The sequence below is a fragment of the Lissotriton helveticus genome, chromosome 9 (genome assembly GCF_964261635.1).
Source record: "Lissotriton helveticus chromosome 9, aLisHel1.1, whole genome shotgun sequence".
NCBI lineage: Eukaryota > Metazoa > Chordata > Amphibia > Caudata > Salamandridae > Lissotriton > Lissotriton helveticus.
In genome coordinates, this window is record NC_136070.1 from 998,761,754 (window position 1) to 998,905,932 (window position 144,179).

The 144,179-nt window shown below is 45.2% G+C and overlaps 1 protein-coding gene across 1 annotated transcript; it reads right to left on the bottom strand.

The window, feature by feature from the left end:
- Positions 1–11,806: 11,806 nt before the first annotated feature.
- LOC144783112 (F-box only protein 2-like) lies at positions 11,807–86,576 on the bottom strand. The gene is made up of 6 exons (XM_078662259.1): positions 86,458–86,576; positions 86,188–86,330; positions 75,672–75,780; positions 43,682–43,777; positions 35,572–35,710; positions 11,807–12,635 (listed from the first exon to the last, which is right to left on the bottom strand). The coding sequence occupies exons 2-6, from the start codon at positions 86,225–86,227 to the stop codon at positions 12,498–12,500; spliced, it is 522 nt and encodes a 173-aa protein (XP_078518385.1). The 5' UTR covers positions 86,228–86,330; positions 86,458–86,576; the 3' UTR covers positions 11,807–12,497.
- Between the last annotated feature and the right edge of the window lie 57,603 nt (positions 86,577–144,179).

A 144,179-nucleotide genomic window follows, 5' to 3' on the forward strand; every position in this document is an offset into this window, starting at 1 on the left:
TTGAAGTCTGCTCAGCAGGGAGTCATTAGCTGAGATCAGAAGCCCATTACAATAGTTCAGGCGACTGATGACCAAAGCCTGGACTAATGTTTTTCGGGTAGAGTCCAGGAGTAATGGAAAGACTCTCCAGAGCATTCCGATTATGTGGAAGCATGAGCCAGCAGTCTGTGTCACTTGCTCTTTTAGACTAAGGGCCTGGTCTAATCGGATGCCTACGTTTTTTACAACTAATTTAGGGGCGGATTGGGGCCCAGATCTGAAGGCCACCATTCCAGAGTCCACATAAGGGGAGCATCACCGAACAACATCACTTCTGTTTTTCCTACGTTGCATTGCAGAAAGTTGTTTACCATCCACTAGGACACAGCTCGCATTCCATCAGAAAAGGCTCGTTGGACCGTCGTAGTTAGTTTGCTGAATGGAAAAAGGAGCTGTGTGTCATCAGCATAGGAAACGGGGATCAATCCGAAGGTCCTTAGGAGACTGGCCAAAGGGGTGACATAGATATTAAATAATGTAGGACTCAGACAGGAGCCCTGTGGCACCCCCCTTGGTCAGTTCCATGGGAGTAGAGCAATAAGGAGCGAGGTTGACACTTTGCGAACGCACAGACAAAAAGCTCCTCATCCATGACAGAGCTGACCCTCTTAGTCCCACCTCTTCCAACCTTTTGAGCATGATGTCTTGGGAAACAATGCTTCTAAACCATGTACCTGCCAGTCTTTTGTGATCCAAACAGTTTTTGTCTCAATGTTGTCTTTCCAAAAGTCAAAGCCTAAGGTGGACAATTGAGCATAAAAGGCAGCAGAATAAATGTGTTTTGTATTTGTCAACATACTTTTCATGCCTGTCTTATTCAGGTCAGGTCATTACGTCTTTATTTCGAAATACAATTCATAAAAGACAGCATACAATACATGAAATATTGATAAAAACAGCATTCATAAACCCTTTAAAAAAGTTATTAAACAATTGAAAAGACTTTACAGTAAAGAAACCTTCATACATTATCATTTAAAAAGTATTCAAAATCCTAATACGGATCAACCATGCCCCTCCTAGGAACTTAGCCACACTAGCCACAACAAACTCAGATCTAATAGTACGAAACTTCCGCAGGGCTTCGAGGTGTCCCCTACTATCCAGTCTACTACATAAGGGTTTGAGCCATTTTAAGCGTGGGGCTCGATAGGCTGGACAGGCAAAGAACAAATGACCAATACTTTCCACATGATCCGGGCACCAGGGACATTTGTTATTTACATTCCCCGCCCACTTGACAGTAAATGAATTGATGGGGAGTGTCCCGACACGGAATTGATGGTACAATTTCCGATCGAGGGTTTTACAGATCACGTCCCAATAAGGCTCAAGAAAAGGTGTCAGTTTATGAGTCAAAAAATGCCCTGTTAGGTTGGTATCTAATGATTGGGTGACTGCAGTTGATTTGGCAGATGCCCAGAATAGGTCTTTAAAGTCTTGTTTGGAGGGGAAAATGGAACCCCCCGGATTAGTCCACAGCTGGTAAAGGCCCATTTCAAGCAAGGCGTGTTTAACTTCCCTAAGCCAGGGGATTCTAGTAGCACCCCACAACGATTTTACCTCCTCCAATTCATTGGCAAAAAGGCTAAGCTCTGGAGTCGTCAAAATCCGTCGCCATAATGCCACCAAGCGAAACCGGGCCATCTCATTTAAGGGTTTACAACCTAGGTCTAGCAGCAGTGGTTTAGTAGGTGTGGACTGGGGAAGCCCTACCAGATTTCGCAAGAACTTATTCTGGGCTATGACCAAGGTAGACAAATCCTTATAACCCCAAATGTCAGCACCATACAGGGTAGCTGCTTTGATCTTAGCTTCATAAATCTTTAATACTGGGGCAATACGTTTGGTCAAGGATTTCTTCTGTTCCTGTAGTAAACAACCCGTAAGACGAACACATTTAAGATATAATGCCTCAATCTGGGGTTTCCCGCTTAGTTGGTAATCCAGGGTCACACCCAGATAGGTCATTACCTTCACCTGTTCAATCAAAACACCGTTCAGACTAACAGAGCTGGTGATCGGGTTTTTATTACTGAAAACCATAAATTTGGTTTTGTCTACATTGATCTGTAGATCATTTACCCTGCAAAACTCTGCAAACCTATTCAGGGCTGTTTGCAACCCAATACGGGTTTTAGAGAGAAGCAGGGTATCATCAGCAAAAATTAACATCGGGTACTTAGAACCGCCCAGAGATGGTGCATCTGTCTGAGAATTGGTGAAGAATTTAACAACCTGGTTGATGAAGAGGAGAAACAGGGTGGGGGCCAGCACACATCCCTGGCGCACCCCACGTTTTACCGGGAAGCTGTCAGTCACCTGACCCTGTTTGCCCCACCTCACTCGGGCGAAGTTATCCTCGTGTAATCTCATGACTATTTCCAAGAGTTCAACAGGTAGGCCCATGAGTCTCAGTGAATCCCATAGTTTTGCTCTTGGAACCAAGTCAAAGGCCGACTTGAGGTCCACAAATGCAGCATAAATAACCCCTCCACCCAAAAATACCACCTTCCAATAAAGCATAGTGAGTCTGAACACCTGATCTATGGTACTAGTGCCCAGTCTGAACCCAGCTTGCATGGGGGATAGTATATTTTCCTGCTCTATCCATCCCTGTATTATTACAAGAACCATCCTAGAGACTATTTTTTGGAGTGAGTCTATCAGACTTATGGGGCGATAATTTCTTGGCAATGAGCGGTCCCCTTTTTTAAAAATTGGCAAAATCTCTGCCCCTTTCCAAGATTCGGGGATCCTGGCCCCTGCTGCAATGGCATTGGCCAACATAGTTATGTAAGGGACCCATACATCGAGATTCGATTTGAAAAGATCGGCAGGGATTGCATCCAGTCCCGGTGCTTTCCCTGGCTGAACAGTACCAAGGGCACGCTCTGTGTCTGTGGGTGAAAAGGTGAGTACGGCCCCAACATTAAAAAGCAAACCCGATGCAGGCTCATTCTGTGTGACAAGCATAGCACTCGTGCCTTCAATTTGAACGGTGAAGAAACCCACCCAATCCAATGCAGAGACATGATTAACAGGTATTTGGGAATCCGGGTCCCTGCCCCACTTAACAGTCTCCCAAAACTTCATTTGATTAGACGATTTACACGCCAAGAGTAGTTCTGACCAGTAATGGTCATCCCATTCCCTCTTAGCTGTCCATAAAACCTGTTTATAAGTTAACCTGGCATTCTTGATATCATTAGTGGCCCTAGATTTGACTGCTGCAATTAATTTGCTGTGTGCTTCCCTACAACTCTTATTGTACCACCTTTTGGGAACATTAACTTTCTTAGACCTCGATGGCTTTGTGAGCAAACTTTTTAATTCCATGAAGCACTTCTCGTGTAGATTAATAATTGGAGAATCAACCCCAAGGGGTGGTGGTAGATCCACCATGTTACCCATTGTTCTCATTACCACCTCCTCTATTTCTTTAATAAGCAGAGGCTCTGCTATGACCCTAGGCCATTTTACCCGTTTTCTATTATTACACAAAATGATATCAGACGTCGGGCATGCTGTTACAGAGGGTCCATCACCCAGACCGGGTAACCTAAGGCCCAATGAGAGAGGATTATGATCGCTCTCTGGCCGTACCTCTACCTCCATGTCTACCACAAAAGACCAAAAATCTACTTTAACTAGTATGTAGTCGATTCGACTCGTACTGGTCCCGTTATTGAAGGTTGGTTGGCCGGACTTGTCAGAGGGTGTGCGGCCATTCACTGCCCGCAACCCCCACTCCATACAAAATCGTAACCATTGCAGGGCCGCCTCCGTTCCCCTAACACCCTTACCTATGGTTAATGGCGGGATATTCCAAACAGTGTCCTCATCGGCTCCCACATCCTCAGCAAAACTAAGGATGGGTTCAAATGAGCAGTTCAAATCCCCTGCCACTAAGATAAAACAGTCACAGCTTAATTTCCTCAAAAGCAAATCAAGGTCATTCAAAACCGGTTGCTTACGGCCACCTTGACAGCCTCGGGCATAGATATTTATTAATACAATGCTCTCATTATTACCCTTACTGAGATTAATACATAGGAGGTCTGGGTTGTCTACCAAAATCTTCGTGGATTGGTACCCCAAAGAGTCTCTAATCCACACCACCAAACCTCCGGAGGCTCTTCCCTTTGGGCCCTGCATAGCAGGCTTGTAGTGGTTCAAATACCCCGCTTTAAATAAGGGGACTGTTGCCCAGCTTTCCTGGAATACAACAATGTCATAGGTGTCGATGAATTCTGCCCAATCATCATTATCCAAACGACCCCTTAACCCTGCTATGTTCCAGGAAACCATTTTGAGCAACCCCACTTGACTACAGATAGAATTAACCTCGGGTAAACTTACGTCTTCCACCCTGGTCTCAATAAACCTAATTACAGGGCTTGGGTCCATTTGTGGTCCTTCTGTGAAAACAGCACTATCTATGCATGGTTCTGGCAGGATAGGGACAGAAATCACAGAAATGGAAGTGAGTTCGGGGTCATAAATTGAATCGTTTACCCCCCGAAGTCAATCGACCTTATCCAAGCATCCGAACCGGTTGGAAGTTGGTGCCCCTTCCCACCAACAGTTGTGACCTTGCCATCCTTCCCTTCGCCCACCCCGCACAGTATTTTGGACTATTGACCAGTTCCCCTCTAGATTTGGATTTTGCCGTGGGGGATAAAAGAAGGTAAGTGACCTGACAACAATTGTTGAATTTTCGCCTCGTGCATCCCATGAGCATAGTTGTTGCGCTGTACATGGATCTGCAAAGGAGACGACAATACAGTCACCTGGGATGGACTTAGATGTAGGACCTACCCAAGGTACCCTGCGTACCATTAGAATGTTACTTCTTAAGTGATTTGGTAACTGTCTGTTTGCGTTAAGCCAATAGATAACCTTATTTTTTAGTGACCAAAAGTTCTCTTGGGATTGTGGCTCCAAAACAGGCACACCGGCTAACACTACAACATACGGTCTGGCATCTGGGGGTAGATCTATAAAACCCCCACGAAAGTTATGTATATTTCTATTACTAGGTCCCTGGAGATATGTACGTTGGGTCGCAGTCTTATTAGGTGTTTGGACAACGACCCGAGACCCAGGTTTTGTAGGTAGTGTGCCTTGTGCAGGGTGATGGATTGAGGCGTTAGTTTGTGGGGTGATAACTAGGGTTACAACCCTTTGTGCGGGGTTTGGGTATAGGTTTAGAATTAGGCGGGGGCTGAACAGGTGTGGCTGCAACTAGAGCCTGTGGGGTGCTCTCATCTCCCTGTAAGATTTTTGGTTCCATTTGTTTTAGACTAAGACTAGCTAAAGTAACAATTGTCTTGTCCATTTCTAACAGGTTGTTTTCTATACGTGAGAGTCTGAGTTCGAGTGGGGATAAAAGCTTTTTCAGTGTCTCCCATACAATTTTAAGGAAATCTTCATCCCCCCCCTGTGGCTCACCTGGCTCACCTGACGGTCCCTCAATAGCCCCCTCGACAAAATGTGGAAGGGTTTCCCCCACTGATGTATCTAATTCTACACTGTCTATACTGGTACAAGTCTCCTCGCCCTTTAGACAAACATTTACTTGGGGAACATCAGCACCCACCCTGTTTAAAACTGGGAGTCTTCGATTATTAAAAAATTGCGCCCTAGCAATTTTGGCCTTTTTCCGGGCATAAGCTGATCTCGCGAGGCGTTTCCTTTTTTTAACAACATCCCTTTTATTGACACTTACAGGCGGATTGAACATCTCAGATTTTTGGGAGATACCTAAGTCCAAACCAGGGGTATTTGACAACAGGATCTGATTGGGCCTTGGAGATGCCGACAATGGGATAAAAGATTGCTCCAAGGGTGGGGTTGATGGGGAGTGATGAATAACCGCCTTTGTTATTACTGGCCGGGGACCAGACAGGCGCTCGGGAGTTTTGTCAGAGGCAATATTACCTAAAGATGATTTTTTTGACAAGGCTAGGTCCTGAGATAGTCTTCGTGCTGCGTCTAACTCTAAGGACACTCTATGTTGCATTTTAGTGATTTCAATATCAATAGCCGTATTAGTCTTAGTAATGAAGTCATCAAGGGTCCCATTGAGCTTTTTCCCTCCCTTTGCAGTTTTACTGCGACTACCCCTTGAGCACATGGTAAATCTAAAAACAGAATAAACGTAATAAATATAAGGGCAACAGGGTTTAAACAGGGGGGGTGGCCCAGTCCAGTCCTCTCCGTACTCGAACGGCCTCAAACGGCCCGCTCTTTGCCCGGTCCTCACCCCGAGCTGCGTCCCGCGCTGCGGGAGACAGGACCTTATTTATAGGGGAGTTTACGGGCAGTGGAGAGCGGACCGGAAGCTGACTATCGGTCAAGCAGGGACTCCTGGGAAATGGAGTCCCTGCAACGCTCGCAGCCCCGTTGTCTGCCTCAGCCCGGTTCCAGCAATCCACAGCTCCCTTAGTGTAAAACAAGCAGCCCCTCACTCCACCAGGCGATGCGGCACCCGCGGAGCGGGTGCGTCGAGGTCCGTGAGGCAAATGGGCAGGTTCTCCTCCTGGCGATAACTCCTCTCAGGTAAGGTCTTTAAAAGTGGTGCCTGTCTTATTCACATTTTTAAAGTAAAAACTTTCTGGGGTTGTAACATTAAAACCTGTGAAATATGGAAATTTTCTAAGAAACGTTTTAGAACTACCTTTTTGAGGTGTTGGACAATGTTCCCATTGATTATAAGGTAAAACATTTCTAGGGTTTGCAGATTTATGCAAGTAATGATGGCCAAAATGATTAAAACAATAAATTTCTACATAATTTGACGAACCTTCTAAGTATTCATGTTTTGTAAATTTTGCTGACATTTCTAAGTCTGCCATCGTGCTAATAACAGTCTCAAAGTCCCAATCATCAGAAAATGTGCTAGGTGAGACGAAATCACTCAAGGAAACCTTAAATTGACGAGGAATCTTTAGCAGCTCAACAGGGCCATAAATGTCATAATCAGTTGTATCCCATGCTATTCCACCAGGTAGTGGGACCGCTGTGATGTTTACTGATGACAGGTCTCGTTGTTCACGATGAGATGATTTGTGTGGCTTCAGGAGCAAGTTGATGTTCTTACTTGCTGTGTCCATTTTAATGTGCTTTTCATCTATCAGCTTTCCCAAACTTAACACAAGAATGAGCCATAGCAGGAGATAAACTACACCTAACACAATCCAAAGTTCAACCCAAGGTGAAACCAGATATGTATTTGTAAGCTCCTGACCAAGTTCCTTTACTTTTTCCTTGAAAGATTTCTTTGCTGGCGTAGTTTCAGGTTCACTGGGATCCTCAGAAAAGTTATCGAAGTTGATAAAATAGCCAGAGGCAGTTCTGTCAATTGTTGGTATTGCATCCGGATTCTTTGAAATCGCTGGAGCTGTTTTTTCCTGTGAAATGTTTGTATAGTCAGATGCTACATCATTGCAGACGGGAGTTTCTTGACGAACTGTTATTTGGGTTTCAAGAGGCACAAGTTCCATGGCTTTATTGCATAGTCCTTCTTTTCTCACTTTAGAATCTTCAAAGGTGATGAGTCTTTCAGTTTGAACCTCTTGGATAGTAGCAAGATTTGGTCGTCTGCTACATCTTGGGAGTCCACTGGGCCTACTCCTTATTATCGTCCACATGGTGTGGTTTTTACCAGGTCAATTGACACAGACCGGTTCGCCTTTTTTCCAGCAAGGGGCGGCAGTAGTACTGTTCTTGATCAGTGGATTGCTAGTACAGGTACTGGTTTTCTGTAAGAAGGCCCAAATTCCTTCTTGTCTGCTATTTTCTCCCTGACCAGATCCCCAATCTTTGGAATCCAGACAGGTCTTGCTGGGACAGGTGGTTTTTCTTTTTTTCTTCAGTGGTCGTTGGCTTTTCGCTGGTATTGCTTAGACTTCTTCTTGTTGCATTTAAGTCCTGTAAAACCGCCAAACGATCTTTGATATCAAAGGGTTTTTGTTCCACCACTGAAGTGTGACGATCAAGGTCTTCAACCAACATTCTAGTCCCAAAAAGGTTTTCATATGGAGTGATACCACCCAGAGAATTTCTTGGCAGGTTATTAAGACTACGTTGGACATTTATTAGATTTTTTACCCACCCATCACCCGAACCTAATAATCTAGCTGTTATAGATTGCTTTATGTCACAGTTTTTTCTCTCCACACCTGAATTTCCCTCAGGATGGAATGAACTCGAAAATCGCAATGCAACGCCCAAGCTGGCCATGGCCTCCTTGTAAGCCCTAGAGCTAAACGCAGAACCCTGGTCAGAATGTAGCTTGCCGATGGCGTTTGTGCCGTTAAAGACTCGCAAATCTTTTATAACAGTTCAGGCGTCAACTGAGCGCTGAGGCCACATCCAAATGGATCTCGTTTTAATATTTGTGGGACTGCATCAGCCCATTCGGACGTCCGCATGTAGATAGCCTTATGCTGTCTAACAGTGGTGTCTGTACTGGTCTGGCAACGCTGTAGTCAGGAATCTGGTGGTGTTCAAAGCTGTGGGGTTGTCAGCCGGCAAACACTTAAGCTTCTTTGGGCCCGCCCGGAGAGGGAGCAAGCAAGCAGTGTCACGTGACAGTGGTCACTGCACAATGCTGGCAAACAACTAGTAAGTAGACTACAATACCAAATAACAAAGGGGGTAGTTTTTTAATTAAAATAAAATATATATGGGCATTGCTGCCTGTAATATTGTAGAATATAACAGAGGCGGAGCCCCGATGCCCTTGGTGAGAAACCGCCACTGGTAGCTTCTTTGCATGGGTAAGTGCTTGCAGTTGGTGGGGGTCAAAAGAATCGAGGTCAGGGTCTTTTTAGGTCATATTATTCTTGTTCGAAGCTAGGTGTTTTATAATTCCCCCCGCCCACTGGCCATTCTCGCCACTGGGCTGTCAGATTTAAGTTGGTGCAAAGAGGAGAAATGATTAGCCCACTTGCTGCAGTTGATCCCTGATTCTAGGTTCTTATTCGGCCCCTCAAACCCGCATTTAACCAAGTCCCAAAATGTGGTGGATTTGTTCTCTCTGATTGCCATCTCCTATGACATCCATGCTTTGATTTGAAGTCTTGCCTTAATATTTTTCATTAGAAACCTCTACATTGTCCAAGGTGTTCTAGATATGTGTTTCCTTCCTTAGACATGTGAGTTTGTGATAGGGCACATGAGGATGTACGTTGTTACAACGCAGGTTGTAACAACGCATACCTTTACCACGCGCCGCTACAACGCAAGTCGTTACCAGGCCTTGCGTTGGAGGGCGCGGATTTAGGATTTTTATAATTTTATATTCCAACACCAGTCCCCGTAACAGTAGGGAAGGTGTTGGAATATAAATTTATAAAATTCCTTATCCCACAGCGCCCTCCAGCGCAAGTCGTGGTAACGACTTGCGTTGTAACGGCTGCGTGGTAAAGGTACCACGTGGTAAAAACTTCTTGGTAAAGGTTGTTTACCGCACATGACTGTACTTTCTTCTGTTCTAGGCAATCTTGGTCAAACCACTCTAACGATGTGGTGTCTTTAATGCTTGCAGATGGCTTGTGCAATTTATTCTCGATTTTTGCCGTTATAACAGAAGGCTCTTAAGCCTGAGGACATTTCTTCCATCTTGCTTTTTGCCTTGATCAAGTAATTAATTATATTTGATGTGCCTCGAAACTGTTTCATCATCGAAGTTCTGCGTTTTATCTGTCCAGTTCGAGTTGTTTGTCTCCATTAGTTTCTCACGACTGGGCTTAAAGTTGAGGTTAACCAGGTTTAGGACTGTAGATTCAGGTGCTTATGTGTATCACCACCAGCTACCAGGGGGGCATGGTCGCATTCTATTTGCTGATTGAGTCTCATCTCAATGACTGTGTGCCAAGCTTCTACATTGATTATTATATTATTTATTATAATAAAAACATTCCAGAAGTCATTCTAATAGGTGTATCAGAAAGGGGCCAACCATATACAGTCCGAATGGCAGTTGCTGTCAATAGGGTGGACAGGCTCTCGCCAATCTTTGTATCTTTAATTGATCTATAATAATGCTAGGCACGTTCCATGTCGATTTTTCTTCCCTTAAGTCAGAACTTAGAAGATTCCTATGTGAGTGAATGTTCATGTATCCGCAAATCAGTTTTGGATGAATTACATGTTGTATATGAGGAAACTAGTGTCTCAGGTTTGACAGTAAGGTAGACCCGTTTCCCTATTAAATGGGTGTGACGTCAAAGCATGACACATCATTATATGTGCACGTTTCCACCCCATCCACTCTTTTTAGGTCTGGCCTAAAGAGACCTTTAGGTGTCTCACCAGTCTAATGTTTCCCCACCCCCAAAAAAATCATAATATAAATGTACATATATCTATACATACAAAGGAGTTTGGTCAGCCCACTTCATCCATTGGTTTGTTCAGTTCACATTTTGTTCCTGCCCACTACAGCACGTAATACTGAGCAGTGGGCCAGCGCACTTCAGCCACAAACTTTCGTAACTGAGAGGGGATTTTGATGGTACACATCCACGTAAAAGTTAGTCCATGGCAGCTCCCACTGCTGGTCTGCCAATCTTCTTTCATTTCGTTCTTTAAAATTATTATTATTGTGATGGGTAATTGTTTACGTATTTTTGCAAACATATGCACACAGAACACCTTTAGCAGGCGGCATTTTCACATTGATTACTTTTAGTAACTATTCCATGTTTTTAAAAAAAATACAAAAAAAGCCTTCCAATGCTTGATGTTATGCTTTTGCCAATGCTTGTTTGGACGACGTGTGGCCTTCGAAGCCCTTAGTCTTCATTTGTTGACCGTGCAACTTATCAGAACAGAGAGACCGTGTTTTGAATATAGGTACCTGAAAGTCAGACAAAAATCGTAGCAAACGTGTTTGCATAAATGTAGCTAGTTGCAGGGGGAAAAGGCACTCACTGCACGTTTCCAAATACTATTAGAGAACATATTTATCGCACCACACGATACATTTATTGGCCAATTCACAAAAACAACCTTGTACCTTCAAAAGAAGAAGTACGGCAAAAAAAAAAACATCACGCGCTTGCAGTTATTCAAAAGCATTCTTTTTTATTCGTTTGGACGGATTGAACTGATTCGGGGGCATATTATCAAGGACGGGCGATACATTATCGCCGCTTTTATCGGCAGTTTCCTGCCGATAAAAGCGGCGATAATGTATCGCCCGTCCTTGATAATATGCCCCTCGGTTCGTTAAAAACATATGCATGAAAATATATCAGTCGGAGGGGCAGATTTATGAAGGCCTTGCTCCGCCGGTGCGACACTTTTCCCATGTTAAAAATGACGCACCGGCGGCGCAAGGCCTTCATGTTTTCTAGTGCAGGTCGTCCTGAAACATCGCGAGAAACGATGAGGAGTTGAAACTCTCTTCAAAGCGACTTTCACAGCCATTAACAGGCAGAGAGGTGAGCACTGCAGTCGCATTGACTCTTCATTCCTACGTCTCACCAGAAGATGGCAGCGCAGCCCCACAGAAGAAGAACTTGCATGATAACTGCATAGATAGTCACGAATTAAGAGAGAGAGCGTCTCCATCAGCGAACTCCTTAGTTTATTTTGACAAGGCAAAACCACTACTAGTGCAGAGACGTTTTAAGGCATGGGCAAAGTGGGCTCCGGCCCAGCGCCCCAGCTTTTCGGGGGGGCTCTGATAGATCCGGCTCTCTTCTCCACACAGTCCAGCCCTGATGACCTTGAATGATCTTTTAAACATAAATTATTTTAAATACCATTTCCTTTATTTTTAATACAGGTAATGAGCGGGCGTCGATTACAGGCATTTTGCAGAGAAATGTTGCGTTTATGGTTTTCAACACAATGCAACGTCCATGAAAAAGTTCCTTTTAGATCTAAATAGGACCTCACATACGAGAAATGGCAGTGGGTCTGCTGCTGCATTACAACATTTAAAACACATATCACCATCCCTAAATATTAAATGGAAAAACATTTAGAATTTGGACCAGTGAGCCCGTGCACCGTCACTGACCTAGCCAATGAGGGCACGAAAAGGTAAAATTGGATCATAACTCTGAAGCTGTTCCGAACAAGGGCCCTAAAACTGTGTCTGGCCCAGGGCCCCCAAAATCCTTCAGATGTCCCTGGCAACCAGACATTCAGATGTATCATATGTTCAAGATAGACGGATTTCATGAGAAACATGAACACAAAATATATGTAGGAAAAACTTGCAACTGTGTTTCTGATGGGTTGTTCAGGATGCAAGAAGTAGGCGAGAGTAAACTGTGAGTAATGCTGGCAGATGCACAGGCGTGTTAGGAGCAGGTAGGTTTTGGAGATTTGCTTAGGGATTGTTAGTTGAGAAGATCCGAATTGAGGGCAGTGTCGAATGATGCAAAGCAGAGGCAGCTCCGAGCCTAACTGGTTGTACCTATTTTGCATGTTTGTTACTGATCCTTCACAGTGACGGAGGAGTTGGTGACGCGAGCCCCATAGTGTCCGGCCCAAATCTGGGTGTCCTTCCCTTTGTGAAAAAACTTCACGTAGCGTACATTGGGACCATAGTTACGGAACACATGCGAGACCTGCAAAGAACAAAGTAAAATTAGACACGCCACTTAGTGGCTCCAAGAAACGCCATTCTTTGCAACTTTAAAATATTTTTGCACAGTCTATTGCACTGTTTTTAGACAGTGTTATTCTTTAATGACCCCCCTAGGGAAGCAGACAAATCAAATAAACGTACACTGTTGCTCATCCTTTTTCTGTGCTACTGAATACAAATAAGATGGTACCCAACACCAGCACACAGTCTCTCTGGTTACCCACTTCTCTCCAAGTGATCTACAGCTGTTTCACTCCATACTTGGCAACATTACCAGTGGTGATATGCAACTCCTGCAAGTGAAGGGCAGGGAAATTACATTAAATAAATAAAGTATAATAGGGCATATTATCAAGAACGGCATTAAATATTATCGCCGGGTTAGCGGCAGCAAACTGCCGCTTAAGCGGCGATAATGGGCTTGATATTATGCCCTTGTGAATTCCAATAGAAGTCCATGTTCTGGTGTGAACATGGGCTTCTAAGGGAATTCTCCAAGGCATATAATCAAGCCCATTATCGCCGCTTTAGGTGCAGTTTACTGCCGCTAAACCGGCGATATTTTTAACGCCATTCTTGATAGTATGCCCCAATGTTACTTACTGTGCGGCAGCCATCCTCCTCACTCCAGTCCTCTTCCTCGCTGTGGCATCAAGGCCCCAGCCAACTCCCTCAACCAATTCTGGCGCTTCTCTCATGCTGTTAACCAGCTTGAGAGAAGTGCCAGGATTGGAGGGAGAGGCCTCTGTCGGCGCTCTAAAGGGCACTGGAGGCCTGCACTTGCTCCCAATCCAGCTGTCTTAAGACAGCTCAGTTGAGAGGTTTAAAGTCCACATGTCTTGATGGCCGTCTCAAGGTGGCTGGCCAATGGGGGTTTAAAAGTGCACAGGCTGCCCTCTGCCCACTCCTCCATGCTGCCGCTCAGCAGGTCCCTTTACTTTCCTGGCACTCAGTTTGACATGGAGTGACGAAAACGTAAATGGTAATGAATTAACTTCATTACCATTTTATTTTTTGTCTCTGGAGGCATTTCATTGGGGTGACGCTCCTTCGCTGTAATGGAGAAGCCGCCCCTGATTTGACCAAAGAGATGTGGAGTTTTCAAGGTTCGCAAAAACAAAAATGAAAGCAGTCATATGACTTTTCACAAGCCTACTCCTAATTAGACTGTCTCACTCACTGAATACACAAAATGTGCATTAATCTGGAACATCAGGTAATAGCCAGAGGCATTGAGAGCTAGGAGTGGGGTGCTGCTCAGACTTACTCAGGGCTTTGACGTTGTTTATACCCAGGTCTTTGCTTATGATAATACTAGACTGATGCAGAGCTCTTCCGCTAACGGATGATGACTGGATGAGGAACAGCCGTCTGAAGCTGAACTCGGACAAGACGGAGGTACTCATCCTCGGACCCACCCTCGGACCCACCCCCTCCGCCTGGGACGACTCCTGGTGGCCGAAAACACTGGGAACAGCACCGACACCCACTGACCATGCACGCAACCTAGGATTCATCCTCGACTCCTCCCTCTCCATGTCTAAACAGGTCAACGCCGTCTCCTCCTCCTGCTACAACACCCTCCGCATGCTCCGCAGGATCTACAAGTGGATCCCGACCGAAACAAGAAGAAGGGGGACACAGGCCCTTGTCATCAGCAGACTGGACTATGGCAACGCACTCTACGCAGGAATCCCAGCCAAACACCTACGACGACTACAACGCATCCAAAACGCCTCTGCCCGACTGATCGTCAACGTCCCCCGCCGGAGCCACATCACCGCCCACCTGAGAGACCTACACTGGCTCCCCGTTGACAAGAGGATCACCTTCAAGCTCCTCACCCACGCACAAAAAGCACTCCACAACGCCGGACCAGCCTACCTGAACAGCAGAATCAGCTTCTACACCCCCACCCGCCAACTCCGCTCCGCCAGCCTTGCCCTCACCGCTGTCCCCCGCATCCAACGAACAACCTCCAGCGGCAGATCCTTCTCCTACCTCGCTGCCAAGACCTGGAACACCCTCCCTCCCCACCTACGGCAGACTCGCCTTCAGAAGACTCCTCAAGACCTCAAGACCTGGCTCTTCGAGCAGTAGCAGCACCCCCTCCCCTCTGCGCCTTGAGACCCTCACAGGTAAGTAGCGCGCTTCACAAGTACACTGATTGATTGATTGATTGATTGATTCAGGCTCACTCGAGCTCAAGATCGGTTAAAGGCCAGGCGTCAAGATCAGATAATCAGAGCTTTGCATCTGAACACTTAAACTCACCCATATTTGCCCTGTCAATAACGTCCAGGGTGCAATCCTCATTGTCCGTCTCTCATTTTACATAAAGCAACCTTACTCTCCTGTCACTTTACATCCACAAAACTCTCCCTCCTTTTCCTCTCTTTCCTCGGTTTCTTTGCCCTAGTATGTACACTTCACACAGCCTCTCCACCGTATGCCACCACTCTGTCATATTATTTTAAAATCACTATTTTCCCTTTTTGTCATGAACAAATAAGACAATACCTATATAACAAACACACGCAATCAACCCAGCTTATATATCATACTTTGGGTGCAGTAAGAAGGCGAAAAAAACAATCAGGGTGCACGCATTTTGCCCCTGGCTCCTAGCACTTGACAGTTAATTTCTCCCTTCCCTTTTTACTCCATCACAACTCTTTCACATACTTGTCTCCACACAGTGACACACTTCTCAGGTTGATCCTTCACTCGCCAGTAAACCATCTTCACTCTGTCATATTTCATTCCTATTCTGTATTGTTGTCCTCCCTCTGCTAACTTTGGTGCTCTCCTTTGGGCACTTTTATCGACCCTATCATAATACTTCTAATGAGGAAAGGCTAAATATCAGGCTTGTAAATATGTAAAAGTCTTTCAAACGAACAGCACATTTAGGGCCAGATGTAGGTAAATTGTATTTACCGATTCTTAAATACCGAATATTACTGATTCGGTATTTAAGAATCGGTAAATATGAAGGGGTGAGATGTAGGTAATTTTTTAACTTGGAATACCGAATCGGAAACATTCGGTATTTATCGATTCGGTAAATACAGAATCGGTATTCCCTATTGATTCCTATGGGCTGTGAAGCCCATAGGAATCAATGGGAAATACCGATTCGGTATTTACCGAATCGGTAAATACAGAATGTTGCAAGGGTGCGGGGGGTGTCACTTTGACACCCTCTAGCACCCCGAATTCAGGCACGTGTGACATGTGGCACACAGACATGCCCTAGGAGCAGGTCTGCGTGTCACATGGCATAGGTGTGCATGCACACATGTGCATGCACACCTGGGTTCGGTATTTTACCACCCAATTGAATTGGGTGGTAAAATACCGATTCTGTATGGCTTTTGGGACTCAGAAGAGTCCCACCTACATTTAGATTTACCGAATCGATAAAATTACCGATTCGGTATTTTACAGATTCGGTAAATTTACTGATTCGGTAAATTTACCGAATCTGTAAAATAAATGCCCCTACATGCCGATTCTTAAATACCGGTCGGTAACGGCCGAAATCGGCCGTTACCGACCGGTATTTAGGCTCCTACATCTGGCCCTTATAGTTTTTGGACGTGTCCTGACTACAGGGCACCACATAAGAGAGTACCACTCCTGCCACTCCTGGATGAGGGTACTTATCCTCGACCATGAGGAATCCTCCCATCTATTACCATGTCTAGCCTACAACATTATTTTGTAATCAAGTCTGACTAATTAAAAGCAGCAACCTCCATAAGCACCCATAGCTGAATGTTTGTCCACTTCAGGTCGCCATGGATGTTGAGATAAAAGTTTATTCAGTTACATAACAGAACCAAAGTTCTTTATGGGGGCTGACGGCAAACTTAAAAAATATTTGGACAACTAAGTCTGGTCAATGAATGCAGAAGCTGTGCATTCTCTGGATGTAAACTGAAGCGATGGCCAAAGATGTAACCATGCACTCCACGCTGTATTAAAAGAGGCCTGTGTTACGGCTCAAAAGGGGTACTCATAAGGAAAGTAGGGACCACTGTGGCATTACAAAAGTTTAGAAGCAAACATTGATAAAATGCAAACAACAGGTGATTTTAACATGGAAGTTTGTTCTGGTAAAAGCAAAAAAGCCAAAAGGGCTGACAGACAATCTTTAACAGCGCCCACTGCGAGACCTTGCTGGGCCAAAGACAAAACAAACAGTAACACATCTGACAGTTTAGTCTGGAACAAGTCTGCGCCATAGGTGCCAAACAAAGCCACAAGCTCGTCCCAGCACCCTGCTTAAAACAGATTTTGGAGAATGCCACCCAGCCATCTACTGCTTCGGGAGGGAGATTGAACACAGTCAGCTGCTGCCACTCAATCTCTGAGCATGGAGGTGAAGATAGTGCATGGCTGGACGTGGGACCGTGCCCTGCTGCTGCAATATATCTTCCCAAGGCAAAAGCCTGATTGGAGGACAAATGCTCATTCCCAAAAGTTCAGGATACCACACTCTCCTGGCCCAATTTGGAGCCACTACTATGACTTGGGCCTGGTCTCTCCTGGTCTTGTTTAGAACCCGTGGCAAGAGAGGGAGCTTTGGGAAGTCATACAGGAGTACTTGGCTCCACTCTAGATAGAATAAGTCTCCGAAATATTTCCTTCTTTGCAATTCCAACAAGCACAGGTCTTGACACTGCACACTTTTAGCAGTGGCAAAGAAGTCCACACAGGGTTCTCCTCACTGCTGGAGGACACCCTGCTGCACCGGAGTGTAGCTGCCAGTTGTGGTCCACTAGAACTTCTCTGAGCTTGTCCACCCTGACGTTTACAGATCCCACCTGGTGGTGTACCATCAGGGAGAGGCTCTTACAATTCAATCATGTCCAGAGATGCAGGTGCACTTGGCACAGAACCCAGGGCTCCACTGCGCCATGCTTGTTGCATTCCACACGGTGGTGGTCTTGTCCATTAGGACCTGAACCAGCCTCTGCTTGGTGTATGGTAGTCAGACTTTCAATGTCAATCAAATGCCCTGTCACTCTAGCAAGTTGATGTGGCGCTTCACCTCCGTCAGATGACCTCCCCAACCCCGCATTGATATGTCTGTCACCACCGTCCGCTATGGGTGGGGAAGGGAGAAGGTTCTGCCGTTGGTCCAGTTGCAGTTGAGTAGTCACTACTGAAGACAGTTTTCAGCCTCCTCAGAAACTTGGATGGAATCTGACAAAATGCTCAGGGGCTGGGCCCATGGAGGCTTCAGATCCCACTGCAGGGACCACATCTGCTTAGTCGGTAAGCAGAATGCAGGAGGTCAGTACTACAGGAATCCTCAGAGCCATTCCCACTGAGTCCCAGGAGTGAGGCTGAAACATCAGTATCATAGCCCGAATGCCTGGGACTTATTGATTTGGAAGGATGGCCTGAAACTGCTCTGTATACAGGATGGCACAGAAGAAAGGGGGCATGTTGACAGTGAACTCCATTGATGTAAGGAGGTTTGCCATCATCTGGAGGTGGTCTATGACTGTGGTGAGCTCCCCTTTAACAGCAAGTCATCGAGGTGGGGGAAGACTGGTACCTCTAATGGTACATTGCGACCATCGCCATCATCTGCGGGGAAACCCATGACACACAGTGAGGCTGAAAGGGAGAATGGCAAACTGAAAATACTTGGGGGCCACCTTGAACCACAGATAATGTCTGTGAGCCTACAAGACAGTGATATGAAGTTAGGTGTCCTGCAGGACTAATGCCACCATCCAGTCTCATGGATTAAGGGCAGACAGACGGGTCAGCATGAACATCTTGAATTTGACCTTCCACAGGAAGAAATCAAGGGGTTGAAGGTCTAAAATAGGACAAAGGCTCTGCCCTTTTTCAGCACCAGGGACAAAATTGGAGTTACAGCTAGTTTTGATCTCCGGGACCCTCTCTATGGATCTTTTCTCTAAAAGAGCTAGAACTTCTTGTATCAAAATATACAAATGATCTTCTGTAAGCCGCTCTAATGTGGGTGGAATATATGGGGGACAGAAGGAATGGCAGGGCGTAGACCCACTGGAGCCACATGTCGAATGTTATAGTGCTGGGATGCCTGAGAGTAGCGATGCGCTATATATATGCTTAATAATTATGGCTTGCCACCCATAGAGAAAATGTCTGACCCTGCCTCCCACAAGAAGGTTGTGTGCTCCTAAGGACACACTAAAGAAGCATTGAGTGTGCTGGAGTGGCTGTAGACCAGAAGGTTTGCTGTCCCTGCAAGGCTGGACGTTGTTTGCTGGATCTTCTACCCAGACCTCTAAAGGATGGGTTGGCTGTTGTTGGGCAGGTGGGCATTGGAACTGCCTGTAAGTGAAGCCCCATGCGATGTCCGGAAAGGGGTGAAATTGTTTGGGATTCTGCCTTGCTTGTGTGGAAGAACCAATAGATTGTGCAGTGGCTCTCCTCTTTGAAATACTCAAGGGTAGAGTCAGACTTCTGGTAAACATTGCAAGACCTGATAAAAGCCAAACGCATATGCAATGCTTGAACGTCCTCTGAAATGCCTGTGGATCTCATCCATGAGTGGAGTTGGAGCACCACACTGCCTTAACAGTTGGTCATGTCCAGGTCTGACCATATAAGGTACTTGTAAAGTCCCACAAACCCCTGTGAGGAAGCCGGCGTCTCTCTATCCCGAATGATGAATGGAACCTATCCAGTTTATCTAATTCAGGCCGCGTCCATCAACGAGCGCGGCTCCAGCCTATCACAGCTCTCCACCAACGAGCGTGTACCTACGGCCCCCTACTGACGGCGCCTTGCGAAGAAACAGGCGCCACCTCCCCCCTACGGATGGGAACCGTGTATGACCATTTAACGCAGATGTTATCGCTATAATTGAAGGACCCCAGATACCCGCCGAAATTAGGGCTTTCAACCATTGCGACATCACGAAGAAGACGGCCTTTTGGCCTGCTAGTGGATTTACTCCCGGATTTACTCTGCCTAACTTCCAATTTTATTGCTGGTCTAATTCTGCTTGTTACAAGGAGCTAGTTGTTACAGAGAAAATTCCTTCGTTCGGACTTGGTGTTTTAAATTGGCTGTCCCCTACTCCGTGGTACGTCATCGCCCTGACGAAGGTGTGGCCCCAACGGGGGTCTACACCGAAACGCGCGTCGGCGTTGTTCTTGTGGGCAGCAGGATTGTTCTTTCCATCCCCGGTCCTTACCATTTTCCCTGCCCACTTCCTTTTGTTTGATGATCCATTTTCGATCTGGTCACCAATTCATCCTATGGCGTTTATGTACTATTGTGATTATATGTATTGTTGTGAATGTGAGATTGGCTGCTTGGTTAAGAGTTGATGTGTGTTTATGTGGGTGTGAGATCTGGATGGTGTTTGTGGGACTTTATATGTTAAAAATCATGTGTGTGCGTTTTAATTAATGACTTTAAGGAATTAATGTTAATTTTGTAATATGAATGCATAAAGTCCTGAAACTTGAAAAAATGAATAAAAATCACTAATGTATCGTTGGGACTGATGCCTTGACTCTTCTGATGGCTGCTCCGATGTCTTGTTTGCATTTTAGGATCCTTGTATAGGACCTCATTTAAAAATCACAGGCAGGGTTCTCCTCTGTTCTTATTTATTGTTTGTTTCCCCCTGCGAACCTGCCTGCATTCCATTTTTGGGGGGCCCCTTCTGTCTAGTCATATAAGGTACTTGGTCACATCCTGGACACCTTGAATAGTCTGTGTCAAGTTGGCATGAAATTCATATGCGGCTAATGGAAATAACTTAGCTACCACTTGATTCAAGCTAGCCTGGCTGATGAAGGGTGTTACCCAGAAACCGGTCCCAGGATGCTTGTTTCCGGTTCAGGAAAGACCTGGCTTGGCAGTTCGGGCTGGACTGTTCCGATGATGCACAGGGTCAAGACTGATTTGCATATAGCTGGGTCTGAGCTGAGATGGCAAAGTGAGCTAAAGAATGATGATGGATTCAACCCAGATCTGTGACTGGGGGTGAGTGTCTGAAAAGTTTCAGCGCTCTGTCCTTCATCTCCTTGTGTTTGCTTAGTACATTCCTAGCAAACAACTTATGTTGACTGACCAAAGGGAGAAGATAGCTGAAGAAAACATCCTCTTCCCAAATACCTCAGTTGTTTTTTTACTCTGCACAGTGGGGTAGTAAGAAAAGAATTGGTGTTAACGCTGCTAGTGGAGGATTGTCCTACCAGGATCGCATTAGTAGGGTGCTGCATGAAGAAGGCAGAGTCACCCGAAACAGCAGGTCTGTTGTGATGTTCCACTTGCCTGGTTACAGGTGGACAAGGGCAGAACTGACTGCCCGACTGATAACCATGGCGAAAGAAGCAGACTCTTCCAAGGTAGACCCGGGGTCGAGACCAGGCTTGTGTTAGGGGAGGTGTCTAGCCCACTTGCCTCTTGCCAGTCCGTATAAAAATTGTCATCGTTAGTGGGGATGAAATCTCCCCACAGTTTGTCACCGTCATCTCTGTAAGGCTCTGGTCAGAGTTCGATCTTGATAGTTGTTGGAGCACTGGAGAGTGACTCCTAGGCAAAGGAGTCAGAATGTTTGGGGGTTGGACGTATAGGACCTGAACTTGAGTGCAGCTTTTGCCGAGGTCGAGAAAGATTCGGTTCAGTGTCAGATAGGACTATGGGCTCAGTGTACTCCCACGGAATTGGTGCCAGTGTTGATGGCAGGAGGAACCACCATGGCCAGTGGTTGAGGGATTGGAGTCATCTCCCCATTCAGACCTGAACCAGAGGTAGGTTCTGAAGGCACAGGCGGCGCCCAGGGCTGACCAGCTGGCAGTACCCTAACTGGCAATCTCCGCTGATCCATGGAGACTGATAGCGAGGCAGATGACGCTGGTAGGGTGCTGAAGATCCAGTGCGTGGCCTTAAACGTCTCAACCTGTTGTGGCATCAACAATGGACCCAGAAATTTGGTGAACATCGCATCAGCTGTAGACCGGGGTCCTTAGTGGGGGAGCAACATCGAGCCTGTGGGACACTTCGACATCATTGCAACTTCTCAGATGGAAAGTGGCGAGGCTTGGATGAGACCCAATTGGAAATCTATCTTTACTTTTTTGACTTCAACTTACCCGAACACCTGGAACACGGTAAAGATCTGTCATGGGACTGGGTCAGAGAAGGGAAACTGGTTTGCGCCTCTTACGTCGAGTGGGAACCACCTTTACACAACTTTGTTTGGTGCGCAGTGACATATAGCTTGGCTTTGCAGTCCTGTGTTGCATTAGGGCCCAATTCCTCGCATTACTTGTAGTCATAGACCAATCCCAAACACCAGAGGCAGACTTCGTCGGGCTCTGTCACAGACATTTATTTGCCCCCACAAGTCTGTAGTATTAGGAAGGACATATTCCCTTGCACATTGGAAAATAATTTAGGAGAAAAAGGCTCATCAACTGACGATAAAAGGTAGGAGCTAGCTCTGGATTTGTGTATAAAGGCTCAAAAAGAAGTGAACTGATGTCAGTGCACTTGGGTGGCGCTTATATGCAGCACCAGTTGTCCCTTCTGGGGCACAGCGGAGTCGACGTGAAGCTGCACAACACCACCTACTGGTGCATAGGGGCTATGCTGAAAAATCTTCCCAATACAGTCTTGCGGCTGGGGATATTCTAATAGTGAGGAATCTCAGATTAGAAATATCAACCACAAAGACAGCTTGCAAGAAGAGTACTCTTCTCCACATAGGTATTACCTGTCTATATTGACTTTGCATAACAAGTTTGAGAGAAACTTGCAATGCTGGCTAACAAGTGGTAAACTGACTCGTGGTTAGGTGACAGGTTTAACAATGATTCAGAGCGGCTTGGCTCTAAGCCAAAAAGGAGAGTGGAACGCTCAATAAAATGGTTCAATAAAGAGGAAAAGAGCCAGGGCAAGTGAGGACACAAGCAGAATTGGGTTCCAAGTCAGATGCAGAATGACAAATGATGGAAGGACTGTTCCTTCATGCACAAAGTGATTATTTGTTATACATATCACAAGACAGGGCATTACAAAAGAGACTGTGTGGTAAAACACCCTGGACCAGCTCTATCCTTTATATCGAATGCACTGACTATGAGTGAAGGGATCCTAGAGTGTTCAGTGGCACTCCACCTACTGCCAATAGACACTGAGAAAGGGACCCAGATGGGCTAAACCTCATCCATCTAAATACCATGTGTTGAAGCAGCTATCAATGGGTGAAAGATTCTAGTCCCGAGGAGCAAGGATGGTAGGGTACTAACCGGGGTAGTTCTGGTAATCATTTCTAAGATTTGATTTCCTAGGACTGTCATTTCCAACTGGGAATCAAACTTCAGGTCCTTTTAAATGAGTGAGATGTTGGAGAAAGGTGGTGTAACGTACCACTTCATAGCATAAAACACACAGACCAGTGGGCTGGTTAAGTTGATTAGCAAAACCCTTAAGAGCATGCCAGAGAACATCAGGAGGAAGTGGGATCTTCTCCTGCAATACCTCTTACCTGCTGACAGACAGATTTTGCATAAAGGAGTTGCATTCAGTCCTTTCAAACATCTGTTTGGGCCCCCAGTGCTTTGATCACTCTTCGTAGTCTGAGAAGGATAGGAAGGAACTTCTGAGCCACCCAGAAAGACCTGGCTGACTATGGGATTGATTTCAGGAAACTGACAAAGCAGATGAAAAATACCCTTCCGGTAAGCCAAGAACTGATAAAAGAATGGTTTGACCAGAAAGCAGTGCCTACTGGGTAACAGAAAGGTCAGGAGGTGTTGATGCTGAAACCCATTTGCCCCAGAGCAGGGAGGGTAGGTGCTGTGTGCCATACAAGGTAGTGCAGACGTTTTTCTGAGATTCTCCATTGGGTGGACAGAGGTGCCACAGAGGAGCCAAAAAAGATGTCCCATGTGGATTGGCTGAAGCCATACCTTTGGGGAGACTTTAACACAAACATTCTGGCAATGACAGAAAAGGACGAGGAGGGCAGTGAGTCACTCCTGGGTCACTCTTCCGCAGGGATAAAGATCATTCTGTAGAAGTGCTACAGCTTCCCCCCTACTGATTTATCAGCTGCAAGAAGACTGTGGCAAAGTATTGGGACCATTTTCCTATCTCTTCTTGCTGACCCCAGGATTAACACCTTTCTGTGACATCATAGGCACAGATGATAGCTTACCAGCAAAGAGTAAGGTCTATAGGATGTCGGATGGGGTCCAAGAGTGCAAAGTAAAGACTGCTACGATTTTGGACCTGGGAGTGGTTGAGTATTCCCATGGTCTTAGGGGTAGTCTATTAGTGTTGGTGCCAAAACAAGGGCCCCCAGACCTGTGCTTTGTATGGAAAAGTGGGCCCTCAATGACATGAATGGGGCGTAGCTTCAAGGGGGGGGGGTGTTTGGGGTTTTACAACCCCCTAAAAAACATATTGTGTAATAAATAGTTTGGTACAAGTACTTTCAGTCAGGTATTGTGAGGTGTCTGTTGGATTTCACTCTGGATTTTAGATCGCTACACTGACAAATTCTCATCTTTTCTCTCTCTCTCTCTCTTCTCTTCCTTAAAGCTTGGTTAGTTTGAAAACCATTGTGTTTTAAGTACCCCTAACAATTAACACTACTCTCTCTTTCCACTGCCTCTTAAGCCCCCCTGGTGTTCTGCTTCTCATAATGTATTTTAGCAAGCTATTGCCTGCTTCTGTTGCTGCCTGTTGCCTGCCTGCCCTTAGGTAGACCACAACGTCCAGCCTGCCCTGCTCCCTTGTGACGCCCGGCCGCACTTGTCATCAAGTAGCTCTAGGAGGTACTACAAAACCGGCCATGGGCTGCCGCAGCACGGGACCCACTATTGCCTGTTGCTGCCTGTTGCCTGCCTGCCCTTAGGGGAACCACAACGACCAGCCTGCCCTGCAGCCTTGGGCGCCCGGCTGCATTTGTCATCAAGTAACTCCAGGAAGCACTACAAAACCAGCTGCGGGCTCCCACAGCACGGTACTCGTTATTGCCTGCTGCTGTTGCTGCCTGTTGCCTGCCTGCCTTTGGTGGGACCACAACGACCAGCCTGCCCTGCACCCTTTTGGCGCCCGGCCACACATGTCATCAAATAGCGCCAAGAGGGACTACTAAACCGTCCAGGGGCTCCCACAGCGCGGGACAAGCCCGGGCCAAAGGAGGGCCCGTCCATGCCAGTCGTAGCCTGGAGGAGGCTGGGCTGGGACCCCCCCTTAACAAGTGAGGCACAGATTCTTCCACCTTGGTCTTAACGACCCCCAGGTACTGAGTCTGAACCCCCTGTTTTGTTTACCTCATTTACATTAATTGTGTGAGTGGAGCTGTTTTTTGTTGTTGGTTTTTTGGACTCAAAATAAGCAATCGCAAAGGAGTGGAGGGAACTCTGGATGCTTTCATGGTCAGGGCTGAATCCATGCTCAGTCATGAGATTGAGCTGGCCGAGAGGCTACTTTCCTTAGGGCCCTCAGGAACTTTATCTCCACAGAGGAGTTCATTACTGGCCCCAGTATATCAGGCGAAGCCCCTCAAATCTGTTCACCCCTCACTATACTGGGGCAGGGACAGGGGCAGATTTTCTCTCTACCAGACTTGGATGCACTGGTATTGGAAACAGAAGTTCTACCAACTACAGCCATAAGGACAAGGACACCGTCCACTAAGACCCAAAATGAGGGTAAGCCCAAAGAACTACTTGTGAAGCGAAGAAGAGGCACGGGTGCGGCACTTCAAAAATTTAAATTACAGAATCATTGCCTTGAGGTGACCAGCACCCGCACTATCAGCACACAGACTGATGTTGTCTCTCTTGCACACAAATGTAGCACCATAGGGGATGGGGACGTTGATTCGGTTACTGTTGGGGAGCCCGGGGTGTCTGCCCTAGATTTAGCTCTTGTACGGCTTAATGAACCCTTAGATAAACTAAAAAATGTCAGGATGGCTTCTTTAGAGCCTGTAATTTTGTTTACTGATAACTTCAGTCACAAGGTGGCCAACGAACAACTGTGTTCTAGTTTAGATGTAATTCAAAAGGCTGTTGCTGAGTCCGTAGGAAAAATACTGGCTAAGAGTGTAGCCTTTGAGGAGGTAGTTAGAAACAACCTTGAAGTCAGCCCTACTGCCCGCCCTAGCAAATCCTCAATTCCGGTAGTTTACACAGGCATGGTAGATGCACCCATCTAGGCGGGCCACATTTCAGTAAATGTGCCTGCAGATAAAAATAATAGTGCTGTAAGCAATAGATTCGCCCAAGCAGGCCTAGAGTAAAACACTTGTCCTCCCCCGAAGTATTACATCTATGAGAATGGAGGATGTGATACTGAATTTACTGCCAGAGGTCACTCCCTATATAATAATATTGTCAAATGTACCGCATCTTTCCCATCAAGCTAACGAAACATGGGAGGCTTTAAGAAATAAATCTCTTCGCTGGATTGGCTCTAAAACTGGCTTAACCGAAACACTGTTTTGTGAGTTTAAGATGTTAAGTAGAGTAGGCTGGGTTGGGATAAGGGAAAAGCTGCACCCTGTCGACTGCAAAGTCCTCACTTTTAGAACACCGAGACTGGTAAGCGAAGTCTTACGCAGATTCTGGAGTGACTGTGTTGTAGTGTAGTTCCTATATTCCCAATAGGCTCTGCGCATTGGAATAACATATCCTATAGATTTGATGTAGGACTTAGGTCGACTAGGTCTCTATCAAATATATTAGACTTAATTGTGAGTGCCAGCTAGCACAGAGGTCACTAGAAACTTTCTCGAATAAACAAGAAGGGATTAGTTTCTGACAACCGCATAAACATGACAACTTTGTTTCCCCAAGATAAAACGTATCTTCAGAGTCGTGGAAACAATAGATAGATATTTCAGTCAGTCAATCATGCATGCTTCATTTCATCAGAGGCGCAGAGAAATAGAGAAACAGACGTTTTCAATAAAAAGGGTTTATTGAACAGTCTTCTTTCTCTTGCAAGTAAAGTGAACTGCTATAATCGTAATACTGGTTGCAAAGTATAATGCGTACAGTAAGAAGAGTATTATAAAATAATACTGTATAAGCATGGTATGGTTTCTAAGCCATAAAATACATACATAAATAACAAAGACTAAAAGTACTCAACTGGTGCTTCTAAAATACGTCTACCCCAATGTATCTAACTTAAGTCTAGTACGAGGAAAGAAGTAAGTATGGTGTAGCATAGGTTTAGTTTTCTTAGGGTCTAATCAGCTCTGTACCTTGATTTTAGAATGAAGGAGGTCTGGTATCTCTGTCTCGGACTCGATTTCCCAACACCCCGCGAGGGGAGCTTGGAAACACTGGAGCTGGATTCTCAGCGAGAGAAAGGCAGCCACTCTGTCAGTGCGTCAGCTGGAGAGTCGGCTTCCTTCGGCACTTGCTGTAGCGAGCTGCGTCGGGCAAGTCGATAGTCGAGCTGCTCCGAACCACCGTGTGTTTGCTAGGGCAAGTGTAGGCATATTTATACCTTGAAGGTGCCTAGTTTGACGTAAAGTCGGACATAATAACGTCACCAAAGAACCCCAAGGAAATGGTAGTTCTTTCTAGGACAAATCAATATTCAAGAAAGGGGATGTCCCTGACTGCTGAAGCCGAGTTTTCCAAGAAATCGTTGTGGCTTTTTGGAACTAGTGGAAGTAGCCATGCCTGTATTTGGACTGGATGGGTTATGTCTAAATATGGTTATGATTTCTATGTCTATATAAGGGTAATGTGAATTGTACCTATATAAGGGCATGAATCGGTAAATTACGCTTGGATCCTAAAACGCTACACAACAGTGTGTCCAATCAAAGAATACATGTACTGCCACTTGGATATTTTTATCCCCCCCAAACCAAATTGTGTATACCTTAAAGCCGAGACTTTCTAATTCTAACCTTCAACAACGATTCACCATACTCACTTATAACAGATTTGAAACATTGACAGGCTTAGAAGATAGATTGACTTACCCAGAAGGCTTTTGTTTATCAAATCCTTGATGGCGTAATCAAATTTCAGTAGAAAATTAGGGAAAAGCTCACCGGGGGAATGGCTGCACATTTATAGGGCAAAGTGTGTTGCAATTGCTACCTATGGAGCTGGAATCTGGGGTTTTGCCAATGTAAACTCACTGCAGATGGCAGAAAACTTGTTTCTCAGGTTCCTCCTGACAGTGACGGACAGCACATCAACTTTTGTCTGCCACACTGAGCTTGGAATGTCATACTTGGAGGATGTGATTAAGACTTCTGTGGCACAGGGTATGAACCACGGAGGAGTCTGCTTTTAACAGTCACATATTGAAGGATGCCCTCGGGCTCGATGGGGTTAAACACATAAGATGGTTAGAGTATGTTAAAACATTCTTATTTCAATTAGGTCATCAAGAATATTATTATGACCCCCAGACAATGTGTAATGTGTCCAGAAAGGATCTTAAAATTAATTGTATGCGATTTCTGAATTAAATCAGACTTACGACAGAAATTAAAAAAACAACGGTCCAAGCTCACCATCTTACCCTGGTCTCTGCAACTATGCAACCATACATTCATTTAATCACTGGAGACTATGACAGATTCTTGCTAACACATTTTAGATTAAATATTTTATATAGTTCTTTGAGTTTCCCTGAATTAAATGATTGGTCCAGAACATTATGTAAGTGCCAGTGTGACAACGTCTCTGCAGTCATATATACATATATTGTTTTGTTGCAAATTTTACTCTATCCCCAGGAAAGATGGATTGTGCCAGTGTTAAGAAAATTGGGTTTGAGACAATGTCGCCCTGCATTCTTGGTACTACAATTTTTGGACAATGAATTTATTATTGCCTCTGTAATTGCTTTTAAAAAAATGTTTTTAAATCTCATAAATCAATTGTGATATGATACCAATAACTTTTTAACGTCTGCCAAAAGCATCTGATATCATTGTGGCCCCTCTTTTTTTAAATAGTTCTGGTAATTTTAACTGTGTGATATGTGAATTGTGCTTTTATGTTTTACTTTGTACAGTAACCGAATAAAGTTATTTAAATTGGATTGATTGACTTACCCTCACACACAGTCACAGTTATGTGGTATACAGATGGGTCATCATTAATCACCCAACTGGCCTGGAACCGACAACTAGCGATTTAAATGTTTTTAAATACTGTGCAGCAAGAGCTAGCGATGATTCACATGTTGATCTTTGTACTGGTCCTTGTAATGGTAGCACGGTGGCCCAGCTTGATATTATGTCACACGGTGTAGTAGTAGCTGACACTACTGTGAAACGTTCTCATGAGCCGGGAGCGGATTTGATCAATCTAAATATCTCCCATTTAACTCCTCCTAAAAATCCCGCCCTTCCCCTTATTGTTCATAATAGTGAACCTATTAGTCCCATGCAGGCTGAAAATAGGTCTGGTATAATTATAATTATATTCTGGAATGTGGCGGGTTTAACCACCAAACTTTCCAATCCTGCCTGGTTTGATTTTTTAGCTGGCTTTGATATTCTATGTATCCAAGAATCCTGGGTCGACAGCCCTCTGCATATCAATGGGTTAAAACATTTTTTACCCCGGCTGTACCGTCCACACATGGTAGAAATGTAAAAAAAAATGATCTTTTGGTATCTAACACTTTTTACCAGGTCTTAAAAATGATTATTGATGCCTCACAAAGAGTCCATGGGGGTGGAAGGGTCATTGATTAACTTTTTTAAACAGTCCTATTTGGATGCCCAGGCAAGTGTCCGTTGTGGGTTAGCGGGTGAGCGTAGCCGTAAGTTCCCTGTTAGGAGGAGGGGGGTAAGGCAGGGCTGTGTCCTGGCCCCCTTCCTTTTCACTTTATATATATATATACACAGTTTGGGTGCTACTTTGTTGAGGGAAGGTCAGGAATTACCCAGCATTGGTAGGCCCCAAATTGGAGCCTTGTTATACGCTGACGACGCTGTTCTCCTGTCTCAAACCCCATTAAGTTTGCAGAAAACTGTCTCCAGTTTCGCATCTTTTATGTCTAGCCTCGACCTAAAGGTAAATATCACCAAAACCTTTGTTATGAAATGTGGTAACTCGAATGTCAAGTATCGAGACATTTTCATAGATGACAGAAAACTCAAATGTGTTAATCATTTCTCCTACCTGGGTATTGTGTTTGAAAAACAGGGCTCATGGAGTATAGCCATGAACACCAGAAAATTATTATTTGCTAAAGCCATTGGAGCTCAAATACATTTCTCCAGGAAACTAGGCAAGTGCCCCATCGAAAATCTGTTGACCATTTACAAAGTTAAATGTATTCCCATAGCCAAGTATGGAGCAGGCATCTGGAGCTTTACAAATACAGCGTCCCTGCAACTGTTTGAGAATAGGTTTTTAAAATATCTTTTAGAAGTTCCGACCAGCAAAGCTAAGTGTATTTTCCATGCTGAGCTAGGCTAACCATATTAATCCTAACAAATTAAAATCCAGCCAGTCTTACTTTGGCATAAGGTTTGGACCGGTACTGCGACTAAGCTTAATCGGGATGTGATTTATGATTGCCAACATTTACAATGGGCACTCTGCATCTCATGGCTTGAGTATGTTAAAAACTTTATGATCAACATAGGCCACCCGGAGTATTATGCTAATCCTGATTGTTTGTCCCGTGTTACCTGGAAGGAACTATGATCGTTATGTCTATATCACCTGGAGACGATTAGATTGTCTGCCAATGTCATGAAAGCATCTGTCAGAGAACATCAACTTTTCTTGACACAACTGGGGTTAGAACCTTATCTATCCATAACATCAGAGAATTATGACAGGATACGGTTGACGGCCTTGCGCTTAGGGAACTTCCATATTAGGGTTGACTTTCCCAAGATAAATCCTTGGTCACATACCCTGACCCCTTGTCCATGTGATGACACCTTGACTCAGTCCACAATCCACGTTATCTTTTTTTGTTAATTTTATACACTCATTAGGAAAAGATGGATCTTGCCCATCTTAAAATGTCAAGCCCTGAGACAATGTTGACCTGCTTTTATCAAGTTACAATTCCTTGATGAAATGATGTTTATTGATCACATTGCCAAATTCTTGAAAGGGGTGGTTAGATCTAGACTGAGTATGCAGGGTAATGCCTTATTGTATCTGTTCATGAATTTATTGTACCATCGGATTGCCATTGTATTTTGTTACATTTTCATTTAATGTGTAATAATATGTTTTTATTGGATTGTTGATTTTAATATTTATAAATTGCTGCAATTTTAACTTCTTTTTTCATGTATTGTGCTTTTATGATTTGACAATCTCAAACCGAATAAAGCGTAATTTGAAGAAAAAAACCAAGATATGCCAGGGTGAATTTTGGGAAATCTGAAGCTTACACCCCCAATCTTACTTACCAAGCTCTGCCCCTGGACGTGAACAAGACTGCTGCACATCTACTTCCCCAATGAACAATCTAGGTTCTGCTCACTTCTTGAGCACCTTTGATCGGAGTAGTGGGTATTGACAACTCACTTTGCTGCCTTGTGCCAAGACGACTGCATTCTCCATTCTCCACACTAGAGACCAAGCTCCAGTATAAGATTATGCCTTTTGAGCTTACAAATTCTCCTGTGGTTTTTTTAGGATCTGGTGAACCATGTTCTATCAGGCCTGGAGGAGTTCAGTGTTGCCTAGAATGACAATACTGCAATTTTAAGAAATTCGAGAAAGGATCCCGTGAGCCACCTAAAACAGGTACTGGCCAGAATACAGATAGCAAACCTGACCATCAAGGCAACTAAGTGCCAGGTACAGCAGTCCTCTGAAATCTATCTTGGATGTCGGGGGGCAACAGTAAGATCCACCCGTTGGATTCTAAGATCCAGTCTAAGTTAATAGTGGTTGGTACCTACTACCTAGACCCTGGTGAGAGCCTTTCTATGACTCACTGATTACTATCAGGAATTATGTGGCCAACTATGAGTCCATAGCTGTGCCCTTAATAGTCCAGATATCTAACATATAACATAAGAAAGTATCTACATTGATAAGAAAGGCGTTGTAGAACCTGAAGACAGCACTATGCAATGCCCCTGTGTTAAATGCACCAGGCAACAGTCAGTCCTTTCATTGAATAGACTGGTGCTTCAGACAAGTTAGTTGGAGCAGTACCGCCTCAACTCAATGACATGAAAAGAGTGGCACTGATCTGTCACAGACTGCTTCCTTTGGAACAGAACTGGTCTGCCATTGAAAAGAAATGCTTTGCTACAGTTTGACCCTGAGGATGTTCCACCCTACTTGTTTGGCACCAAGGTTGTGGTCCACACAGATAACAAACCACTTAAGTGTTTAATAGCATTAAAGAATGGGAATCGCAAGTTGTTGAGATGGTCCATCTCATTACAAGGGATAGATTTCACTGTAGAACACAAATACAGCATTGGAATTAAGAACTTTCTTGCGGGTTTTGCTAATCAGACGACTGGATTTCTCCAGTGGTTTAGTAAGGTTTTGGCTAGTCTGATTTTGTAGGAACATCTGTTGACACAGAAAAGTTCCCTGCATGGTGCAAAGGCATACACCCCAGCTGTGATTGAGACTGCATATAAAAACATTTCTGTCCCGGTTAGCATAGTAACCAAAGTGTGCGCCCGCAGAGGCCTAGGCCTGTCGATTATTAAGCTAAGGCCCAGAGCCTGTTCTGTGACCTGGAGGGGAGCATCAAGCATGCCCTCTGCTGCAAGATAGAGCTACCATCCATCTCTGGTGTTGTTGACATACAGAGGTGGTTACTGATTTTGGAGATTCATACACCTAATCAGACCTTTTTATTATTATAGGGGAGTGGCCCACTTGTATAAAGTTCAGTGAAGATGTAACATCCAGATCTTTGTGCTGACATTCTGTGTTTATGCTAAATGTGTCTATGCTTGGTGAATGTATGGTACATTGTTAGTACCAAGACTCAGTGTGTTGTGACAGTATGATTGCTGGGATCAGTATGTTTTGCCTCTGCTTTATAATGGCACAAGATGGAAGGTTGATACATCTTCCTCAGGCAGTGGAAGGATAATGTCTGCATTACTGCGGCTGACGGATGGAGGCCCAGACACTTAAATGAGTGAGGATGGAGAACGGGCAACTTTTAGAAATTCTATGAGGCCTTTTTAGCAACGGATTGCTACAGTACTTTTGGAGCACCCCCATTTGGTGGACGGTAGGTGAGAGCGGGACAGCAGATTCAGTTGTTAAAGGTGAGGTAGTTTCCAGGTAGGGCCTACCCCTTTGTGTGTCCCTGATTGCTATTTCAGGAAGGCTGATGACAGCTAGGTTGAGAACAGTACTTCATTTGTGCTGGTGTTTGCCATTGCTTGGAACCAGCACGTTAAAAAAAAAATGCGGTATGCATTAATGATAATGAGCCCACCAAATGGTGGTGCTATGTGTGTATTTATTAGCAAAGTTCATTGGTGGCCTGTTCCACTATTTAAAATAAATTACAAAATATAAACTAAGCACTTCCACACAATCCCTACAATTAAAGGTAACATTTGGGTAGTGCCAGCTGCAGTGGACTCATGCAAATTTGCTTTGGCCCTGGCACTTAATTCTTTACAAATTAGCACTGGATGAGTGACTTCAAACAGGTTCCAGGGCCTTAGACTGTAGGCTCACATCACCTGTCAGAAACAAAGTAGAAACGTGGGATCCAAACTACTCCACATGATTCCAGCTCCAAGTTTGTCTTGACTAAGGAGGGAGTACTTGAAGAACTGCTGTGAGACCAGGGTTTTTGTCTGCAAGACAGACAGTCTCCCAAAGGTACGGAGATGTTACCTGAAGTCTGCACAACTTGCTGGTGAAGATGTGGGTCTGTCTATAGCCTAGAAGTCTGCCTGTCTGCTCAAAGAGGGAAGGAGAGTGCCTGTACCTGAATGGAGGGAGACTGTCCATGAGAGAGAAGAAGCCCAGAATTGTTCCTGGTGCATGAAACACCCTTAAGAAGCTGACTTGTATTCAGGAGTGTGCCCGGTGCTGGCCCCAACTGAGAAGGGTCGCCCGGCCTCCCTACACTGGCGAACCTTGTGAAGTAACATCAACTTTAAATACCAGTATGCTATCCGACATTTACACTGCAAGCTGTGGGGCATGCCTGCTGTCGTGCTGTGCACCCGGACCTCACTGCCGCTGTTGTCAAGGACTTCCCTGATGGTCTGGAGGTTAAGGTAGCCAAGAAAAAGACAACTACAAATTCTCTGCCTGTTATCCCACAAGAGGAGCCTGACCAGAGAAGTGGAGCCACCACGCCCCTGTCTCACACTGCTGAAGAATTCTGCCATGTGGCCTCAAATGGCATAGAACAGTATCAGAAATGGCAAACAGTGCTCCACACAGAAAGTCAACACACGACTGTGTTTGAAAGACTAGGAGACTGTGTCTTGCCTTAGAAAGCATACTGAAATCCGGCACAAGGGTAGCCACAAACTCTTCAGTAAGATTACGTTTGAACTGACATACAGGTCTCCCATAGTGAGTAATCACCTACATAACTAAATAGAGTATTCACACCTGAATCACTTCTTGCCTGAGAGTCCCCACGGTAACACTCATCTTTCAATGGGTGGGCACTGAATCCACAGTCCTGGGTCCCTGTAGTCAGGGCAGCACGTTGCTCGCCTTGTGTAGTCTGAGTGCAGGAGTTCTACCATTGGTTGTAACCCAGAGCATTGGAAGAACCCTGTACCAGAACCGGATTCCTGTGTGTAGTATGTTTCTTCATACTGTTAGAGTACTTCTCTTTTTACAAAACTACTGGTCTGGCAGCAAATTATTGTGTCTCTTGGTTGACTGTTGAGTTTGGATATTTTTCCACCCTCACTATCTGTGAGAAAACTTTAAATTTCCACCCTCCATAACGTGGGAGTCAGGTGAGGAAGGCATGTATTTGGCCCAGTTTGTGGACCCATAGAGGGATGGACCAGAGGCAAATGACCCAATCACCGCAGTTGTGATCCAGTCACCCCTGCCTGCCTTCTGGCACCCAAATTAGAATGATAACCCATTTATGAAATTGCACTATGAGTGGCCCCTCTAAACAGGTTGTATGACGGAACCCCACATGTATTTACCACACATGCCTTTACAACACAGTCTCTACTCCGACTACAACGTGACCACGCAAGTCATTACCACAACTTGCCTTAGGAGGGCGCTGGAATTTGGAATAGTATAATTCACTACTTAAAATCCAACACCAGTCCAACAAGGCGCCACTTAAAACAAGTCATTGTAACGACTTGTGTGGTAAAGGAATACGTGGTAATGTGGTAGTCGGGGTAGTGACTACATTGTACAGGCAGATTGTGGTTGTGCCTGTGTGGAAACGGATGTTTCCCCTCTAAACAGCAACTTAGTTGGTGATACTGAGAGTCTTGGTGATGCCACATGTAATTATCGCAGCCATTCCCACTCCCTCTTCCCCCACTTGAACTAACCTCTGAAACAGCAATTAACCCCACCCATCTCCAGATGTTACTCTACTTGTGACTCAGGTCCACCCATAAATAAACCTTTCATGGAATACAGACAGCCTTTATAATCCCAACTCTAAGTCTGAACAGCTTAGTGGACAATACTAAGAATAACTACTGTAACTTCCATATAAATATCAGCTAACTAGAGAAATTGAGTCATAATCATCGCAAATACTCCACTGCATAGTCAGCTAATCTGGCCTTACTGAAAGCGGTTATTGGATTCTCTTCCCAACAGTGAACCCTCCCCAATTAGCTGTAACTGGAAATGGGACCTGTAAGTGAATCAGGTCACAGGTGATACAACTACTTTATACTGATGGTAATTAGTAACCCCCACGATCAAGCCTCCCCCTCATGACCCCTTGGTCATCTGTACCTGGTGATAGCTCTCATCATTCCATTGTGGAATGCTGTCGGGTGCTTCTTTATATTCCGCTATTATCTCTTCTTTATCGGAAGCTAGTAGCGTCACACAAATTTCATACACACATCCACAATCAGCGCGTCCACCGTACCTAAATGGAGAAAAACAAATACTGTTTATGACAAACAATTTGTGAGAGGTATACTAAAAGAACATCACTGGTCTGAAAAAGTAGCACGTAGTAGCACGTAGCAAAGCCAAGATGAGAAGCAAATTGAAAGGCAGCAAGTCTGTGGATGGTTGAGACAGCAGCTCTGTGGGTAGTTGGGTTTGGGGGAGCAACCTGACTTGGAGAAATCATCAAATATAATCTGGTCAAGGCAAGACAGATTTGTGTGCACGCAGTAGGAATTTAGGTATATTGAAGAGCAGGTCTGCATACAGTGGTGAGGCAGTGGTAAGTCATGTAGCCCCAAAGATGTTCCCTTCTTTTCAGACTCTGATTGGGAGGGCCTCGGGACAGACAGAAGGCACCCAGACCCCATCCGTGTAATATGCCACTGGGGTCCTGAGGTCGGTATCATGATGGCTATGCAAACTCAGCCAAGTGCAAACCTTTCCAAACTTGACTCTTGAGGTAAGAAGGGCAGCAATCACAGGCTTCTCAGAGAAGTAGTGTGGAGCACAAGAGTTCAGAACTCAACAATCAACCAACAGACACATTAACTAAATTGTATGTAAAAGAAAATATTTTAAGATCACAGCAAAACTAAATACTGCACAGTTCAATAGGAGTGTAATACTGGGTTGTAACTTACATCATTGAGTTGCTACAACCCCTTTCTGATCCTTTAGCCCTGCTTTGATTTGGATCCCATGACTACAGTTCCAAAAACACTAAGAGCAGTGGCACTGATTAGGCACAGATGCAGATGGTATTAAATACTCTCATTGGTTAACCTCGTAACTCAGTTTGAATGTTTTACCCCTTGGTTTTACTCTGTAAAAGAATCTCCTTCACATGTTAGTGTCTTGTCCTAGATGTAGGCTAAACCATGCATTTACCTGCTTGCAGGCCTAATAGTGTGGTGGGGAAGAATGCATTCCCTCCTTGTGGTGATGGCTCTTCTTCTGCAGGCCACTGCGACAGTCTTGTACTGCAATACAGACCATCTTTAGAAGAGGTGGCCTTAGGATCTGGTTACAGGCAGGTACTCATTTGAAGCAGTTGCGGCGTATGACCTAACTCACCCAAGGTGTGCCTTTGTCATTTCTGCTTTAATGGCACTACATCTTTGCTACAACATACATACAAATTAGTTAAGGGTTCGAGGGAAGTTTAAAGACAAAAGCACAGTTATTACCCCCCAACAGGACTATAAGAAACAAAAGATAACTGTGGGTCTAGCAATATAATCAAGACAACATATGTGTGGGGCTGGCTATGTGTCCGCTAGTAAATGTTTAAATAGAAGACAAACTATTGGACAATTAACCTCTGTGAAAAATGTCCATCAGTTACTCGTTCCGTGTCACCCAGTACATCATTTGGTCTACTTCACAGTAGTTTGTCCATTATTCTATCTCCGTGAATATGTAGAGGAGATGATTAATGTAAAATGAATGTCTGGTAGATGTTATTCACTAGTAACTGAGAGCAGTGCAAAAGTGAAAAAAGTGAATGTGCTAAACATAAGATTGGATGATGCATGCAATATAACTTTATTCTGAAGTCATGCTCCTCCAACGTTAAAAACAATAGAGTGCAAAAAAGTCAGATGGTTCAAACAAATAACTTCTGACTGGGTAATCTGGTCGACATGTTTCTGCGGACTATTAATGGTCAAATAATGTACCTGCCGCTTTCTCAGGACCCATAAACTTAATTGCTACTGCTTACGTGAAATAAATAATAAACACAAAAGGACATATATGAACAAAAATGGACAATTGTGAACAGAAATGCTAAATGTCACCTGTTCACTTCCATTCTCCCTCCTTTGGATCATAGGGTCCGATTGTAAATTCGCCAGCATGCCCACACATAGACAGGAAATAAAATATAAAGAAAGCCATGACACCTTCATTAGTAATGGCTACCAGAAAACATTGCTGAAATAATGCATCTTGGTACAATGACCTTAATATGCATACCATTGTGCAGATTATCAATGGCTCACCTTAATTTGTAAAGGGAATTGCCTCGCCTCACCTGGCAAACAGCTCAGGAAAATGAAGCACCGCTCTATTGTGCAGAAAATGTAAAAAAGTCGAGATGAAATATATATGACAGCTAAAATCATGTCAGACTCATTCCCTCTTACAGTAATCAGATTATTCAATATGTCCAATGATCATTCATTGGACTGTTCCTTATTCATTAGGATTTTTACTGCATTAGATGTAAAAGGGATACCTATCTAAAGATTTCCCAGTAATCCATTTTTAAATCGGTATGCTTCAAAATCGAAACATACTTGTAAATCAGGCTTTAAAGTTGTCAAGTTCTGATCGTTATACATTGTTTTTGTTCTCATAATCGAAAGAGTAGAACCAATTGTTTAGCACAGACAAGCTGTCAGAATAAGCACAGCACACCCATTGAGTCACGTTGTTCCATTGCATTACACGCTCGCTCGTTCTGATAAAGCCAATTGTCTAGCGCAGACATGCAATCGGAATGAATGCAGCGCGTACATTGAGTCACGTCATTCAGTTAAAGTACACGCTCACTCACTCTAATATATTGCCGTTTGAAGTGCAAACAATAATGGGTTAATCAGGATCCCTCACACACCCTTACCTCTCCGTCGGTACTTCCAGCAGCCTGCCGGGCTGTTTGGGGAGGTGCCGCGGATAGAGGAGGGCGCTTCCTTATCGTTTTTCCGCGAGCGTGATTGGTTACCCGCGCATTGACTGAAACTACAAAGTCTCATGGGAATTGTAGTCAGTCATGCGACATGCACTCGCGCTTATACGATCGATATTGAATTGTTCAATTGAAGCATTATTAAATGGATTAGATGGTTCATTTGAGTATAATTGTAGTAAATTAAAAAAAATATATATAATAGCGACTTAGATAGTATCCCGGTCGAATTTATGCAATTGCCAGACTCGTACTTGCACTAGTAAAACTGACGTTTATTTATTGAAATCGACTACGGGATCTCTAGTGCACATTATTTCGTCGTTTTTATGCTTCATAGGTGCATTGTGGAATATGTGGTTCTTAGCTGGTCTCAGTACAAAGTGTCTTCCTGCCCACTATAGTAGATAAGTAACCACTCATTTTGGTTGATAAATCGTCAGGATACCAGCAGGTGGCCAATGGTAATCGCGCCCAATCTATGTAGTCAACAACTTTTTAACGATGGAGAACAAGATTTGTATTCTTCTTGATAAGATCTTAACTAGCAATCAAAGCTCCTTGTAAATTGCAGATTCTATAGTGTCATCCAAGGGATGTCTTCATTCAGCCCCGCTTTATCACAATCAAGTTTATACACCCATTTCTGTTCTATTTTGAAAAGGTGTTTAGATATATCGGTGATATGCGTGGGGATGTTGGGTTGTTCTAGTACCGTCCATTCAAAATCTGTTGGTTTATGCCCCACTTGAATGTAGTGATTCGTCAGACGAGTTGATTGCTTTTTGCACCTTATTGTGGTCTTGTGCTCCGAGATCCTTGTTTTGATCTTCCGGGTAGTCATTCCAACATACCTCAATGAGCACGGACAGGTAATGAGGTAAATCAGATTGCTACTATTGCAATTTGTAAACCGCTTTTGTTCCCAAGGACGGCCAGTCCCTATGTCGATCAACGTCGTGTGTTTAGTCTGGGGGCACGCCGCACAATTTCCACAAGGATGGTGCCCTGTCACTGGTGGAATATTCCATAATGTGCCCACTTGATGGATATCCCTGGGTGAGGGTCTGGTATGTATCAATTTGTCTCGTATGCTGGTTGCTCGTTTAAAGGCAAACAATGGTTGTGCCAATGAATCTTTCCCAGTGTTCAGAATCCTCCAATGCTTACGAACTATACGTTGGATCGCGTTCGATCTTGTGCTGAAAGTATTGACAAATGTTAATCTTTCATTCTTTTCTTTAGGGACAGGGGGTTCGAGTAGAGCTTCCCTATTGTTGTTCGCTGCTCTCTTTTTTGAGCGCTTGATAAGTTTCGCCGGATAGCTCCTGTCCACAAGTTTCTGGGCTAGATCTCCGGAGTGTTTCTCGAAGTCTTCTCTTGTAGTACAGTTTCGTTGTACACGTAGAAACTGTCCGTATGGTAGGTTGTCACGTAAAGATTTCGGGTGACAACTAGTATACTGTAGCAGTGAGTTTCGGGCCATGGGCTTCCTGAACAGTTCTGATTTGAGACCCTGTGGTGTTGCAGTGATCAGAAGGTCTAGGAATGACAATGAGTGTTGACTGCTTTCCAGTGTGAAACGTAGAAACCTGTTACGGTTGTTGAGCCAACTATGGAAAGACCGAAGAGACAATTCATCTCCACGCCAGATCACCAAGATATCGTCAATATATCTTCTCCATGTACGTATCGATGTTACATATGGATTATCAATGTTCAGAACGTGGTCCTGTTCGAATTTGTGCATATATAAATTAGCCAGGCTCGGCGCAAAAACGCTGCCCATGCTTGTCCCGGATGTCTGTAGGTAGCACTGGCCTTCAAACTCGAAAAATTTCTCTTTCATGGCTATGGTAGCCAGATTCATGATCAATGAGATGGGAGTTATTGAGTCAAGATCTCGTTCACCTAACAGCGTTTCAATGGCCTCTAGAGTCTCATTTTGAGGAATGGAGGTATACAATGACTCCACGTCAAAGGATACCAACAGATCTGTCGCGATGTCAAATTCTATATCAGGTAGAAGTCTGAGTAGGTCCTTCGTGTCCTGAAGATAAGTGGGCATCAATTTGACCATCGGTCTCAAAAAGATGTCAACAAATGTTGATAAAGATTCCAATATCGAACCGATCCCGGAGATTATTGGACGGCCCGGTGGTGGTCTCACTGCCTTATGAATCTTTGGCAGGACGTAGAAGTACGGTCTGACCGCTCGCAGAAAAACGATAAGGAAGCGCCCTCCTCTATCCGCGGCACCTCCTCAAACAGCCCTGCAGGCTGCTGGAAGTACCGACGGAGAGGTAAGGGTGTGTGAGGGATCCTGATTAACCCATTATTGTTTGCACTTCAAACGGCAATATATTAGAGTGAGTGAGCGTGTACTTTAACTGAATGACGTGACTCAATGTACGCGCTGCATTCATTCCGATTGCATGTCTGCGCTAGACAATTGGCTTTATCAGAACGAGCGAGCGTGTAATGCAATGGAACAACGTGACTCAATGGGTGCGCTGTGCTTATTCTGACAGCTTGTCTGTGCTAAACAATTGGTTCTACTCTTTCGATTATGAGAACGAAAACAATGTATAACGATCAGAACTTGACAACTTTAAAGCCTGATTTACAAGTATGTTTCGATTTTGAAGCATACCGATTTAAAAATGGATTACTGAGAAATCTTTAGATAGGTATCCCTTTTACATCTAATGCAGTAAAAATCCTAATGAATAAGGAACAGTCCAATGAATGATCATTGGACATATTGAATAATCTGATTACTGTAAGAGGGAATGAGTCTGACATGATTTTAGCTGTCATATATATTTCATCTCGACTTTTTTACATTTTCTGCACAATAGAGCGGTGTTTCATTTTCCTGAGCTGTTTGCCAGGTGAGGCGAGGCAATTCCCTTTACAAATTAAGGTGAGCCATTGATAATCTGCACAATGGTATGCATATTAAGGTCATTGTACCAAGATGCATTATTTCAGCAATGTTTTCTGGTAGCCATTACTAATGAAGGTGTCATGGCTTTCTTTATATTTTATTTCCTGTCTATGTGTGGGCATGCTGGCGAATTTACAATCGGACCCTATGATCCAAAGGAGGGAGAATGGAAGTGAACAGGTGACATTTAGCATTTCTGTTCACAATTGTCCATTTTTGTTCATATATGTCCTTTTGTGTTTATTATTTATTTCACGTAAGCAGTAGCAATTAAGTTTATGGGTCCTGAGGAAGCGGCAGGTACATTATTTGACCATTAATAGTCCGCAGAAACATGTCGACCAGATTACCCAGTCAGAAGTTATTTGTTTGAACCATCTGACTTTTTTGCACTCTATTGTTTTTAACGTTGGAGGAGCATGACTTCAGAATAAAGTTATATTGCATGCATCATCCAATCTTATGTTTAGCACATTCACTTTTTTCACTTTTGCACTGCTCTCAGTTACTAGTGAATAACATCTACCAGACATTCATTTTACATTAATCATCTCCTCTACATATTCACGGAGATAGAATAATGGACAAACTACTGTGAAGTAGACCAAATGATGTACTGGGTGACACGGAAGGAGTAACTGATGGACATTTTTCACAGAGGTTAATTGTCCAATAGTTTGTCTTCTATTTAAACATTTACTAGCGGACACATAGCCAGCCCCACACATATGTTGTCTTGATTATATTGCTAGACCCACAGTTATCTTTTGTTACTACATCTTTGCTCCTTGATGTCATTAGTGGCAGCACCTGTCTTTAGAGCCCAGGGCAGAATGCCAGGCTACCCATTTGTGCTTGTTCTTACAAAGTCTTAGTGCAGCCGACACAGGAACAGAGAGCACAGGTCCCTCCTGGCCTTGTTGTTTGTGCCAGTTAGATTTCTCTAGGTGCTTTTTAAGTCAGAGACATGCTGACTCCTCCTCTTGGACAGTCTCATCTTCTGCAGGGCCAGGTATACTCCTTCCCACTTTCAGGAGGTAGGCAGGCAACCTTGAAGGAACTTCAGGCAGATTCCAAAACCATGAAGTTCAATCAGGGAGCTTCGTGTCAGCATGACATGGTCTACCCTGAGGAAGGAAACCTCTTACTGCATACAATTTAAATTTGGAATCAAAGGGGCACAGCTCAATTTATCGGTAGGCACAATACCTCTATAAACAACAGGAGCAAGGAAGTTAACCCAAATTAAAGGAGACACCCTGATGTAGCTCAGATTTCATCTAGAGTCAGGCATTGCTTTATTTTTGTGCTTCAGAAAGACTGTATTTAAAATTACGCAGATTTTATTGCAAGTGGAAAACACATGGCACATGAAACATGAAATGAGGCCTAGTCAGTCTGAAATACTTGTGCTGAATTAACATGTGTTTTTTTGCAGTGTAGAGAAAGCTCGTGATTTCAGTGGCCTCTTTAGCTTTGAAAATAATCATGGAATGTGTTCTCTCTTCCCAGCTCATTTTCCTTGTAATCTACACTCCCTGTTCCTGTCTTAAGAGACTTTGGCTTTGTTTCATATTTAGCCAATCCATATTCAGTTCATAGCACATCTTCTTTTAATGTGTATTAATTAACCATGCACCAACACTACACGGGGGCAAACGCATTGTGCATGAAAAGCGATCTAAAACATTTGAGCATGTTGCTATGAGTATGCATTTGTGGGCGGGCGTGGCTGCTCTGCTCTCAGAGCAGGGCAGGGGAGGAGTGGTTTGCCCTCTCCTAAGTGCGCATGACTGTTTGGCTGGCCCTCGCGGAATGCCCAAAACAGTGCGCACTTTCCCTGTTCTCCATGCAGGCTGCATTACAGCCTGTGTAGAGAACATGCCCAGGCCCGCCTTCCCTGGTTAAACATCGAAGCAGGAAACTCGAATCAATCACAAAGATGCATTGCAGCGTTGTGATTGGTCAGGAGAGCCGGGCTGTGCTTTGTGTGCCTCAGTCCGACGAGGAGGACAGGATCAGAGATGCGGGACCCGGCACGGCAAGATAAGTCTTTTTTTTTTTATTGTTTTTTACAACCCCCCCCCCCCCCCCCGCCACCCGTGAGCCATGCCAGCCACTACTGGTTCCAGGCCTGGCCTTGTCCTGAAGTGAGAGTGGACCACAAGCAACAAATAAAATGTGAGCAAAGATAGAAGATCTCTGGGACACATGCCACTGGATTGTTGGAGTCTTATTGCAACCATAACAACATAACTGTCTGATGCATTGTGAAGAAGTGTGGTGTGCACATTATGCCTTACCAATCAGAGATGCTGATTTCTGGCTGTTTTTCATCCAGATACTGCTTTGAAAACCCTTCATCATAGAGGTCAATAGTTTGCCACTTGGCGCACCACCTGTGAAAAAGAAGTACATGTTGAAATATGCAATCTGCAACTATTTTGAGGTTGTTAAATTTGTACTATTCTAATTTCTAGTAGACACTGCTGAACGGACGCTGCTTTTGGGACCTGGCTGATTACCTTCCTTGCTGATCACCCTTCTCCTTTACTCCTCGCGGTACCCGCTCCGCGGGTCCCGCATCGCAAGGGGAGTTTGACCATCACCGGGGGCCACTGCTGAGGGACGTGCAAGGCGGAGTGGACTGAGTGAGGCGGGGCTGCGAGCGCGGGTGCTGGAACTCTGTTTCCCAGGAGCACCCGCCTGCCTGATTGTGGCCACCTGGGCTGCTCTCCCCGACCCCTCCCCCCCGCCCTCGAGCCTTCTTAATCTTTTGTGCCTGGACTGCCTAGCGGGACGCACTGCTGAACGGACGCTGCTTTTGGGACCTGGCTGATTACCTTCCTTGCTGATCACCCTTCTCCTTTACTCCTCGCGGTACCCGCTCCGCGGGTCCCGCATCGCAAGGGGAGTTTGACCATCACCGGGGGCCACTGCTGAGGGACGTGCAAGGCGGAGTGGACTGAGTGAGGCGGGGCTGCGAGCGCGGGTGCTGGAACTCTGTTTCCCAGGAGCACCCGCCTGCCTGATTGTGGCCACCTGGGCTGCTCTCCCCGACCCCTCCCCCCCGCCCTCGAGCCTTCTTAATCTTTTGTGCCTGGACTGCCTAGCGGGACGCACTGCTGAACGGACGCTGCTTTTGGGACCTGGCTGATTACCTTCCTTGCTGATCACCCTTCTCCTTTACTCCTCGCGGTACCCGCTCCGCGGGTCCCGCATCGCAAGGGGAGTTTGACCATCACCGGGGGCCACTGCTGAGGGACGTGCAAGGCGGAGTGGACTGAGTGAGGCGGGGCTGCGAGCGCGGGTGCTGGAACTCTGTTTCCCAGGAGCACCCGCCTGCCTGATTGTGGCCACCTGGGCTGCTCTCCCCGACCCCTCCCCCCCGCCCTCGAGCCTTCTTAATCTTTTGTGCCTGGACTGCCTAGCGGGACGCACTGCTGAACGGACGCTGCTTTTGGGACCTGGCTGATTACCTTCCTTGCTGATCACCCTTCTCCTTTACTCCTCGCGGTACCCGCTCCGCGGGTCCCGCATCGCAAGGGGAGTTTGACCATCACCGGGGGCCACTGCTGAGGGACGTGCAAGGCGGAGTGGACTGAGTGAGGCGGGGCTGCGAGCGCGGGTGCTGGAACTCTGTTTCCCAGGAGCACCCGCCTGCCTGATTGTGGCCACCTGGGCTGCTCTCCCCGACCCCTCCCCCCCGCCCTCGAGCCTTCTTAATCTTTTGTGCCTGGACTGCCTAGCGGGACGCACTGCTGAACGGACGCTGCTTTTGGGACCTGGCTGATTACCTTCCTTGCTGATCACCCTTCTCCTTTACTCCTCGCGGTACCCGCTCCGCGGGTCCCGCATCGCAAGGGGAGTTTGACCATCACCGGGGGCCACTGCTGAGGGACGTGCAAGGCGGAGTGGACTGAGTGAGGCGGGGCTGCGAGCGCGGGTGCTGGAACTCTGTTTCCCAGGAGCACCCGCCTGCCTGATTGTGGCCACCTGGGCGGCTCTCCCCGACCCCTCCCCCCCCGCCCTCGAGCCTTCTTAATCTTTTGTGCCTGGACTGCCTAGCGGGACGCACTGCTGAACGGACGCTGCTTTTGGGACCTGGCTGATTACCTTCCTTGCTGATCACCCTTCTCCTTTACTCCTCGCGGTACCCGCTCCGCGGGTCCCGCATCGCAAGGGGAGTTTGACCATCACCGGGGGCCACTGCTGAGGGACGTGCAAGGCGGAGTGGACTGAGTGAGGCGGGGCTGCGAGCGCGGGTGCTGGAACTCTGTTTCCCAGGAGCACCCGCCTGCCTGATTGTGGCCACCTGGGCTGCTCTCCCCGACCCCTCCCCCCCGCCCTCGAGCCTTCTTAATCTTTTGTGCCTGGACTGCCTAGCGGGACGCACTGCTGAACGGACGCTGCTTTTGGGACCTGGCTGATTACCTTCCTTGCTGATCACCCTTCTCCTTTACTCCTCGCGGTACCCGCTCCGCGGGTCCCGCATCGCAAGGGGAGTTTGACCATCACCGGGGGCCACTGCTGAGGGACGTGCAAGGCGGAGTGGACTGAGTGAGGCGGGGCTGCGAGCGCGGGTGCTGGAACTCTGTTTCCCAGGAGCACCCGCCTGCCTGATTGTGGCCACCTGGGCTGCTCTCCCCGACCACTCCCCCACCTAGTCAGTGATTACCATATCTGGAGGCCAGTTCTCCCGCGGCGCGGGAGCGCGCGGGAGGGCGCCGGGAGAAGCCCGGGACAAGGGCGGGACCGTCTGTGGCCGTCCGGGGCCGAAGGAGGCCGGGCTGGGCCACCCCTTTTCAATTTACAGGCTTGTGTTTGTTTTTTATTTAATTTAAATTTGTCTCTCAGGTTTAGTTAGCTTTCTGAGGTCATAAAGGTGTGAACATCTATGGCGAATACCTTGAATACCTCTGTCCTACTGACTTCTGTGGGGGATGCTGAAACTGTGGTGATGGGGCCTTTGGATTCATATTTTAAGCGTCTGCCCCAAGATATTGACAGGGAAATTGCCTTGGCGGAAAGACGCGCTGGTCGAAGGTTATCGATCGAACTGATGAAAAATCCCCTTGAAAATCATATCGGACAAAGTTTCCCTGCATTAGTTACCCCGTTATCGTCTACAGTATTGCCATTGACACAGGAAACATTGTATGATATGTCTGCATGTAATGAGCTATTGGGTGCCTCTCCTATAGATATAGTGGTTACCGCCCCTTCATTAGAGCATTTAAAGGGTTCTAATATCGCGTGTATAGGACAGAATGGTACAGCTAAAGCAATTGTTCAGGTACACGCTGCTAAGCCCAAAGTATGCACAAAGAGGAAGAGGGTTACAACTTCGAAAAAATCCATAGTCCCAAATCCTGTAAGGAAGGTCAGGAAATTGGCAATTAAAACGCCCTTAACCGATGTCCGAGTTGAACAACTGAGTGGGGTAATAAGGGAGGAGGAACCGGCTACTGTAATAGATTTAGAAAGACCTAGGACTCCGGTATTACCAACAACAGAAACAATTCCCCCTATCACAGAATCTCCAGGGCAAATGAGGATTTACCCGGATCATTTTTTGGATCTGGAAAAACTTATACGTTCCCTCTTAAGTCCCCTTGAGACCAAACTGGAGAAGTTAGCTAAACAACTTGACCATCTTGAACAATCCAGTTTGGATAATTTTTTCTCAGTAAAATCATTATTAAAGGCTCAGAATAAATCGGTCGAGAATGGGCGACAAAATAATCCAGTCGAGCAAACTTTGGGTGCTACAGGGGCCGAGTTGCCTTCTATTAAAGTAAGTGGGGTTTCTACTCAGCAGAAACAGGGTCTGAATAATAATAATAATAAAAAAAATCTTTCAGTACCCCGACCACCGGTAAAAAACAGTGGCCCTGAGTGCACTAATACCAATTGCACTAGCACCATGGCAAATAGCACTAAGGATAGTGGGAAAAATGGTGCACCTGTGGCTCAGAAAAAGAGTTCATCTTTGCCACCTACCATGGCCTGCGCCCAGGGGACACTGATAGACATAGATAAAAACCCCGCTATAACTATTGATGGTTCAAAAGGGCTGCTTGACGCCCAGTTAGTAAATAAGGGTGGCTACGTAGGAAGTGGTAATCTCAAAACTGGTGGAAATAATGCTAGTATGGCTTTGGGAAATAGTACCCCTGTGAGCGCTGCTGCGCAAGATCACTGCCCACCCAAATCTTATGCTAATAAATTTCCAACTCGGACTCCCCCGGTCCAACTCACCCCTGATTCCTATCCTTATGTGGCCATTCTTACCAATGTTCCTCCTCTACCAGACGGCCAAAGGGAGACGTACGATATGTTAAAAAACAAAGCCATGCATTGGCTGCGGGTAAATAGACCCCTGCCAGGAGATGTGGATGGATTGATCATTGGGGCTAGAAGGGTCAATTGGATCGGGAACACTTTTAAAAAGCAGGGAGGTGAGTGTATTATAATTAATTTTCAAGATCCAAGGGTAGTAGGGATAATTACAAAACCTGGATGGAACATTAGCTTTGGGGGGATTGGCGTTGTGGACTTGACCTTTTTTTATCCAAGACCTCAGCCATACCACCAAGGGGGGATTGAGCCAGTGAGATTTACCTTGCCTCCACGGGTAGAGGTTAGCTCTTTCCCTGCTCCATTTTTGCGTCCTCATGATGGCTATAATCAGGTTTATAATCCTGATGGGGGAGTAGGGTACTTGAGATGGGGAGGTTGCCAAAATTTACCAATGCACCATAACACAGCCCCTATTATGGATTTGGTTAACCGTTTTAATCCTTTAAGTGATCTGAACATTAACGGTTGACTACCCATACTCCCAACGGCTCCTATAATAGCTATACCCGAGAGGGTAACCTCTCTACCATGTTTATTTATGACCTGGAACGTTGCAGGTATAAGAGCTAAAAGATTGGACCCTACCTGGACACAATATATCTCTAAACATAAGGTCATAGCTCTGCAAGAAACATGGGATACTTCACTTTCTTTTCCCCTAGATGGCTTCCTAAGTTTCATAGTACCCGCTACCACTAGTAACGCGGGAAGAGCAAAAGGGGGGCTTATTACACTTTTTTCTTTAGATTTAGTAGGAACTTTTAACTTAATGAATTCAGGTTCCCCAAACATTTTAGCGATAGAATGGATAGTCTCACCAAACTGTACCATATTAGTAATTAATTTTTATAATGCTTGGGGTGGACCAAATGAATTGGAACATGTGCACTCCTTGGAGAACCTGATAAATATATACAGTCAAAATTTAAATACTCATTTCGAAATTTTTTTAATGGGCGATTTTAATAGCCACAAATGTGATTTGCTTTGTCAATCACTAGATGCAGATACTCCGGCTGGAGCCTGCATCCCTCATTTTGAACACACTAGGATGGGGGAGTCTCTTGATTTATTGTGTGCTAATTTTAACATATATGAACCGTATAAAACTGCTTCTAATGAGAAGGTCCCCACTTTTAAAGGTACGATTAAGGGGACGATTATTGATTACATATTTATGTCCATAGGCTTAATCTCTAAGACAAGTGACTATAAGGTTACTGTCTCACCCCATAGTGATCACAACCCTCTGTCAACTGTAATACACTGGAGTGACTTATGGCGCAGACAGGTGGATCAGCCCCGGGTTTGTGCCGTGGCGGTGCCCAGTGATCAGGGCAGACGGCTTAGATGGGGTATGGCTATGGAGGAACGGTTCATGGAAACCTTACTCCCCAAAATTGAGCAACCGATAGAAACTTGTCTTAATCAGACTGCCTCGAATCTTCAGGTTATCACAGCTTTTAATAGTATCTGTGCACAAACCGCCAAGGATCTTTTTAAACCTAAATCAAAGTACCCTACAATGCCCCACAAATGGTTTGATAGCAAATGCTCAAGGTCATACAGAGATCTGAAATTGGCTCTTAAGGTTAAGGAAAGGGATAAAGAGCTAATCTCTCGCCTGAGACGGGCTTATAAAGCCAATGTGAGGGCAAGGAAAGACGAGATTAAGAATAATGCATGGAATGATTTACTTAATGTAGACGTCCTAAAAGACAGTAAACATTTCTGGGAAATAATTAACCACCCCTTTTTTATAGGGGAGAACAATCTGAATACAGATTGTGTAATTCCCGATGAGAGATGGGTACAGCATTTTAGTAATATTTATGGGGGTGAACCATCAGTTTGCCCAATGACTACTGAGGTGGCCCATTGTTCAACTACAGTGACATTTACGGAAGAGTGTGTCCTAAAAGCCATCATGGATACCATAAAAAATAAGGCCCCCGGCCCCGACGGTGTCCCGGCAGACTTTTTTAAATTCTGCCCAGTAATCTGGAGTAAAGTTCTGTCCAGAGTGTTTAGAGCAGCAGCCGAAGGATCCCTACCTCAGACATGGGCAACATCCATAATAGTTCCCATCTTTAAGAAGGGTAATCGGGAGGACCCCGGGTGTTATCGCCCAATTTCCCTTATTGACTCTACTTTTAAAATCCTAGGTAGAGTCCTATTGGTTCAACTAAGGGAAAATTTAGAATTGAATGGGGGACTCACGAATATTCAATATGGCTTCCGCGAGAACAGAGGGACATTGGAACAATGCTCCAATCTCCATCTTCTAGTCTCCAGGTATACGGTGGCTGGGGAGGGGTCCGTTTACTTGGCATTTATGGACCTTTCCTCGGCCTTCGACCTGGTGAATAGGAGTAAGTTATGGACTATTCTATTGGAGATAGGCATAGAGGAGTCCTTGGTGGCATTTATGGCAAGGTTACACCAAGATCTTGAGGCAAAAATAAGAGTTACTAGGGATGGAAGGTGCACGGAAAGTTTTAAATCCGAAAAAGGGGTGCGTCAGGGTTGTATCCTGGCCCCCCTTCTTTTTATTATTTATATAAATGGTCTAGGGAAACACTTAGAAATAGGATTGGCTGACGTCCCCCGCGTAGGAGAAGTGCAGATCCCAGCACTTCTATACGCGGATGATGCCGTCTTGATAGCCCGCACTGGGAATAGTCTCCAGAGTCTTCTGGACCGTTTCGGTTCTTTTATGGAGAATCTAGACTTGAAAATCAATGTCTCCAAGTCCCACACTATGATTATTGGGCGCAAAGTGAACATGTGCCAGAAAAAATCCTTTATTTGTAAAGGGGAGATTCTTTCTAGGGTTCCAGTTTTCTCTTATCTGGGAGTCCTTTTTGACCAAAGAGGGTCTTGGGCACCCCAGATTAAGGCAAAAAGTCTTAGCCTGGCACGATCCTCATCAGCCTTGTTGGCCTTTGCAAAAAGATTGGGAGCCAAACCAATGGAGGCACTTATCAAAATATACAATAGTAAGTGCGTTCCAATTGCTATGTATGGTTCTGCTATTTGGGGCTACGCAGAAACGGTAAAGCTACAGAGGATAGAAAATGGTATTATTAGGAATATTTTATCCGTCCCTGATTCCACACCCACTTTTTCTATTCATGAGGAAATAGGTTTACCATATATCTCTGACAAATTAAAATTAGCCCCTCTCCTTTTTTGGGTCAAAACATGGCTGAATCCCGAGCTGACGTTAAACCATGCCATCCTTAAGGACGTCATTGCAAGGGATAACGCCATGAGAATCCCCTGGCTGAAATACATTAAATCTACATTATTAATGCTGGGGAGGCCAGAACTTTTTAATGACCCAACTAGTATTAGGCGAGAGGATGTCAGTTTGATCCAGCAGATGTTTCTGGAGAGGGTTCGTATGGACAGAGAAGAATTGGAATTGAGGAAACCGATGGTAAGGGCACATATTATCTTAACGATCTCGCCCACCATGGAACCCTATTTAAAAATTGTGACCAATCCTCTCCATAGACTTCTCTTAACTAAATTTAGGATGAACTTAATCCATTACTCTCTGGGAAATTTTCCGGTGTGGTCAAAACCTGATGATGGTCCACCATGTGGATGCGACCAATTCTCAGTTCAAGACACTCTTCATTTTATATTCTTTTGTGACTTTTATAATAGCGAAAGGAAAAAATATCTATTCCCTGTGTTGAAAGCGGCGGGCTTCTCTCAAGTTAGGCCAGCCTTAATCTTTCTTCAAATGCTAGCTGATACCTATACTATGTTTAGCGTTGCTTGCTTTTTAACTGCTGCTTTTAGATCCAGGAAAAAAAGATTACCCCGGATAGACCTGTCTTAAACTCAAACTTGTTTTAAAGGGAAATTTTAAATATTTGTAAATATATTAGTATTTTGGAGAAATAACCTGAGGAAATGTAATCACTAAACAGAAAATTTTTGTAATGAGATCAAGTAATGTTTTAAAAAATTGTATTTGTGTTTGCTTTATGTCTTTTATGATTTTAACAAAAATCGAATAAAGAGTATTTTGACTGACTGACTTCTAGTAGACACCAGGTGTGTGTGTATAGGACTTTATTCAGCCAAGGATGTGTTTGAAACATCATGGTAGCTTAGATTTACAAACATTGTAAGTCTGCATCAATGAAACCGCCCCAAACACACACAAGGTGAATTCTGATTGGCTAATCCAAAACTCCAGCATTAATTAAACAATGATAAAGCAGATAGGCGTAAAGTGGTGCTCTAATTGTACCAGTACATTGTTTTAATAAAAAACAAATTGTTACTTATTGTTATAGTTTTAAATTCTGTCAGATGTACCCATTGAAATCACATTTTCATCTTTCTCATGTTCAGTCTGTGTTTAGGGTATTGCTTAAGTATTCCGTTAATTTTGGGCCTCCCTTGACCACCAAAGCAGCAACAGACATTTGTCGAGGGTGGAAGGATTTATTATAGCACCACTGGTGAACAATAAACATTTGCAGCTCTTTTTCTTCAGACCAAGAAGCACAAATACCTACCAATCCTACCCTACAACTACAGAAATGTATATATAAGGAATGTTGCCCACTTTTGCCTCTGTTAAAATCATTTAGAAATATACAGAGGATTAACGTAAAGAGAATACATTTAAAAAAATCACCAAAAACTGCAGAAAACCAAAGGGTTCGATTTAGAGTTGGTTGTAATGGAAAATCTCACAATTTTCAGAGAAATGCAAAGTCCAGTGGAGAATCCACCTATCTAATATCATTCCTGAATGGTGGAGGAAATTATACTGCACGATTCACCGCAGAATTGAGCTCTTCCTCTGGAAATTGGAGGTTTTCTCATTATCACCCGACTTTAAATAAGACACTCATTATTAACTAAAGCGTGTTATTGAGACGTAATTGACTTTAGCACTAAGAGTACTGAGAGTGTCATCACCAGTATTTGTAGTAGTAGCACTAGCAACATTAACAGTACGAGTAGGACAGATAGTAGTACTTGGGGTAATAGCAGCATTAAAGTAACAGCAGTAGCACTGCTGGTAACAGTTCCCGAGTTGCAGCATTAACAAAGATGATATTTTAAGACCTTAAGTGTTGCAGTAGAAATGGAGAAAGCATAATATGGGAAATAGCAGCAGTGGTACTTTTAGCAGTATGCTCTCTACTATAAAGTGGTAGTATCAGTAGAGCTGCCATGGGGGGGGGGGGGTGGCCAAGACAACATGGCCGACTAGACGTGCATCGCTGAGGCTCCAGCAGTTGCAATGTAATCAGGCTGCGTCCTATACCTCCCTCCTGGCTGCACAGAACCATTGTTTGGCAGCAACGCGTTCGAGATAACGCCCAGGCACTACTGATTTGACTGAGCTAGACCGCAGAGGGCGGGAGGTAAAAATGCTCCATACATGAGAGCAACCGAGCAGAGGCGCCATCTTGGATGGTGCTGGAAGAGTGTGGTCCACGGGGTGGTGGCAGAGTTGACGTGAGAGAGCTGTCATCGGACCATAGAGTTGGAACAGTGGGTCGGGTGGATTCACCTTCTTGGATGGCGCCGGGAGAGAATGTGGTCCACAGGAGAATGGCAGAGCTGAATTAATGGAGTGATTCGCATCTTTAGCTGGTGGTGAGCAGAGAGCTCAGGGCAGTGGACTGATTCTGAGGAACAGCAAGCTGCCCCACTCAGAGCAACACACACTCGTCCATGACAATGCAGCTTTGCAATCCTGTATCAGGCATGAGAAGCAGGTGGAAATCCAAGAACACAGTGGGACACACCGAGTGAGCTATACGGTACAGCAGACCTGCCCTGACAGCACTTTGGTGTCCAGGAGGAGTGGAATTAAGGATGTGGAAATTCAGACTGAGCTGACTCATGTCCACTGCTGGAGTGGAGTCAGTGACAGGGGCTATTCCTGTAACAGAGCTGGTTACATAATACAAGTAAAGCGAAGATGATGAGGAAAGTACCCCTCTGGATCCCAGAAGGGGAAACAGAGTACAGCAAACTGAAATGTATGATAACAGATGGGCAGCATTACACAACAAAAGCAATGCAAACTGGACATCTGCAAATGGGCATTGAGATTGGAATAGTTTGTGCTGTGCTAAAGGAGAGATTGCCATGTAATGAAGTAGGTGCAAAGGCACAATTTTAATGCAAGGGAGCAAGAAGGGTAAAGAACTAGAGCCAAAAGGTCAGCGATAAAGCGAAAAATAGCTCTACATGGTCACTGAATCAACATATCTCAGAAATTGGGCAAAGAAGGTAGCACCATGCACTAGATATAATGGATCTAGAAAACGACAGTCCATGCAGCCATGCCTGCACCATAGCAGACCAGAATAACATGAAACATATTATGAGAGTGATGCCCCAGAACTAGCACAGGTGTTGTGGAGTTGGATACTTGCTAACAACAGCAGTATAACAGCTAAATAAGGCTGAAGGGACTGAAGGACATTTCAAGGTGCCTCGGAGGCGGCCAGGGGTGAAAGTACAGCGTTGGGGCTAGTTAATGTCACACTGGCCAGTAGGAAACCGTACAACTCTGAGTTAATCACACTGCAAAAGAGATCAAACAATAATAAAATGTGTAAACCAAAGAACACCAAACGGTGATCCAAGCAGGGCAGGCCCAATAATTCAAGTAAACATGGAGTGAGGAAGTATTGTGGATAAACCAGCCACCAAAGAATTTGATACTATACTGGTAGTCATAGTGGAGCCTAGAGAGGCCTTGGAAGCCAAGATAAATATGGTGGTAATTGACCTGAACCTTCTCAGAGTGGATAAGCGCAAGATCTCTGACAGATTTATGATAGACAAGTCAACAATAGCCATCACATACCCTACAATCCTAGACCTGCAGAACCAAGAATCTGAACTAGAGGCCAAAATAAAACTCAGAGTTCAATGCAGAATACTCCACGGGACATTCAAAAAGCCATAACGCAAGAATAGTGAATCTCCCTGGAAAAAGAAAAGAAGAGCACAACATGGAACTCCTTCTAGAATAATGGATTGTCAAACACCTGGCAACCATTTTTCATGATAGAAAGAACTCACAAGGTACCAACATGATCACCAAGACTCATATCATCACCTCAACTGATGGATGAATGCCGATAGCACATAACGCAGCTGAGCAACTACAAATTCTATTCCTTAAGGTTAAGCGGACCCTCAGAATGCTTGCCTGAAATACATGCTCCTTTTTCCTAAAAAGCAACAAATCATTGATAAAGATAGACAAATGTTTTCACAAATCCAGTGGAAGCCTGGGCCATGGGCAGAGAACTGGGCTGCAGAGCACAAGGTATCACTACCTGCACCATGGAGACCATGCACAAGTAAAAGCAACACAGATGACAGGAACCACTCACAGAAGAATAATAGAAGGCGGCCGCAGAACTATCGCATTAGAAGGCCAGGTTTATTGACCAAGCACAAGAAACAGGCTCAGAACTGAAAGGTGAAGATGCAGTAGTTGAAGGAATTCCAGAGGCCACACTGATGACATCAGATGAATTAATCTTGGCACACCAAGCAAATGAAAGTATGCAGGGTGTGTGGTGCCCTGGGCTGGTGGAGGTATTGTGGAAACTAGCATGTGCATCAGTGAGCACCTAAAAAGCCTTTTTATTCCACAGTATCTCCCGCTTTCCTCCCCATGCTGAATTATTCATCTGTCTAATTGATGATGGCTCTTACAGAAAGGATCTGCTGCTACGAAGGACTTGAAGGATGGTGGACTATTATGCAAAGGCAGATCAGCGGTGAATCAATGCCCCCCTTTGCATTTCCAGACCCATGAGTGGCCAGGTCTGCCTTTAGTAAATAGTTTAAAAGTTATTGCGCATTGGTAATTCTGAACCTTTCTATGAAAGGGAGTTTGACTCTTGTTCATGATAGGCAAATATGCATTCTGTTTGCTGTTTGTTAGCTAGGTTCACTACAAATGAGTAAACACATGCTCTATACACATTTCTTGGCTGTAACGCTAGGCACACAATACTGATCTGGGACATAAGCACAATCTATTCTCACAAGACATAACTGACCAATAGCAACTACTAATATATATATACAAATGGATGACCCAGAATATAAGGGGAATGGGGGCCCAGTCAAATGGTATAAAATATACTTATTCTTGTGTGCAAGGGAAGTGGATGAAGACTGTTTACCGGAAACTCTTGACAGCAACTGAAGGTATCATAGTGCAGAAGAAGTGGAAGGACCAACTTTATCATTCTATCTACTCAACAGTGGGGGAGAGGGATGCTGGTGTAGGCTAGACTAGGACTCGCTTTTGTAATGAAGGTAGCGGAAATAGATTTGGAGTAGATACGCCTTTGAGGACGGACAGTTAAATTGCAAACCATTGCCAATAGGCAATGTATATGCTCCCAACACATTGCAAACTGATTTCCTGGGCTTACTATATACACAAATACTGAAACGAATGACTATACTAGTGATTTTGGGTGGGGATTTGAATAGTGCACTAAACAGCAACAGACCCTTGCCTTCAGTATCAAACATTTATTCCTAACAGAGGTTCAAGATACTGTTTCCATAGACATATAATTTTTACAAACAGTCAGTGATACCAACAGATTCAATTATTAAAAAAGAAAAAGGAGAGACTATATAGAACAAACTATATTGAGAAACCCATATGAAAAAGAATTAAAAAAATATATTATTTGTATTCGGTTTATAAATAGTAAAGCAATTAAGACAAACGCTCAGAACAATACACTGGTACATGAAAAATGTGGTGTACAATATCAAAACCAGACAAGTGACAGACAGAAGGGATTACATAGCAAAAAAGGGTTCTGGACAAAACTGAAACAACATGAAGCACGACAATGCGTCCTTCATTAATTACAGCCACATCGACGGCATTTTGACCTTTGTATAATTACATGGTCATCATCAGGACAAGGATTTTTTACTGAGCGTCCAAATAGATCTATTTCAGAAAATAATCCAACCCTGGATGAATTCGCAAGTTTTTAGAGGGATGTACCCGAATATTTGGAAGGTGACGAATAATTAAATTTGGATTATAGATGCAAACTAGTGTAGTGCTTTAAATTATTGATGCAATGTAGTGGCGTATGGACCTCATGATTTTAAAGAGCATCTACCCAATAGCTGCATATACTCAATATATCGAAGCTACCCAGAGGTTGAAGAAGCAACTTTCCGGTGTGCTTCACCCCCACGAGAGGCGAATCGTCCCTTACATGGTGGTTAATTCCAGAAGCTATTGGGCAGATGCTCTATAAAATCATGAGGTCCATACCCCACTACATTTCCTTCGTCGGTGAGGATAATGCAAAATGGTGCTCGACAGCCTGTGCGTGGTGCAGTGAGCTGCGACTGTGTGACACTTAGGCAGCTGAGATGCCTCCGTGTGTAACTTGTTCATGTTGGACCATCACATATCCTTCCTGTTGATCCAGGTCCCACGTGGACAGAGATAATATTTCTGGTGCTTTTTATCAGTTTTAAGATCTTCTTTGAGTTTCTTATTTCTTTTGCTCATGAGAAAGTGTCACTCATAGTCGTAGAAATGTCACTCATAATTACACTGAAATTCTGAAAATGTCACACATAGCAATCTGAAACCGTGGCAGCTATGGAGGAAAAGGGAAAAAGCAAAGCCGTTTTAGGCACACTGGTGTGGACCCCCTTTGGTGAGCTAAGCACGGGGCCTGAACTGCTGCCCTCACTTCCCTTGCCAGGCGCGTGCCGATTCAGGGTCTGAAAAGTTGAGGATCCTCTGCAACAAAGAAGCTACCGGGGCCTGCATTACGCCCCTATACCCTACACATCTAAAAAAAAGTGCTAATTAAAGGCAGCATACGCGTATAGACAGAGGGAGCGTATATTGAATAATGTCTTTTTCAAATTTAGATTTTAACTTTTTATATAAGATAACCGCAATCACAAACTTGATTAGCAGTTGACAGTATTGTAATTGTTTTGCTGGGATTGGCACACTGCATCAATTCTATTTGTTGTTTTTGTGTGATGTATTAGGTCGAGCCTGTGCAGCACATGTGCTGCTCTGCAAGGCATGCTGTATTAGAGTATGCACTTGAAGCTCCGCCCACTCTGTCCATATTTTTCATTGGGTTGTGTCTTTGCCGTTTGTAAATGCTGGCTTCTGATTCGGTAATAGGCTTGGTTGTCCCTCCTTAGTACTGCCTTGTCTTCATTTATAACCTCCCATGAGGACTTGCCCTTTTACTGCTGCTGTAAGACCGTCTGTGTTATTTAGTCTGTAAGCACTATTTTCTTTAGTGAGTTTTGTCCTACTGCAGACACAACGTGCTTTGTAACAACATTCAGCGCACCAGTGCGCTTTTTAAAAAAATATATATATTTTTATTAGGTTTTACGGGTGATACAGTAGATTCGTAAAATTCACTTGCGTTGGTCTGGTCTACTCTCCAGCGTATATTATAAGGTAGAATAGACAGAGAGAGGAATAGTGTGCTTTCACTTTCCAAGCAGCCGAGACAATGGCGTCCGCTTCTTTGCAATGCAAAAGGTCTTGCATTTAGGAGGATTCAAGTTATTATCATTGTAAATGACAATAGCTTACACTCTCACAAATGCGAGACCTATTGCTTTACAAATATTTTTTTAGGGGGTTATTTCCAAGCGCCCCATGCCGCAAGTGCACTTAATGGAGGCCACGGCCCTTTCGTTAGACGCGGCTTGTCTAAAAAAATGGACGAGGCCTATACATTTATTGTATTAGTGTCTTTGTTTATGACATTTCCATGCCAAGTAAAACTACTTTCATCGGTTTAAACTGACCGATCAAAATAGGTTGCGTACCCTTACTGCAAACTACAGAAATAATGTTGAGATCTAATAAGCTTGAAGCTACTAAATCAAACCCACATGCCTAAAAATACATTTTCTTGTGCTGAAACAATAATAGTAATTTTTAAGATGTTGTTTAAATGTAAATGCAAATGTCAGTGTTGTTAGACTACATGTAACAAATATATCATAAATTATGTATGCCTACCAGATATTCTCTCTTGTTATTCAAAAGCCTATAGAAAAATATTTTAAAACAAGATAAAAAACAGTAACACTTCTCCTAGTGTTGGTGCTAATATATGCAGGCATTTAGAAGAAACCCTGGCAGAAATATTAGCTTAGCTGTATTACTATAGTTACTTATTCTGCTGAGTAAACTGCATGTATTTTTACAGGCCTCATTACTACTATGAAATCAGACCCAGAACGACCAATTTCACCAGTAAAACCTAGGGGCATATTACCAAGGCGGGCGATATGTGATTATCGCCACTTTAGCGGCCGTTTTCGGCCGCTAAGCGACGATAATTATATCGCCCTATTAGCAAGCTTTCGCTAACACCAGTTAGCGACGGTTTGTAGGCGATAGCGAGCGGTTTGGGGCCCGCTTTGCATGTCAGCGATATTTATCGCTAATGACATGCAAAGTGGGCGTACTCAACCTGTTAGCGACTGAAAGCAGTCGCTAATGTCGCTATCGCCTATTAGCAAGGCAGACGTAGCGATGGAAATATTCGAGCTAAGCGCAAATATGTCCAATAACTAATGCCTGCTCAGACCAGTTCTTAGCCATTATATCCAATGGGAGTTGGATATTATGGCTAAGTCCTCATATAGCGATAATGCATGAATATCGCTGGATTACCAGCGATATTCACGCATTTCGCCGCAAACGCCTGAAATTTTGTCGCATTTGAGATAAGCGTTGCTAATAGCAAGTTCTCTCTGCGATAAAATCAGGTGAAGCACGGCGATAGAAAAAATGTCGCTAATCCCATTTAGCGATAAATACCGCTAGTTGTTGGTAATATGCCCCCTAGTTTCTTAATGGTCCCTCAAGGCTTAACTCTTAATGAAAACTTGTGTACCCCGCCATGTACAGTGTGGTCATCAATGATGTAATTTCAGATGCTGCAGTGATGTTATCACTAAGGCCATAGAAAATTTCATGAGTGATGTAATATGTGAGGTAATTACCAGTGCATGGCAAGGGAGCGAATTATAGTTACTTTAGGGCACAAGCTATAGTTACTTGAGATAGCTATAAATATTAATGTCTGTGATTTTGCGAGCTTAAAATGTCGGGTCTGGTCGCTCAGTGGACTAATGCATCCACTGCAGGGGTTTGTGTTCAACCTCATGGTCACAGGTTCAAATCCCGGCAGGTCTACTCAGCCTTTCATCCATCTGAAGTAGATAAGATGAGTACAATTGAGTTGGGTAACAATAGACATCTGTTATTCAGCGCCAAAATGCCTCGTCAGGAGGAACGTGCACTTTACAAATACACATGTTATGTTCTGTTTTAACTGACATTTTCACCTAACTATAACGCCCCTTTAACCTTTGATTTTTTTCAGTAAATTTCTAAGGTTTGTTTCAAGGTAAAGTAAGACATCATTACAATTCCTAACTAGAACGTCACCTTAATCTTTTGGGGTTTTCACGTAAAGTAAGATGCGCATTACCGTGCATGGTGTGAAGTTGGGTGATGAGCATGGTGCCCACCCCCCACATCGCACAGCAGAAGGCCATGCACAGCATGGCGTTGGGCTTCCAAACACCGACTATGACATGTAACAATATAAAAGGTGTCATTTTAAGTCATTTTTGTGTGTCCTGGTCCCACCCAGGACACCCAAACTTTATATGACATTGACTTCTCGGGAGGGAGCCCTAAGGCCCTAAGGACCATGCTGGCTTTACAGCCAGCTGCAATCCTGGGTGCCACAGGGAGCATGCTTCATTCCTTTGCTCCCACCAGGGTGGGAGCAGCTTCTTTCTGTGGTCCCCCCAGGCAGGAGCAAAGTTGTGTTCCATGGCCGGGGGAGTGCTGGCAGGGAAGTAAATTAGTAAAGTGACCTGGCCGATTACAAAGCCTATATGGTTAATCAGAAAATAACAGGCCTTAAAAAGAATCTAGAACGGCATACTCATAAGTGGGCTTTCCCATATACAGAGGACGAGTACTACAAGAGACCACAAGAACAACCCAGGGGCCAATATCAGTCCAGGAGGGGTAGACAACAAGCCAATCGAGGTGGTCAGCAGGGATACAGACGCACACCTAACAACTGGCAATTCGACAACACCAGCAGCGAAGACGAGGAGGCAACAGATCGTCCCACTACCTCCACTGGCAACCGGGTCAACTTTGCTACAGGTGGCAAACCTGAAGACGACCTAGGAGCATTATTGCGAGCTTTTTTAGGTCAGGGCTCGGGAGGCCATCGAGGAGGAGGTGGTCAGGCCCAGAGAGGCAGAGGCAGGGGCAAAACACCACCAACATGGCAGACCTTTTCACCCAGTGTGACACGGAGCAGGGGTCGCACATTTCAGAAGTGATAGAGCCAGAAACACCTATCCAAGTCCCTGAGAATGACATCGTAGTTAATTTATCTAGCTACACACTCACGACCACTGAAAAGGGAGTATTAAATAAGGGACTTGGATTTGTGCCCACACCCCAGCATGATCCATTTCTCTGTAGAACTGAGTTATCTGAAATGATGCGGAAGATCAAACTGCAAAATTCTTCCATGATAAAGAGCAGACCCCGCTATCATTGTTCGATACTAATTTACACCGCCCTTCCACGTTCTGTCCCCCAGTTTCAGCTTTGGGCCCCGAGGTTGCGGTGTTTGAGCAACGAGTTTTACACGAAGTAGAGGCTCTTGAACAGCAAACACATCTCCATCAGGGCCATAATATGACCAGAGAAGACTGGCAAGCCGTAAAAGCATTACAACTGAATTCGGCGATCACCATCAAGCCAGCGGATAAGGGTGGGGCGGTGGTCGTGCTTAACACCGCCGACTACGAGACGGAGGTACTTAGACTTCTATCCGTCCGTACCAACTACAGCCCCATTATGCGCGACCCCTCCCAGGAACTCGCTAGTACCATCAAAAATCTGGTGGCAGATGCGATATCCAAGAAATGGGTTACCACCAAGGAGGCCGATTTCATTATTAATGTAAATCCTCGCGTTCCGGCATTCTACATCTTGCCGAAGATTCATAAGCTACAGCGCCCTCCGCCAGGACGTCCGATCGTATCTGGTATACAATCAATTCTCGAACCCCTGTCTCAATTTTCTGATTTTTTTCTTAGAGAAGCAGTCATCACTCAGAAATCATATGTGCAGGACACCACAGATATCTTGAACATCTTGAAGGACATGACTTTTGACCCTACGAACCAACTATTGGTCACGATCGATATCGAATCATTATACACCAGCATCCCCCAGGGCGCTACGCTGGTGGCAGCAGCTAGAGCTCTGGAGGCGATGGAATGGTTCTATGACACACCTGTGTCATTTGTCCTCCAATGTATAGAGTTAGCTCTCACGAGGAACTTCTTTGAGTACAAGGGACAACTGTACTTACAGACGTCTGGGACATCTATGGGGGCTACATTTGCTCCTAGCCTGGCCTGCATTTATGTGGGCCAGTTTGAGGAGAATGTGATTTACCATCCCTCCAATCCGTTCCTAAGTAACATCCAGGAATGGAGACGATATATAGATGATGTCCTCTGTATCTGGACAGGTACAGAGGACCGGTTACGTCTATTTCTTGACTGGCTGAATCAAGCAGATGAAAGCCTACGCTTTACATGGTCAATCAGCAACTGTAAGGCAGTATATCTGGATGTGGATATATCAGTGGAGGAAAACAAGCTGGCCACCACGGTCCATCAAAAAGACACGGACAGAAACTCCCTCTTACATTACCACTCATTCCATCCACGCTCCCTCAGAGATAACCTGCCGGTAGGTCAGTTTCTTCGATACCGCAGGAACTGCTCCACTACTGAGGCATATGTAGATCAGTCCGCTGGTCTGGTCGACAGACTAAAGCAGAGGCAGTACCCAAATAGAGTCATCAAACATGCACGCAAGAGGGCTCTGAATACCCCACGCGATGCCCTGCTCGAACGTAATGTAAAAATCAATCATCCGTGCTTACCTGTTGTGACCACTTTTGACCCACTGTCCACAAAAATAAGACAGATTATCCGTAGACATTGGATCATATTGGACACTCCTAACGACAAGATGCCAGTTCCTCGTTTCGCATTCAAAAGGGCAGCCAACCTGCGTGACAAGTTGGTACATACGAGGAATACGACTATCAGTCCAGAAATTAAGACCATTCCGGCGGGTCACTACCCTTGCGGTGGGTGCTCTGTGTGCCCACTGACCACCGCTACTAAAGAGATCACACTACACAATGGCAAGACATGGTACCTGACCAAATTCAGTAACCGCAACACTACACACGTTATTTATAGAATAACTTGCAGTTGTGGGTTACAGTATATAGGTCTCACCACACGTAAAGTGAAAGTGCGTATTCAGGAGCATCTCAGCACCATTCGAGCCAGGAAACTTACCACACGTTTGGTTCAGCACTTCACTGAAAAAAATCATGGGCAGAGTGATTTACAATGGACAGTATTGGAGAAGGTGGTGGGCAACACACACAACCTAGATGCAATACTTGCGAGGAAGGAAGCACGATGGATCTATTTAGAGAAGGCAGATAAAGAAGGTCTTAACGATTCTATTGAATGGAACAAAGTGAGCAGACGTTAGACACCGGGGCTATCTTGCCAACAACATATATGTGGCCCCCTTTAATAAGCATTCCATCATTATGTGATCCAAGGCTTTGCTTGATCATGATATACTGTTTCGGGCATTTTTCTCCAAGAAACCTGTATTGAAATTGGGTTGTCTGACAGTATTAGTAACTTTGGGATCATCGCAAATCCCCCCTGCCCCAGTCCATGACACGAGTTGAGACCCCACAGACTGTTCCCTTATCACTCCTTGCTCTGGATGGTTTGATGCCAGGTTTTTCGGCGCTTGTCCTTTCCATCGCTGGCACACCCGATTGGCTTGAATAACCCAGGGCTTTTAGCAAGACTCTGAATATAAGGTCCCATGTTCATTGCTATTCGCGCTATATGAATAAAGTTAGGTGATTACAGAGTCTGACTTCATTCCTTTCTAAAGATGGCCGCCACGTTACGTGATGGGCGGAGCCCCAGCCGGGGTACTTCCGCGTCCCAATCCAGGCTTGGATTGTGAGACGTCGGAAGCGCCGGAGGGACTCGGCAGCGGTATGTGGAAGCCGGGCGCGGTTGCACTCTGTCCCGGCCCATTTGCTAAGACTTAACACCGGTACTGGTAGGCACCCCCGCTCGGGCAGTTACCTAGAGCGGTGAGCGTTTCTTTCCTCCTAATAACTTCACAAACCTGGCAGGTAAGCGGAATCCCTGCGTGGCTATGGGTTAAACGAGTAGTTAAACTTTCAGACGACTTATCCCCCCACCAGGTTGCACATTTTTACTTTACTTTACCGATCTGATGACGCCAGTAACATATTGTCATCTGTTACCTTGGTGTGCATCTAATTGTGACAGTCGTTACCGCCGGTTAACTTGATGGCACGCTTTAGGAACCTTTTTGCCCCACGAGTATCCTGTAATATCGAATAGCACTGTGGACATCATGATGCATGAAACTAGATTGTTATATGTTTTTATATAGGTGACTCACATTGAGGAGTCCCCAAGACGGATTCGTGATCTTTTGACACGCCGTCCTTCTGATGCTCGACGGTATATCCAGCATTTGCGAGCATAAGGTAATTGCAGCGAGCTGCTGCCATTGGCTTGAGTGTGATATGTGTACAGACCTCTATTGACTCACCACCTTACCACTGCTGTGTTCTGTTGTTTTAAATGTATGTGTGTGCACAGGTTCCCATATGAAAAATGGAGGATTAAGAATAGAGACCCAACCATTTGCCCTGACGAAATTGCCAATGACAAGGCAATGAAACATGTCGGCCCAGTCATAACATTGAATGGTATCAATTTAACCATTTTTAAGGAGTGAAGTTTGGCAGCACCAGAATAAAATCGATTCAGCCAGCCAAACTTCACTATTTTATATCTTACGTTTGTTGGTGTTGGGTGTAGGTACTTGTCAATCTTTTCCTGAACACTTTTCCCTGTCCTACTAGGTAGTGTATTTGTACACTCCCTCTTTGTCTCTCTATTCTGTTTTGTGCACATGCTTCTTGCACTTTTTTCATCCTCCCAGCAAGCAAAGTAACCGATGATGAGAAGTGGGTAGACCGGCCATTTACAGACCGGGAACCCCCTCGGGTGTCACGTCCGTGAGGTACTTTCCTTGCTCTCACACATATTTTCTTTACGTGTTGTACCCTGTGCACATTTCTGTTTGTATGTCTTAAGGCATGTCCGGACCAGTAACGCAGCACTGGCTTGATCTGGCCGCTTGGTGAGCCAATATGAGGTATGGCCCCTTGAGTTACTTAGTCTGAGATTTATAGCATGCAGGCTGAATAGGGCTTCTTGTTTCAAAGAAGTAAATTAGTATTCCCTGCCCACACTCTCCTGGGCAGCGAACAGCAGTATCCTAGGGAATTGGATCCTCAGGACACTGCTTTGTTTGGGCCCTGGGCGACGGAGTCCTTTGGCTAGCCTTTTTGTGGGAAGCCCCCTTCCCATATAGAAGTGTCCCTAGGGCAGGGGTCTCGTGACCTCTCTGAAGCTTGGAGAGTTCTGTATGTCTTCCCTCCCCTAAAAAACTAACTGTGCCACCCCCTGGACCACGGCTCACCCAAGGGGCTTACATCTGAAAAGGGATCCAGGGTACAACTAAAAATATAAAAAATATTTACTTGGACCACCCCGCCCCCTATGTGTATTTATTCATTTTTTAGGACAGGAGACTGAGTACCTGAGTTCTAAAATGGCTGCCACCACATCTTTGTTGATGTGGTGACAGCCAATTCGATCTCATCGTTAGACCTGTTGGCTCCTCTGAAACATGATATATAAATATATTATTAAAGTTTATTTCTCAAAAACTAAGGACTGGATTTGCACAAAATCACGCGGTGGCTGTGTTGAATTTTCCTGATTAAATTGCAAGGGGAAAACACATTTTGAGACCGCCCACCTCATTTTTTCTTGACCCACCTTTGACTGATCACCCGAAAACCTTCCCAGGAGCAGAGGTGGATGAGATATTTTTTGGAAAGTTTTGTGCAAATTTCTTAAACAGTGCCACAGTTATTAGCAAGTTAAAAAGTGGTGACCGCCACTGGATAATATAGATGTACATATGTGCACTGAAAAAAAAGGTTAAAGGGACTTTATAGTTCGGGGAAAATGTCAATTTAGAACATAATGCATAACGGCTAAGGCGCTCGACCTCGGACATGGGGATCTGGGTTCGAGTCTTGGTAACGACGCCAAACATCCTGTGATTCTGGGCAAATTACTTAATCTCCCCGTGCCTAACAAAAATGAATGTGTGTCCTCATGTAAAGTAACTGCTGCAATGTAAAGCGCTCTGATACCTGATTCAGTTCGGGTCAAGTTTGCGCTATATAAAACACTGCGAAAAAAAACAACTAACAAATCAATGAAATTCATCGATTACAGTTATCTCAAGTAACTATGAATTGTGCCTTAAAGCAACTATAAAGCGCCCTCAGCATGTACAGAGCCAGAGAAAGGAGATTCAGGGATAACAAAACTTGTTTGCATGGAAAGAGTGGTAAAAGTACCTTCTAGCAGGATTGGTAGTGGAAAAGAGTGCATTATTTCAAAAAAGTATTTTTAAAATGAAAGATAAGGGGGGGTGCCCAAGATGGCATCCAAGTAGGAGCCTTTCTCTGGAGCTCTGTCAGCAGAATCCAGTACCTGGTGGATTTGACTGGTCGTCTGCATATCTGGCCGTGGATTTCAGCGGGGCGGCACATGGATGGTTGCTAGTGCACTCCCTGGCCCCTACACTGGGGTGAACTGATGGGGAGCACCAAATGCTAGAGATGTGCATCGGCAGCTGGGAGGCAAGATGAAGTTTGCTGCGGGCCTGCAAATTGAGTGGCCTGCCAGGCTGTGCCAGCTGAAGCCCGATGCGTGAGCTGAGCCCCTCACCTGTTACCTGATGAAGTCACTAGAGCCACCTACGGCCGCACAGACTCCGTTTCTGAGGAAGCTTACGGGACCAGCACCAAGGGACGGAGAGTCCCTGACAGGGCAAATTGCTAGCTACAGAGCCGCTGGGCTTGCCGGCTGAACCACCTACTAGGTTGTGGTGGCCCCCACGAGCCAAAGACTCTGGAGGCCCCACCAGGGTGAAATACAGTGGTGTAGCCACTGGCACCCTGAAACTGACTGGGCCACCCCCTGATGGCCACAATAGCAGACGACCCCCTTCGCACCTGGGAGGGGCCGGAATCAGCTGGCAGGTCGCACCAGCTGTGGGACACCACAGTCAGAGACATTGCTTTCCCCTTCCTTGTTGGCGGTGGGTGGGGCTAAATGCATGAGATAAAGGTGAGAGCAGAAGCAAGGAGAGCCAGGGGTGAGAGGTCAGCAGGACCAATGAGGCAAAAGCTGCTACGCGTGGCAGCCGCCCCTCCCCCCCCCCCCCACACACACGTTTTTGCAGTAGACTGTAAAGCTTACAATAGGGGCCTGTGTCAGGGTGTGCTGGATGAAGCCCCTCGGTCTGCCATCAGGACTGCAATACCCCTGCTGACACTGGTCTAGACAGCATCATTGCTAAACCTCTAAGGAGGCCTGCCGGTTGATGTATGCTATAGCTTCTGGCCGTGCTAAAGGAGGACCCCAGCACTGACATGGGACCACACCAATGCAAGAAAGACACTATATTGAAAGATATGGTCACCAAACCCTCTGTCAAGAAACTCGACCATCCTATGGACACCTCACCTGCCCTGCTGGCATCCTGTGAGGCAACAGATGTAGACCACCTTGGAGGGCGATGCCCTGCTCATGCACTCCTACATGGAGACCATCTTTGGCACACTCTGGAGCGGTATCGTTGCCTTACATGGAGAAGAGAATGTAGATATCAAAGAAATCAAAAAAAGATGTGGTGGAGATCAGCCACTTGGTGGCCACCCTGAGGCAAGCCTGCGATGCAAGGGAAGAAGAACTTCACGATCACCAACACGAATCGCTAGAGCTGCGGGATGATAATGTGGAATTATAGTTTAACCTGGAAGACCTTGAAAATAGATCCTATCACTCAAACATTATAATTAAAGGAGTTCCCCCTCCAAGCTGACTCTAGGGACCTAGGGAATTACAAGATCCATCTCTTTCATCAAATTCTGCTGTAACTCAGTAAGAAGTGTATTGTCCTTAACCACACGGATACAGTGGGTCGACCTTCAAAAGCACTGGCTGCACCCCATAGGACATCTTAACAAGTGTACACCACTACCGTAAGTAAAAGCCATCATCAGCAGTGTGGGATCAGAGCTCGATCGTCTTCGAAGGGACAAAAGTATGGCAGTATCATGACTTGACCCTGATAACACGGCAATGCCGCTGCTCACTTAAGCCTTACATGAGAAGGAGAAAGGAGTAAGATACATGTGGGACCATCATTTTTGCCCAATCTTCATTTGTTATAAAGAGACACACATGATCCCACTATGGAAGAAGAACAGTTGATCCTGGGTCTGGAGGCTGTGTGGGAGGAGGGTGTGCAGCCCCCAGTGCCTCAAGACTCATCGGCCCACCCAGGCACCAGTGTGAGAACCCACCACCCATCCCAGAAGAAAACAGGTAAATGCTCAGCGGCAGAGAACCACAGAGAGCAATCAGCCCTGCTTCAGCAGCTCCAACACTAGGGACCCTCTTCAGACCAAGACTCCACATAGTGACTCTGGGTGCAGATTTCACACCTCATGGTTGGCATGCTTGTGGCACCTGCAGTGCAGACCCCCCGCTGGGTCAGAGGCCTGGGGATTAATCACATCTGCCAACAAACTCCGCTTTACAGATATATAGGGATGACGGAGCTTCCTTCACTCACTTCATGTCCATCAGTACTTGCTCGCCAACTAAATTATCTCTTTTCACACAGTTCTTCTGGCTGTCATGGTGGGAGAGGATGAGTGCCCTTGTTTCTCCGATAACACTCCTTAGGCTTCTTTGAACACCTGGTTGCTTGACAGATTGCGCAGCCCTTAGGTGGACTGTCCTGACTGTCCATTTGAGTTTGCTGACTGCTCGCTTCCCCTCCAATCCAACAGCAAAAACACCTCTATCTATAAACACCTGGTCAAACTCCTGAGTTTCAATGTTTGCTGTCCCAACGCTCAGGCAAAGAGACTAGCACAACTCTCAATGCTTAGAGACTCCAAATGTGATTGGAAGCATCGACCGGCAATACTTCTTTTCCGGACGGGGAAAAAGGCAGGAGTGGCAATCCTACTCGCCTTGCACTTCCAGGACCAAGTTCTTCAGATCAAGCAGAATTACCAGACAGTCTTCTTTTATTGAGACTCTTGATATACATGCAAACCTTTACTGTAGCCACCATCTATGCCCCCAATGATCACCAAGAGGAATTCATCCTCAATGCCCTAGAGCATACGCCGACTAACCGGACGAGGACATACTAAGAGGAGGTGACTTCAACATTGTCCATGATACACTTCTAGGCAATTCAGCATACTGAGCGGGACAAACAGGTACCTACATTTCTGAAGGCCTTCAATGACCTCAGGAGGGGGGCTTCTTGGATGTGTGGTGATCTCAAAATCCAACTGAGAAGGATTTTACCTTTTTCTCTGCATCCCATGAAAGCTAAGCCAGGATAGACTACTTTTTTATGTCCTTCAGCTTTGCGGTGACTGCTGCCCAGGTAGAAATAGTGGCCGCTGCACTGTCTGACTACTCTCCTTTCTCAATCACTCTGAGTATTCCTAGCTCACTCATGTCTCATCAGACTTGGCATCTTAACCCCAAACTGTTAGTGCACAATTGGACCCTAAAAGCAGTCAAAGAGGTCCTCCACACTTTCCTCTGTACTACTGAAGCACCAGGCACCTCTATGTCCCTTCTCAGGAACACCCTAAAATCTGTCCTTGGAGGTAACTTCATAGCCATTTCCGCAAGACTCAACAAGGACAGGAAGGACAAATGCACCACCCTAGAAAAACAGGTGAAAGACTTTAAGGAGGTCCACAAACAATGGGGCACCCATAGAGTGAAGAGGCAAATAACACTGGATAGAAAACAGTTTAAGGCTTTGTATATGGCCAAAGCGGAATACGCTATCCTCTGCACCAAACAAAAGTATTACGCAGAGGGGATTAAAGATGGACAACCACTCGCTCACCGGTAGATGGCCCAAACACACAGGCAGAGAGTATCCGCAATTTGGGAACCACAGGGACAAAACTCACACAATGACATAACATTAGCGCAGGAATTTGAATGCTTCTCGACTTGTACTCAACAGAAGCTCTATGGACACCACAAATTACCTGTCCCAGGTGACCACTGTGCATATCCCGGAGGACGACACCCTCCAACTGGAAAAGAATCTACAAGAGGACGAAGTCCTCGCGTCTATATTAAGACTCCAGATGAGCGAGGCACCAGGGCAAGACAGATTCAATCTTGCTTCTAAAAGCTATTTGCCACCCAACTGGCACCCGTCATTAACCTCCTCTATAATTCCTTTAGTGAAACAGGCACATTCAGCAACAAAATGAGGGAGGAAACCATCACAGTGATTCCCAAACCCGGAAAAGATCCCACTCTAAGTTCATCGTATAGGCCCATCTCTTTTCTAACTGTCGATGCCAAGATCTTTTTTTTGTTGTTTTTTTGTCCTCATTTTCCACCATGGTTTCAAAGATGACAGGTACCAATGGACTCAGATACTGCCTCAGTATACTACTGGTAGAGCTTACGCGATCTTCCTGTACCAACACCCTTCAGCATACAAGAGCCATTCACGACCCATACATTGAATCCAATAAAAACGTGGAAAGTGCTGCCATTGTAGCTAGGGAGCCGACCCTGAGCCAAGCACGTACTGAGGGTGAACACCACAGCAGCTTAATCATTGGACCGGGGAAAAAAAAAAAAAGAAAGAAAAAAAAAAATCCCCGGTTAGTTAATTCCATTTAAGCATATGCCAAAAAGCCCTTTTATTCCGGTTCCCGGTTCTGACCAAGTCAAGTTTGGATACTTGTAGAACTGACGCTCTCCAATCTGAGAATGTAGGTGGATGGTGATCTTTCCACTTTTTGCAGATTTCTCTCCTAGCCAATAAAATTGAGTAAAAGAGTAGATTTTTCGCAGGAGTCCGCACTTCATCCATTACTCCCATAATTGCTAGAGGAAGATCGATCGAGATTTGCTGGCCCATAGATGATGTAAGTACTTTACTAATGGCGTCCCAAACAGCACTGATAGAGGGGCATTGAAAGAACATATAGGCATCATTGGCATTTACTAAGCTGCATCTAGCACATGCCACAGAGGAACCTTGAACAAATTTTGCCAACCTATTTGGAGAATAGTATGCTCTGTGAAGCGTGTACAGATGATTCCTGCGCAACCATGCGGGTTTCACAATGTCCCATAAGACCCTGAATGAGAAGGACCATAAATCTACCATATTGCTACAGGCTAAAGAGGAGCCCCACAACAGCTCGGGTAGTTGGAATTCCCCTTCAGACTCCTCTAGTATCAGATTGTACCACAGCGATATTTCTTTTTTGCCTGGTGGCTTGTCCAAATGTAAAGTTTCCAGTTGGTTGCCACCTCCAACTGGAGCTCCCCTTCGACCTAAAGCCTGCATAGAATGGGACTGTGCCCAACTGGCTATCTGGATGTATTTAAATTTAGAGAGATTAGATCCTGTTTTATCTTTTAGGGTTTCCCAAGGTAATAAATTACCCTCCACAAAGATGTCTCCCCATGTCTCAAGCCCACCATCTCGCAAGGGTGCAGCTAAACTATCTTCCAGCCATCCAGGGTTCCCCGGGGAACCCCATAATGGGGTTCTACTAGAAAAATATCCCAGTTTTGTCAGATTCCTCACCTTGCACCATACTCTTGCCATCCCCTGCAGAACCTTCAATTTGATTTTTTTAAAGAACTTTGGGTTTCCGAACTTAAATAGAAAACCTGACTGTGCTGCTGCTTCCCCCCTATGCATGGCTGAAAACATATAGCCCACCCCTTGACCTGTCGGCATCTTTAATAACATTCGAGCATGGCTCAGTTGGAACGTCCACGCATATGTTTGCAAGTCAGGGGCAGCAACCCCCCTTTTTCCCTCCTGCACCTAAGCTTTTTCCAGGCAATCCTTGGGATATGTTTTGCCCAAATGAAAGACGTTATATCTCCCTGTAACTTAGAAACACCTACAGAATCAAAAAAAAGAGGAATGGTATTAAAAAGAAAAGATAACTTCGGCAGAATAGTCATTTTAACCAAATTAACCCGACCCAGCAGAGATAGTGGAAGATATGTCCAAGACTGCATGAGTAAACGGCATTCCCTAGCAACGGCTGAAAAATTGATTGTAGCTAGTTTGTTAATATCTTTAATAATGTTTAGGCCCAAATATCTCAGACTAGATGAGAGTTGAAACCCCATCTCGCAATCTCCATCATTCCAGACCATTACCTCGGTCTTTGAGGCATTAACTTCGTAACCAGATATTTCCCCGAACTCTAAGGCCAGTTTAATGATTGCTGGAAAAGCTGAGCGTATATCTGTGGAGAATATCAAAATATCGTCAGCATAGAGTGCTTTGTATATGGCCAAAGCGGAATACGCTATCCTCTGCACCAAACAAAAGTATTACGCAGAGGGGATTAAAGATGGACAACCACTCGCTCACCAGTAGATGGCCCAAACACACAGGCAGAGAGTAGCCGCAATTTGGGAACCACGGGGACAAAACTCACACAATGACATAACATTAGCGCAGGAATTTGAATGCTTCTCGACTTGTACTCAACAGAAGCTCCATGGACACCACAAATTACCTGTCCCAGGTGACCACTGTGCATATCCCAGAGGAAGACACCCTCCAACTGGAAAAGAATCTACAAGAGGACGAAGTCCTCGCGTCTATATTAAGACTCCAGATGAGCAAGGCACCAGGGCAAGACAGATTCAATCTTGCTTCTAAAAGCTATTTGCCACCCAACTGGCACCTGTCATTAACATCCTCTCTAATTCCTTTAGTGAAACAGGCACATTCAGTAACAAAATGAGGGAGGAAACCATCACAGTTATTCCCAAACCCGGAAAAGATCCCACTCTAAGTTCATCGTATAGGCCCATCTCTTTTCTAACTGTCGATGCCAAGATCTTTACCTGCAGTTTAGCAAGTCATCTTGGCCCCTACATGCATGGGGTTGGTCATCCGGACCAAGCTTGCTTCATACCTAAAGGTGCTGTATTGATAATACAAAATGATTCCTGACTCTTATAGATAAAGTAAGATGCTCCTGGAACCCTGCACACTTGCTGTTCATAGATTCGGGGAAAGCATTTGATAGCATGGCCCTTTCTCCAATGGGTACTGGACAGTGAAGGCCAGTACCAGATTCTGGAAGTGAATATGGTGCAGTTATGCCAAGCCCATGGCTAAGGTGAGAGTTGAAGAGCTGACCTTGCAGCCATTCGACACACCACAAGGCACGAGACAGGGATACCCCTGTCCCCTCTCTTATTTGTCCTCTACATGGAAACCTTATGTTAAAGGATATGCATGAACCCCCAAATCAAGGGCATCATCATGGGCCGTCAGAAGCATAAAATTGCACTTCATGTGTATGATTTTATGATTGCCCTTACCCATCCACAAACCTCCTTACCACCGCTCCTGCAAGAACTTGAAGCCTTTGAAAGAGTGTCTGTTTTCAAAGTCAACATATGAAAGTCACAGGCCCTCAACCGTACTATTCTCCAGAGTGATAAGGCCCAGCTCGAGCGCCTCTTCCCTTTCCCTTAGGCCACTCAAAAGGTTCTGTGATTGGGTCTCGAAATACAATAATCAATTGATTAAACAGCAGTACATGGCTATACTGAGTTGCTAGCGTCCACTTGGTCTGATATACAAGATTGATCAAACATGTTCCATTGAGACAGCCCCAGTTATTTGAAGCTATGGCTAGGCACGTACAAGCAGTCTCGACTACTCAGGTCTAGCTCTCAGAACCTGCTATGCGCCCCCGAAAAGCATGGATGGGTGGCAGATCTTTCACGTTCAGGGCATCCATGATTTGGAATGCCTTGCCCAACGCCCTGTGCCAAAACACAATTTAGGAAAGCAGTTAAAACATGGCTTTTTAATCAAGATTAATCTCCTGGACTCTCTGAACGCCGCATGTCTTTGTGCGCCAACTGTTGCTATAGCGCCGGGACACCTCTTCAGAGGTAGCTGTTCGCGCTCTACAAATGGCAGTATTATTACTATTATTAAATCTGGAGGGGTGGCACCATCTCCTGGTTGGGTAGGATAGCTATGATCAAAATGACCCTCCTCCTAAAGATCCTCTACATAATGCAGACCTTCCCAGTCCTATGGCACTGCCCCAAACTAAAATTGTAATGGCCCAACGTGTTGAAAGACATTAATGAGATGTATGGGACAGGCACATCCAAATTCCCTAGTACATACTATTAGAGCTACCTAAAGCCTTGATCTACTCATTGCGCTCTGCAGCAAGGAAAGCAATGTCCTTATCGCTTAGTGTGGCCAAGCAAGTCAATTTGTCAAAGAGGGTCACAGACACAACATCAACCCAGGTTGACTGGCTACACAAACTCTGAAAGCTACTTGGCACGGAAACATTAACACCATCCATAGAACACAAGCTACCCCAATTGGACATGGGGCCCATGCATACAGGTCCTCACACGAGGCTTCTGGGAGCTGTCTTACCCGGCCCACTTATGAGTGCTTTGACTCACGGCGGTTGTATGTCGTTACAACGCATACTTTTACAACGCATGCCATTACAATGCATTTTTTACAATGCAACATCCATTACAACGCATTCCATTACAAGGCATGCCATTACAACGAATTTCCATAAACTACCATTACAACGCTTTCCATTACAACGCATACTACCTTTACAACGCATACCATTACAATGCATAATTTGTAAGTATTGGATAGTATAGGGGTAAAAATTACTATTCTAACTCCAGGGGGGTGCAACAGTAGGGTAGGTGTTGGATAGTGTAGGGGTAAAAATTACTATTCTAACTCCAGGGGGTGCAACAGTAGGGTAGGTGTTGGATAGTGTAGGGGTTAAAATTACTATTCTAACTCCAGGGGGTGCAACCGTAGGGTAAGTGTTGGATAGTGTAGGGGTACTATGTGTTGTAATGATATGTGTTGTAATGGTAAGCGTTGTAATGGTATGCGTTGTAGTGTCATGCGTTGTAATGGTTGCGTTGTAATGACATGCGTTGTAATGGATGTTGCGTTGTAAAAGTTTTGTTGTAATGGAAGTGTGTTGTAAAAGTTGCGTTGGAAACGTTGTTCCCCCTCATGCTCAATGCGGCAGGAAACCGTCAACCAGCACTACCCCCTCTGGACATCGCCCTCATGCTTACCCTCATTCTTTCACCCCCGCAGGATTGTTAGACCTGAAAACACCTTTACTCCTCCCTATCCCCCCCTCCCATTTTTCTGCACCCTGTCCCCATGTTTCACCTCACCGGCCAGTGGATGTAGGTGAGAGTTCATGTTTTGTAACCTTTGCAAAAAAATTAAACAAATGCAAACCTAAAACGAAGGATAGGAACACAAGTCATGAAAATAGGGTTAACATTTTAAACACTGTAGGGCCTTTAGTGTTATGCTTGGCCATCATCAGGCCATAGCCATAGCCAAAAAATAAAAGTGCAATATTTAAGGCAGCTGTCAGGTGATGCCTGAAAACAGCTCAGCATATCGGCGCTTTGTTCAATTACCCATATGAAGAAGCAAATGCATGAGACGCTACTGCACCACAGCTGCCTTCCAAATCAACAATTGCCCATCCGTCTCCATCGTTTTCAAGCTCCCAGTGACAAAATTCCTCTGCAAAAAGTCGTCAAGAGAAGGAAAATACTAGATTATTGAAGCTAAAATGACTACCTTAAATAAAACTATTAAAATATTTCAGGACGTGATACTTTTTTATTGGATAACCTTTTTCAGAGAACACTGGTGCAAAAGTGATGATATATTATGATTTTAAAGCAAGAAAAACAAAAGCGAATCTGAAAAGCTGAACAGCAAATGCTTAACAACAAAAATCTGTCATTAATCATACAATTACATCCGAGCGTGTTTTTTTACCTGAGTCTCACAGGGGTATCACACTCACTACTGAGAATATGACTATGTTGAATAAATTATGTATAAGAATGTGTACACTAGCCTTAAATTATGTTACGCGTATAGTGCACTTTCACCCATGAGATTATCCTGGTGCTTAACAGGTGTGAGGGCGGGTTACTCAAAGAGCCACATGTTCAGGTCCTTGTAGAATTAAAAAAAGAGAGGAGGAGGGGGCTCTGATGTGTGGTGGGAGATCATGCCATGCTTTAGGCAGGATGGATGAAAAGGCTTGACCTCCGTGCTTTATTTCTGTGATTGTGTGGGGTATGTGCGAGAGGAAGTATGTCTGAGCTGAGGTCTGGCAAGTCGGTGGAGGGAGAAGTGACTAACACCTTCGACGATCATGACGAGCTCAGCTCGTCATGAGGTACACCTCTCGCACACTCATGACGTGCTGAGCTCGTCATGTAACGTGGGTTTTAAAAAAACTCAGCGCACCGCGGTAAATTCTACCGCGGCTAAGGTGTTAAGTAGTCCGGTCCTGTGATGGGTAGAGCTTTGAATATGTGTGTGAAGAGTTGAACTGGGTGCACTTGTGTATAGGAAGCCACTGGAGCTCTTGCAGATGTGGTGTGAGTTGAGGCCTGGGAAGAAAGTTGCGGGGTGAGTCTGGCTGCGTTTTTTTATATGGTCTGCAGTCTTCTGGTAAACGGCTTGGTGATTCCAGCATACAGGGTGTTCCCGTAGTCCAGTTTGATGAAGGTGTGGGTAACGGGTTTTCTGGTAATGCTTGGATGCCATTTTAAGACCATCTTCAGCAGCTTCAGGGTGTGGAAGCCTGCGGCTGTGAAGGCATTGACTTGTGAGGAAATGTCCAGTTTATCGTCAGTGATGATGTCTAGGTAGCGGGTCAGTAAGCCACCATGTGGCGTTCCAGGGTGATGTGTTATTTTCAAAGATCCCTACTTCTGTCCTGTCGGTGTACAGCTTGAGACAGTGCACTTCATCCAGGCAGTGACATTGGTCAAGCAGGCAGTGAACCTGTCCCTGGTATTGTCGGTTATGTCTGAGAGTGACACTGAGTTTTGTGTCATCAGCGTGTGAGAAGATGTTGATGTCAATGTTTGGTTGGCGTTGGCTGGTCTTATGAACCCCAATGTTCACCAATATAAGCCTAGGTAGCAATATGACCTTTTACCTACATTCGCCCTACCTTTCAATACATAACGGTTCTGGCACTGACCTTTTATCTAGTTATGTGCTGAAAAAATGTTGATCCGTTTTCTCCGAAACTGGCCTCATTTATTTTGCATGAGGAGTCCTAGTATCATATCTTAATCTCTTTGCCCAGGACATACACAGCAGGATTACCATCTTCTGTATAATAACTCTGTACATAAGTCACCTCTAACATCATCCTTGAACAACGACTCCACTATACATAATGGCAAGCCATTACATATCTAGGTAGAACATTTGAGTGTATTTTGTGGGTATAAAAGAACCACATCTTCACTGGGGAACCAGAGGAGAAGCTTTCCAGCTGACAATAGATGCTGAGGTCCCGGCCTGCAGAAGCTCCAGCACGCAGAGGTCTGACATCCCTTGTGGGGTGTCCAACTTGATACCAAGACAGGGTCCTTCATTCTCTAGCATCAGGTAAGGGGGTGGGCTCTTTCATAGGGGATTCTTGGCTTTACACCCAACATTCATGCTAGGTACACTTAGGGTTTGCATTGTAGGAGTACGCTTGATTACTGTCATGTATCGACATGCCTGCATATATTTACTGTTTTAGCACCATGGTAGAATTCTACCTTTAATTTACTCTGTGATTGTCGTAGCAAATATGGTTTATACTAGAATGACGCTGGTTCAATAAATGCTTATTGAAAAATGTCCCCATCGTTTGTTCTGTATATCTCTCTGAGACTAACTGAGCACGATTGACTGAGCGAAAAGCACTGTTTCCACAATCCTGGGTTGTCATGTTTGATAGTTGCCAGAGACCATTTGCTCCTTGGTGAAGTTAGGGGGCTTTTAGTGGCACTGTGAGCTAGCTGATCTGAAGGTGAATATATCCATCAGGGGTGTCTGGAATCAGTCTGGACACCAATCCCTTAGTTTATGTTGTCTAAACGTACAGATCCTATGTATTATTAGGAACTACACAACACTAGCAGTACAATATATAATCTAACCCTACACCTCACATTTCCAAGCATTTAAATGTAACCCTATATACTGCACTAAGGGCCTCATTACAAAAGGGTTGGTATCTGATGTGGGCTTACTGTCAGCCAGAATCTCCAATTCCGAACCACTTCCATACACCAAATAATAGGGAATGTGCTATCTTCTGGGGAATGGAGAATACTACTTTGCCCCAGGAGTTTATGGTCCAAAACTGTGCGTTTTATTCCAACCATGGAAAATAATAGCCAGATCACAGAATCATTCATCATTCACCATCTGCTTAGAACAGGTATTAAATGGATCTAGGGGCTTTGTTTTTGGTTTGCTTTATGGACTGGTGGGATGGCTAGGAGTAAAGGACAGAGATGAGGGGTGCTCTACTGCTCCCCCCATACAGCAGGGCAAGCACAGGTTGGGCACAACAGCCGCTGGTTGTCCCACCTGGTCCTCTTTGGGTCCAAGTCTTGTGTCCAGGGTATTTGTGGGCCAGTATTTTCAAGCTCAGAAGGACCAGAATATTTTTCATTGTGCAAAGCTATATGCCATTCCTAGTACACACTTCTGGACAAGTCATAATGAGGCAAATTCATAATGAGCAGAGTTGGGAGAAATCCTTGTTTTTCAATCCATGGTAAGTGGATTCGAAACACCGAAGAACTTCCACCCATTTTCATTTGTTTTACATCTGCCTGCCCCCAATTTACTAAAAGGGAGCACAAGAATTCTTCATTCCGCAAAGCAAGGAAGGCACAGAAAGGGGACTTCTTGTGCTGCCCACATGTGTCAGGGAGCAGGCAATGCAGTAGTTAATAATAATTGCATTAAACTAAATTGCACTGCCTGGCTCCTTCGACTGCATGAAATTAAATTCCCCAGCAGTGAAGCCAGTATGTTCCGCCTGCTTGCTAGAGCACCAGGAGGACCCTGCAAGCAGGAGGTGCAAACAGGGTTTCCTGCTGGGGGAGTTGCTTTTAAGAGCAATGTCAGGGATCTAGGCTCTATTTTGACCTAAATGCTATTATCATTAAGGTAAGTATAATATCTGGCACCTCGAGCTCCTTAAAGCAACTGTGTTGGGCTTTCACTCTCACCAGCGGAGCAACTCTAATTTCGATCCGTAGATGAAAAATATATAATTTCTCCCACCCCTAGTAATGAGGGCTGACACAAACTTTGTTAGTTAGTCCAAGCATTAAGTCTAGCCCTACATTTTACCTAAACCCAAAACTAAGCTAAGTCCTAATACTAAGGATGAACTTACCCTATACCCTAATAATAAAAAAGTATCTCTATTCCCATCCATAAACCTAACTCTATTCCTTACCTTAACCCAAAACATAAGGCTACAATTAATCTAGACCCCAATCAGCTAAAAGAGCACCTACTGAGCAACTACTATGAATCAACCTCAGTAGTGAATGGGAGCTTTAGACCAAGTTATTGGTTTATTGGGAAAAGGGCCTAGTCATACATTTGGAGGAATGGTTCATGCAGGAAGAGGACTGAGTCTGGAAGGAATTGCTATCCAATAGAAAGTCTACTTACAGAGAACCCAATTGATAAGTACCAGGTTGAGGAACTAAATCCCATCCTTCACCCCCGAATGACAAAAGAAAAGAGGCCTTCAACCAACAATACGATAACATGATAAAGGGCACATAAAAGTTCAGATAGTAGGTGAGAAAGAGAATCCAAGAAAAGGGCTCCTGCTATAGGCTACATTTTCTGAGAAGAACCAAGTAAGAGTATGTCCTTGCACAACCTTCTCTAAAGAGGTACCAGTCCATTTCTGTGATGAGAGGTGAGTGTACTTACTGCCACTCCAGTTTTCACTTAACAGTAGGGCGGGGGTGTTAACATCTTTTAATAGTAGGCTGCATTTCAGGTTTTCCAGACATGGGCTCGCTCTCGTTCAGTACTGACCACACCTCCCCTTCATATGATCCAAAGTTCTGCACTATGGAAAGATTGTGTAGGCAACATTGACAAGCACTAATTTTCCCCACTTTATCATGAACCTCCAGTTAGGGTAGGCATGATAGGGGAGCTCTCAGAAATAGCACATCTACTTCTAAAGTGATTGTATTTTAAAACTATCATACAAGCAACATCTGTCCCATCAATTAATGACATCCAAATACTACTTTTCCGATAACTGCTAACTCTGTGCTTCTATAATCAACTTGAAATGGTTTACAACTTCAAACCAATATAGAGCAGGTTATTACAAAGAGAATGGGTGAAAAATAAAATGCACTACAAATATTAATTATGACTGGTGTTCGAAATCGGCCTCACAAGAAAAAGATTAATGCTACAAAACGCCAGAAATCAGGTAACATATTTAATATTTTTTCCAGAACTCTGTCTGTCAGGGTGCCGCAGCTGGACATTGCCTCTGTCATCCTGACAGACAGCGAACTTTCAAATTTGGATATCACTGCCAGACATTTTCAGTTCTCAGTGCCAGAATGGCTGTAGTAGGCATCAGGCGTTTGCCCAGGAGGCTGGGAGGGTGGGGGCCGGTTTTGGAGCATTGGGGGCCAGTTTTTTTACTGCGGGACGGTTTTGCAGTGCAGCTGCAATATCGGGTCTCAGTAACAAAAGCAGCAGTGCTGGGGGCCGGTTTTGTTTAACAGTAGTGCTTAATGCTAACCCCTCCCCCTCTGGGGGTGGGAGCCCGTCTGACAAAATTGCCAGGGCTGCTTTGGGTTCCCAGTCCGGCCCTGGTTCGCCTGGCGGTGACTGACAGAAACAAGGATATTAGACTGACAGCCCTAATTAGGTTGTCCACTGTAATGCTCTTACTCCGACAGCCTACACTTTGACAGGTCGTCAGGGAAAGCTTTCCTTCAAGGGCCACCACCAACAGAAAGTTGATAGTCCTGAACCTTTAAGTAGGGTGCACAGGCTGAGAGTTTGGCAGATAGGGTACTCCATCACAAATAACAGCTAGTGTGTTCAATCACACTTAGTGCCAAACTCTAAATTAGGGCTATAGTTCCTTTAGAAGATGCGGAAAGCAGAGGTTGTTTATGAACATTAGGTTGTTTCCAACTCACACCAAGGGTATCTTCAAAGAACATGAAAATTAATTATGATTGTATTAAATAATATGTTGTTCATGTAGGGTATTGAAGCTCACGAGGATACATTTCGGAAGAATTTGATGCCCTGGTCAAAGGATAGACAAACACCTGCACTTAGAGCAAAACATCTCTGCCTTACTGGGGGCTGGTGTTAAAGAGCCACTTTTTTATGTTGAAAACAAAATTGAATCAACTCAATTTAAAAATGTCCCTTTACAGAAATGGTTGGTACAGTAACATGGAGAGATCTCGAGCTCAGATCTATGGCCAGAAGTATATGTTCATGGGACAAAACCCTATGTACTGACAATCTTGTAAGAGAGGGATGTGAGGTAAGGTGGACAGCTCTGTCACCAAATTACAATAATATTCAACCCCAAAGACTGTTGGGGATACTTTTAAAGGCAGAGTGAGCCAGAAGCATTTATTGAAACCATACCGATATTTTTACATTGGGTGAGTCAGACTTCTCTTCATAATTTGGGAAATCGGTCGCAAAATTATATTTGAAAAAATACTCTTCGACAGTAACTGTGATCAAAACTGAAACTTTACAAAGTGTTTTGGCAATACCACTCAGTCCCTCCTATGTTTTTTGGGCAGTTAAGAAGCACATGTAGCTTTAAAACGTATTAGGAGAGTGACAGTGTTAAAAAAAAATCTGAATATATTCAGAATCCAGGGAATATAACTTTACAAAGGCTGCCTATGGTATCCCAAAATAAATGCATGGGAGACAGCACAGCAAGTGGTACCTTTTTAAATATGATATACAACAATCCTTCATAATACTGAGGTTTTTGGATACATCTATACTGATAATAGGTGACAATATCATGACTAAGCTTTGATCTAATCAATGCCAACTCCACTCCCTTCGCTGCCCCCTGTTGTCCCTATTCCAGGTTCTACCCTTACCATGAATGAAAAGCTGACAATTCTAAAAAGCCCTCAGCTGCAGATATAGCAATCTGCCTGTAAGCCTTATGCAGGAGCCAGAACCCTGTCCTCCTAAAGCGAGCCCTATCCTTTCAATGTCAGTCTTTGATAAACCGGGCTCATTTACTCTTGAAAAGTAGGTTTTTTTATATTGACAAGTATACTGCACTCACTGTGTAATGTAAAATCTTAATAAAGAATTATCCCCCAAAAAAGAAAAGTAGGGGTTTTACCTCAAAAAGTAGATTAGCACTCCCAAAATGCCAGGCACTCATCAAACCCACCTCAGATCCAGGAGAGCGGATGTTGGCAGATTAATGAGAGCTGGTCAGTAAAAGTGCTTAGTGAGTTAAGTGTTTGCAGAAGAGATCTATATGTGATCTGCAGATCACTGGCTCGGTCCTATTCACTACTTGTTTGTTTCCCAAAGGAAATTATGTTTCGAAAGTTAATTATTTTTTAATTTTTTTTGCACAGGTTATTGATTGACTGATCCGCAGTCATTGAACCAGAAAGTCACTTGTATTTTTGCTAATTGTCCTTGTTTCATTCCAAAATGTTAAAAAATTATCTCGTCTTCTTTTAAAGTCATATATGTAGCAAATACCCAGGGCACAAGTCGGGGTACACATGGGTAGATGGTGTCAACCCACTATTTTCACAGGGTGGACGCCGTCCACCCTGCCAAGAAGTTGGGCTCCACTGAAATATGCAGAACCGGTCCCGTTGTAAGTTTCCACACCAGGACACATTCCTCAGTGCCTGCATGTTATCTGCCTTCGTTCTGAGCAGCAACATGCAGGCAGCAAGGGGGATTGAATATTTGAAGGGCCACATATACGACATGTTTTAGCAGTTGCAAACAGAGAATCAGGCTGTTTGCGGCCACTAAAGAGTTGTTTGGCATGCACTAACCCTATTTTGCGAGTTAGTAGCCTATTTCAGACTCACAAAATAAGGGCATTTTTTAATGTTTTGTAATCGGAATGCTGTTGCAAAACATTCATATTGTACCGACTCCGTGAAAGAGGTGATAACTCATTCGCAAACGGGAAGCGGTCCTCAAGGGGCCCTTTCCCTTTGTGAATGTGGACACCAACATGTTTTAAGAGCAGGCACTGGTCCCACAGACCACTGCCTACTCTTAATAAATGAAAAGGTAGCTTTTCATTTTTATTTTTGAAATGCATTCCGTTTTCCCATTTTAAAATGGGCTGTATTTCAATAAAAAAAAATGCTTTATTTAAAAAGCAATTACAGGCATGGTGGTCTGCTGACCCCAGCATGCCTCGATCCCAGTGATTACAGGCATTCCCAATGAGTCGAAAATTACGATCTGTCTCATGAATGTTGATGAGGCAGGTAAATTGTAACCCTACCGGGAATCGCAAACAGTGTCTCAGGCGCTGTAGTACATCGCATTTTGCGAGTTCCTAATTGCGAGTCACAAAAAGTCACAAATGGGAACTCACAAAATGTTTTCGTCGTACAAGTGGCCCTAAATTCCAGCCATGCTGTGCAAACAAATGATGGACGGAATGCTGAACAAATCAAACTTTCCCCCCCAGTCAAGAGATCTGGGTCAAGACTGATTTGCATATGGCTGGGTCCAAACTGGGGTGGCATGGTGAGCAAAAAAACAATGAGTTTAACCCAGATCTCTTGACTGGGGGTGAATGTTTGATTTGTTCAGCACTCCGTCTGTCATCCGCTTGCGCATCACTTAATTCCAGCCAGGTACTAAACAAAGGCCAAAGTTAAGGGGCCAGTAGGCCTAATTGTTTTTGAATAGCCTGCCTGGGAGATATCGAGAACCTCACACATAGATGCAAATACAATGGAAGGGGTCTGGTGGGTCAGTGGACTAATGAGTCCACTGCAGGGGCCTGTGCTCAATTTCATGGTCACAGGCTCAAATCTCGGTGGGTCTACATAGCCTTTCATCCATCTGAGGTTGATAAAATGAGTACCATTGAGTTGGGTAACAGGAAACATCTGTTATTCAGCACCAAGATATCTAAGGGTGAACGTACGCTTTACAAATACGCATGTTCGGGGAAATAAACTGGGGGGGCTCCTCCGCTAAGAGCAGTGGAAACAGGAAAAATAAGTTGATAATAACATCATCGTCTTGGGCTGGCCACATAGTCATACGCACATAGCATGTTCTCAACCAGGCTGTAATACCCAGCCTGGGTGGAGAACATGCACAGGCTCCCAGTCCCTCTCTAAGCACGAACCATGGCGCTCAGACCAATCATGACGCTACTGTCATGGTGACAGCAGCGTCGTGATTGGCTTAAGGGAGCCTGTGTGATTCCTGGACTCGTCAGGAAGAGAAGCAATGACTGAGGAGAGACAGGAGCATAAAGAGGTAAGTGGTTTTTCTTTTCTTTTGTTTTTTTTCAAACCACCCGCCTCACCATCCCCATTCCCTGCCAGCTGCCATTGGAAACAAAGGCACACAACTTGTTACTATTTTATTACTTCACTAGTACTTAAGAGAGGCATAGTTTTGACTTTGTTCAGTCCCTGTAAATAAGAGATATGCATGCACTGTAGGAATGTCATCTGTATTAATTTGTCCCAGTATTTTCACAAATAACAATTTTAAATATAATTATTTTATTTTATTTATTTTATAGCGCAACTCGTCCCAGTGCAGTTTGTCAGAGCACTTTACAGCACATGTACACATCATACATTGACAATAAATCATATGTGTGTAAATCAATCTACATGATGTTTTACATAAAACAAGTGAGGGTTACAAGGTATAGGAGCCACATGTCCTTCTAGCTCACGTTGCAAGATTAGAAGGATCACAAATTATGAACTGCAAGTTGCAAAAGGATATCTGTGTTAAAATCAGTAACCAGCCTACTTAGCTAAATAAAATACAAATCTGTCATCTGCATGATAGATGATGTACTTTTCAGGAAGTACTTAACCCTCTATGCTACTTTCATTCAACTTTGTGGCTAGATGAAACCCAGATCTCTCCAGCAAATGTGTTAACCTCTTACCAATATTATTGGTCCCTGACTGCACACAAAGATCTCTGCAGCAGGTACCTTAATCCCACAAGATATTTTAAAATGTAGGCTTTGCAACCAATTAAGCATCAGAGATTTACTACCATGTTTCTCCTTGTTGCCAATTTCTTTGTGGCAGTTTTAAAAAATGTATACCTTGAGGCCCAGATTTTGCATCGGGTTGTGTCACTTCTAAAACACAACCACAATGCAAAATCTAATTTGTTAAACCTCGTAATGCACGCAAATGTACTCATGATAGACCTGCTAAACATATGTGTGAGGTGTTAAGATCTGATATCACTTATTGTGATGTAATTTCCTAAGAGGTCATGAGTTATTGATACCAGTTCTTGTGATGCTGCACTGATGGCACGCACCATGATCTCACTTGCATACTGCCAAACTTGGATAGTCCCCCCACTTCTGTTTTTGAAGACTTGTGCCCTGCACATACCCCAGAGCCCCCCCCCACACATTTTACCCCAACCCCACAATGAGCATGCCTAACTCCTATTCATGTAATCCACCACACAGGAAACTGGAATACGTATATGCATGGAATGGTATGATTTTAAAAAACAAGATCAACCCAATTACCAATTAATTAACCACTAACCTTGGCCTCCCAGAGCAGCGTGCTGCCCAACGTAAAGTGCTTCAACGAATCATCATGGGTAAAAAGGCTCTATATAAATGCTATTAGAAGGACATGTAATCTCATAGGTAGGGCCACTGGCATTATGCGGCTAGGGAGCACCAAATAATGTGGCAGGGTTGACTAAATTATGCAGCAAGAAAAGGTAAATGCTGAAGCACTTTTTTTTTTACAGTAATAATTTTTTTTTTTTTTTTTTTACATATGGCAATACATGCAGAGAAACGTCCTTAACCCTAGTACTCACCGGTAGCGCTGGGGTTCTTCAGCAGGTTTCGGGAAGCCATCTCGCTGGTCCTATTCCAGATTAACCCTTCCCACTTGTGGAGAGTTAAGGTACTACGTGTCTTCACTGTCAATGCCCACCGTTGTCTGTGGCTTAATACAAACCTACCAAAAGAAAGGTAAGAAAGAGAATAAGAAAAAATAGAACTATGAATAAAGGGAGAAAAGAAGAAAATGTGGCTTACTGTAAAATCAAAACTAAAGCAACACTGAGCTCAGCAGCAGACTTCACCTTATGTCCCGGACGCCGATGGTCAAATGCTGAACTGATTCAAACCACCTATCCTGACTTCTGATTCAGCTGTGTCTGATCTTTGCTGTTGGACCTTTCTTTTATTTTGCTTTTATATAAATTGAATGAGGGTGGGGCAACATTACAAAACAATACATGGAAGTCTGCATGTTGAAATCAATAGTAAAGCCTCATATATCAGCCCACACCCAGACCTGTCACACCTACCCTGCGGAGACTGCACTGGGGCAAGGAAAAAGATGACGGCTGCTCACCACCTCAGTATCGCTTGGGGCCAGTCAGACAAACACAGTGGGGTGGTGTCTTGCTGTAGAACATTCGGGAAGATGGCGACACCCGGATCCACGTGAGAGGACTGCCAGGCCCTCCAGGGTGGTCCAGGGTGCTATACATTCTTTACATTGGGGGAAGTTTTCATTGTTCACTTATCAAACATGTCTGATATTATCCTCCCTTCCTCCATTTATGAATCTCCCTCTTAGCCATTGCAGTGGAAAAGAGGTTTTAAAATGTAATGGGTAAAGTGTGAAAGGGAGGCTGTCATTTCATGTCATTTCACTACCTTAGGACAGTCAAGTCCCCAACTGTCCGAGAGCTCACCCTGTCTGCCAGCCAAACTGGAAAGGAAGCATCCCCGTTGACAAGGCTGGACTGAGACAGAAAATAAGTCTGGGCACCCAAATAAAAGTGCCCCCCACCCCCAGTAGCTAATCAGACAGTTAAAAAGTGCTGAACATATGTTTTGAACTTGTCAAGACACTATGTATAGGTATTTTGCAATGGTATGGACTGCATGTTGAAACAACAGTGTAGCCTGTTGCACCAGACAAACAAGCCAACCAGGAAACAGTCTGAAATATCAGCCCACACCCTGCCCTGTTACAACTACCCTTCCAGGAAGGCATTGGCAGCGAATGCAACAAAGAAAAAGAAGACAGCTGTACACCGCCTCTGTATCTCATGGGACCAGTCAGACACACTGCTTAAGAACAGTGGAGTGGAGTGGTGTTTTGCTGCAAAACAACCAGGAAGATGCCAACATCCGTATCCATATGAGGGCACTGCCAGGTCCTCGAGGGTGTTCCCAGGGTGCTATCCTTTATTTAAATTGGGGGAAGTTTTGATTGTTCCCTTATCAAACATGTCTGATATCATCCTCCCTCATCCATTCATGAAACTCGCTCTCAGCCACAGCATTGAAAGCAATGAGATAACATGTATTTGGTATGTTGGTAAGGAAGTCTCACAAGACACAAACACAACTGATGGAGTTTATGGGTGCCATGGGACTGATAGACATCTGGAGAACACTAATACAGTCGCTCAAGAGTTCACTTTTCACTCTGGAGTACATGGTGGCCCTTCACTAATTGACCTCCTTGTCGCACTCCCAGCCCAGCTGCCGGGTTTTGGGGAGGTGAGACACCTACCCAGGGGAATATCCGATCACTCCCCCATATGGGCGCACTATAGAATTGGCAAGCAGTGAACCAGTAACGCAATAACCATTAACCCCTCATACTTAGAGCAACAGACCTCTACTGAATGAGCAGTCCGTGACATCACCGGGGACACTCTGGGAAGCATATTCAACTGTAATCAGGGACAGGCCCTCTCTCTGATGGTCGGGCACAAGAAGGACAAGAGGAAAGAGGCAGAGACTATGAAATATTTTAGACCCTAAAGCACAATTGGTATGACTAAACGATAAAAGACACAAGACATATATTAACCCTCAAACAACAAAAATACAGAGATCTGACGACTGAAACTACCAGAGCCATGATTAAGATGACTCAGCACTGAGTATATGAGCAATGGGAAAAGCAGGAAGCTTCCCGCCTGGCTCGACAAGAGAGAAAAAGCCAGTCGGTGGGTAGCCTCCATCCAACTGGCAAATGGCGATAAACTCACTGACCCTCAGGAAATAGTGGATGCATTACCAGCACATTATGAGTTGGTTTACACCTCTGAGATGACAAATACTAAACACGATGCGTTAGATCTCCTTAGGGATCTAGCCCTCCCTAAACCCACACCAGAAGACATCCAAGCCTTAAATTGTGCCCTGACGTGTGAGGAAATGAGGCAGGCTCTCACCGCACTTATATCAGGAAAAGCACTGGGTCCAAACGGAATCCCAATTGAACTATATGAAATAATGGCTACATCTACAGTGCCTTACCTACTCAAGATGTATGAAGAAAGCAAGGAAGTTGGTACTCTGCCTAGGGACCAGAACCTTGCTACAAATTTGGTAATTCACAAAGATGGTAAACCAGCTGACAAATGTGTATCGTACCAACCCATAACCTTGTTAAATGCTGAAGCCAAGATCCTGACCAAGCTGCTACCCCTCCATCTTATCCCGATCTTTGCCAAATGAGTGCATCAATATAGATTTATGCCGGGCTGAAACACAGCCCTCAATCTAAGCCGCCTACATGGGGTGCTAGGACGGGCCAATCAAATTTGAGAGGATGCAGTGGTTTTGTCTCTTGACACTCGCATGGCCTTTGATACCGTCGAGTGGACATACCTATTCACAGTCCTTGAACACATAGGTGTAGGACATCGGTTTATTGCCTGGATTCGCCTCCTATACACAGCCCCTCTAGCACAAGTTGTTGTGAATGGTAAAGTGTCACATACATTCCTGCTCTGGCAGGGCACCATACAGGACTGCCCTCTCTCACCATTGCTATTTGTGTTAGTGCTGGAGCCCCTGGCAGCTTGGATCCGGGTGACCCATTGATCTGTGGCCTCCGATGGACGGCAGATTGGGAAGATAGAATATCCCTGTATGCAGAGGACATTCTCTTATATGTGGCGGCACATCACTCTTCCATTTCCAGAATTCTCAACATCTTCGCCACATTCCAGAGATTTTCTGGATATGAGATATACTGGGCTAAGTCTGGGGTCTTTGTCCTATGTGGTCCAGTACCGCGAATGCCGAAGGAGTGCGAGACATAGGTAGTTACGGAAGGATTCCGTTATTTATGAATATTTGTGACTGTCAGTCAAGACCTATTTAAATCCAAAAACCTTCTCCCCCCATGAAATCGCCTGAAGGGCGACGTGCAACATTGGCCTTTCCTGCCGCTCTACTTGGTAGGAAGGGCGGCCCTTTTCAAAATTATGGCACTGCGACATTTTCTATATGTCTTACAAAATACTCCCTTCCCTCTTTTTGATAAATACCCCAGAGACATACAGAGCGACGTCAGAACCTTATTGTGGGATGGGGTTCCCCTAGAATTGCACTCAATAAATTAACTTTGGGATGGCAGGACGGTGGAATTGCGAAATCAAGAGAGAGAGAGAGGACCAGATAGCTAGTCCTTTTCCCCGGGGTAATATGTTAATTAATCAAAAAGAGACTAGCTCATGTATATTAGGTTACAAAAAATAAGAAAAGACTCAAGTATGTTTCGTCATCGGTTGGGAACACCTGGTGAGTGTGTTCATAAAGCCCTCACCCACCAACCTAGTTGGTGGCATGCTTCATCATCGGGCCCACCCAGTGACACCTAGCGTGCCCCGGGTGTGCTTCGACGCCTGATTACAGCGGAGCTGGTATGTTGCTGAGTGTGCAGTGAAGATAGTAAAGTAAGTGATGTTTAAAACGGCTTGGCGGGGGTCCCAGTACCCGAGGGTAGGATTAGACTTTAATACCTGGGCCTCCGTCAGCGGTTAAAAAATAAGGCTGGAGGATGTTAGAGGCGAGTTACGACCTCCCACATCTAATGGGTCAACATGTTTCAGCCAGTGCCTTAGGTCTATGCTGGCTTTCTTCAGGACCTAAATAAAAAGGGTGAGTGGAAGTAAACTAGAGGGTGTGTGATACAGACTATGTGTCTACACGCCCTTAAGTGTTTATCTATGTGTGAGAGGGGGGATTCCCTTCTCAAGACCACCTGTACACGTAACATGTATGGACAGAGACAAACATACAGGAAAAAAGGGGTTGAGTCACTCAGATGTATGAGGTTTGGGCACATCTGATTGCCGTCACTATAGCGGTAGTCGTGTAGGCTATAGGCGACTAAGGTGTAATGGTATTGGTGGTACCATTAAGTGAGAATCGCACAAATAACTCGAGGGTGAGGTGGCTAAAAGACGGTAATGACATACATAGTGCATATGTGTAGAGTGGCGCAAGAGAGCATTCTTACGCTAGTTTTTGCTCAGTCTGACCTCATGGTTGAGAGGTGGCAAGGGCTTGACCCTAAGGGGAACAATCATTTGACCGCACTGATTAGAGAGACCTGTAGAAGTAGAAAAAGCGCTTACCAGGAGTGGTGGTGGTTGTTTCTCATACTCACAGCTTTACTGGACCGAGCCTTCTTTGGACCTGTAGTGCCTCCTTCGCATACCGGTGAAGAATGGCAGTTTTCCCCGGTTCTTAAATACCCTGGTTAATTGGGTAACCATGTGCACCTGCAGATTTTGGAGGAAAGAGTAGAAAGACTCGGATAGCAGAGTCATGTTGCCTGGGGAGAACATCAGCAGAATGACCAACCACTTCATTACCCAGTGTCACACACCCAATGACCTAACCTGGACGGTCATAGAGCAGGTGCCTGAAGGCACTATGGACAATGACAAGAAACTGCTGCATGCAGAGCAGCGATGGATTTATCGCCTTTCCACAGCTACCCAGGGATTAAATGATGCCATCCCGTGGAACTCCCTGACCTATCATTGACTCACCCCCATTGTCACATCCCAATGAACTGTGAACTGGTTACCTGTCCCCTGGTAACACACCTCCCCCGAGGTTGAGCCTTACAGTACTGAGTATATATATATATTTTTTAGATTGTTCCCCAACTTTATTTAAGGTTCCACACACCATTAGTGATTATTACATCCCATTGGCCCCACTCGCAGTGACTCCTGCAATCTTCACACTCTGAACGGGCACAGACGATGAGGACAACCGTCCTGTGTATGCGCGTCCGAGTCACTACCGACTCGCGCATGCGCAGACCACAACCGGTCACATTATGCATGCGCACACATCGTACTGCTAGCTCCCGTCAGGCTCTCCACGGAGGAGGACACGCCTAGACTCGCGCATGCGCACAACGCGCCCTAATGATAGCGCGCACGCACTTTAACTGCGCCAACACTCTCCCCAGGCAACATGACTCGGCTATCCGAGTCTTTCTACTCTTGCCTCCAAAATCTGCAGGTGCACATGGTTACCCAATTAACCAGGGTATTTAAGAACCGGGGAAAACTGCCATTCTTCACCGGTATGCGAAGGAGGCACTACAGGTCCAAAGAAGTGTGGTAAATAAATAAATAATACCTCTATTTTTGACTAGATATAACAATAACAGATAGCTCAATAAATAAGAGTCAAGATTCGAGGTAGCTGGAGTTTGCAGGTTTAATTACAGCATAAAGGACAGGAACAGGACAACCTGCACGGGGATAGGGTGGCAGCGCTGCACAAAGGGGTAAGGGGAAGAAGTAGGGCGAAGTGGGGTCTTTAATAACAGTGTACAAGCATATATATACTTAAACAAAATACATGATGTTCAATACAATAGGCGTAGCAGTGGGCAGGGCCTGTAGCAGTCGCGAAAGATAAGGCAGAAAGTAGGTGTAACAAGAGGCGTGAACAGGGCGTATACATAGACATGTGATGTAAACGTAACAGAATATGTCATAAATGGGGCGGAAACATGGAGGGGGCTACCTAAGGAGCCGGGACCTCTAACCTAGTGGTGCGCGCAAGCTGGCAATGACGTGTTACTAGGGAGAAGCTGGGGGCTATGACTTCTGCGCTAGAAGAAGAGACTAAAGTCTGGAGAGTCGGAGCGACATGTACCTAAACACTATCTAGTATCTGATGTTTAGAGAACATGTTGATAGAATCCAAAAGTTATCAGGGTAAAGGCTAACAGACTCTGAGACTGGTGCATGCATAATTCTACATGTAGTGCGTGTTGAGGAATATTAAATGACCATTAATACAGTATTTCTCTTACATGGAGACGTAAAGGCTAGACCATGACGGAAACTATTGATGCGATTCAGTAGCATGCAGGGAAGGAGAGCTGGACAGATAACTAGAATCATAACATACTCTTGGCAGACAGGCAGGCAGAGCCAGGCCGAGCCGGGCACTGTGAGGCAGGAAGTAAGTGAAGGGTCAGGGACACAGGTGGGGGCTGTATCGCTCCTCAGCGAGGGTTCAGAAGACAGGAGCTGAATCTGAGTCCGGGCCCTTTTGAGGCCTAGAAACGGGGATTTTATAATGAAATAACGTGCACACTGAGAAACGTGGCAACGTAACTTTACATAGGCCTGATATTCGTAGCTTTCACGAGAACTGGAAACTGGCATACTAGAGTTGGACACAACTGTAATTGCGTCTTTAATCGATTATAAGGAATACATATGCATATTAATCATGCACATATAACATAAGATGGGGGACACGTAGGGACACAGAACATGGCAAATTTACTTTTCCACATTCCCTCCTTGTCACTACGTTTCCATCAGGAAACATCAATATTCATGATACCATCTATCATTTCATACAGTATCATTTGCTCGTCTCGAATTGTCTTGGAACGGGATTTAGGACGGGACTTGGGACTAGGAATACAAGAGGTAGCACAAATGCCGCAAATCGCAGGGCCACATTGTATACAGAGGCAGCAACTGAATATGATCATTACTGCTATACCTAGGAAGGACAATACTTTCCATCCCCAGGCAGACATTATACTCCAAAACCAACCGGACCATGTCCAGGTGCCTGGATTTTGGTGTAACTGATGGGCAATTTTATGAAGTCTGGTTATAGCTGAATAAACAGACGGCGCGTTATTAGGAATAAAAATGCAGCAACTAGATCCGATGACTCTACATGCTCCTCCTCTATCGGCCAGTATGACGTCAAGAACGAGACGATTTTGGAGCACGACAAATCTCATAGCAGATTGCTCCTCGGTTAAGTTACCTAGAGCAGAGGCAGTCTCGTTCACTACTGCTTCAAGGGTTCTGGTCAATCTACGTATTAACTTACTATTCTGGATAGGTCCTATAAAGAAAAAGAAACCTTTATTGAAATCTGTATACTGTTCTAGAGCAGTTTCAGTTTGATCGACAATTGGGGACTCGATCTCCCTTCTATGTCTAATGTGTACTAGATGTGTGTTTCTATGATAATCAGATGGGGCTAGGAAAACTGGTGGCAGTAGGAAGGCAATGTAACAGGTTCCCTCCCAATCGAGGGGCAGACGAACATATGCGGTCTGACCACAAACAAAATATGAATGACGTGAGGCTTTGAAAATAGATTTCCCACTGTCACTATACTCGACAATAGTAGAACAATCACTGTGTCCTACATGTACGGAACCATTATTTCTGACACATAATTCGCCTTTGACTGGTAGTACTGAAATAGCAGGTAAGTCTGGAGTAGGATCAGACTGAACATTCAGGACCATAAAATTCGAAGAATAATTACCTAAATTATAAACTTCATTTTCTAGATCTAACCCTGTTCTGTGGGCGAGACCTTGCTTGTCTGGAAAACATGTACTGTTCAGAAAGGACATATCTGTTGTGGATGACGTTAACATGGACCAGGCTCCACACGAACCATTATGTGAAAACGGATAAGGAAACAGTGGCAGAACTCCCTTCGGTGTCTGGAAAGGGGGGAGTCGACCACACACCCAACAATTAGTGGCATTGCTGGTCTGGTGTGAATAATGTAACATACGGATAAAGGAATTGTTGCGCATAGCAAGACGATAGGACAGTTCATGAGGAGGCAGATCACTAAACGTGTGCTCTACTGTAGCATTAGAAAACTTATTTACATGAGAAATTGGAAAACATAAATAAAATGCATAACTTGTGCAGGTAATAATTAAACTTAGAAACAATATAAAACTTAGAAAAACGATACATCGGATTGAGTTTTGACTAACTCTCTCACTATGGGGGTCTATCTCATACATGTCAGATACCTGTCTAACCGTTTCACCCAGGGGGACTTAGACAATTAAACTGGCTGACTTATTTTACTAGACCGTAGCTTCTGTTTATACTCCTGTTGCGGAGTTCTCTCTAACAGGGGAGGATTTGAGGCAAAGTCATTAGCGGGACAGTCCTTGATAATAGGGCAATGTTCAGACTTGAAAGTGTCTATAGAAGTGTCCTTGAGCTGTTTAGGTCTCAGTCCGTGAAATTTCTTAACATGAGACAGATGCACCCAGCCTTTCCTGCCTTCCAACTTCACGGCTGTGCGGGTGGTCAGAAGGACTAACTTCGGCTCCTTCCAACGAGGCTCCAGCGGACTTGAACGATCAAAATTCCGGATTAAGACCAGGGTGCCGGGAAGGATCTCGTGTGGCTTGACTTCAGTATTGTCAGGAAATGCAGCGGCAACCTGTGAACGACAAGAGTGTAGGGCAGACATCAAGGAAGCTAGGTAATCTGTCAGCATATTACTGGAAACATCTGTAATACTTCGGGGTCTGGGTGTACCCCACATGTTCGGGGGGCGGCCGAATACGACCTCATAAGGGGACAGGCCTGATCTGGAATGTGCGACCATGCGCATATAGAACAATGCAACTGGCAGGGCTACTAACCAGTCTACACCTTTTTCTTGACAGACTTTGGCAATACGTGTTTTCAAGGTTTGATTATGTCTCTCTACGAGACCGGCTGCTTCTGGATGGCGTACACAATGGAACTTCCACTGGTACCCTAACAACAGGGAAACGTGCTTCATTAGTTCAGATGAGAATGGCTGGCCGTTATCAGAATACACGACCCGAGGGAGTCCATAGCGGGGGAAAAATTCACGAACCAACTGCTTGGCAGTGGTCGCAGCTGTGTAATCTGGGACTGGATATGCTTCTGTCCACCTGGACAAAGCACATACAACTACAAGGACATACTTGAAACCTCGACATCGCTCCATCTGAATATAATCCATCTGGAGGACTTCAAAAGGGTGGTCAGGGGGCTGGAATCCACCTTGTTCCACCGGGACACTTTTACCTGGATTGAACTGGCAACATATCATACAGGTACGGACTTTCTGCTTGGCTGCAGCTCGTAAATGCTTGTTGAACCAAATGTTCTGGATACTGTCTAACATGGCTTTTTCTCCTAAGTGTGCTGGACTATGTGCGGTATTGATAATGACTTGAACCATTGAGTCGGGGAGAAACCATGTGGCTTTTCCCTTTGTCAACCATCCCTGATCTGTCTGGACCCCTCCTTGTTCGGACCATTTCTTGATTTCTTCAGGAGTAGCATGTAACTGGATATCTATGACATCTTGAGTAGGGTCCTTAACTGTCATACAAGTAGTCTGTTCTAGAGTGGATGTCGGTGTCTTGTTAACTGGAATGTCTGGAGTCTGTGCTGTAAGCTTGGCTGTTCGATCTGCTAGATTATTACCTTGGGAAATAATGTCAGTAACTTTAGTGTGTGCTTTGCACTTCATGATAGCGATAGATGTCGGTAAATGTATTGCATCTAACAGAGCTTGAATAAGGAAACCATGCTGAATCTTGGTTCCATGAGAAGTCATGAAACCTCTCTCCTGCCAGAGCACTCCGAAGTCGTGTACGACTCCAAATGCGTAGCGTGAATCTGTGTAAATATTAACTTTCAGGTTCTTGGCGTGTATGCAGGCTTGTGTCAGAGCGACTAGCTCTGCTGCTTGAGCAGACAGGGTGTCAATACGGTGTGTTTCAATAACTTCAGTGTCAGTAGTCACTGCATACGCGGCTACTAGTTCTCCTGTACTTGTTCTCATACATGAACCATCCACATAAAGTGTCAGGTCCGGATCTGGTAAGGCAATGTCTGTCAGATCTTGTCTTGGCTTTGTCATGGTGTTAACTACTTCCACACAGTCATGTGTGGCAGGATTTGAAGTAACTGACGGTAACAGTGTAGCAGGATTTAGAACGTTGCAGCGTCTGATTTCTATGTGTGGCTGGAACAGTGTCAGTTCATAACCTGTCAAACGTGCAATTGTCAAGTGCTGAGTCTGTGTTCGGTTTAAAAGAACTTCCACGGAGTGTGGAACTTGTACTGTCAAGGAGTGTCCTAATACTATGGAATCACTTTGTCTGATAGCTAGTGCTGTGGCTGCAACTGACTTGAGGCACGCAGGCAGAGCCTGGGCTACTGGATCTAATGTGCTCGAAAAATAAGCACAGGGCTTGTATTGTCCGGCTTGATCTTGTGTAAGAACAGATAATGCTGTACCATCACGTTCTGTGACAAAAAGTGTAAAAGGCTTACTGTAGTTCGGTGTTGCTAGAACGGGTGCTTGGCATAAAGCTTTCTTCAACTCATTAAAACTAAGTGTATGTTCAGATGTCCAAGGGAGGACAGTCGATACGGCTGCCTCCTGTGTCGTTAACTGTATCAGTGGCTTGGCTAGAAATGCATACTGAGGAATCCATTGTCTGCAGTAACAAGTAAGGCCGATAAAAGCTCGTACCTCCTTCTGTGTCTTGGGCTGTGGAAGACTCGCTATTAACTGGATGCGATCGGGTGTCAACTGCCTACCCCACTTGGACAGTAAGTGGCCTAAGTAGATCACTTGCTGGACACAGAATTGAAGCTTTGAAGGGGACACCTTGTGCCCCATCTCGGCTAGGAAATACAGAACTGTAAGCGACGCTCGCTCACAAGCACGTTCAGAACGGGCTGTGATCAGTAGATCATCGACATACTGGAGCAGGGCAGTGTCAGTTGGCATGTGAATATTGTCTAGTTGTCTCTTAAGTGCTTGACTGTGAATGCTAGGACTTTCTGTGAAACCTTGAGGAGCTCGTGTGAATTTATAGCTTCTTCCATTTAAACAAAAACCGAAAAGGTACTGGCTGTCTGGATGAATTGGAACACTGAAAAATGCGTTCTTGAGGTCTATTACTGTGAAAAATATTGCCTCAGGATCAATGGCTGTCAATAGGGATGAGATATCTGGAACAACTGGATACTGGGGGATAATACATTTATTGAGTTCTCGAAGATCGATCACTAATCGATATACTGGGGGTGCATTTGGATCAGTACGTTTCATGACTGGAATGATAGGAGAATTACATACATTGGAGTCAGTTTCTACAACTACTCCTTGAGCCATGAGCTCGTCAATAATTTTGGATAAGGCTGCTACAGCCTCAGGTGGCAATCTGTACTGTCTGATCGTGGTAACACTACACCTTGCTTGAGAGTCACACGATGGGGTGTGATTTGCATAAAACCAACATCAGTTGGACCTTGCGCCCATAGATGCTGCGGAACATTAGACAATCTTGGATCAAAATCTCGTAAAACATAGTGACCCTTGAAGTCACGCAAAAACAAACGTATTCCCTCTGGGGAACAACAAATAACTGCACCTAATTCTTTCAATGTCTTAATACCTAACACATTTTCTGGACATGACTTCGTAAGCAATAGATCAGTAGTTCGGGACAATGGACCAACTTCTAGAGTAACTGGTTTGGAAATCTCGTTTACAATAGGCTTTCCTGAAAATCCAAGGGAAACATTTCTAGAGCCTGAGAGCGGAGCCCCTGGAACCTCGTCATGACTTATAGTAGTCCTACTTGCCCCTGTATCAATCAGAAACTTTCTGTCTTTCCCTAATACTTGACTATGAACATAGGGACCTTCTTGATCTACAGGAATCTCGATGAGAGGCAAGCCTACCTCCCTCTCTAGGCTGTTTCATGAATACGCTTGATACTCTGGATACTCTGTCTGTGCATACTGGTACATCTGCTGTGTAACATGCTGAGTTGCAGCGATAGGCTGCGGTACTGGAACTGTCTGTTGTGCATTCTGTGGCTGAGAAGTCTGTGAAACTTGTTCTTGTCTAGGCGGACGTGGTCTTTCTTTAGTTTTACCAGTGGCTATATTGTGTTTCAGAACTGCACACTCGTTTATAAAATGACCTGGCTGTTTACAATAATTGCATGTCCCTTTAACGGGAGCTGCAGGATGACTGGCTTGATTCGGACCCCTCTTCTGACTGTCTTGAGGAACAGATTGTGCAACTAGTACTTTCATTTTCGTGTCTTTCATACGTCTTCTCTCGTGTTCTTGCTCTTCTCTGATTCTATTCTGGTGATACTGGAGCATCTGTAACATCTGGGACGGGGTACTAGCTTGCCATGTACTTTCGACTTTCAAAACTCGATTCTTAACTTGTGGACTTGAATTCTCGACTAATTTAGTAACAAAAAGATGAGGGTATGACTCGCTACTCGTCTTCAAACCACTGTTGATTATAAAACATTTCTCAAATCTAGAATAAAAATCACTAGTGTCTTCGTCTTGTTTCTGTTTACAGGCTGAGATTGCATCCCAGTCTTCCTTTTTAGTGGCTAATAACCTAGGCAAAACGTGTATTAACAATTCTGGTAATTCTTTACATTTGTCTCCAAGACCGGTACCTGGTACTCGTATCTTATCTTCAGCTTCTAGAGCTGTCCAATCAATCTTTTTCTCTCCCACCTCCCAATCTTTTTCCTTGAGTTTCTCATATATGCCCGCAGGCAACAGGACTTTTAGCATTTTAATAATATCTGGATACGTGTATTCTCCCATACGGAGCATGTCTTTTAATTCTCGGTGGAACCCTGCTGGATCTTTGTCGTGACAGGGAATTAATTTCTTCATCTCTAAGAGTTCCATCTTGGTCACTGGGGTGTAAACAAATACTCGTTGCATTTCACCACCCTCTGTCCTAACTGGGTGTACTTCTCGTAACGGATGCTGTCTGTCTATGTAAAACGGTTTACTTTCTGGAGGTGAGACATGAACAAATTGCGGGTTCAGAAACGTTCTATATTTGTGGCGTTGTTCTAGAATGACACTAATTAAATCGGTACCTAAACCTTTCCATTTATACTGGAGTAACTCGTTCAGGACATCATGTAACGGACCTGGATCAGAATGTTGACCCTCATACAATGTAATGAGGTGCTGGATCATATACATACCCACCAGTCGCTGCTCGGCTGGGGGCAGTTTCAGAAACATTTGTGCCACTATTTCGTCTGGAAAAGTGGCAGAATCAGTAATCCATCGGACTGCTGATCGGGCTAGTTCTTGTTCATGCATGGTACTTAACTCACTATAACCGATTCGTGATTTCAGAATGTGATCGGTAGCTTGAAATACTTGTTCTAGAGAGCCTTGTTCTGGTGCTGGAAGATGAAAGACTTTCTTGTGTTCTAGGCGTGACTGTCGGTCTGGAAATCTAGATTTACCTACATACGCTATTCTGGCGGGATTCTCGTCGTTTACCTCTTCAGTAGAAGAGTCATTTTCTTTCTCGCTTCCTAGAGCTTCTTTGCGTTGTTCGTGTAACCTTATTATTTCTTTACGAATTTTCCTATACTATTGAGTGTCTTGTGCTTACCCTCGGCTATATTATCACTCCACCTTGTCAGAATTTTCATTTCGGTCGGATCTTTAGTCGGGGAATCTTGTTCCCTAATTAAACAATTGATCCGAAACTTTAATAGCATAAACTGGATCTCAGATTTCCTGAGAGACATGACTTCAGCAATACTTTCTGGATCTTGTCCTGTACGAATGAAACGATACATTCTGTCTAGATCTTCTTTCATATTCGGTAGGGTGACCAAATACTCGGACACCTGTCTTATACGTACGGAATATATAACCATACTATCCTCGCCTGGGACTGGATCATAACAGCATTCAGTAAGAAGTCGCCTGATTTCTGCAATGGACTTATATTTGGGCGTACGCTGTAACGCACGTTCATGTAACTCGACTGGCCCTAAACGTCTATTTGGCGGCGGGGTACCAGGAGGACCTCCTCCCGTGGCCCCTAAACTGGAATCGTCGACTGATACTCTTCGTGCTGGCAGAGTGACTGATGTGGCGGGAATTTGTACTACGGACTGGACCGGGGGTACCGTAACAGGTACTGCAACAGGTGCCCCGGTGGCTGGAGGACCATGAATTACATTATTTACAGGAGCTTGTGGAACAGGATTTGCATATTCCGGGACTGTGTCGTCCAAATAGGACGAGAGAAAAATATCAGCTGCGGTCGGTTTGTGACGTAGCTTGGTCGGAACTAAAGGTGGCGGGAAATTACTGGGTGCCTCCGGGGTTGCTTTTGGCAAGAAGAGGATACATACCCTTAATGAGGGCATTTCTCTGTCTGTCTGATTGTTCGGTTTTAACTCGTTCGCCTATTTCGATCAGTTCCCTTTCTTGAGCTCTTTCTGAGGATTCTCTACTTAATTCTGACTTTCTGATTTCTTTTTCGGTTCTCTTATGAGATTCTTTGCGCCATAACTCGATGGCATCTTTCTGTGACTGTCTGGCTTTCTTTTTCCATAATACTTCTTCTACTCGCATGATGCACTCGGCATCCCATGTACCCGATACGGGCCATCTATACTTTTCTTCTAACTGTTTGGTGTACTCCACCCACAAATCTAGATACAATATGGCACTTATGCCATGCTTTTGATACATAAAATGACCTGGACTGTCCCTAGGCGGGACAGGAACTGCTTCTTCTAACAGACCTTTTCTAGTTTTTAACTGACGTAATTTTGAGAACAAAGGCATGACTGAACTGTAGTCTAGACACAATACAATACACAATGAACACAATAATGACTTGAGACTGATCACTCATACCACGACATTGAAATACATGAATGACATTTAAAATAACAGTTCGGACAAAATACTACCTGGAATATTGAAAACAGAATACATGAATTTCTCGAGAACAGAACGGACTAGAACAGAAACTAGATGCACTGCTAAAACAGTACGAAACTTACCGGTCTCATAAAGAGACACGTCAGGACCCGCATCCACCTAAGTGGACACTTCGTGTTGGATCTGTGTACCCAAACCCACGGACCAGAGACAATGCAATTGACACTGTCTAGATACTACCCCAGCAACGGTACTCACCGGGCAGCAAGAACGGAAGGCCTCGGACTGGACTGGACTGCTACGACGACGGACGGACGAACTTCGGACTTCTGTTACGGGTGGGCCTCCGGATACCTCGGACCTTGGACTCTCGGCTTGGGCTCTGGTCGGGACTCGCCGCGTTCCTCCACCGCCTCGTCTGGATGCTGGACCGCAACCTCCGTCTCCTCCGTGGGCCTGAGGGATACTTGAAGCAGAAATATCTGCACGTGCACGGTATGGTTCCGTCACGGCTGCAGAGGATCAGGGGGCTTGCGTGGCTTCACCGGCGCGTGGGGAAAGGGCAAGTCCCTATTCGGGCGCCATTATGTGGTAAATAAATAAATAATACCTCTATTTTTGACTAGATATAACAATAACAGATAGCTCAATAAATAAGAGTCAAGATTCGAGGTAGCTGGAGTTTGCAGGTTTAATTACAGCATAAAGGACAGGAACAGGACAACCTGCACGGGGATAGGATGGCAGCGCTGCACAAAGGGGTAAGGGGAAGAAGTAGGGCGAAGTGGGGTCTTTAATAACAGTGTACAAGCATATATATACTTAAACAAAATACATGATGTTCAATACAATAGGCGTAGCAGTGGCAGGGCCTGTAGCAGTCGCAAAAGATAAGGCAGAAAGTAGGTGTAACAAGAGGCGTGAACAGGGCGTATACATAGACATGTGATGTAAACGTAACAGAATATGTCATAAATGGGGCGGAAACATGGAGGGGGCTACCTAAGGAGCCGGGACCTCTAACCTAGTGGTGCGCGCAAGCTGGCAATGACGTGTTACTAGGGAGAAGCTGGGGGCTATGACTTCTGCGCTAGAAGAAGAGACTAAAGTCTGGAGAGTCGGAGCGACATGTACCTAAACACTATCTAGTATCTGATGTTTAGAGAACATGTTGATAGAATCCAAAAGTTATCAGGGTAAAGGCTAACAGACTCTGAGACTGGTGCATGCATAATTCTACATGTAGTGCGTGTTGAGGAATATTAAATGACCATTAATACAGTATTTCTCTTACATGGAGACGTAAAGGCTAGACCATGACGGAAACTATTGATGCGATTCAGTAGCTTAGGAATGCAGGGAAGGAGAGCTGGACAGATAACTAGAATCATAACATACTCTTGGCAGACAGGCAGGCAGAGCCAGGCCGAGCCGGGCACTGTGAGGCAGGAAGTAAGTGAAGGGTCAGGGATACAGGTGGGGGCTGTATCGCTCCTCAGCGAGGGTTCAGAAGACAGGAGCTGAATCTAAGTCCGGGCCCTTTTGAGGCCTAGAAACGGGGATTTTATAATGAAATAACGTGCACACTGAGAAACGTGGCAACGTAACTTTACATAGGCCTGATATTCGTAGCTTTCACGAGAACTGGAAACTGGCATACTAGAGTTGGACACAACTGTAATTGCGTCTTTAATCGATTATAAGGAATACATATGCATATTAATCATGCACATATAACATAAGATGGGGGACACGTAGGGACACAGAACATGGCAAATTTACTTTTCCACAGAAGGCTCGGTCCAGTAAAGCTGTGAGTATGAGAAACAACCACCACCACTCCTGGTAAGCGCTTTTTCTACTTCTACAGGTCTCTCTAATCAGTGCGGTCAAATGATTGTTCCCCTTAGGGTCAAGCCCTTGCCACCTCTCAACCATGAGGTCAGACTGAGCAAAAACTAGCGTAAGAATGCTCTCCTGCGCCACTCTACACATATGCACTATGTATGTCATTACCGTCTTTTAGCCACCTCACCCTCGAGTTATTTGTGCGATTCTCACTTAATGGTACCACCAATACCATTACACCTTAGTCGCCTATAGCCTACACGACTACCGCTATAGTGACGGCAATCAGATATGCCCAAACCTCATACATCTGAGTGACTCAACCCCTTTTTTCCTGTATGTTTTGTCTCTGTCCATACATGTTACGTGTACAGGTGGTCTTGAGAAGGGAATCCCCCCTCTCACACATAGATAAACACTTTAGGGCGTGTAGACACATAGTCTGTATCACACACCCTCTAGTTTACTTACACTCACCCTTTTTATTTAGGTCCTGAAGAAAGCCAGCATAGACATAAGGCACTGGCTGAAACATGTTGACCCATTAGATGTGGGAGGTCGTAACTCGCCTCTAACATCCTCCAGCCTTATTTTTTAACCGCTGACGGAGGCCCAGGTATTAAAGTCTAATCCTACCCTCGGGTACTGGGACCCCCGCCAAGCCGTTTTAAACATCACTTACTTTACTATCTTCACTGCACACTCAGCAACATACCAGCTCCGCTGTAATCAGGCGTCGAAGCACACCCGGGGCACGCTAGGTGTCACTGGGTGGGCCCGATGATGAAGCATGCCACCAACTAGGTTGGTGGGTGAGGGCTTTATGAACACACTCACCAGGTGTTCCCAACCGATGACGAAACATACTTGAGTCTTTTCTTATTTGTTGTAACCTAATATACATGAGCTAGGACGGTGGAATTGCCCTCTCTGACATTCAGACATACTATCGAGCAGCACATCTGGTAGTTATTAATCAATGGGCCCACCAACCAATGACATACCGTGCCTACCATATGGACAGACTAATACTACAGCAAAAGGGATATCTGCATGCACTCTATACTGCATCGGGAACAACTCCCTAGGCGGGCCGACGGCACTGACAGTTCAGATCTGGCAATCTACACTTAAAAAGCTGAGATGGAAAAATAAGACCACACTATCTACACCATTATTGGACTCCGACCTTCTTGGGGACATGGGGTTGAGGCAGGGATTCGATAATTGGGATCTACTGGAAATCCAGAGATTGGGAGATGTTTGCTCAATGACCTACTCGACTCTCTCTCTCCCAACATCGCTTTCTTAATGTAAACCTGGATCAACTCCTCCTCCGCCCCCGACATCAGCACCGCCATCCCAGAAGGATACAAGATCCAGAGGAAGGCCTGCCCTAACCACCCCGAGGAGCCCTCGCCATCGCCCACAAGTGCACCATCTGCCTCAGCGCCTCCAGCAAAACTTTCCCCTCCACCGAACACCTGCACTTCCAGCTCCAGACCAGCCCAAACGCCACACTCCAAGGAACCCTCGTCTACAGACCCCACACGGACACCCTTCGCCACCACACCATCACCGACTTTATCGCACCCCACGCCATCGCATAAACAAACTACATACTCATAGGAGACCTGAAATTCCACCTCGACAACTCCAATGACCCGAACTCCACCATCCCTCATGAAAACCTCTCCAACATCTCATCTCCATCTCGTCACCACTCCGACCCACAGAGCAGGAAACACCCTCGACCCCATCTTTGCTGCCTGAAACAGCGTTCACTTCAGCCACACAAAACAACCGCCATGGACCGACCACCACTGCATACATTTCGCCGTTGACAAACCTAGGGCACCCAAACCAGCCCTGCGCCTACTACAAAGAAACTGGAGCAAAGTTACCGACGAGCAACTAAACTCCACGCTCACCCGAGACAACTATACCTGGACATCCGACGCAAACATCGCAGCCAGAGAACTTCACACTTGGATCTCTAACTGCGTAGACAAGCTTGCACCGCTACGCAACCCCGACAAACAACACCCCAGGAAAGCCACTGGTTCACCGCCGATCTCAAGGAAGCCAGGCGCACCTGCAGACGCCTGTAGAAGAACTGGAGAAACACCAAAACACTCGAAAATTACTCCACCTACAACTACCACAACAAAATCAGAACCACCAAGAGGAACTTCATCCACCACAAAATCCTCGCCAACTCCACCGAATCCAAAGCACTCTTCAGTGTCTTTCAGAAATTCATCAACCCATGCAGCGAAGACACAGACATCACCCACGACCTCTGTGGCAAGCTTGGGACCTATTTCCTCCTCAAGATTAAAACCCTCTACGACAATTTCGTCGACCATCCATCAGATGCCACAGCCGGCCCCCCATCCCCCAAAGGCACCAGCCAGTCCACCATCTCCAGCTGGACACCAATCACAAATGAAAACACCACCTCGACCATGAAAGGCATCCACTCAGGGGCCCCCACCGACCCCTGCCCTCCTCACATCTATCACAGAGCCATGGCCGCGTTCGCACCCGAACTGCAACACACCATCAACACCACCTTCAAAACAGGCACCTTCCCTGATGACTGGAAGCTCGCAGAAGTCAGGCCCCTGCTCAAGAAGCCCACAGCTGACCCCACTGACCTCAAGAACTACTGGCCCATCTTGCTCCTCCCCTTCGCAGCTAAAGTTGAAGAGAAAACAGTTAACAGGGAACTAACTCGATTCATCGAAGAGAACGCCGTCCTTAACCCGTCTCAATCTGGATTCCGAAGCAATCACAGCACCGAGACTGCCCTACTCGCCGTCACAGACGATGTCCGCACACTCCTGGACCAAGGTCACTCCGCAGTCCTCATCCTACTCGACCTGTCAGCAGCCTTTGACACTGTCTCTCACCGCACACTAGTAGCCAGACTACATGACACCAGCATACAAGGAACAGCCCTGGACTGGATCCGATCTTTCCTCACCAGAAAAAGCCAAAGGATCAGACTGCCACCCTTCCTCTCCAATCCCACGAAAATCACCTGCGAAGTCCCACAAGGTCTTCACTGAACTCGACCCTCTTCAACAGCTACATGGCTCCCCTCGCAGCCATCGTCCAACAACAGGGTCTCAACATCAATTCCTACGCCGACGACACCCAGCTCATCCTCTCCCTCACTCGAGACCCCACCACCGCCAAACTCAACTTCCAGAAAGGAATGCAGGACGTCACAATCTGGATGACCAACAGCTGCCTGAAGCTCAACGCCGAGAAGACAGAAGTCCTCGTCCTTGGAGCCAACCCTTCAGCATGGGACAACACCTTGTGGCTGACCGCCCTCAGAAGCCCATTTACCCCCTCACACCATGCCAAAAACCTCGGCATCGTACTTGACTCATCACTTACCATGAACCAACAGATCAACGCTGTCACCTCCAGCTGCCTCAGCACCCTCTACATCCTTGGCAAGACCTTCAAATGGATCCCCCCGGACTCAAAGAAGACAGTCACCCACGCACTCATCCCCAGCAGACTGGACTACGGAAATTCCCTCTATGCTGGCATCAACAAGTCCCTATTCCATAAACTCCATACTTTACAGAACGCCACCACCAGACTTGTCCTCGACATCCCACTGCCCGAACACATCAGCCAACACCTACGTAAACTCTACTGGCTCCCCGTGGAGAAAAGAGCCACCTTCAAAATCCTCACCCACGCCTACAAATGCCTACACAGCAACGGACACAAATACCTCAACAGCAGAATCAACTTCCACGTACCCAAAAGAAACCTCCGATCTGCCGACCTCGCACTGGCCGAAACCCCGAGCATCCTCAGGGCCAGAGCAAGCGGAAGATCCTACTCTCACTTTGCTGCCAAGACCTGGAACTAACTAGCGGCGGACATCAGACGCGCCCCCTCCCTGAATACCTTCAGGAAGACTCTCAAGACCTGGCTCTTCGGCTAAACAGATCTGCGGAACTCCCCCCCCCCCCCTCAGCGCCTTGATGCCCTCACGGGTGAGTAGCGCGCTTACAATTCTGCTGATCAATTGATTGATGACAGGAATAGTACCCTTTACAGACCTACAGAAAACATAACTTGGCACCCACTGAGGCATTCCGGTACTTGCAACTTCGCCACGCCCTGCACACTGTAATACCCAGAGAAGAAGAGCCGCCAGAATCTTCACCCTTGAAGAACAGGCTACTAGAGGAACTGTGGGCGTGGGGTTAGGGACGACCGTGACACCAGTTACAGGGTTCAAAGAAGGTTTTATTTTTAGAGTTCTCTTGGGGTAGGACATAAGAGTTCTTCTATGTTGGAAGGTGAGTCTCTCTCTGGCAAACGTGCTTTGGTCCGTGGCGACGTTCCTTTCTCCCTTTCTGCTCTGCTAGGGTTTCTGTTACAGGTTTCCTCGTCTCCGTGCCATGTAAGAGAACCAACACAAGAGGGATGCCGTTAGTAAACAGACCTCTATAAGCGGTGCACCAGGGGAGACCGGGGAGGTGATGGAGAACCCAGTGATACGTGTACTACATATGTACAGTGCTCCGTGAATGAACAGGTATGGCAAGAGATACAGAGGGGAGGGTAAACAGAATGGAAGGGGAACGACAATGGGGAGTGACACACAGGGGTATGTACAAGACTACTCTCGAGCACTCCGTCTCCCCACCCAGGTTGCAAAACGCCTCCGTACCTGTGACAGCCACACTCCTCCCTCGGGAGTGTGGCACGGCGGTTCACGGGGTCGTTGGCCTCCTGGCTCTCCTCCGGTCTCGGACCTTCCGTCCCTTCCGCGTTGTTCCTCCGGATACACGTTCGCCTCTTCTCCTTTGCCTCTTCGTTCGCTCCTCGCTCTTCCGCTCGCTTCCGCCTTCTCCTCCGGGGTGAATACACACCCCGTGTACATGACTTCCTGTCTTTTACTCAATCCGCTGCCGCTGACGTCATTCTGGGCGGTGTCTTCGTTCTCGGCTGCATACGCCCACTTAAAGGCGCCACTTTCTTCTCCCTCGTCGTTTTGTTCGTCTTCCCACTCGCCTGTCTGTGGATAAGGTGGAGACGTACATTCAGCAGGGCAAGGGTTCCACCATTCCTTCGTACCCGTCCCTACTCCGTTACACCCCACCCCCCCTGGTTTCTCCCGATCGGGGAGAACGGGCATCCTGGATAGGAAATCAGCGTTCCCGTTGTTCAGTCCTTTTCTGTGGACAACCGTGAAGGCAAACGGTTGTAAGAAGAGAAACCAACGCAGTATTCTTGCGTTGTTGGAACAATTTCTCTGCATCCATTGCAGGGGCACGTGGTCGGAATACAGGATAAAGGCCTTGCCCTCGAGATAGTACCTCAGTTTGTCTATCGCCCACCGGATGGCTAGGCACTCCTTCTCTACTGTAGGATATTTCTGTTCCCTTGGTTGGAGTTTTCTACTTACATAAAGCAAGGGATGTTCGTCCCCATCCTCACCTTCTTGCGACAACACTGCCCCTATGCCTGAGTCGGAAGCATCGGTAGGGAGGAAAAAGGGTTTCTCGAAGTTCGGAGGTATGAGTACCGGGCTAGTGGTGAGAGACCTTATCAAGGTCTGGAAGGCTTCGAGGGCTTCCTCGGTTGGAGGATGAGGAAGGGAGTTCTTGATGTTTTTCCTTAGGAGATCGGTGAGGGGACTGGATAGCTCTGCATAGTTCCTTATAAATCGTCTGTAATACCCTATGAGGCCCAGAAACGCCCTCAGTTCTTTTTTTGTGGATGGAAAGGGAGTATGGGTTATGGCTCGGACCTTTTCTTCCTGAGGGGCTATTACTCCTTCCCCTAGCATGAAACCCAGATATTTGACTTTTGGGAACGCGGCTCTTGATTTCCTCGCGTTTACATGGAGCCCTGCTGCCTGTAGGGCGTTTAGTACTCTGGCGAGGTGCCCTAGGTGTTCGCTCCATGTGTTGCTAAAAACGACAATATCATCGAGATACACTGAGCTGTATCGGGAGTGAGGAGCCTGTACAGTGTTCATTAACCGTTGAAAAGTGGCAGGGGCTCCGTGTAACCCAAAAGGGAGCACAGTAAACTCGTATAGGCCGTCTTCTGTAGCAAAGGCTGTCTTGTGTCTATCCTCCTCCCTCAACGGAACCTGCCAATACCCCTTGGTCAGGTCTAGTGTGGTGATAAAACGTGCCTCCCCTATCCGTTCAATGAGCTCGTCCACCCTTGGTATAGGAAAGGCATCGAACGACGACACTGCGTTTAGGGCTCGGAAGTCCATGCAAAAGCGGGTCGACCCGTCTGGTTTCGGGACCAGGACTATCGGGGATGCCCAGTTGCTCTTTGAAGGCCTTATGACGCCTAGCTTTAACATTTCTTGTACCTCTTTCTTCACGTCAGCCCTCTTTGCCGCTGGGATACGATAGGCCCTCTGCTTCACTACCTGTCCTTCCTTAGTGTGGATTCGGTGTTCCGCTAAATGCGTGCACCCCGGGGTGTCCGAAAAGATCGGAGAGAAGGGGTCTAAAGTATCGTACAGCTCCTTTCTTTCTGTCTTTGTCAAGTCTGTATTCACCGGTAGGTGCTCCAAGGTGGATCCTGTGCCACCGGTGGGTAGGGCAAGATTGGCCTGGCGAGGTGGTGGTCCTAACCATTTCTTCAGGAGATTGATATGGAACGTTTGTCTCCTCGTAGGTGTCATTTGCAACCGGTATGTCGTGTGCCCAATGGTCTCTATCACTTTATAGGGTCCTTTCCACTCACTCCTGATTTTGTGGGTGGATGAGGGAAGTAACACCAGAGCCCAATCCCCTCTTACCAGGGTTCGCCTTTTCTTTCCCTTGTCATAGTATCGTTTTTGGGCTTTTTGGGCTTTTTCTAAGTTAGAGTACGCCAGATCCCTCAGCTTCCCTAGTCTGGATCTCAACTGCTGAGTGTAGTCCAGTAGCGACCTCTGTTCGGCGGCCTCTTCCTTCTCCCAGGCTTCTCTGGTTATCTCCAGAAGAGACCGCGGTTGTCGCCCATATAGCAGCTCGAAAGGGGAAAACCCCAGGCTGCTCTGTACCTGTGCTCTCACCACGTAGAGGGCAAGAGGCAGCATCCTGTCCCAGTCCTTATTTTTGGTTGTTAGCAATTTTTTTAGGGTTGTCTTTAACGTCCGGTTGTACCTCTCTACGAAGCCATCCGTTTGTGGATGGTAGGCGGACGTGCGTATGTGGTGGAGGTCAAGCATCTTACAGACCCCTCCCATCATCCGAGACACAAAAGGCGTCCCTTGATCCGTAAGGATCTCTTGTGGAAACCCCACCCTTGAGAACAGCTCTACCAGTCGGTCTGCTACGTTCTTTGTAGTGGGTGCGCTAAGGGCGAAAGCCTCTGGGAACCGTGTATTGTAATCCACAACCACTAGGGCGTAGGTATGTCCTCTAGACGTGCGGGGTAAGGGACCGATCAGGTCCATCCCTACCCTCTCCCATGGGTTGCCTATTATGGGAAGGGGCTGCAATGGCACCGCTGGGGGTCGGGTTAAGTTCTTCTTTTGGCATACTTCGCAACACGTACAATAGGACTCTGCCTCTTTATATATGCCGGGCCAATAAAACAGCCTCAAGATATTCTGCGTCGTTTTCTCCGCCCCGCTATGCCCAGCGGTTAGGTGGGTGTGGGCGTAGAAAAGGATCTGCTCCCTAAAGTCCTTGGGTACCACTAGCTGGGCTGGTTCTCCTATTTTGCCTTCTCGATATAGGAGGTCATTGTTGATGCTGAATCTGGGGTAACCCGGGGCAGGGTTGGTCTGGGAGACGTGAGCCACCTCCAACGCGTTCAAGAGGGAGGGATCGTTGGACTGCGTGAACTTGAACCCCCTATCTAACACCCAGGGTTCTATAGTCAGGTAATTCCCTGCGGAAGGCCTTTCATTTCCCTTTTAAACATCTCCAAGAAATCTGGGTTGTCTACTCCTATGATTAACTCCTCTGGCAATGACCTGACCACTCCTACTTTGACGGAACAAGGATGCCTGCCTATGGGGTGAAGGGTTATACGGGCCATGGGATAGGGTTTAACGTCCCCGTGGACACACCGTATGTGAACTGTACCCTCGAGGCCTACCTGGCTGGGGTGTAGTAGTCGTTCCTGGACGACTGACTGCCTACATCCTGAGTCTAGTAAGGCCTTCACTAGGGTCTTGTTTACACGTACCCTCACGTAGAATGATGGACCCATTTCCGCGGTGTACATCACCGCTTTTGGGATGTAGCCGACCTCCATAGGCTCTTCAGGGGTTCTTCGTTGTGGGCACATCCGGGCTATATGGCCCCACTCTCCGCATTCGAAGCACTGGGGTCCCTTCGGTATAGGAGCTTCGGGTTTGTAGGGTCGGGGCTTGAAAGGTTCGGGTGCTGGCTTCTTTTTTTCGGCTTTATTTGGTGTGGGCGTGGCTTTGCCCCCTTTCTCTGTATCCCAAGGAAATGTACGTGGGGCTGCTCGGTTGTAGTTGGCTGCCATTTCAATGGCTTGGGCTGCGGTCAGCCCCGGGTGTTGCCTCAGCCATCTCTGGGTCCCATAAGGCAGGACCTCCATGAATTGCTCGAGAATGATGCTTGTCATGACTTCTTCCTTGCTTCTACTGTCAGGACGTAGCCATTTTTCTGCGGCCATCTTAACTCGTAGATACATAGTCTTTGGGTTCTCTCCTGCTATACCTTTCTCTCTTCGGAATCGGAGCCTATATGCTTCTGCATCCATTCCTAGGTGATCTAGGATTACCCCTTTTATGTCTACATATGAAGATGTACCGGATTGGTTTGCGACCTGGTAAGCTGTCTGAGCTTCACCGGTCAGTAGAGGGGCTAAGAAGAATGGCCACTTCTCTTCAGGCCATCCACAGGCCCTAGCAGCACGTTCGAAAATCACTAGGAACGCGTCGGGGTCTTCTCCCACCACATATTTCTGTAGAACCACACCAGAAGGATGTGGTCCGACCGGTCTTCGGTCCGATAGGGAGGAGGAGCTTGGGGCTTGTGCCACCTTTTGGAGGGTGTCCAACTGCTGTGACATGGAGGCACGGAACAAGTCCCGATCCGCGTCGGTGGTGCTGATCTGTTGGCTTACCGCCCATTCCAACTTCTGTTGTCCCTCTATCAGGGTCTGTATCACCTGCTCCATGGCCACGGTCGCTTCTGAGGGGGTGGATCCCACTTCTGACACCAGTGTGGGCGTGGGGTTAGGGACGACCGTGACACCAGTTACAGGGTTCAAAGAAGGTTTTATTTTTAGAGTTCTCTTGGGGTAGGACATAAGAGTTCTTCTATGTCGGAAGGTGAGTCTCTCTATGGCAAACGTGCTTTGGTCCGTGGAGACGTTCCTTTCTCCCTTTCTGCTCTGCTGGGGTTTCTGTTACAGGTTTCCTCGTCTCCGTGCCATGTAAGAGAACCAACACAAGAGGGATGCCGTTAGTAAACAGACCTCTATAAGCGGTGCACCAGGGGGGACCGGGGAGGTGATGGAGAACCCAGTGATACGTGTACTACATATGTACAGTGCTCCGTGAATGAACAGGTATGGCAAGAGATACAGAGGGGAGGGTAAACAGAATGGAAGGGGAACGACAAAGGGGAGTGACACACAGGGGTATGTACAAGACTACTCTCGAGCACTCCGTCTCCCCACCCAGGTTGCAAAACGCCTCCGTACCTGTGACGTACGTGAAAAGAGAGGGGTCCCAGTAGCAATGGAATATATAACCACACAAATGAAAAATAATCAAAGAAACATGACTTAAGTCCACACTGTTTACTTCACAATGGGAATGCGTATTTAAATATGCAGTATTAGTATACACAATAGTAAATCAATAATTTACATGGTGCCCCAGAAACAGGAACGGGGGGGGTTTGGTGGTGGTGGTTGTGGGGAATTGGTGAGGGAAAGAGTGAAAATTCATAAGTGACAGTAAAATCAGCAATTGTCGATCATTTAACAAGGTTACAAACTATGTACAGTGATATGAGACCAAAATGTGCATTAGATTATTCAAAGACCGCCATACTCCAAGCAGTTCAATTAATGAAGATAGTGGGGAGTAGAGTTGACGATGGAAAGTAAACGTATGTCGACGTTTCGACCCTTAGAGGTGCAGATATCAGTGGTTATCTTGCTGTAGGGTCTTCATCAGGACTGGAGGGGCACACACCCTATTTGGTATATAAAGATATTTCGTGAGTACGGGAAACAAGTCCCTGTAGATAATTGTACATAGACAGTAAAGCACATCGCCCCATAATGGGTTGAATTCAAGGCACTAGTTAAGGTCCCATACAATTTATTGGAACAGTGACATCATTAAGAATGCAGTAAATTAGACTGGTGTCAAATATATTGGAGGTTGACTAATCAATAGCGCGTGGAGATAGGCCACAGCGAACAAGGTGGGCGGTTACACGAGATGGTGACTGCTCAATATTGAGACCGCGTTGGCGTGGGGCCCAGGCACCATTAGGGCTAAGGATTATATAGCGCCTACATATATCACATTATAAGAGTCGTTGTATGACTTACCACAGATGTGGTAGAAACAGGACCGAGTCTGGTATGTACAACGTGTCCCGGGTAGATCTGTGGAGTAAGTATATCCAAAATATGAAGCGCTCAATGGCTACTGAGTAATAGGTAATCGGGAATAATGGTGAAGACAAAACTCACCGTCGTGTGCAACAATAGTTGTAATTACGTTGCTGGTATGGATCAGGGTTGCAATTACCCTCGAAGGTCGACTCTACAAAATTAAAGCGAAGGCACATTGTAGTAAACTGGAAAGAATGGTGTACTGAGACTTACAGGGGCAAAACGGATGGACAGAAACTCACCCAGTTGCCGTCGTATGGACACGTCCGGCTTAAAGATTGGTCCGTGTCGGTGTGGATCAGGGTTGAAAATACCCTCAATTGTAGATTCTAGAAAATTAAAGCGGAAGCAAATTCAAGCAACCTCGAGGGACTGGTGGATTCAGACTACGGCGGGCATGCAGGATGGGAGGAAACTCACCCGAATGCCGCCGTATGAACACGTCCGGCTTGGAAGTGGGTCCGTGTTGATCGGGCAAAACCTCGCTCGTTCAGTAATCTGAGGAGCATAGAGTACTGGGATTACTTGTCGTGCCACAAACAAATTGGATTGCATGCAGATGTAGGGAGTCAAAGAACGCCAAACGGCGGCTTACCGATCTCGGACTGAATCCGTGAGAGATCGCGGCAGGCTGTCACAGTGGCGGCGCCCGGTTCCGGGTATGTTAATATCACCTTGGTAACCAAGTCACGTGACAGTGTAGGGCGGGGATGAGGAAAGGCATGAGGTCGCTTAGCAACGTGGAAGCCATGGAGATAGTCAACATACTGCGTTAAAGGTAGGATAGCTGCAGGCGGACTAAGACTAAAATGGTTACGCGTGGTCACAGTGAATGGAAGGAGACAGCATTCACAAGAGCAAAATTGCCAAAGGGAATCGTCTGCAATGATTATTCAAGGACGGGCAGTTATAGCAGTGTTAGTATTGTTTGAGGACTACATCAAAGCCTATTAAAACAACAGTATACTTATACATAAATCTAGCCATGGTTGGACCATCGGTTTCCAAAGAGAGTGAAGGGGCCCGAGCATGGGCCGGGGTGCTAGTTTGAAACATACATTTAGATGGAACATTCTGCTATACATTTAAGAAGTTAAAGCCACAAAAATAGTAGCGTGATGACCAATATACAACAACAACAAAAAGGGGCGTACCTCACTCAGGCGGGTAAAGGCCCTGTACGATTGCAATGAAACATGCTTAAACGATGATGGCGTACCTCGCACATGCGGGTAAAGGCCACTGAGCATCGAATTGGGATACTATTCAAGTCAAAGTGGCTAATTGCGAAAAAGAACTGTCCTGCTCGTTAAGCCCTGATTCAATCGAGTTGAAAGTGAACATCCATTTGAGTTCACGGGTATTGAGGATGCTAGAGATGCTACCCCCCCGAGGTCCCAAAGAGGCTTTCTCAATGATAACCCACTTCAAACTTTCTGGTGAATGACCTGCGGTGGAGAAATGGTCAACCATGGGTGCGGTTTGAACTTGGCAACTTTCCTTTTGCCACTCCCTCATCCGTGGTCCTGAAGAAAGCCCCGCCTAGACTCCACAGGGACTGAAACATGTAGACCGTTATCAAGTCAACTAAGTAATCATAATTTTTTTACTATTAGTTGCAGCACATAGTTTTTAATTGACACCCTGGGCCGCCACAAATAAATTACCAGGCAAGGATTCCCAGAGGTGCATTTTAACATCCACCTTCATCCACTTCACACCTTTGCACGACACCCGCTCCGCTGTAGTCAGGCGTTGAGGCACAACCAGACGGCACTCCGCTGCCTAGTTGGACCCCGATGATGAAGCATGACACCAACCAGGTTGGTGTGGGAGGGGTTTTTAAACAAAGACTGCTTGTGCCCAGCTGACACAGCTACATTTACAGGTGACATGGGATACTAACAAGATTCCATCACTCCGGCATTGATGTTACACCATCATGGGCGATTAGAAAAAAGACATGGACTGGTACATGGTGGCCGAAAAAACGATCTATCAGAACAGGGGCTGTCCTCAAAAGTGGGAGAGAGTCTGGAATAATTGAAACAAGTATAGATGCCTTCCTTGCAGCGACCCTACTGCCCAATCGAGACGACAGGGGTCAGAGGATGGAAATGAATAGAAGGGAACCTTGGGGGAAGGGGGAGAGCTGATTATAGTTGTTTTGAAGGGAATATAGAAAAGTTGATGCAATGTACTGGTATGTTTTTAGAAAAAATTTAAAAACATCTAAGTGGTGTAATGTAACTTTGCTGCAAAACTATAATGAAAAGAAGCTAGAATTTTTTTTAATTGGAGTAAAGTGTGAAGCGGAGGATGTCATTTCATGTAATTACACTACCTTATCCTATGTGTTCAATATTGTAGTAACAGCGGCGCTCAAATATACATTTGCCAGCCTGTGTTCCCATGACAACCATATATCAGAAGTCTTCTATTTTTGCAGTAACTGAAATAGAAAAATAAACTTATAATGGGGGATTAAACAGGATAGGAAACAAGAAAATATTTGCAAAATTGAGGAGAGATAATAATGGCCTCTGTATGTCTTTAATAAAATTAGGAGTTATTAAACTAGAAAAATAGCTCTGTTTCCAGTTTGAAGTTTGTTGTATTTGCTAGTGCTTTTATGTTACTTTCATGGAACATATGAAGTTGTCATGGTGCTACTGATGTTCCAATTGGTTTGAAACCTATATTGGTGCCATTGGCGCTTCTAGGTACAGAGCTGTAAGGAAGAAATTTTTACTTTTGAATTGTTTGGGATTTGAGGGTAGGGAGGTCTATAAACATTTGCCTGATTTGGTTCTTGCTGAAGGAGAGGTTATTGACGAATATCAAGAAACGATAAAAAAACTTGTTATCAAATTTGATGTCCAACCAAGTTTGGTTGTGTTAAGACACAAGTTTTTCAAAAGAGCACAACTTCAGAGCGAAGATGTCGATTCTTATTTGAGTGCATTACGTAAACTTTGTGCTGAATGTCAATTCGGTGATTTTAAGGATCAATTGGTGAGGGATCAATTTATCGCTCACTGTAGTGACAAACATATCCAACAGAAACTACTTACTATGGGCAATCCTTCTTTAGAAGAGATTATTAAAGTGGCTAAGAGTCTTGAATTAGCTCAAACGTCAATTAAGGAGCTGTGTAAGACTGATGTGCATAAAGAGAATGTGAATGCTGTTGTGTCTTTCAAATCTAAGTCTAATTTACAAAAAAAAGAAAAGTTTAATGAAAAAGATTCCTTTAAGAAGAACATGTGTTATAGATGTGGTTTTGCACCTCACTCTAAAGAAAACAGTTTTTGTCCAGGGAAAAATGCTTAGTGCTATAAATGCGGGAAGTTTGGGCATTTAGCTAAGGTTTGTCAAGCAGGTTTAAATAAACCTGAAAAGGTCAGTTGTGTGTTAGAGAATGAGCATGTGTCGGAGAGTGAAATGGTGAACGAATTTAAGGATATGATCGTTACTGTCACTGACGATGGGGTTGTCACAGGGAATCCCGAAGAGTGCGTAGATCCTTATGTGGATATCTTTGTAGGTGATGTTTGTTTAAAACTTCTTGCAGATTCTGAAGCCAGGAAAACCATGATTTCTTTAGAATTGTTTAAGCAGTCTTGGTCTGACAGAGAATTGTTTCCCTCAGATAGAGCACCTGTTTCCTATGAGGGTCGCAAGATAGTTTTGGAAGGGTTCATTGAAGATATTTTGCAATTTAAAGATAGGAAAATACAAGGGAAAATATATGTGGCAGTGCGTGGATTGAACATTTTAGTATGGTACCATCAAGGTCTGTTCAGCATGTTGTTGAGACCTGGTGCGAGAGAACAGGTACTTGTTGTGCTAGATATGCCTGATTCTTTATCTCTTGAGAAACAGTTTCCCAGAGTCTTTTCAGACTCACTTGATGAAATTGTTGGATTTAAACATAGGATTAAAGTTAAGAGTGATGCCATTCCTGTGAAACATAAGGTTAGGTCTGTACCTTTTAGTTTGAGAGTTGATCTCAAAGCGGAACTTGAGAGGCTAGAGAAAAATGGTATCATAGAACCCATAGAATCTAGTTTGTGGCTTAGTCCTCTGGTGGTCGCACGGAAAAGGAATGGGGAAATTCGTCTTTGTTGTGACCTTAGGAGTCTTAATAAAGAAATTTGGGTGGACGCTCACCCACTGCCTAAGATTGGTGATTTGCTGGAAGAGTTGAGAGGTGCGCAGTGGTTTTCTAAAATTGATTTGGCCTCTGCGTATCACCAAATTGTATTAGAGGAAGACTCAAGGCATTACACAGCTTTCAATTCTCCCTTTGGGACCGTTCAGTTCTGCAGAATGCCCTTTGGGTTAGCTTCTGCGGCTTCTGTTTTTCAAAGAATCATGCAGAGTGTTCTGAAGGATGTCAAAGGAGTAGTGATTTTTCAAGACGATGTTTTGATCTTTGACAAATTTTTAGATCAACACGATTTCACACTCAGGTCTGTTCTCAGGAAGTTTGATGTTAATGGCATAGTAGTCAAAAAGAACAAATGTGAATTTTGGAAAAGAGAAGTTGAATTTCTTGGTCATTTGGTCTCTGGTTTGGGAGTTTCCCCTAGACCGGGGTTGGTTAAAGCCGTTGTAGACTGCCCGGTACCCAAAAATAAAGATGAGTTACGGTCCTTCTTGGGTCTGTGTGAATTTTATTCACGTTTTATTCCAGACTATGCCAGTAAGATGAAATCTTTGTCTAGTATGCTCAGGTCCAGTGTTCCTTTTGCTTGGGATAAGATTTGTCAGTCAACTTTTGACTTGGTTAAATCTGAATTAGTGAATGCTAAGATTTTGAAGGCCTATGACCCAAGTGTCAGCTGTATTATCACTGTTGACGCGAGCAGTTACGGCTTAGGAGCAGTCCTCACCCAAATCATTTATGACAAAGAAGTCACCATTAGTTATGCCTCGAGAGTATTAAGGGATCCTGAAGTCAATTATTCAGTGATCGAAAAAGAGTTGCTTGCGTTCTATTGGGCTTGCGAAAAGTTTCGCACCTACATTTGGGGAAGAAAGTTTGTGATTCAAACTGACCATAAGCCTCTCGTCTACATCTTGTCTGGTGATCGTGTAAAGTATGCAACACCACGCATAGCCCGCCTTACTACTAAGTTGTTGCAGTATCAGCTCATTGTTAAACACATACCTGGGAAAGAAAATTGCACAGCTGACATGCTTTCTAGATTACCTTTAAAGGAACATAAAAGCACTAGCAAATACAACAAAGTTCAGCTGGGATACTGGTCTTGAATTTATCTTTGTCACTCTCACATATATCAAAACTCTTTCCGATGGGACCGACAGAATTCAGTAGTTTGTCCTGGCAACTTGACTCTTCCAAACTTGTGAGGACCTTAGGATCAATTTTTGAGATGGCAGGCACAGAGTCTGACATTGATGGTCTCAGGAATTCTGATTTTAATTTTTTGCAGATTGGTTTCTCCAATGGACGTCTGATGATGAGCCTGCAGACATACTCCATAGAATTATCAAGTGGGGTTTATTTAGCGATTACAGCATGTTGTAAAAGAGAAGGATCGAAGAGTTGGACTCCCACAGAATCGAGAATCTAACATTACATTGAAAATGTACATTCTCATTTGCAAATTTGCACTGGGTTTTTATTTATTGCACTAAAATAATCTAGGCCATCACTGTCAGGTCAAAGATAATGTCAGGAGATTCTTGTGGACCATCATAATAATGTGAATTGGTGCCATAATTTGAGTAACTAGAATACGTTTGTGTTGGGAGGATTTGTCTACCTCCATATTTGAGGGTCTAATAACAGACTGCGAGCCAGAATCATTTTTCAGGTTGTTACTGCAAATGAAATTTCCAAGGATTTTGGAAAAGCCTGCTACTGAATGATCTGCAGAAACATTAACAATGATATGATTTCTTTTTTTAAAGACTCTTCTTGAGAGGTTTTTAGAACTGTTTTAATCAGTAATTCCCTCTACATTTAAGTAAGAACCAGCAGTATGCCTGGTGTCACCAACCAGGAGTGTCTGATGAATCAAAATCTCTTTTAAAGACTTACTTAGATCCTTTACTACAGTCTGCAAATACTCTGTAACCACTCTTTGAACTGAGTTGCTGATAGGGATAGCAATAACTTCATGGTGTAATATTCTTTCTTCTATTTGGACTTCAGAGAATTCTGTGGATATTTCTCCTGCTTGAGACATTTTTTAATTATTCACAGCAACAACATACTTTGATTTTAAAAAAAAACATTTTTATGCTGAAAGAAATTATTTGAATGAAACAAAGTATCTTATGTAGGAAGAGAAGTAAAATGATTTGAGTACTGTGGATCATGAAGTATCGTAAATAGATATAGTATTTGTAAAGCGCAAACTACTCACCCCTACAGGGTCTCAAGGCGCTGGGGGCCATCATTGAAATTAAGTGAGCTATTGCCCAGAGTCACATGGTACTGAGCTGAGCTGCCACCGGAACTGGGGATCGAACCGTGAGCACAGTGCTCTGAAGTCCGCTGCCCAGGCCGCTGCGCCACACCTCTCCACCTCTCCAGTGTCAGTGAGGAAGCAAAGTATCAGGCAGGGAAATTGTGCTGAAACATCAATGTCTGTGAGTAGACAAAACACATTTCTGCAACTAAGGAAAGAGGGAAGTGATGATTGGGAGGGACGTACCACCTGATATTCTGGCAGTTGGGGGAGAAAGCAAATACATTCCTATTCACAAAGATATTTTACGAGTAGAATCTTTACGACCATGAAGTCTCCAAACTCGTGAGGGAGAGGACGTGCATTAAAAGATAGGATAGTCTAAATGGAAGTTTATCTTTGTGAATCAAGCCCAGATTTCTGAGGAGCACTTAACATCGGGATTGATGAGAAGGACCACAGTGCCTGCTCTCCCACCAGAAACCTGCTTAGTGCGATGGATACAAGCAGAAGACACAGATGATTAGCTTGAAGGTTTGTAGAAATTGATGGCTCATTTAAGATTGCAGGGGTCAACCAGCTTAAAAACAAGGCAGAACTAAAGATTAAGGAGTGGCTCTGGAAACTAAAGGTGATTGAGCAACTCTTCAAAATAGCACTGCCTCACCAGTTGACTGACAACACACCTAGAGGAAACATAGGAATTTGTAAACATATATAAACAGAGGAGGGATGCCTAGTAATGAGCAGAATATTATCGCACTGAAGATGTATATAATGTTAGTAATATTAAGGCATTAGCCAGTGTTAGTTTGTAGAATGCCACACATTTTTCAATACAGCAGGTTCTCATGTACAGCCCAACCAGCAAAAGCCCACATTTTGACAATCACTGTAAAGGCTATAAGGAAACCCCTACTTATCAGTTTTTAAAATGCACATAAACATGTACAAGCACAGAAGTAATAAAACCTTATGCCTTACAGGATAGTTAAGTGCGGCTGAATCTGTGATAATCTGACGGTATCACTAGAGAATCAGAGCTACAGATAATGTGTTTTCTGCACAGATTTTTTTCTTGTGCCACATGACTACCAAGCAGTCACTTCTCAAAAGGTGGGATGTGAAGCTCTGCTATCGTCGAATAGCATCCTTCTAACATAACCTGGTCCACTCGAGTCCAGTGGCAGCTAATGGAATTTTAAACTGGTGAGACGTATGAAGTATGAATCAACGTACCGGAGCGAGCGAGGCCGACGGCAATAAGGGGGGTTCGGGGGGGTTCTTCCCCCGTGAAGAATATTTTTTTCAAATTGGCATTTTTTGGTGTAATTTTCAGCACTATTTCTGTGATAAATGGACTGAAAAATCAGTTCTTCTAGGCATTCATAAAAAAAAACTCATACATTATTTCAGAGAATTTTTGTGTTGCCAAGCAAGTTTGACTTCTGAAGAGGGCTAGGGTACTAAGCAAGACTGCTTTGTCTCTACTCATTCCAATAGAAAACACCCAACATAGGTGCATAAACATCCACAAAGAAACACACTTTCAAGTTTGTTCCTACCAGAAATGAAGGCTGCCCACTTCCCTTTCTGCATCAGCTATTCAATGTTGATTGCCCAGTAATCTTCATGACATATTAAATAGCTACAAGTATAAGAAATATCGATTCGAAATAAACATTTAATTTTTAGGAAGTCAGCAAAAGCTTTGCATTTTTGAGCAAGTAAATTTTGCAAAATAAAAAATGAAGTAAATATTGTATTTAAAATAGTTCATATAGGGTTCTATAGGGTCCATCAGTATTTTAGAAAACCACTAAATAAAAATAAGTTATGAAATGAGTGTCATATGCATTGCTTAAAATATAAGAAATATCAATTAAAAATCTTTCATTTATTTTAGAAAGAAACAACAACAACTTTATATGTATAAGCAGGATAGGTAAAAACGTTTTACTTTATTTTTAAATACTTTGCATGCCACTCTCAGGCCCATGTGCCTGTCAGTACAGTAGAAAATGACTACAGAAAAATAAAATATGAAAATAAATACATGTATATTTTAAGAAATATTCCTTCAAAACCAATATGATATTTGTAAACACAAACAAAATTATTTTAAATAATACTATGTAAATACTTTGCATGCCACTCTTAGGTTCTTGTGCCCTTCAGACAGCACAGCAGAAAAAGTTAAACAAAAAGAAATTATGGAAATAAATACATGTACATTTTAGGACTTTTCAAAACAATATGATATTTTTAAACACAATTTAAAAAATAAAAATAATATTTAAATAATTTGCATGTCAATCTCAGGTAGAAGGGTTCTTGTCCCTGTCAGCACAGTAGAAAATGGTTAAATAAAAATAAATTAGGAAATTAACTAAATGTTGTACATAAAAAGACATATACCCACAAAACCAACATATTTTTAAACACGAACAACAAAAATATTTTAAATAATAATAAAGTATAAAAACAAATATAAATTCACAGATACATAAGCACACATATATAAATACATATCAAATACAGGAGTTGTATGAATATTAAATGGATTGAGTACATTTCTAACAGTACTTCCTAATGTTATCAAACAAAACAAACCGAGCTATAACACCTGAAACTATGATCACACATCAGATTTATATTTTCTATTTATATAGAAAATTTGCTCGTGGATCCTTAATATGAACAAACTTTTCGATTGTTCTTTTGTTGAATTCTGGTATTTCCTTTATTAGCTCTTTTTCCATTGACAGCATAGCCAATGCATTAAGTCTAGCTTGAGTCATACTGTTTCGCAAAAACGTTTTTACCCTCTTTAGTGTGGAAAAACATCGCTCAGACTCTGCTGTTGTCATGGGTGTCGTAATGACAATTCTTAAAAGCTTTATGGTCTCAGAAAAGGATTTCTCTAAGTTGTTTTCACACAAAAAGCTAAATAAAGCCATGGCACCACCAGAAGTTTGACGGAAGTCATGTCTTCCATAAAGGACCGAAAGTTCTGTACGCAATCTGGCTTTGTCTAACATAGGATAGGCTTCTATCGTTTCTGCCAGTGCCTCAGCTGGGAAAGATTTGTCATGTCTTTCAAAAAGGTCACTTCGCAATAGTGTTGCACCTACAAGATGCATTGTGAATGCAATGCGATCTCTGGCATGAACCACAATAATGTCACAGACTTCTTTTGCTTCTTGGGTCAAAGTATTTATTTTCAGTCTCCAGTTTACAAATGTACATTCTAGTGGCAGTGTGGAATCCAAACTGTCAATGGATTCCCGTACTTTGGTGATGCTTGTCACAAAGTCTGTAGTAGCTTTCTGGACAGACACAGTGTCAATTTCTCGCTTTTGCAATTGATTATATAAAATGTCTACCTGGGGCATTATATGGTAAAAAAGAAGCAGGAAGAATATAAACTCTCTATCATCAATTGCTCTACTAAATCCAGTAGCCTCACATATAGTATTTGACTCAAAATCACCACTGTTTGCAATGGTTGACATGCATTCAAGAAGATCGTCTCTGTATTCATAAATTATCAATATTGCTCGAACATTGAAGTTCCAGTGAGTTGCAGACCCTCTTGGAAGTCTTCTTGAAACTATTTGTTAAAGAATTTCAGTCCTTTTCGGGGAATGTGCAAAAAATGCTGTTATACCACCAATCTCTGAAAAGAACATTTTTACTCTAGATATTTTGGAGGAAGCCTGTTCCATAATTAGGTTAAGTTGGTGGGCCTAGCAGTGAATATAATGTGCATTTGGGTAAACATCCCTGATTTTCTTTTGCACCCCACCTGTTGCACCACGCATGACGCTGGCACCATTGTAGCTTTGAGCAATCAGTTTTCCTTTAGTACATTGCTCAGGGAAAACAATGTTTAATTCATTAAGAATGGCTGAGGCAATTGTTTCTGCAGATGAGTCTTTTAGATGTGTGAAACAATAAAATCTTTCAGCTACCTTGCAATTTCCATCAATGTAGCGGAAGACTAGAACTGACTGTCTTAGTAGAGACTTCAGATGTATTGTCAGCTTGGATAGCTACATAATCAGTGCTTCTCAACTGCTGTATAATATATTCTCTTATTACCTCCAGCATACAGTCCAGCAATTCATTCTGAATAGTTTTAGAAGTACCTTTAAACACTGTGGCTGTTTTTAAATGTGTTTCCATAGCACTGTCAATGCTGGAGACAAAATCAACAAGGCCTCTGAACACACCAGGATTTAGAGACTCTTCAGTTTCATCATGGCCTCGTAATGCCAATTCAAAGGCACCACAAAAATGAATACAGTCAATTTTGATAAAATATATCGGTTTTTATCAACTTCTGTATTATGTTTTCTTTCTCCCACACGGTATGCTTCGTTCAATTGCTGTACAATGTCCGATTTTCCGAAAAGAGATCATTTCAACATATTTGTCAAATGGGATTTACAGGAATTATGTTTTTTATTTTTTCAGCCAGATGCTTTAGGTCAGTAACTCCTGTTTTGTCCATGGAATTTCACCTCCAAAAAGTAAGCAAGGGAAACAGAATAAAGCATTTTTAGAAGCGCTACCAGTAATCCACTCAATCCTATCATACCATGTTCGGGTAAACAGACGTGTATAACCCTGTCCCCTATCTTTTGCAGACTGCTCAATTTTAATTTCAGGTTTATCAGCTCCTAATGTTTTCACTTGCAGTTTATCTGCATGTGTCAAGCCCAAAAAGGGGTTTACGAGTAAGCTGTCAACTTTGTTCATTGTGTCTAGCAATAGATCAGACTGTAAATAGAAAACCTAACCTGTTTTTAAATTTTCCTAGGTTGAATACACAAAAACTATATTACGCAAAATACTGAATACACTAATATGAATTGTCATGCACACAATATTAACAGCAATTAGTCATCCATCCTCATTCTGACAGGAATGCAACTGCAGCAGCACGTACAGCTGTCCCCCAAGTGGTATAGCCTTGTAACTAGTTCAGAGTTCCTCCTGGGATCCTGTTAATAATTAAAATATGATGTAAGCTTTGAGGCTAAGTGCCATTGCAAGCACAACACCAGTGGTGATTGAAAAGCTTGAGCATGTCAATTTAGTGATCTGCCTAGAACTTAAAGGGTATATTCATATTATGGGGTCCTTGAATTACTATTATAAGGATAAAATCACTATATGTAAGGAGTAAACCTAAAACGAAGTACTTATACATTTAGACTTGAGTTTAGATGGCAAATAATACAAAACGTGTTGAAAATTTCCATAAAAAGCATACGACTTGCATTGAGCAATAACCTTTAAAAGAGTTCTAGGCAGATCTCTGATATATCCAGTAGCCGTCTGTACCAAGCACAGCAAAAGACCTATAGACAGTGCTAGTCATATCAGTGATCCTATTACTAAATGGACAGGAGTCACACTGTCACAACACATTAGATAGGTTTTATATATCCTACTCACTGTACATACTCTGTGTGCATTAAAAATATGGTGCGGAAAAAAGTAGACTGAAAAACATCGGTGTGAAAAACATTGTTGACTGAAAAAATAGAATGACAATAAGTAGTGGCTTTCATGCATTATACAGGAAACATAATTGTACTGGTAGCAGGGGTAGGGACCATCCTCCCAAAGTAGACAGGAGCATTTAAAATGAGGTGAAGTAAAGGGTCAGGAGCCTAGCAATGAATTGTAATGATTCAGGTAAACTTAGGGTTAATGGATAATTACGGGATTATAGGGTAGCACTATTTATTTATTTATTTATTTATTTATTTATTTGCACTAAGGAGTAGTACAGGGCTATTATGAATCAGGGTAGCATTAAAGAGTATTACATTTTTTAAGCATCAAGAAACGATAGAATGTGTGGGCAGTTTGGGGTTTAATATCTTTAGGGACGGTAAGCATTAAGGGATATTAAAGGATTATTAGGCTACAGTTAGATAAATGAAAGAGTGCATACAATAATAAAATTTAAAAATCAACATTTTTGGAATTTTCATAGTTAAACATGAAGAAACACAAAATTATCCCATTTTTACTCGCTACAATCTCATACTCGCTGCACTGTTCTGCTAGGAGAAACCAACAGGCCTCCACACCTAAAGACCACACAGTTGGCACCCATACACAGCTGAATGTAGACCTTTGTGGTAAATAGAGAAGCATGTCCTACCTTCTGGCGTGAGGTCAAGGACCAGGAAGCTGAGTTTCGATCAAGGTTCTGTCGCAGCAGGGCCGGAGCCTTCACGTGTCTTCTTTCGATATCTCGCAGTACTGATCTTGAGTGTGATTATATTACGATCAGTCTTAACTCCAATTTCTCATGTGCTAAAAGAAGAAAAAAATTAATTATTACCAACAATTACTGCACTGTATTCATGTAATGTTTCTAGCAAATGTGCTACCTGTACAATACTGTTTTAAACAAACAAACACAAACATTTAAGATAATACAATCAGGTGGTTTCAATGGAATGTGCATGAGTGCAAGTGAGATACTGGGTCTCTCCAAGCATTGTGATTTGTATATTTTTGTGTAATGTTGCTGGTTTCTGCAAAGAAGTGCATACACTTGTAAACGAATATATGTGAACCAATGTGTGTGTATGTTTTAGTATGTGTGCATTGCAGTTAGTGCCTGCGGCGCTGTGCATGGACTCTAGAATCCTGTTGATGTAGTGAGCAGAGTTATGGGAACACCTCATGTGACTCTACTGTGGCTGAACCCCAGCCCTGCCTGCCTCTGTGCCTCTTACCAACATTGGCTCCATGTGTGAGGCCCGCCAACACAGCAGTATGGAGCCATAGACCTGACTGTGCTCCTTTGACCATGCCGGAACCCAACTCAACTTCCTGCCACGTGGACCCCGTGTGCGAGACCGCAGACAGCCAGGGCAGCGACTCCAATCCCCAGGTACTCTCTCGAGGGCCCACAGCCTAACTTCAACCCCCACTACATCGAAGACATTTCCGAGGCGGAGGTGACCAGTGGACTCATTGCAGGATTACTATGACTCCCTCAAAGGGAGCACCTGCATCTTTCTTGAGCATTGTGATGCCCCAGGAGAATGAGCAATTAACTTTACTACTGGCATAACTCTTGATAAACTGATTAGACTGTTGTCCTTTAGGCTTAGCTTTAACTAGATAAAGATGGCCTCTTTTTCTACAACTGGTGTGAAATTTTTTGTGGGATCTTTCACTGTGTTACTTTACTGTGTGTTGCACTAATACTTTACACATTGCCTCTTTGATAAGCCTGCCTGCTCTGGGCCAAGCTAGCAGACGATGAGCAGAAGTAATCTTACATGTGTATCTGAATTAACCTGACTATAATGATGGGTTATTGCTGGCTTATGTGTATACCCTAGCAAACCAAAATCCCCATTTGTAAGAGGGACACATTCAGCAGCACCTGCAGGTTGTCTGCTTTCATTCCAAGCAGCAACGTGCAAAGGGGGTGGGGGGACGTATCAGAATCCATCTGACCGAATTTAAAGGGCCATTGGCATCCTTTTGTTCCAGGGAGCTATCTAGAGCTTCACACCTAGATGCAAATGCCTCGACCAAGGTGAAGCAGCTGCCCTCATCCTCCTCGAGCTCTCAGCCTCCTTCAACATTGTTTCCCACCAAACCCTCTGCGCAAGACTCCACAACGCCGGCATCCAGGACAAATCCCTGGATGGATCAACTCCTTCCTCACCGGACAAACACAGAGAGTCAGACTTCCACCATTCAATTCAAAGCCCACATAGATCCTCCCTGAGCCTCACCATCTTTAGCATCTACAGGGCTCCACTTGCAGCCATCATCAGAAACCACAGACACAACATTGTCTCCTATGTCACCGACACCTAGCTGATTCTCTCCCTCACAGAAGAACCCACAGCCAGCAAGAGCAACTTCCACAAGGAGATAAAGCAGTCTCCACCTGGATGAAGGACAGCTGCCTCAAGCTTAGCTCAAACAAGACCTAAGGGGCTCATTATGATGGCGGGCGGACAGCAGTCCGTCCGCCATCATAACTGGTTTTGGACTGCCCACCAGATGTGCAGCAGTCCCACCAGTGCAATTAGGATGCGCCCGCCATACTGGGCGCATCCTGGCCTTTTAACATTGCGGATGGTGCTGCTGGCTGCAGCACCGTCCGCAATATCAAAAGAGCATGCACAGCATTTCCCTGCACCATTGTGGCAGGCACCACGCTGTGCCTGCCACTTGGTGCATGGAACTCATGGTACCTTCCCAGTGCACCCCCCCTCCACACACAGAGGGGGCCCACAATGGGCCCCCAAAGCCAGTCTCTGCCTGTCTTTTTGCAGCGAGATATCTGCCGCAAAGAGACAGGCAGAAGGGCATACCCTAATCAATATGGCAGTGCCTGGACAGCAATGCTGCAATGTTGCCCTGGTTCCGGGTTCCACAAGGCGGGCGTAAAAGGACTGCCTTGCAGAACCATGGCATACGGACTTTCCGTCTGCCGCGGAACCATTGTGATTCCCACCATCATCCTAATTTGGTGGTGAGAATTTTCAGTATGATGGCGGTAGGACCGCCACCGCCGGCCCGGCTATGGCAGTCCTTCAGCCATCATAATGAGCCCCTAAGTTCTCATCCTGGGATCCATCCCGCAGTGCTGCCACCCCCTCTGCCTGGGATGAACCTGGAGGCCCAGGCAGAGGGGGCCCGCAGCACTTGGAACCCACTGACCACGCGCAAAACCTTGGTATCTTCCTGGACTCCTCCCTCTCAATAAACCACCAAATCACCGCTGTTTCATCCTCCTATTTCCACACGCTCCATCTACTTCATAAGATCTTGCAGTGCATCCCCACCATGATGCTGAGATCCGGGACAAGGCCCATGACTGGATCCACTCTTTCATCTTCAGAAGAAAGCAGAGTGTCAGACTCTCACCTTTCCTCTCAGACCCTACACCAACCACCTGCAGAGGCCCCAGGGGTTCTCCCTCAGCCCCAGGCTCTTCAACGTTTACATGGCTCCGCTCGCCCCATCATCAGAACCCATGGACTCAACATTGTTTCATACGCAGACGACACCCAACTCATTCTCTCCCTATCCAGCGAACCCAATGCAGCCAAACACAACTATCAAAAAGGCACGGAGGCTGTCGCAAAATGGATGAAAAGCAGCTGCCTACAACTCAACACTAACAAAACAGAAGTACTCTCATGGGCCCACACTCCAACGCCTGGAACGACACCTGGTGGCCCCCGCCCTCGGAAAGCCCTCCCATCCCCATGGACCACGCACACAACCTGGGAATCATCCTGGACTCCGAGCTCAAAATGGACTGCTAGATCAACTCCGCCGCATCCTCCTGCTTTCACACACTCTGCCTCCAACGTAAGACCTTCAAATGGATCCCCCTCGAGCACAGAAAGGCCGCCACTCACGCCCTTGTCACCAGCAGACTCTACTACGACAACGCACTTTACGCCAGAATAAACAAAAACCTTACCCGCAAGCTATGAAACATCCAGAACGCTGCCGAACGATTGGTCCTCAACCCTTGCAAAAAAATGTTATGCACTCATGAGGCATTATACTAGACCTGGTAAACCAACTGGGCAATATGCTAACATAGTTATAAAGCAGCATATTTAAACAAGCAAACATTGCAGAAAAAATTAAAAGTACAATTTATTATGTCACACTTACCTTATCAGTCATCTGCTTCTGTCTTATTCAGCTAGTTGATGGCCTTGATGCTGCTTGCTGTGTGCATTGTGCTTCTCCTGAAGTCTCTGGATCTACTCCGGCCACCTCCAATTCTATTTCAGGGCAGGAGGCTCCGATTATGCTATTCTCATTTCTTTATTAGAAATGCCCAGCAGCCAATAAAACAATAAAAAACTACAGTACCCATGAACACCAGGGTAACAACCATAGAGACCATAGTATAAAAGGCCATGTAGACAGTCACACTTCCTCTTTCTTTGCTGCTCCGCAGCCAGTTAATTGCCTTTTACTTCTTAACCTGATATTGCTTTTGCATTTTGCTTGCATACCTGTTTGTATATTGCTCATATTTACTTAGCGCTTTCCTCGCCTTCTCTTAGCGTCTCCGACGCGCCTTGCCTGTTTTGCCGTTTTTCTGCTTCTGCCGCTATTGCGCGCATTGTGCTGGGAGCATGAGCGCACCTCCCCCTGTTTTGGCCGGGCGCTTGCTGCCCATGTCTGTTTTCTGTTGTGGAGCGGGAAAGGGGTTTAGGAGGCGTGCGCGAGCTCTTTATTTACATCTCGAGGAGGCCGTTACCGCGCATGCGTGGCGGCCATTTTCCGGTCTTCTTCCGTGTTTACACGGTGCCGGATTGAAGGAAGGTCGTTTTTACAGCGTCAGAGCCCACAGCCTCGACATTTTAACCCCGTGTGACGCCTTTTGCTGTCAGACTGCATTGGGCTGTATAACCTGCATAGGCTTTGCCTAGAGTGCGTTTTTTGTGTGGCAGCAAGCCCTCCCACCACATTTGAATCATTATTGTGTGCAGGTTTTGCCTGTGCTGCTGGCTTGCTGTGGGGTTTTTGTCACTCCCCCTGAATTGTGTCTCTGACACTTTTTTCATAAAGGTCATCTAGTGGGCATTACTTTTACACACTGTGTAAACATGGAAGAATATTTAAATGATGATGACTATTACTATGAGGAGGATGATTCTGGCTCTTTGGAGCATGATTTGGTGGAGGCATTGGACCAGGGAGTGCAGCACTCCGTGAATAAAGCCCTTGTGCACGCTATTAATCCATTGCAGCTCCATTTAACTCAATATGCGCAACAGCAGGGTTGGCTACCTGCTTCCCATTAGTCCTCGAAGTCCCCTGTAAATCCTCATAAATCTGACTTTCAGAAGTTGGCTAGAGGTTTAGCGTCTGATAAGTCCAAGGCCTCTGTGGGTGCGTCGTCATCCGCCCCTCCTCCTACTGATACTGATGACACGCATTCCTCTACTTCTTCGGATCATGATGATCCTCCGCCTAAGAAGAAGGTGTGTAAGAAACATTTCATTGATGCCCCCACACACCCTCCTGTCCTGACATTTGATCCATCTGATATCGTTCATCCCCATTCCACGTCCTGGCTTCCCTTCTCTGCTGTAGCAGAGTATGTCCAGGCGCACATACGCCAGCCTTTCGAAAAGGATGTCAGGGCTAGGCTTCGGTCTGAGTGCCCTAGGCCGGATCTGGCAGACCATCTGGCGGAGACTCCTGAGGTTGATCCCACGATGCTCACCTATCTCAAAAAGTACGCCAAAGACCCGAAGAAGGGTCTGGACAGATCGTGGCGTTCCTGTCAGAACAAGCTCCTTGATTTATTGGGTCCTCTCACCAAAATCCTGGATCTTGGCTTCCTGGCCAAGGAATCATCAGCCAGTGTGGACCCGGATGAGCTTATAGAGTGGGCGCAAAGGGCTATTTGCCAGTTGGGAAATGCCAACTGTGCACTTTCGAGTGAGAGGCGCCGTTCCATTCTTCTGAAACTAGATCCTAAGTTGGCGGAGCTCTCCTCCTCGGAATCCGTTCCTGCTGCTCAAGGTCTGCTGTTTGGTCAGCCCTTTCTTTTGTTTTATATAATAAAAAGTAAAAAAAAAAAAGGAAACAACACATCAAACATACAATCAGGGCAATACAGCAATAATACAGCCATTAGGCCTGCGCTCAAGGAGGACGGGAGATGTATGACAGCAGGAGAAAAGATTTTTTGAATACAGATGAGGGGAGGGTGCCAAAGGTAGAATTGTATATGAACAGCACAATATACCACAGCTAGAAGGAATGTAGGTCAGTGCGACTGGGAAGGACTAGGAATCACAGTGAGTGGGGGCGTACAGATATCTCCACGGTATGAGTTCCACTGGTTCCAAATCTTCCCCCATTTTTGGGGTCTGCCTCTTGCCATATACACTGTCTTCTCTCTGAACATGCACCAGTCCAGACTCTCTTTCCAAGCAGTCACTGTAGGCCGACTCGGGGACCCTCACAACTGTGCAATATCCCTCTTCGCAACCATATTGGCAAGAGTCACCCACCAAAGCTGTGACACGTCATAATCATTCGGACCCCACACATTCAATAAACATTGTCGGGCTTCCGGCATCACAACACCCGTTACTTCAGCCATCACCTCATGTGTACGTTTCCAAAATCGCACCACCTCAGGGCATTCCCATATGATATGGAGATAGGTGTCAAGGAGACCACACCCACGCCTACACATGCCATCCGTGGAGTAGCCCATATGGATCAGACGGGGACCGGTGACATAGATTCTGTGGAGGATCTTGAGTTGGACCAGACGGAGGCGGGCCGGAATCGCCACCTCCCTGGGAGAGGAGATCGCGGACTGCCAGTCCTCATCATCCAGTTCAATACCATCAGCAATCCAAGCTTCACGAAGGCGATCAAGCAGACTCGATCGGTCATTAATCAGTTTCTTATAGAACAATGAGATAGTACTGTCTGGCACATAACCGTCTAGTATTCGATCTTCGAGGGGGGAGGATTCCGGAATATCACTACCCACTGGCAACACAGAGGTCAGAGCATGGCGTACCTGGACATAACAACATTTTTCCCTGTCACTCAGCTTATACTCTACTTGCAGATCCGAGAAGGTCTTCACCTCTCCTTGAACCCAAAGATCACGCACTTTACTAATACCCATCGTGTCCCATTTATCAAATCCCTTCGTCTTCCATAGGCAACCCAACTTCGCAGAGGCATAGAGCGGAGTTGCACCAGTTAGTTTATCACTCCAGCCCATAGCCGCCGTTGCGCTATGCCATACCCACACAGCTATAGCGGTAGGTCCCGAGAGTTGTGAACGCGAGGGTCCCGAATAAAGCGTCCTGTAGTAATCACCACCCGGGAGCAGCCACTTATCCATTTCAAATGCTGGATTCATCGCCGGGCCATACATCCCGTGCTTGATGGCAGCAAGGTGGGAGGCCCAATAATACCTACGAATATCCGGGAGCGCTATACCGCCATCATACCAGGGAATTGTCAATTTTGGAAGAGCGATGCGTGAACGTCCGTCCCATATTAATTGCCTCTGCAACGATTCTACTTCCCGAAAATATTTCGACGGGATGACATCAAAACTATTCTGAAGTGCGTATAGGAACCGCGGTAAGGACATCATTTTAAAAAGGGCTGCACGCCCTAGGGGAGATAACGGTAATTCACGCCAACGCGCTACATCGGAGCGCAACCTTTGGAGTGAGGGGAGTAAATTGCGTTCATAGCGAACCGCCGGATCCAACGAGATAAACACACCCAAGTACTTAAAGCCAGACTGCGACAACTGGATGGGGACAGCCCGCGGCAAACGAGGGACATCACCCGCAAGTACATAAATGTAGGATTTCGACCAATTAATGATGAGGCCCGAGTTCTTCCCGAAGGAGTTAAGTACGTCAAACAATACGTTGAGCGATTTTTGGGGCGATGTAAGGTACAATAAAATATCATCCGCGTATAAGGAAATGCGATCTTCAAATTCCAGCGTCCAGCCCTTCATCGAAGGTTCCCACCGTAGCCAAGCGGCGAGTGGCTCCAACGCCAAAGCAAAGAGGAGCGGGGACAACGGACAACCCTGCCGCGTGCCCCTCCCAAGAGTAAAAGGCACGGAGACACGGCCATTAACCACCACCTGTGCCAGTAGCGTTTCATACAGGAGTTTGACCCAATCAATAAAACCAGTGCCGAATCCAAATTTGTCAAGTACCGCCCAGAGATAAGACCATTCGATTGTACCAAAGGCCATCGTGGCGTCCAAGGACGCCAAGATGGCCGGTTCACGCAGCGTCGGGGCCCTCGCGAGAACACCATGCAAACGCCGCAAATTTAATGCCGTGTTACGGTGCGGGATAAAACCCGATTGATCCGGATGAATCAGGTCGCTAATAACCGTAATCAGGCGATTAGCAAGCAGTTTGGCGAGGATCTTAGGCTCCGCATTTAAGAGCGAAATGGGTCAATAAGACGAGCAGCGATCCCGTGGTTTACCCTCCTTATGGATCACCACAATGGTAGCAAGACGCTGATCTCTGGGAAGGGAGCCACTGTCTCGCGCAGCCAAAAACATATCACGGAGATAGGGAGCTAGAGTATCAGGGCGTAATTTATACAGTTCAACAGGAAGGCCATTGGGACCCAGAGCCTTGCCGGAACAAATGGAGCGTAGCACGAGAGCCACCTCATCCACCAAGGGTGTGGCATCCAAACAGTCCCAATCCGATTCCGACAAACATGGAAGTGCTATATCTCGAAGCAACAACTGCGAATCCTCCTCGGGCCTGTCGGACACCGAGGTATAGACCTCTCGAAAATAATCAGCAAAGCATTCTACAATTTCAACAGGGTCCGTTACTCGCACACCACCACATGTGCACCGTAACCACTCGACTCGCTCTCTCTCTTCTGTCCAGCCAGGCAATCAATTTTCCTGCTTTATCACCCACATCATATAGCCGTCCCTGCTGTTCCCTACTCATCATCTTCGCCGCATCAGTAACCAAAGTTTTATATTCTAATTGTTTAAGGCGGAGGACATGTAATGCTTCTCGAGACACCTCTCGTTCCAATGCAGTCTCCAGGTCTGTGATTTAAGTCTCGAGCTGAACAATTGCCTCATTCTTACATTTCTTAGCACACCCCACCAAAGACCATGCCTGTCCCCTGATCACAGTCTTAAAAGCTTCCCATAACAAAACAGGCGAGGATACAGAACCAGAATTCTCAGTAAAATACAGATCAAATGATTTAATCAATTAAGTGCGAGTCTTAGGGTTAAGAAGATACCAGGGGTTAATCGGGGCCACCCTCCCTTCGGCGCCGATGCGAAGATTAAAATGAAACCAAATAGGGGAATGGTCTGATATACCCCGGGCCAAGTGTCTAATCTCTCCAATCGAAGGGGACAGGGCAGCCGGTATCAGGATATAATCCAATCTAGAAAGACTACCATGAGCTCCTGAATGGAAAGTAAACTGTGTTTGCTCTGGATGCATTAGTCTGCAACAATCTATAAGTCCCAATGTTTCCAGGAAGTCACCCAACCAGGATTGCTCAGCAGGAAGATCTCGGGGCGGATAGCGGTCTATTCTGCCAGAAATTACGGAGTTAAAATCACCACCCAGTATCAAAACACCCTCCGGGAGACCCAGAACCATCCGCCCCAGGTCCGTAAATGTCGTGGATTGTAAGCCCGGAGGGACATACACCGACACCAACGAAATTGGTTTTCCCTCCCACCGCCCAACAAGTGCAACATATCGACCCCTGGCATCAAGGATCACATCGTCAACCTCGAGGGGGAGGGAAACCCTAAGCAAAACACCCACTCCTCTAGAACTAGATGTAAATCCAGAATGGGCAGCAAGACGATAACCCCGTCTATTAAGAGCGTGACAAGTATTTCCTATCAAGTGTGTCTCTTGTAGCAAAACGACATCAGGCGAAAGGCTCCGCAACAGCTGCATAACCACCCCTCTCTTTATCCGATCACCCAACCCATTCACATTCCAGCATAATACCCTCAACCCTCTACCCCATCCAGATTCACAATGAACTCCCATCGCAAAACGAGCATCACACCAATGTCAAAGATAATGAAAGTACCTTGCCTTGAAAAAGAAAAAACAAACAATCCCAAAACATGGCCCTCCCTCCCCCCAAGGTTCCCAACACAACTTCCCCCCCACCCTGCACCCCTGCACCGACTCAAAAGCCACCCCAATTTGCAGAGTGCCTGTCGCCATAACAATTACAAACAAAGAACTAATCTACACAAAGAAAACCCCAGAGGAGGAAAGGGGTCCCGCCATCCCCGCTACCTCCCAAGATACGAATGGAATGATCAAGGAAGTCAGTGAGCCTCAGCTGGACACGTTGAATAGTGTTCCGGACACAGGCACCATAATCATTCTTGGTCCATCAGTCCCCCCTCAGCACCACCAGCATGTTCCTGGCCAGCACGGCGAGCCAGCAAAGTGTCCAACCAATCACTCGCTTCCTCAGGCCTGACAAAGAAGAATGTTCGATTGTCATATTCAACACGCAGTCGGGCCGGGAAGAACATAGCGTATTTTAGTTCCATGTCTCTTAGTCGCCGTTTCACCCCTTGAAATCCCATTCGTTGTTTCTGGACCGATTGAGAAAAGTCCGGATAAAAGTTCACAGCAGCGTTCTCGAACTGCGTAGGGCCGCTTGTCCGTGCCGCCTGCAGAATGGCATAGCGATCTCTGAAGTTGAAGATCCGTGCAATAATCGGACAGGGGGGAAAACCGGGCTTCGCCTGTCCCCCTGGCACTCTGATCGCACGTTCGATGGCAAAGAATTTGCTCAGGCCCTTGGGTGCAAGATGATTAAGAATGAGGTCCTCCACTTCGAAGATCAGTGGCAAGTGAACTAGAATCTTCCGGGACCCCAATAATACGCACGTTGTTGCACCGTGCACGGCCTTCAAAATCCTCCAAGCGACTAGCAAAAAACCCATTAGCAGATCTAAGGTTGCGCACTTCTGTTTGCAAGTCGGACACATCCGTGGTAAGGCTGGATGTCTTTAGGTCCAATGACTTCACCTTCTCGTTCGTCTTGGCCAAATCAGTTCGAATGAGGTTGACATCAATAGCCACCGTGTCCAACTTCAGAGCCAGGGCTTCATACTGTTGGCCAATAGAAGACTGAATACCAGCAATGGCGCCCATCACGTCCTGTAGCGTTAATTCCGCCAATACAGCAGGATCGTCGACAGCCTCCTCCCGGGCCTTAGGTGCGCCACCAGGGGATCCTTTAGAAAGTGTGTAGCGATCCATGACATTCGTCTGGGTTGAACCTCCACGGATAGTGGTCTTGACTTTCCATTTTTCACCCTCGGGCTTGCCCGTCATGGCGAGCCGGGTGCCCCGGAGGGAGGCTTGGGATCTGGTCCAAATGGCTCCTTAAAATTCACACACAAGAATACAGGAGGCGAAGTTGGGCCAATTTGAGTCCACAGCCAAACAGTCGCTAGCTCGAAGCTCAATGAGCTGGCATCGGAGCTCGTCCGATCAACAGACAGATAGGAGACAGTGCGCTGGAGAAACGAAACCGAAAGTGAAGTGAGGCTGTGGTCTGATCCCCTCAAGCAGTTGTTGTTAAATTACGACCTTGGCACTGCTACGACTCAAGGTCCAGGCTGTTCCATGGAGAAGGCCACAAATTTCAAGACGGCAGAACTCGGGGACCCTGCGTCCGATTCCGACCCAAAAACCTGCTAGTACATCAGCCGGGTTGTGTCTTCAATGACCTTCCATCAAATCAGGATATTATCCAGGATAAATGCGGGAGGCAGCGAGGGTCCTCGGGAGCCCTGTGCTCACGCGGCCATCTCGGATGCGCGCGTAGCTCCTCCCCCGGTCAGCGCTTTCTTAAGGAACTCACAAAGTTTGTGGCCACCTTCAGTGATTTAGACAAAGCTCAGGCTTCCCTACGGCGAGCAATGCGTACGGTTTTTGCCGGGGCGGACGAAATAGGGGACGCTCGTTCGGCCGTGGCTCTCAGCAGCAATCCCAGAAGGGATCCCAGTCTCATAGAGGCGGTGGCCAGGATTCCGGCTATAATACCAGATCCAATTTCTATCCCTCTCGAAAAGGGAGAGGCCAGTATCACAAAGGACGCTCCGGCAGACACCAAGGTGGTTACCAAGATTCCAGCGCTTCAGGTGAGCTTGATTCCTGCATGCAAAGTGGTTCTGGGGGCAGGATACAATTTTTTCTCCACAATTGGCGTCTGATCTCCAGCGATGCTTGGGTGCTGGAAACCGTCCAAGGTTACAGGATAGAGTTTTACAAGCCAGAACATCAGACCCGCCCACCCTCACCTCTGTGTTTTTCCCTTAAAGATCGGGAATTCATTTAGACAGAAATAGACTCCCTCCTACAAAAGGGAGTGATAATTCCGACTGTCCGTCATCCCAAGGGGTTCGTCAGCACAGTGTTTCTGGTCAAAAAGAAAGGGGGCGGCTCTCCCCTAGTTCTAAACCTAAAGGAGTTCAACGGAGGGGTTGTTTACAGACATTTCAAGATGGAGGGAATCCATCTGTTGAGAGATCTTCTGCGAGAAAGGGACTGGATGGTTCGTCTCGATCTCAAAGACGCGTATTTGTCGGTTCCCATCTTCGGCCCTCACCATCGGTTCCTTCAATTCCATTGGCAGGGGACTTGGTTCGAATACCAAGTTCTCCCGTTCGGCCTCTCGTCAGCACCTTGGTGCTTCACGAAGCTTCTGAGGCCTGTTGTGGAACACTTACGGGCTCGGGGTGTTCGCCTGATTATTTACTTGGACGACATTCTGATTATGGAAGACTGTCCGCTCCGGCTCCTGACTCATCTTGACTGGTCCATCGACCTCTTACAATCTCTGGGATTTCTAGTGAACATTCAGAAATCCGTCTTGACTACAACTCAAGTGATCAACTTTCTGGGTTTCCAGGTCAATTCGCTTTCATGTCAACTTCTCTGACACCCAATCAAAAGATTCGGTATATCAAGAGGGAATTGACTTGGGTTATTTCTAAACAGACTGTGTCATTAAGATCGTTATCACGAGTTGTAGGTCTGTTGGCGTCCTCCATTCAAGCGATCTTCCCGGGTCCTCTGCACTACAGGGCGTTGCAGCGTTTGAAGATCCGTCATCTCCAGAAAGGCCTCCGATATTCAGATCTGATTCCTCTCTCAGAGGAAGCGAGGTGGGAGATGCAATGGTGGCTGGACCACATGGATGCTTGGAATGGACGAGCCCTGTTCGGTGCCTCCCCGGAACTTGTGATAGAGTCCGATGCCAGCCTGTGGGGTTGGGGAGCACGGTGTGGTCCTGTATCGACGGGGGTCGTTGGTCGTCCCAGGAATTGTCTCTCCACATCACTTGCCTGGAACTCCTGGCAGGGTCCTTTGCGATCCGATGTTTCACTCCCCTTCAGTCCAATTGCTGTATACTTCTCCGCATGGACAATGTTTTGGCAGTCCGCTATGTCAACAAACTGGGCGGAACGAGGTCCAGGGTATTAGCGGAGATAGCCAAAGATTTTGGGCATTTTTGTCTGCAGCAGAAGATCACTGTTATTTTTTTTTTTCACAGTTTTAACAGCCCTGCTCCGACTTTCACGCAAAGACGTCGTTGAGCAATATCCCAGGGCTATAGTGTGCGAAGAAAACTGTTACTGAGGCTATCTAGCACAACCAGACAGCCAAGAGGGGTGGCCCGGTCCGGTCTTGCCTGGTCAGTAACGGGCTAGAACGGGCCCCCCCTTGGCCTGGGCTTCGCCCCGTGCTACGACCCGCGCGCGTCCCGCGTGCGCGAGTCTGTGGAAGATTAAATAGTGACTGTAGCACTGTTATTGCAGAGTATCTTCCCGGCCGCAACAATCAGATTGCGGATTGGAATTCGAGGCATCTTCGGGACTTCAGCGATTGGAGGCTCCATCCTCGCGTTTTCCGTTCGCTCCTCCGGCTTTGAGGCCAGTGTCAGATCGACCTGTTTGCCTCTCGCCTCAACACTCAGCACCCGCTGTTCTACAGTTGGAGGCCGGACCCGGAAGCATTGGCCACGGATGCCTTTCTTCAGACTTGGCCGTCCAATCTGTGTTATGCCTTTCCCCCGTTCATGATGATTCCCAGAGTCCTGGCTTACGCGAAAAGTTATCGGTCAGACTTGATTCCGATTGCTCCTCTATGGAGGGCTCAAGCGTGGTTCCTGGTTCTCCTGGAAATGTGTTGCGCAGTGCCGCTCCTTCTTCCCCTGAAGTGGAATCTCTTGCTGGATCCTCTCAACACTCCGTACCCTCTGATTCTATCAGGCGATCTCCATCTGCTGGCATGGCGAATTTTGGGGATCGCTGGTCGGTCCCTGGCCTTTCTCGAGACGCTTCCAAATTCATTAGTGAGGCCTGGTCACCCAATACTCACAAACAATACAAGGGGTCTTGGAAGCGATGCTGTGACTGGTGTGTTCAACAGGAAGTTGATCCCACTTCAGCGGATGTCTCTTTGATAATTAACTTTTTGGCCTCTCATGCGTCCTCCGGTTTGGCTTATCGAACAGTCAACAATTTCCGTTCTGCCATTTCTGCGGGCCATTTACATATTGCTGGTAAACCTGCGGGTGAGCATCCTCTAATTGCCAAGTTGCTTAAGGGTATCCGTCTGGCGAACCCTCCATGTCCTAAGTACGTCTCGTTATGGGATGTTTCCATTGTTTTGAGATTTCTTGAGGCTTGGCCTTCCAATTCTTTATTATCCCGTAAACAACTGTCAGACAAATTACCTATGTTGTTATGCCTGGTTTCCTGTAAACGGGTGTCTGATGTTCGAGCTTTAGACTTGGCAGGTCGCAGCTTTACACCCGACGGTGTTACGTTTACCCTTTCCAGACGTACCAAAACGAATACTACCTCAATTACCTATCCTTCTTTTCCCAATCATCCCAACCTTTGCGTTGTCCAATGTGTCAAGGATTACGAAGTAAGTACTGCTCCTTTTCGTTCAGATATGCACGGTCAGTTGTTGATTGCTTTGCAGAAGCCTTTTCGCCCCGTTACCCCAGCTACTTTGGCTCGCTGGGTACAATGGCTCATGTCGGAGGCTGGCATTGATGTTTCCATTTTTGGCCCTCATTCAGCACGAGGGGCGATGGCTTCTAAAGCATTCTCTGTGGGTGTCACTCTTTTTGACATTATGACGGCCGCAGATTGGTCTTCTGATTCTGTGTTTAAAACATTCTACTATAAACCGATTGATCATATTGCTTCTGTTGTGGTGGATCAGCTTTAAACAAGCATAATCGGAGCCTCCTGTCCTGAAATAGAATTCAAAATTTGCAAACATTCATGACAAGAATTTTCAATTCTATTAAGGACAAGGAGGCGAGGATTATCCCACCCGTTGTTATTGTTTCTGCATCTTTATTGATACTGTACACATGTTGATATTTGCATATGGATTTCTTCAAATCCCTTGTTTTTTCTACCCCCCCTTATTGTTTTTGGCTTATGCTTTCTGCACTGGATGTGTATTACGGCTGTATGTCTCTTTTCAGGTTCTGACCCGAAGTAGTGGTGTTCCTGTACCAGCCTGCCTTCGCTTGCCTTTCCATGGATTTCTGCATCCTCGTTCACCTTGGACAGCTACGGCGGTCGTTGGCTTCTTCCTGATGTTCTACGTTTTGGATTTCCTGTTTTGATTTGAACTCTTTTCCTCACCAAAGAAAGAGGAAGTGTGACTGTCTACATGGCCTTTTATACTATGGTCTCTATGGTTGTTACCCTGGTGTTCATGGGTACTGTAGTTTTTTATTGTTTTATTGGCTGCTGGGCATTTCTAGTAAAGAAATGAGAATAGCATAATCCTCGCCTCCTTGTCCTTAATAGAATTGAAAATTCTTGTCACGAATGTTTGCAAATTTTGAATTCAGAGCTGCTGCTGGTTCAGAGGAGCTGAAAGTGAAAGCTCTACTCTGTGCAGCATGTATCATGTGACTCCATATGACAGGGTCATGAGTTGAGTTAAGTCTCATGACTCTGTAATATAAGGAAATGTGTGTGTGTGTGGATTTGTTTTTATTTTGAATCTGTAAAGTTATTACAATAATGCTTAAAATCATTATTGTAATAACGAGAAAAAAAACCCTACCTTTCTCAACTCGTCATAGAGATGGGTGGGGTCAGTTATGCTTGAACCCACCCCATCCTGTGAGGGAGGGATGAGTCAGGGCAGTGTGGTAGCGTAATGCAGCCTCGGGCTTATACAGTACCCTGAGCCCCCAAGGGAGTAGGGCTAAACATTTAAGGCAAAACCTTTCCAATTACAGCCCAGAAACACTTATAAATGTATTCAGGCAATACAACGGGAGGGCTCTGAGGTGGCACCAGCAGGAGTGAGTCAACACCAGTTGAAACCATCCTATCACAGGCTTTCCTGATACTGGGTACATCTTGTTTATACACAACATTAAAGGTAGGTCCTACAACAAACCACCACAACTACATGTATAGGTGGGAGTTCGAGGGTACCCTATCAGACGAAGAATGGTGGACTATCTGGCAGAGGGCATAGATAATCTCGCTCTGTACCAATACAACGAAAATGTGAACAAGATGTTGACTCGCTGGTACTTGACCCAGTTTGCTTGAAGGCGATATTGTGGGGCTCGGACCTGTGCTTGGTGGGGCGCACTGCTTCATGTCTGGGGGCATGCCTGCAAGTGAAGCTTCATTGAGTCTAACTAATAACCCTAATGAAGGAAATGACTAGCAAAGCTCTCCCTCTAGATAGGATGGTTATACTCTTAGGCCACCCTGGGGAGGACCAATTATGCTTATATTCTCCCATAGGAATATTGGTTTCTCATTTGCTGCTGTAGGGGAGAAGACACTCACCCACTTATAGAAGTAGCAGTTCACCCCTATCCGTAGGACTGTGGCTGTCGAAAATAAAGCATATATACCCCATAGAAAAGCTATTGCCAATATTGTAGGACAAAATGCATCACTAAGTTTGTAAACCCTTTAAAACTTATGGTAATGACCGACTAGGCAGGACGAGGGCAGCTCAGCATGTGTCTGACCTGGTGACATAAGGGTACCTGGATAGGATCTTGAGCTCTTCTGAGGGAACAGATTCTGAGGAGGTCATGCTTAACATAGTGTGTTCATCCAGTATCTAATGGCATATAACCGCAGTTTCTTGTCACAATCAGGGAAATTAGCTGTTGAAGGTTTCAACCAAGCAAAACATATCACGAGGTTCCAGAACACAAAATGTAGATGGAATCAGATTTTACAGATCCTACTAGAGTCGAATGAGACATCTGATTTGCTTTCCTGCACACTTGATTTTAGTTTGTGTGTTCTTATTTTTCTTTTCTTCATTGGGTTTTTTGTTACCCTTTCTTACCCGTCTTCTCAACATATCTCTGTGTACTTGGCAGACTACATTATTTCTCCACTGATCTATTCCTTTTGTTGCATTTATGGAGGAAACTAAATGGATGAAATCAATTAATATATTGTTAAGAAAAAATAAAGAAAGTCACAGACACAAAAACACAGATTGAGGGGAATGAGCTTCAGCTTCGATAAAGATGGCAGTGTGGCAATAGATGTAATGAATATAGGACTAAAACAGTCATTTATAGTCATAATGTCAACTGCATCAGACCTGGCTGGACACGTTTATGGGGCAATAAAAAGCATCCGAGGACCGATGTATTCAGAGAAAGGACTGCACTCACCTTAACAGTCCGGACCATCTAAGCGCCGAGCCACAATAGTAGTACTTTTAGAAATTCCTTACCAACATCAAGACCTGCAACCACCTACCTTTTTTAAATGAACATGCACCTGCTTCTCAATACACTTGTCCAGATGCTGCAATATCCAGAACGTAGAAAGTGGTATACTGTAGGGATAAATTCATGTACACATTCATGTCCCAATGAGACAATACATTTCCATCTGGAACCTGCCCAAATCATTCATGAGTAAATTGATTAGACTATTTTTAAGACTAACCTTGCATCTATATAAATTCCGTAAACTTTTTTTATCATCTCTGGTGAATAAAATAAATACATAACGAACAAACACAAATTTGATTACATAAATGAAACATTCACACATTACACAAAAACACCCAACAAGCAGGAAAGTTCAACACCTTCCAATTGTCCATGAAAAATGGAAAAACTCATTGTCCATTTGTTCCTTCTTGCCTCTTTATTTTTCAGAATACAGAGGTGGCAGCGAAATGAGTCCAACCACAGGTAGTCATATAGTCAAGAAAGTCAGCACCTTCCAATTGTCCATGAAAAATGGAAAAGCTCACTGTCCATTTGTTCCTTCTTGCCTCTTTATTTTTCAGAATACAGATTTGGCAGTGAAATGAGTCCAACCACAGGTAGTCATATAGTCAAGAAAGTCCCAGGGCATTCACCCCCTTGAATTTTTCCTTGTGACTGAATACATTAGATAATAATGGA

Coding starts and splice junctions, on each gene's coding strand:
- LOC144783112 (XM_078662259.1), bottom strand. CDS start 86,227: ATGGCTTCCCGAAACCTGCTGAAGAACCCCAGCGCTACCG. Junction 35,711..43,681: donor GAAATCAGCATCTCTGATTG/GTAAGGCATAAT, acceptor TTCTCCATTTAG/GTACGGTGGACGCGCTGATT. Junction 12,636..35,571: donor ATGATGAGAGCTATCACCAG/GTACAGATGACC, acceptor TGTTCTTTGCAG/GTCTCGCATGTGTTCCGTAA.